This window comes from Dendropsophus ebraccatus, chromosome 14 (assembly GCF_027789765.1).
Source record: "Dendropsophus ebraccatus isolate aDenEbr1 chromosome 14, aDenEbr1.pat, whole genome shotgun sequence".
In the NCBI taxonomy this organism is placed as follows: Eukaryota; Metazoa; Chordata; class Amphibia; order Anura; family Hylidae; genus Dendropsophus; species Dendropsophus ebraccatus.
Genome location: NC_091467.1, coordinates 5,078,615 through 5,207,355, shown reverse-complemented (window position 1 = coordinate 5,207,355; position 128,741 = coordinate 5,078,615). Strand labels below are relative to the sequence as shown.

At 47.6% G+C, this 128,741-nt stretch overlaps 1 protein-coding gene and 1 long non-coding RNA gene across 3 annotated transcripts; both read left to right on the top strand.

Annotated features, from left to right (window-relative positions):
• Nucleotides 1-7,575: 7,575 nt before the first annotated feature.
• UBE2V1 (ubiquitin conjugating enzyme E2 V1) lies at nucleotides 7,576-17,220 on the top strand. Of its 2 annotated transcripts, none has more exons than XM_069951936.1 (4): nucleotides 7,576-7,676; nucleotides 14,156-14,304; nucleotides 14,967-15,092; nucleotides 16,537-17,220. In XM_069951936.1, the coding sequence occupies exons 1-4, from the start codon at nucleotides 7,655-7,657 to the stop codon at nucleotides 16,681-16,683; spliced, it is 444 nt and encodes a 147-aa protein (XP_069808037.1). In that variant the 5' UTR covers nucleotides 7,576-7,654; the 3' UTR covers nucleotides 16,684-17,220. The 2 variants fall into 2 exon arrangements, with proteins under 2 accessions (XP_069808037.1, XP_069808038.1); XM_069951937.1 differs by lacking the exon at nucleotides 7,576-7,676 and adding an exon at nucleotides 7,747-8,016.
• Nucleotides 17,221-29,995: 12,775 nt separating this feature from the next.
• Nucleotides 29,996-92,634, top strand: LOC138772322 (uncharacterized). Its single transcript, XR_011359745.1, has 3 exons — nucleotides 29,996-30,051; nucleotides 63,012-63,070; nucleotides 92,465-92,634. It is a non-coding gene; the product is annotated as an uncharacterized lncRNA (long non-coding RNA).
• The last annotated feature ends 36,107 nt before the right edge of the window (nucleotides 92,635-128,741 follow it).

Sequence of the window (128,741 nt, the reverse complement as noted above, 5' to 3'; positions counted from 1 at the left end):
GGCAGTGGTCATAGTGTATCTAAGCCAAGGCCATCAGCTGACAGCAGGCAGTAGTCATAGTGTATCTAAGCCAAAGCCATCAGCTGACAGCAGGCAGTGGTCCCAGTGTATCTAAGCCAAGGCCATCAGCTTACGGGAGGCAGATGTCACAATGTATCTAAGCCAAGGCCATCAGCTGATGCCAGGCAGATGTCGCAGTGTATCTAAGCCAAGGCCATCAGCTGACAGCAGGCAGATGTCACAGTGTATCTAAGCCGAGGCCATCAGCTGACAGCAGGCAGTGGTCACAGTGTATCTAAGCCAAGGCCATCAGCTGACAGCAAGCAGTGGTCTTGAGAATGTGAATGTAAGTTGCAGAAGGCTTCATGGTACATTGATGTGTTGGACGTGGGAGCGGGGCCCTTTCTCTAGCGTCATTGTAGCTGAAGCATCAGATTAGCTTGGGCTTCCTTGGCCATTGCACTATGCAACCCCCAGAAACCCGGACTACTCCCTCATCCTCCTAACTCTTATTGTAATGACTTCTCCTGACCGCTGGAATTTAGTCTCTTGTTATGTATTAGACCAGTCGTCTCCAACCCATAGCCCTCCAGGTGTTGCATAAACTACAACCCCCATTATGCCCTGACAGCTAAGGGCTGGGAGTAGTAGTTGTGCCTCACCTGGGGAAGCCTTGCACCCACCTCGTCCTCGTCTCTTGTGATAACACAATGAGGCCCCGATGTTCTATATGTGATGGGGCGGCTCTGCTGGTGACATGGCGGAGGTGTGGAGGGTCTCCTGTGCCTAACACTATGTGACCATGTCTCCACCGGCCGCAGCCTCGCCCCACACCACCCGTCAGTGTGCACATAGCGCCTCCTACCGACCCTCCATGGCTTCCCTAAACCTGCTCCATCTGCGGCCGAGCGCGGCGGGATCCTGACCGGCGGCCATCTTCAGGTGCTTACTTCTCTCTCGTTTCTTTCCTTAATATGAAGCCTTAAGATCTCGACTTTTTCTGCAGAATGAGGAAGAATTATAATTTCATGTTCTAAATGTAAATATATTTATAACAAAAAAAGATTAGACATTACTAACGATTGTGGAACCGCCGCTGCCTGCTGTCTTTATTTCTAGGGGCCGGGGGTCTCCAGCGTCAGCTATCACTTGGGGGGGGGGGCGCGGCATTGCCAAGTGTGGGTACAGCCGCACTTGCCTGAAGGTGCCATGTGCCGCCATATATAGAGTACACACATTATAGGACTGACCTATTGTCTCTACATATGCTGCCATATGCAGGTACACAGCTGGGGTCAGGTGATGTCAGGTGTGTGGTGTCTCCTCCCCTGCGGGGGTCTCTCTGGGATGATATATACAGGTCAGGTGTCTCCTTCCCTGCGGGGGTCTCTGGGATGATATATACAGGTCAGGTGTCCCTCCCCTGCGGGGGTCTCTAAGGGATGATGTGCACAGGTCAGGTGTCTCTCCCCTGCGGGGGTCTCTGGGATGATATACACTGGTCAGGTGTCCCCTCCCCTGCGGGGGTCTCTAAGGGATGATATGCACAGGTTAGGTGTCCCTCCCCTGCGGGGGTCTCTAAGGGATGATATGCACAGGTCAGGTGTCGCTCCCCTGCGGGGGTCTCTCTGGGATGATATACACTGGTCAGGTGTCCCCTCCCCTGCGGGGGTCTCTGGGATGATATATACTGGTCAGGTGTCCCTCCCCTGCGGGGGTCTCTGGGATGATATACACTGGTCAGGTGTCCCCTCCCCTGCGGTGGTCTCTGGGATGATATACACTGGTCAGGTGTCCCTCCCCTGCGGGGGTCTCTAAGGGATGATATGCACAGGTCAGGTGTCCCCTCCCCTGCGGGGGTCTCTGGGATGATATACATAGGTCAGGTGTCCCCTCCCCTGCGGGGGTCTCTGGGATGATATGCACAGGTCAGGTGTCTCTCCCCTGCGGGGGTCTCTCTGGGATGATATACATAGGTCAGGTGTCCCCTCCCCTGCGGGGGTCTCTGGGATGATATACACTGGTCAGGTGTCCCTCCCCTGCGGGGGTCTCTCTGGGATGATATACACAGGTCAGGTGTCCCCTCCCCTGCGGGGGTCTCTGGGATGATATACACTGGTCAGGTGTCCCCTCCCCTGCGGGGGTCTCTAAGGGATGATATGCACAGGTCAGGTGTCCCTCCCCTGCGGGGGTCTCTCTGGGATGATATACATAGGTCAGGTGTCCCCTCCCCTGCAGGGGTCTCTGGGATGATATACACTGGTCAGGTGTCCCCTCCCCTGCGGGGGTCTCTAAGGGATGATATGCACAGGTCAGGTGTCCCTCCCCTGCGGGGGTCTCTCTGGGATGATATACACAGGTCAGGTGTCCCCTCCCCTGCGGGGGTCTCTGGGATGATATACACTGGTCAGGTGACTCCATGATTTGTGTTTAGCGGCTGTGATGTGCTGAGGAGTCACCGGAGGGTTCCCATACTTCCAGGCTGATTTGATGGACAGGTGCAGCATTGAGGATCTTATCCGCTGATCTGGAACAACATGACACAGAACGCTGCACACCCCGCGATGGCATCTAGAACCTTCTTATCTGTGTACACAGGGCAGACGCCATACCCCTCCCTGTACTAAGGATGATGGGAGTTGTGTGACTTCACAGATGATGTCACTCTAACAATTGCCTCACGTGATGATGTCATATTATACATTATATACACAGTATACACTCAGCGGCCACTTTATTAGGTACACCCTGCTAGTAACGGGTTGGACCCCCCTTTTGCCTTCAGAACGGCCTCAATTCTTGGTGGCATAGATACAACAAGGTGCTGGAAGCTCCTCAGAGATTTTGGTCCATATTGACATGATGGTATCACACAGTTGCCGCAGATTTGTCGGCTGCACATCCATGATGCCAATCTCCCGTTCCACCACATCCCAAAGATGCTCTATTGGATTGAGATCTGGTGACTGTGGAGGCCATTGGAGTACAGTGACCTCATTGTCATGTTCAAGCAGAAATCGAGACTCATCAGACCAGGCAACGTTTTTCCAATCTTCTACTGTCCAATTTCGATGAGCTTGTGCAAATTGTAGCCTCAGTTTCCTGTTCTTAGCTGAGCGGAGTGGCACCCGGTGTGGTCTTCTGCTGCTGTAGCCCATCTGCCTCAGAGTTGGCCGTACTGTGCGTTCAGAGATGCTCTTCTGCCTACCTTGGTTGTAACGGTTGGCTATTTGAGTCACTGTTGCCTTTCTATCAGCTGGAACCAGTCTGCCCATTCTCCTCTGACCTCTGGCATCAACAAGGCATTTCCGCCCACAGAACTGCCGCTCACTGGATGTTTTTTCTTTTTCGGACCATTCTCTGTAAACCCTACAGATGGTTGTGCGTGAAAATCCCAGTAGATCAGCAGTTTCTGAAATACTCAGACCAGCCCTTCTGGCACCAACAACCATGCCACGTTCAAAGGCCTCAAATCACCTTTCTTCCCCATACTGATGCTCGGTTTGAACTGCAGGAGATTGTCTTCACCATGTCTACATGCACTGAGTTGCCGCCATGTGATTGGCTGATTAGAAATTAAGTGGTAACGTGCAGTTGGACAGGAGTACCTAATAAAGTGGCAGGTGAGTGTATATACACTGTATACAGCTCCCCTGTGAGTCCTAATCTCTGTATTCACTCTCCCCATCTGATCAGAGGCTCAGGGTGCAGCTCCCCCCCCCCTCATGCTTTACACTTCCGCACTGCCTTCCCCATGCTTTACACTTTTACACTGCCCACCATGTTTTAGGCTGCATGTGCATGTTTTGTATGGAACACGGATGTGGAATGCCTGTAACAGACTCTCCCCCGCCCGGGCAGTATCTATGATAAGATGCTGGGTGTGAACTGTACAGATATGCGCTGCGCTGTAATGACAGAGCCGCACGACTGCTTCATTACAGAGTGGTGCATATGCATACAGTTCCCACCCGGCACCCAGCATCTTATCACATATGCTGCCCGGGCGGGGGAGAGTCTGTTACATGCATTGCACATCTGGGTTCCATGCGGAACACAGAACGTGTAAATGCGACCCTAAACTCTCACATTGCAGCTCCTCCATGCTTTGCACTGCAGCACTGCTTCTCCTCCATGCTTTTCACCGCAACGCTCCTCCTCCATGCTTTGCACTGCAGCACTGCTTTTCTTTCATGCTTTGCACCGCAGCGCTACTCCTGCTCCTCCATGCTTTGCACCGCAGCGCTGCTGCTCCTCCTCCTCCATGCTTTGCACTGCAGCGCTGCTCCTCCATGCTTTGCACCACAGCGTTGCACCTCCTCCATGCTTTGCACAGCAGTTAATTGCAAACCACACCTGAACTGGAGACAAGAGTGGTGTTGCCTCTGAAAGAAAGTGGCCATGTTTTTGTAGCGCTGGATAACCCCTTTAATATTCTGGGATCAGTAATGATGGGAGTAATAGCACTGATCATGGAGGAGGAGGGAATATTCTGGGATCAGTAATGATGGGAGCACTGGGATATGTAATGATGGGAGTTGTAGTTCTGCTCAGGCTTGGACTGGCCCACAGGGGAGCAGGGGAATCCCCTGATGAGCCCTACCCCTTAGTGGGCCCCTGAGCAGGAGATGGGCCTCCTTGTTTAGCAGCTCCAGGATGACGTTTATTCCCCAGCACTGCTGCTGCACACGCCTGTCACCCGGTCACTCACTGCCTCTATATAGTAACCTGGGGTTTCAGCTTATACAGAGGCAGGAAACAAACCAGAGTCATGGGCAGCAGCATGTAATGTACAGAATCAGTGCAGCCCCTCTCCTCCCCCACCTCCTCCTCTCAGGTTGCCTCCATCTGCTCTATGTGCTGCTGCTGGTAGTCGGGACACAGGAGGGGGGGGGGGGGGGAGAGTAGTGCGGCTGCAGCAGATCCTGGAGCTGCAGAGCTGACAGCTTGTGAGCTGTACCTGCTGCTTTCCTGTACCAGAGGTAAATCTATGTACAGAAGTATGTATGTGTGTTGTCTATCTATATATGTAATGTGCATTTCTTTATATCTGTGTATGATATGTGTATGTATGTACCGTGTGTACTATGTATGTATATAGGTAATATGTATTTTGTTATATTTGTGTATGATGTGTGTATATACATGTTGTGTGTGTGTGTGTGTGTGTGTGTGTACTATGTTATATCTGTATGTTATATATGTATGAACACATTAAGGGAGAAGGGAGATCAAACCGGCAACCAATCAGATTCCACGTTTCATTTTTCAAAGGGTCTTTGAGGAATGAAAGGTGGAATCTGATTGGTTGCTAGGGGCAACTAAGACAATTTTACTTTACACCATGTCTGATAAATCTCCCCCGTTATGTGTACAGCGATCGTCTGGCTCTTTCCATCGCTCCATTGGAATGAAGAGAGTCACTGGTCACGTGCCATACCTGCGCCTCTATTCATAACAAAGGAGCCGGCAGGACCCAATACGAAGATCGGCGGGGGGTACAGAGGTCGGACCCCCCATGGCCTCCTACCACCAGGCCCAGGCAGAAGCACTGGAGGCGGGCCGACCCACCCTTAGTGGGAGGAAACCCCCGCCCCTCTATGATAGGGTTCCATTGATTCTAATAAAGTCATGTCATGGAGGGGCGGGAGTTTCTTCCCACTAAGGGTGTGTCAGCCGCCTCCAGTGCTTCAGTCTGGGCCTGGTGGTACAATCACTTTAAAGGGGTAGTCCACCAAAAAAAAATTTCTTTCAAATCAACTGCTACCATGAAGTGCCAGAGATTTGTAATTTACTTCTATTAAAAAATCTCAAGCCTTCCAGTACTTATCAGCTGCTGTATGCCCAACAGGAAGTTGTATTATTTCCAGTCTGGAGAGCAGGAGAGGTTTTCTATGGGGATTTGCTCCTGCTTTGGACAGTTCCTGACATGGACACAGGAGGCAACAGAGAGCACTGGGTCAGACAGGAAAGAAAACACCACTTCCTGCTGGACACACAGCAGCTGATAAGTACTGGAAGACTTAAGATTTTTTAATAGAAGTGAATTACAAATCTCTGGCACTTTATGGCACCAGTTGATTTGAAAGAAATTTTTTTTGGGTGGACTACCCCTTTAAGGCAATGTGTAGCCAGTCTACAGTGTGTTTACACAGAGAGATTTATCTGACAGATTTTTGAAGCCAAAGCCAGGAACAGACTATAAACTGGGAACAGGTCATAAAGGAAAGATTGAGATTTCTCCACTTTTCAATTCCATTCCTGACAGCAGTGGTGTCCCGCCCCAGTCACTGACTGCAGTGGTGTCCCGCCCCAGTCACTGACCGCAGTGGTGTCCCGCCCCAGTCACTGACCGCAGTGGTGTCCCGCCCCAGTCACTGACCGCAGTGGTGCCCCGCCCCAGTCACTGACCGCAGTGGTGTCCCGCCCCAGCCACTGACCGCAGTGGTGCCCCGCCCCAGTCACTGACCGCAGTGGTGTCCCGCCCCAGCCACTGACCGCAGTGGTGTCCCGCCCCAGCCACTGACCGCAGTGGTGTCCCGCCCCAGTCACTGACCGCAGTGGTGTCCCGCCCCAGTCACTGACCGCAGTGGTGCCCCGCCCCAGTCACTGACCGCAGTGGTGTCCCGCCCCAGTCACTGACCGCAGTGGTGTCCCGCCCCAGTCACTGACCGCAGTGGTGCCCCGCCCCAGTCACTGACCGCAGTGGTGTCCCGCCCCAGTCACTGACCGCAGTGGTGTCCCGCCCCAGTCACTGACCGCAGTGGTGTCCCGCCCCAGCCACTGACCGCAGTGGTGTCCCGCCCCAGTCACTGACCGCAGTGGTGTCCCGCCCCAGTCACTGACCGCAGTGGTGTCCCGCCCCAGTCACTGACCGCAGTGGTGTCCCGCCCCAGCCACTGACCGCAGTGGTGTCCCGCCCCAGTCACTGACCGCAGTGGTGTCCCGCCCCAGCCACTGACCGCAGTGGTGTCCCGCCCCAGTCACTGAGACCCCAGCAATTGCTAAAATGAAAGGGCAGAAGCGCTCAGCAGCACCCACTCTGCCCCCTGTATTCCAGCAATCAGCGGAGGTCTCAGCACCCCCACCCCCACCCATACACACACATGTGACACGCTGCTATGACATGGAAGAAGTTTTTACAAATGAAGTTACACTTAAAGTGGCAGCTGTGCTGTTTGCATAAAGTGAGTGACAAGTTACTAGCAGTGAGCGAGCCCCGAGCCGGTCACATACACAGCACTGTGCAACGTCACTATAGTAATGTGCAAGGTTTGGCGCTGGTTATATCTGGGGTATGTACAGTGGGCCCCTACACGCCCCTCATCCTCCCAATTCTCCCAATGCTCTTTCTCTCTAAAACTACAACCCCCAACATGCCTTGCCAGTGATTCACAGAAAGTAATGTAGCAAGGCACGCTGGAACCTGTAGTTCTGGAAGAGCAGGAAACGCCTCTGACCATAGATCATGCCCTCACCCAATATGGCTGCCGTACGTGACGACGCTCTGTTCCTCTGCCTCTCTCTACGGTGAACGCTGCGCAGTCAGTCACTGCGTGGCCCCGCCCCCTCTCCCCTGTGACAGCCGGCTATGAGGGGAACGCCTGTCATGACGTCATCGAGGGGGCCGGCTCTGGAGCACAGCTAACGCAAGATGGCGGCCACCACGGGCTCAAGTGAGTGAGGAGACGGGGGGAGCGGGGAGGAAGCGGCCGGTGCGGGGGGAGGGGCTCCGTGGGAAGCTGCGGACGGCGGCGGGGGACGAGGCCCGCGGGGTGGCAGCGGTGACTAGAGGTGAGAGGCGGGCTGTCCGGGCCCCGGGGCCTGCTTCCTCCCCGCGCATGACTCTGCTCTGTCAGGAGGCGCACCCCGCCGGGCCCCGGGCCCCCGCCCGCTCTACCGGGCGCCGCAGCCGGGATGTGGAGACACCAGGGGCCACAACATCCGCCCGGCCAGCTTCCGGGACCGGCTCCTGAGGGCCCTGCGGCCTATGGGCTCTCCTAGGGCCACAGCTGGGTATGTACCGGAAGGGAGGCAGGGTGTCCGGTGTGTGTCTGTATGTAGCAGAGCTGAGGGGGTTATATCCCTGTGTGTGTGATGTAGCAGAGCTGAGGGGGTTATATCCCTGTGTGTGATGTAGCAGAGCTGAGGATGTTATATCCCTGTGTGTGTGTGTCTGTATGTAGCAGAGCTGAGGGTCTTATATCCCTGTGTGTGTGATGTAGCAGAGCTGAGGGTCTTATATCCCTGTGTGTGTGATGTAGCAGAGCTGAGGGTCTTATATCCCTGTGTGTGTGATGTAGCAGAGCTGTGGGGGTTATATCCCTGTGTGTGTGATGTAGCAGAGCTGAGGATGTTATATCCCTGTGTGTGTGATGTAGCAGAGCTGAGGATGTTATATCCCTGTGTGTGATGTAGCAGAGCTGAGGGGGTTATATCCCTGTGTGTGATGTAGCAGAGCTGAGGGGGTTATATCCCTGTGTGTGTGATGTAGCAGAGCTGAGGATGTTATATCCCTGTGTGTGTGATGTAGCAGAGCTGAGGATGTTATATCCCTGTGTGTGATGTAGCAGAGCTGAGGGGGTTATATCCCTGTGTGTGATGTAGCAGAGCTGAGGGGGTTATATCCCTGTGTGTGATGTAGCAGAGCTGAGGGGGTTATATCCCTGTGTGTGTGATGTAGCAGAGCTGTGGGGGTTATATCCCTGTGTGTGATGTAGCAGAGCTGAGGGGGTTATATTCTTGTGTGTGTGTGTGATGTAGCAGAGCTGAGGGGGTTATATCCCTGTGTGTGTGATGTAGCAGAGCTGAGGGTGTGATATCCCTGTGTGTGTGATGTAGCAGAGCTGAGGGTGTGATATCCCTGTGTGTGTGATGTAGCAGAGCTGAGGGTGTGATATCCCTGTGTGTGATGTAGCAGAGCTGAGGGGGTTATATCCCTGTGTGTGTGATGTAGCAGAGCTGAGGGGGTTATATCCCTGTGTGTGTGATGTAGCAGAGCTGAGGGGGTTATATCCCTGTGTGTGTGATGTAGCAGAGCTGAGGGGGTTATATCCCTGTGTGTGTGATGTAGCAGAGCTGAGGGTCTTATATCCCTGTGTGTGATGTAGCAGAGCTGAGGGGGTTATATCCCTGTGTGTGTGATGTAGCAGAGCTGAGGGTGTTATATCCCTGTGTGTGATGTAGCAGAGCTGAGGATGTTATATCCCTGTGTGTGTGATGTAGCAGAGCTGAGGATGTTATATCCCTGTGTGTGATGTAGCAGAGCTGAGGATGTTATATCCCTGTGTGTGTGTGATGTAGCAGAGCTGAGGGTGTGATATCCCTGTGTGTGATGTAGCAGAGCTGAGGGGGTTATATTCTTGTGTGTGTGTGTGATGTAGCAGAGCTGAGGGGGTTATATCCCTGTGTGTGTGATGTAGCAGAGCTGAGGGTGTGATATCCCTGTGTGTGTGATGTAGCAGAGCTGAGGGTGTGATATCCCTGTGTGTGTGATGTAGCAGAGCTGAGGGTGTGATATCCCTGTGTGTGATGTAGCAGAGCTGAGGGGGTTATATCCCTGTGTGTGTGATGTAGCAGAGCTGAGGGGGTTATATCCCTGTGTGTGTGATGTAGCAGAGCTGAGGGGGTTATATCCCTGTGTGTGTGATGTAGCAGAGCTGAGGGGGTTATATCCCTGTGTGTGTGATGTAGCAGAGCTGAGGGTCTTATATCCCTGTGTGTGATGTAGCAGAGCTGAGGGGGTTATATCCCTGTGTGTGTGATGTAGCAGAGCTGAGGGTGTTATATTTTTGTGTGTGTGTGATGTAGCAGAGCTGAGGATGTTATATCCCTGTGTGTGATGTAGCAGAGCTGAGGATGTTATATCCCTGTGTGTCTGTATGTTGCAGAGCTGAGGGGGTTATATCCCTGTGTGTGTGATGTAGCAGAGCTGAGGGGGTTATATCCCTGTGTGTCTGTATGTTGCAGAGCTGAGGGGGTTATATCCCTGTGTGTGTCTGTATGTAGCAGAGCTGAGGGGGTTATACCCCTGTGTGTGTGATGTAGCAGAGCTGAGGGGGGTTATATCCCTGTGTGTGAGCCCCAGAGCTTATATTCTACAGGGTGAGATGAGGATGTTATATTCTTGTGTGTGTGTGTGTGTGTGTGTGTGTGTGTGTGCGTGCGTGATGTAGCAGAGCTGAGGATGTTATATCCCTGTGTGTGTGTGATGTAGCAGAGCCGAGGGTGTTATATCCCTGTGTGTGTGGATGTAGCAGAGCCGAGGGTCTTATATCCCTGTGTGTGTGTGATGTAGCAGAGCCGAGGGTGTGATATCCCTGTGTGTGTGATGTAGCAGAGCCGAGGGTCTTATATCCCTGTGTGTGTGTGATGTAGCAGAGCTGAGGATGTTATATCCCTGTGTGTGTGTGATGTAGCAGAGCCGAGGGTGTTATATTCCTGTGTGTGGTGTAGTAGAGCTGAGGGTGTTAGCAGGTTATGTCCCTGTGAGTTAGCCCCTGGACTTAGCCTCAGCTCTGCTACATTGCATCCTGTAGAGTATGTCCCTATATGTGAGGTCAGGAGCCCCAGTACTTAAAGGGATTGTCCACCTAAGAGCAAAAAAATTACATGCTATCTGCTGTTACTCACCAAGTCCCCCTGAGTATTTTGAGCCGTCTCCTGTCTTTCTAGCTGCTGCTTTTCTCAAATTACAAGGTTTTCTAAAAGCCGATTTATATCAAAGATGGCGCTTGCCAGAAAACGACATTTCCCATCATACCTCTCCCTGATTGTTTCATTTGTGTACTCGCCCCCTTAGCTTTCTTTCCTGCCCACTGCACTGTATTCCGTACTGGTGGAGCTGACGACGGGCACATGGGGTAGCCTAGTGCTGCATACCGGGCATCTGTTTGCTGGGCAATGTAGTGCAGGTTTACATTATGTATATTAGACATAGGGTGGTACTGGGAAGGGGATTGTTTAGAATATTATTTTTGGTACCCGGAGAAGTCCGGCCATCTTTTAAATCCAGCAGGGAGAAATTTGATAAGAAGCAGGAACGTACCTCTCCCTGAGCCCGCGGTAGGATCGGCCTCGTGACCCGCTCCAGGATCTCCAGCACTACACACACGTCATGACCCGGCTGATGGACAGGTGGGACACTGCTCCGGTCTCTGATTGGCTGAGCGGCCAGTCCATCAGCCGGGACGTCGTCATAACTCGGGAAAATGCTTTCCGGTCCCAAGGCCGGTCACTGCGGGCACAGGGACAGGTAAGTGCGCACTCCTTATCAAGTTCCCCCAATGCCGGATTTTCAAAATAACAGAACTTCTCTTTTAAACTCTACTCAAAGGGGTTTAAGAAGGTTATATAGATTTGTAATTTACTTTTATTTAAAAATCTCCAGTCTTCTAGTACTTATCAGCTGCTGTATGTTCTGCAGGAAGTGGTGTATTCTCTCCAGTCTGACAGTGCTCTCTGCTGCCACCTCTGTCCATGTCAGGAACTGTCCAGAGCAGCAGCAAATCCCCATAGAAAACATCTCCTGCTCTGGACAGTTCCTGACATGGACAGAGGTGGCAGCAGAGAGCACTGTGTCAGACTGGAGAGAATGGGGGACAGATGTGTATATGGGGGGGGTCATAGATGTACACAATGGGGGGTCATAGATGTACACTATGGGGGGGCAGATGTGTATATGGGGGGGCATAGATGTACACTATAGGGGGACAGATCTGTAGATGGGGGGGGGTCATAGATGTACACTATGGGGGGGCAGATGTGTATATGGGGGGGCATAGATGTACACTATGGGGGAAGGGTAGATCTGTAGATGGGGGGGGTCATAGATGTACACTATGGGGGAAGGGTAGATCTGTAGATGGGGGGGTCATAGATGTACACTATGGGGGAAGGGTAGATCTGTAGGGGGGGGGGTCATAGATGTACACTATGGGGGAAGGGTAGATCTGTAGATGGGGGGGTCATAGATGTACACTATGGGGGAAGGGTAGATCTGTAGATGGGGGGGGGGGGGGGTCATAGATGTACCCTATGGGGGGACAGATCTGTAGATGGGGGGGGTCATAGATGTACACTATGGGGGAAGGGTAGATCTGTAGATGGGGGGGTCATAGATGTACACTATGGGGGAAGGGTAGATCTGTAGATGGGGGGGGCATAGATGTACACTATGGGGGCAGAGGGGCGGGACAGATCTGTAGATGTTGCCTTATATATGGTCTGGATCCCCTATAGATGTATTGTGGGGCCCCTTACTGTCCTGTAGGCAGGGGAGGTATCAGACCTGCTCACCATGGAGGACAGACCACCTTACCTGACTGCTCAGCTGCCTCCCGGTGTCTCAGATCACTTTCTTCCTCATTTTGTGCTTTGTTGTCAGTGGTGTGCTTGCCCCGACCGGTCCTTTATGGCACTGTGCTGCCACATCCCGCTGTATAGCTCCAGCACACACAGCGACACCATCACTCGATCCTGCAGTCCATGCGGCCTCTTCCAGAAACCGGGGACCTCCACATGCGGCCGGGAGGGGAGCGTGTGTATTCGTCCTGCTATGGGGGTGGGTCAGCTGCGGAGAGTATACTTCTCCATGTGCGACCGGGGTTGAGAGGAAGAGAAGGTGTACGCCCAGGCGGAGGGTATACGGGGTATGTGTCCTCCTGCCCCATTCTCCCACCAGTCTGCCCCATGACTCCTAGCTATGCCCCCCTCATCTGTGCCTGTACTACTACTACACCCCTCATCTGTGCCTGTACTACTACTACTACTACACCCATCATCTGTGCCTGTACTACTACTACACCCCTCATCTGTGCCTGTACTACTACTACACCCATCATCTGTGCCTGTACTACTACTACTACTACACCCATCATCTGTGCCTGTACTACTACTGCTACACCCATCATCTGTGCCTGTACTACTACTGCTACACCCATCCTCTGTGCCTGTACTACTACTGCTACACCCATCATCTGTGCCTGTACTACTACTACACCCCTCATCTGTGCCTGTACTACTACTACTACACCCATCATCTGTACTACTACTACTTCTGCTACACCCATCATCTGTGCCTGTATTACTACTACTTCTGCTACACCCATCATCTGTGCCTGTACTACTACTACTTCTGCTACACCCATCATCTGTGCCTGTACTACTACTACTTCTGCTACACCCATCATCTGTGCCTGTACTACTACTACTTCTGCTACACCCATCATCTGTGCCTGTACTACTACTACTTCTGCTACACCCATCATCTGTGCCTGTACTACTACTACTACTACTTCTGCTACACCCCTCATCTGTGCCTGTGATACTACTACTGCTACACCCCTCATCTGTACCCGTACTACTGCTACAGACCTCATCCACTATACCCCCACTACTGCTACAGACCTCATCCACTATACCCCCACTACTACACCCTACCTAGATGGAGGCACAAAGAAGATCTCCTATACTCTATGGGGGCACAGAGTGGCACATATTTGGCAAAGCTACTTATATGGGGCACAGAGGGGGCTTGTCTACTACATGGTGGCACAGGGGGAACACTGGTACAGTTGTCTCAAACATCATTAAAATAATATATGATGCTGCAAAAAAAAAGAGAATCGTCCCCAAATTTTTTTTAATTTTTTTTATTTTATTTTTTGCCCATATTGCCCAACCCTAACAGGATGTAACTCTGGATCAGTACAGGATCAGTAATGTATGTACACAGTGACCCCACCAGCAGAATAGTGAGTGCAGCTCTGGAGTATAATACAGGATGTAACTCAGGATCAGTAATGTATGTACATAGTGACCCCACCAGCACAATAGTGAGTGCAGCTCTGGGGTATAATACAGGGTGTAACTCAGGATCAGTAATGTATGTACACAGTGACCCCACCAGCAGAATAGAGTGCGCAGCTCTGGAGTATAATACAGGATGTAACTCAGGATCAGTAATGTATGTACACAGTGACCACACCAGCAGAATAGTGAGTGCAGCTCTGGAGTATAATACAGGATGTAACTCAGGATCAGTAATGTATGTACACTGTGACCCCATTATAATTACATCCTGTGTTATACTCCAGAGCTGCACTCACTGTTCTGCCCTTATAACATGGATTTGATTTTTTTTCTCCATTTTAAGGTGTCAAAGTTCCTCGTAATTTTCGGCTTTTGGAAGAACTGGAGGAAGGTCAGAAGGGCGTTGGTGATGGGACGGTCAGTTGGGGTCTGGCAGATGATGAAGACATGACACTCACAAGATGGACCGGTATGATCATTGGACCACCTAGAGTAAGTATGAGCGCCTGTGTACAGTAGATGGCGGCACGTGGAGGTGCAGGAATAGAGCTGCCAGGCTGTGCTCTGTGTCACGCTGTACGCTGCCGGTCTTCCTATCCAGCGATGCCTCTATTGTACAGTACTGGGAGTGTGAGGCGTCTGCGTGTACAGTCAGGTGTGATCTCAGGTGATAACCGGCTTTACAGCTTATAGTGAGGAATTCACTCATCATATCTCATCAGTCTCAGCCAGAGCTGCGCTCACAATTGTCCCTAGTCCATCTGCAGTCATGTGACCCATCAGCTGTGAATAAGAGTGACCCCTGAGCTCCCACAATGCTATAAGCACAGTTTATAAAGTGACAGAATTGTGAATGCAGCTCTGGAGATGCTCGTCACTGAATTGCAACAGTGTCGGTCTGCTGCCCCCTGCTGGCAGTGACGGTCTGCTTTTAACCCTTTCTGTGCTGCAGCATGACAATGATGCGGAGTATCCCTGTTTTAGTGAATTTTGAAGGGGGGGAGCAGTATACTTGTGCAGCAGTTGTGGCTGGGACCCCCTGTGTATCTGAGTGCTCTGGGGTCAGCACACTGTTACATGAAAGAATCCTTTCTCCTTTGTACATTTTATTTCTGGTGTTTTCTTTCACAATTTCACTTACTTTTATTTTCCAGACAATCTATGAAAACAGGATATACAGCCTTAGAGTAGAGTGTGGCCCCAAATACCCAGAAGCCCCTCCGTTTGTCAAATTTGTATCAAAGATTAATATGAATGGCGTGAATAGTTCTAATGGCGTGGTGAGTAGGATGGTTTTCCGATACATCACGAGAGGATGAGGAAGGTATAGGGAGAATTAGGATGGTCAGGACCAGTATAGAGCTGATAAGGAGGAAGGTCTGGTTTAGAGAGGAGGAGATAAAAGGTCAGGACCTCTTAAAGAGGATGAGTAGTAAGGTCAGGCTAGGTATTGAGAGGATGTGGAGTAAGGTCAGGCCAGCTATAGAAAGGAGATGAGAAGGAAGGTTAGGCCAGGTATAGAGAGATCAGGAGGAGGAGGAAGGTCAGGACCGGTATAAAGAGTAGAGGAGGAGGAAGGTCAGGACCCCGGTATAGAGAGGAGATGAGGAGGAAGATCAGGACCAGTACAGAGAGATCAGGAGGAGGAAAGTCAGGACCGGTATAGAGAGGAGATGAGGAGGAGGAAGGTCAGGACCCCGGTATAGAGAGGAGATGAGGAGGAGGAGGAAGGTCAGGACCGGTATAGAGAGTAGATGAGGAGGAAGATCAGGACCAGTACAGAGAGATCAGGAGGAGGAAGGTCAGGACCCCTGTATAGAGAGGAGATGAGGAGGAGGAAGGTCAGGACCCCGGTATAGAGAGGAGATGAGGAGGAGGAAGGTCAGGACCGGTATAAAGAGTAGATGAGGAGGAAGATCAGGACCAGTACAGAGAGATCAGGAGGAGGAAGGTCAGGACCCCGGTATAGAGAGGAGATGAGGAGGAGGAAGGTCAGGACCCCGATATAGAGAGGAGATGAGGAGGAGGAAGGTCAGGACCGGTATAAAGAGTAGATGAGGAGGAAGATCAGGACCAGTACAGAGAGATCAGGAGGAGGAAGGTCAGGACCCCGGTATAGAGAGGAGATGAGGAGGAGGAAGGTCAGGACCGGTATAGAGAGGAGATGAGCAGGAGGAAGGTCAGGACCGGTATAGAGAGGAGATGAGGAGGAGGAAGGTCAGGACCGGTATAGAGAGGAGATGAGGAGGAGGAAGGTCAGGACCGGTATAGAGAGGAGATGAGGAGGAGGAAGGTCAGGACCGGTATAAAGAGTAGATGAGGAGGAAGATCAGGACCAGTACAGAGAGATCAGGAGGAGGAGGAAGGTCAGGACCGGTATAGAGAGGAGATGAGGAGGAGGAAGGTCAGGACCGGTATAGAGAAGAGATGAGGAGGAGGAAGGTCAGGACCGGTATAGAGAGGAGATGAGGAGGAGGAAGGTCAGGACCGGTATAGAGAGGAGATGAGGAGGAGGAAGGTCACAGACCGATATAGAGAGATGAGGAGGAGGAAGGTCAGGACCGGTATAGAGAGGAGATGAGGAGGAGGAAGGTCAGGACCTCGATATAGAGAGGAGATAAAGGTCAGAGATCAGGAGGGCTGCGAATGTTTTGCAGGGGGTGCTGTATTCCCCATGGTTGGCTCCTCTCACCGTTGCCCTCTTGTAACTCCTCTGTACTGCAGGTGGATCCCAGATCCGTATCCGTTCTAGCAAAATGGCAGAATTCCTATAGCATCAAAGTCATCCTGCAAGAGGTGCGGCGTATCATGATGTCCAAAGAAAACATGAAGCTCCCGCAGCCCCCCGAAGGACAATGTTTCAGCAATTAAGAAAAAAACAAAACAAAACACGAACACAAAAAAAAGAAAATTGTTCATTGCCCAATGAGAAGGAATGAAGCCGGTCATCTCCACCGTAGTGATTCTCTAGACACGTTGTAGAGCTCCCACGTTCTGGACATCCCCCCAGATGTCGCCCTTTATCTTCAGACGCCGTCTATTTTACTAATAGTTTTTTTTTTTTTGTTTTGTTTATTTTCTCCCCATTTTCAAGATCCGATAATCATGTCCGCGCCGTGTCCGGAGAAAAGCGAAAACTTCTATTTAATTCTTCCCGTGTGCGAGCAGCGTGGCACATGACCTGACTGTGAAGCCGATCACACAATCACCGTTCTGCTGCAGCTTTTATTTCTCTTCCTCTTCGCTGTAGATGTTTAGTAGCGAGCGGCGTCCCGCTCCCCCGCCTGCCATTGTTTCCTCATCAGATTATTATTTTTTTCTGCTCTTTGTGTGTCCAGTTGTCGGACTGGGATTCATGGACTACTAATGAGAATGCGTGCTAACCTGGGTCATCTCCCCCCCCCCCCCCCCCCCCCCCTTGTGTCGTCTCTAATAAATGCTGGATGTGGCAGATTGTGAGTGGCAGCGTTTTATTGGAAGCTCCGGAGCTCCCCCGGTGGTCATATCCTGTGATTGGTGTTCCCAATTGGTGCCCCCCTACATATGTTCCTAAAGCTGGAGTCACAGTTGGCTGTTGCAACAAAGGCTGCCAGGGCATGCTGGGAGTTGTAGTTAAGCTGCAGCTCAGGTGGATGCACCAAATTTTGTGAGGACAGGATGGAAGTTGTAGTTCTGCAAGAACTGGAGAGCCGCAGGTTGGGGAGATAGGATACAGTGGTGGCTATGAGGCCATGATGGGTAAGGGAATAGGCAGCACCAGGGGCTTTCAGGGCATGCTGGGAGTTGTTGTTCTTAGCAGCTGGAGTTGCCGTGGGTCAGTGAATGCTGTTTGCCGATCCCTGCCTTATGCAGGATGTGTGACTTGTATCTTGGTTGTCATCAGGTAAAGTACAGATGTCTAAGGGTCCATTTACACAGAAAGATCATCTGCCAAAGATTTGAAGCCAAAGCCCGGAACGGACTATAAACAGAGATCAGGTCATAAAGGAAAGCCTGAGATTTCTCCCCTTTTTGCATCCATTCCTGGCTTTGGCTTCAAATCTTTGGCAGATAATCTTTCTGTGTAAATGGACACTTAGGCTGCATTCACATGTCCCGTAAAATTGTCTGTGGTCGCGGATCTGCAACCACGGACAATTTTAGGAATCATTAAAATGAATGCAGCCATTTACACGATCCGTGCCACGATAAAATAGGACATGTCCTAGTGCGGATCGCGGCGATCCCCTCGGCGCCCGGCAGCAGACATGACAAGAGTGTGAAAAACAACTACTTACCTACTCCCCCCAGCCCCCCCCCCCCCGTGCCGGTGAATATGTGAGCTGGCTGCCACGAGGGTAGTAGTGTCACTTCTGCTGCCAGGTGGGCTGTACTTCTATTGGGGGATCCGTGCTGCCATCCTCATCTGGTCATTGTGGCATGGATCGTGTGAATGAGGCCTTATAGTATTGTGCATCCTGTGGTATAGTAGTGGAAAATTAGACCCACTGCACAATACAGCTCCAGTCTCCTGACCCATCTCTAGTCTCCTGACTCCAGGTATTTGGGGTCTTCATCAGTTTCCCGCCAGTGGAGATGAAGCACCCAAGAAACATTGACTGGTTAATTGCTGCTGGATTCAGGATGGGTCAGCCGGGGGTTAGGGGTCCAAGGAATCGGTCAGCTGTAAATTGCAGTCGAGATTGCTGACCCTTCTCCAGTGTCAGAGGTGTTCCCCTGATCTGCTGAGGGCTGTAACATCTCCTCACTTCCCTTCCCTATGCCTGCTTTACTGACAGCCGGAAGCTAAGCCCCAGGGTCAGGGATGGCAGGGAGAGCCAAGGAGGCGGCGCTGCAGACCTCAGCAGCAGATCGGGATCTCTGGAATGGTTCTGACAACTGGAGAATGAAAGCATTTCCTATGTTCTGGAAGCACAGACAGATATGACATATCCCATGTGTCTCCTGACCTCCATATAACAGTGTCAGCAGTCTGGAAGCACAGACAGATATGACATATCCCATGTGTCTCCTGACCTCCATATAACCGTGTCAGCAGTCTGGAAGCACAGACAGATATATACGTCAGGTCCCATGTGTCTCCTGACCTCCATATAACAGTGTCAGCAGTCTGGAAGCACAGACAGATATATACGACAGGTCCCATGTGTCTCCTGACCTCCATATAACAGTGTCAGCAGTCTGGAAGCACAGACAGATATATACGACAGGTCCCATGTGTCTCCTGACCTCCATATAACAGTGTCAGCAGTCTGGAATGTGAATTACAGATGACAGATTGTCATTACATGGGTTTTCGAGGTGGTCGGTTATCCCCTTTAAGGCTGAGCTGAATTATCATAACCCATGGGTATGAGAAATGCGTACTCTGAAAAAAAGCAGCCTTTTCTGTTCCTGGACATCCTATCAGTCTAATTTGATATCTTGTGTGCTTCCAGGGCGGCTCCATGTTTTTGTGGCCCTTGTGGAGCACCTCATGTGATGACAGAGCCTCAGTGCCCCCTTGTGGAGCACATGGTGTAGTGACCGCCTAAGCGCCTCCTTGTGGAGCACATGGTGTAGTGACCGCCTAAGCGCCTCCTTGTGGAGCACATGGTGTAGTGACCGCCTAAGCGCCTCCTTGTGGAGCACATGGTGTAGTGACCGCCTAAGCGCCTCCTTGTGGAGCACATGGTGTAGTGACCGCCTAAGCGCCTCCTTGTGGAGCACATGGTGTAGTGACCGCCTAAGCGCCTCCTTGTGGAGCACATGGTGTAGTGACCGCCTAAGCGCCTCCTTGTGGAGCACATGGTGTAGTGACCGCCTAAGCGCCTCCTTGTTGAGCACATGGTGTAGTGACCGCCTAAGCGCCTCCTTGTGGAGCACATGGTGTAGTGACAACCTCAGCTCCCCCTTGTGGAGCACATGGTGTAGTGACCGCCTAAGCGCCTCCTTGTGGAGCACATGGTGTAGTGACAACCTCAGCTCCCCCTTGTGGAGCACATGGTGTAGTGACAACCTCAGCTCCCCCTTGTGGAGCACATGGTGTAGTGACCACCGATCCTACAGAGACCAAACTATTATTTTAAACATTTGTATTTTGTATTTTATTAAACATTGTAAAAAGAACATGTCACCTGGGGCCATGCTGTCATTACAGCTGTAACATGGGTCACATGACCACCTAATTTAAGTAAATGGGTGTGTGCTGTGTGACCCAAAGAGGATCACAACTCAGCAGTCACTAGCCGCTCTTTCCTGGATGTCGGCTGCGCCGCAGTGACCACATTTACCTACATTAGCTGAAAAAGCACATTTTTGCTTGCACAACCCTTTATGTGGCTAAAAGTGCCATGTAGCCAGAGCCTCCATTACTGCTCGATATGAAGCGCGATGATCTGCAGCCCCTGGTACTGCCCAGTGTAGACTGCTATGGAGGGTGATGATCTGCTGCCCCTGGTACTGCCTGATATGGAACGAGACGATCTGCAGCCCCCAATACTGCCCCCTGTAGAATACTATGAAGTGTGATGATCTGCAGCCCCTGGTACTGCCCGATATGGAGTGTGACGATTTGCAGCCCCTGGTAATGTCCGCTGTAGGATACTATGAAGTGTGATGATCTGCAGCCCCTGGTAATGTGTGCTATAGGATACTATGGAGTGTGATGATCTGCAGCCCCTGGTACTGCCCGATATGGGGTGTGACGATTTGCAGCCCCTGGTAATGTCCGCTGTAGAATATTATGGAGTGTGATGATCTGCAGCCCCTGGTAATGTCCGCTGTAGGATACTATGGAGTGTGATGATCTGCAGCCCCTGGTACTGTCCGCTATAGAATACTATGGAGTGTGATGATCTGCAGCCCCTGGTACTGTCCGCTATAGAATACTATGGAGTGTGATGATCTGCAGCCCCTGGTACTGTCCGCTGTAGGATATTATGGAGTGTGATGATCTGCAGCCCCTAGTACTGTCCGCTGTAGGATATTGTGGACTGTGATGATCTGCAGCCCCTAGTACTGTCCGCTGTAGGAAATCATGGAGTGAAATGATCTGCAGCCCCCAGGCATCTGCCATTTCTAACACTTTTACAATTGCTCGGGTTGCAGGCAGGGGGCACCGGTGCTCAGATTTGCACATTTCATGTGATCTTTACATACTATGAAGTTCTGTAACTTTCTTCTTGTCTTTGAATCCTTCACCTGTAAGACCTCTGCTTGCTGTCAGTGAATGAGAGCCATGTTCTATACCTCCTGGACTAGATGTCTTTGAATTGTATCCAGCTCCTACAATCTGCAGGATAGCACTAATACATTGTAACAAACCATCAGGGCTGAGTCCTGTGTAACAAGCCCCCCGCTGTGAGAGGTGGGGGTGCACATGCCCTGGATAGATGGGGGGGGATGCCTAGACCCCCAGCAGGCAGTGACCTCTAGCACTGTGGGTGTGAGCAGCTGGACATCAGGGGGCGCTCTGTCACCATGTTTTGCTTCAGGAACTTTTATCCAAAGTTTGAAAAACTTTAGAGAAAGTCTCAGTACTCCTGACATGATGGAGATGAGAGGGGCACAGAATGATGGGCAGGGGGCGGGGGAGTCTGGCAGCGGCTTGTCTCCCTGAGAGTACTAGTTACCTTATATGAAGCTTCTTGAGCCCCTGGGCAGTGACTTCCAGCCTGTGGCTCTGCAACTGTTGCAAAACACAACTCCCATCATCCCCCTCACTGCCCCCCTGGATGTGCAGACATGATGGAAGTTGCGGTTTTGCGGCAGTTTTTGTATCTTGGGTTTACACTACATTTATACAGAAAACTTTTGTGTGCAGCCGTTTTATTCAGTTTTTCCATTGATTTCCATAATAAAAAGAAACACAAAACATACTAAAAATGTGGTCGACTGTGGTTTTTGTGTACGTTAAAAAAAGGATGCGATTTTGATCTGTTTTTTTTTTTTTTTTTTTTCTTCCAATAGTGGAAGTAAATGGAAAAACGGAGCTCAGGATCAGGCCCCTTTCACACGTTGCTAGTGTGTTTTCTGTCCAGATCAGATCGGCACAGACCTATTGATTTCTATGGGTCCCTTCAAAGCCCCAGCACGGATCAGCACCAAATATGAATGCGTCCATAGACCTCAATGGCTACAACACTGTTCCCTATTATGGATCCGTATTGTACTGATGTGTGAATGGGGTCTAAGGTGCAGGCCTGGCTCTCTCCAGCAGATGTTGCTGAGCTGCTTCCAGCTGAGTGACTGTAGAGGCCCAGCCCGCAGCAGCCATGAGAAATTTCCCACGATCCTATGAGCAGCGCATGTTTCCTGCCAGAGATTCAGCAGGGCTGCCTGCACTGAGCCTGGATATCCTGCGAGTGTCAGCCTTGGGCTGCCACCTGCCAGCTCCACAAACATAACGAGTGGCGCCAGCGAGCCGCACTGCAGCGCCGGTGATTATTTGTGTTAGCAGATCACTGAGGAGGGCCGAACAAATTATTATAATTGTGATCCCACCGCACAGCAATCACATCTCTGAGAGGGGGAGGATGGGACACATACCCAATATGTGCAGCAATCAGATTACTGAGAGGGGGAGGATGGGACACATACCCAATATGTGCAGCAATCAGATTACTGAGAGGGGGAGGATGGGACACATACCCAATATGTGCAGCAATCAGATTACTGAGAAGGGAAGATGGGACACATATCCAATATATACAGCAATCAGATTACTGAGAGGGGGAGGATGGGACACATACCCAATATGTGCAGCAATCAGATTACTGAGAGGGGAGGATGGGACACATACCCAATATGTGCAGCAATCAGATTACTGAGAGGGGAAGATGGGACACATATCCAATATATACAGCAATCAGATTACTGAGAGGGGGAGGATGGGACACATACCCAATATATACAGCAATCACATCACTGAGAGGGGAGGATGGGACACATACCCAATATATACAGCAATCACATCACTGAGAGGGGAGGATGGGACACATACCCAATATATACAGCAATCACATCACTGAGAGGGGAGGATGGGACACATACCCAATATATAAAGCAATCACATCACTGAGAGGGGAAGATGGGACACATACCCAATATGTGCAGCAATCAGATTACTGAGAGGGGAAGATGGGACACATATCCAATATATACAGCAATCAGATTACTGAGAGGGGGAGGATGGGACACATACCCAATATGTGCAGCAATCAGATTACTGAGAGGGGAGGATGGGACACATACCCAATATGTGCAGCAATCAGATTACTGAGAGGGGAAGATGGGACACATATCCAATATATACAGCAATCAGATTACTGAGAGGGGGAGGATGGGACACATACCCAATATATACAGCAATCACATCACTGAGAGGGGAGGATGGGACACATACCCAATATATACAGCAATCACATCACTGAGAGGGGAGGATGGGACACATACCCAATATATACAGCAATCACATCACTGAGAGGGGAGGATGGGACACATACCCAATATATAAAGCAATCACATCACTGAGAGGGGAAGATGGGACACATACCCAATATATGCAGCAATTAGATTACTGAGATGGGGAGGAGTTCAGGAGCACCTCAGGGACAATTGTGACGTCATGTGCAACACTAACTATTCTGCTGGTGAGGTCACTGTGTACATGCATTACTGATCCTGAGTTACATCCTGTATTACACTCCAGAGCTGCACTCACTATTCTGCTGGTGGGGTCACTGTGTACATGCATTACATTACTGATCCTGAGCCTTCAGGAGACTGGACCTGGATACAGTAAGTATAGCTGTTATATAGCTGCCCTAAGGAGACTGGACCTGGATTTCTTGTAAGTAGAGCTGTTATATAGCTGCCTTTAGGAGACTGGACCTGGATACAGTAAGTAGAGCTGTTTTATAGCTGCCTTCAGGAGACTGGACCTGGATACAGTAAGTATAGCTGGTATATAGCTGCCTTCAGGAGACTGGACCTGGATACTGTAAGTATAGCTGTTATATAGCAACCTTCAGGAGACTGGACATGGATACAGTAAGTTTAGCTGTTATATAGCTGCCTTCAGGAGACTGGACCTGGATACAGTAAGTATAGCTGTTATATAGCTGCCTTCAGGAGACTGGACCTGGATACAGTAAGTATAGCTGTTATATAGCAGCCTTCAGGAGACTGGACCTGGATACAGTAAGTATAGCTGTTATATAGCTGCCTTCAGGAGACTGGACCTGGATACAGTAAGTATAGCTGGTATATAGCTGCCTTCAGGAGACTTGACCTGGATACAGTAAGTTTAGCTGCCTTCAGGAGACTTGACCTGGATACAGTACAGTAAGTATAGCTGTTATATAACTGCCTTCAGGAGACTGGACATGGATACAGTAAGTATAGCTGTTATATAGCTGCCTTCAGGAGACTTGACCTGGATACAGTAAGTATAGCTGTTATATAGCAGCCTTCAGGAGACTGGACCTGGATACAGTAAGTATAGCTGTTATATAGCTGCCTTCAGGAGACTTGACCTGGATACAGTAAGTATAGCTGTTATATAACTGCCTTCAGGAGACTGGACTTGGATACTGTAAGTATAGCTGTTATATGGCTGCCTTCAGGAGACTGGACTTGGATACAGTAAGTAGAGCTGTTATATACAGTAGCTGCCTTTAGGAGACTGAACCTGGATTTCTTGTAAGTAGAGCTGTTATATAGCTGCCTTTAGGAGACTGGACCTGGATACAGTTAGTATAGCTGCCTTCAGGAGACTGGACCTGGATTTCTTGTAAGTATAGCTGTTGGCAAGTAAGTAAGTAAATGCTGCTGGCAGCCTCTCCTACCCCGACCTGGCCTGGATACAGAGGAAGAGAGAAGCCTAGCAAGGGTACGCTGTTTACGTCGCTCCCGCGCAGGACACCAACACTACCACTCCGCCTCTCCACACATCACCGACCGTGATGGGGATCCCACCCGCACACAGGGACTGTGATTTAATAGACAGACCGAAATGCGTTGCATAATTAAACAGAACAATTGAGTGATGTTCAACTGTGATTTCGCTGGTCTACTGGACGTCTACCTGCGCTGACCCTCCTCCGGGTTCTCCTTTGGTTTCTGTGATCTCTTTTGAGATACACCTCCACATGCTTCTACTCACCGTCGGTTGCTGCAACTGGAGGGATAGCTGCGGGATAGCTTGTCTGAATGACATCATATGCCTACAGTACATATTTGCACAACTCACCTGCACAACTCCACAAGGTGAGTGTGTCCATCTATCGTTGGAATAGACACACTAGCCTACCATGTTATTGCACCAGGAGGTGCCCCTCTCTCTTTTTGTTACTTCCTCAAAGTGCTTGAGAAGAGACACTCATTAAGTACCTTAAAGGCCCTATTCCACGGAACGATAATCGGCTGCATTCGGCCGATAATCATCCCGTGCAATAGGAGGCAACGATCAGCTGACATTGTTCATGTCGGTTGATCTTTGAAGTCGTTAAACTCATATAGCAGCGATCTACTGCCGCCGATCCGCAGAATAGGAGCGGCGGCAGCAGACGCTGCTATATCCTATGGGCTGCCCGGATGATTAGCGATCACCCGGGCAGCTTCCCTTGGCTCTACCCCCCTTGCTGCAGCCGCGTGTAATAGCGGTGGCAGCGAGCGGGGAACGAAGAGCAAACGAGCGTTCATAGCACTTGTTTGCTCCTCCTCCTTGTCGGGCCGTGTAACACGGCCTTAAGGCCTAACTACACCAAAAGATGTCTGATATTTTTTCAGCCAAAGCCAGGAATGAATTTGAATAGAGAAGAAATCTCAGTCTTATCTTTACAACCTGTTCTCTGTTTATAGTCCGTTCCTCACTTTGGCTGAAACAATCTGTCAGACATCTTTTGGTGTAATAGGGCCCTTAGTCAAGAGGGGGCCAAAATGTCCTTAAAGCGACTTTGTACCCACAATTATTATTATTTATTTATTTATAAAGCGCCCTTAGTTCCAGAGCGCTATACAATAGATAGGCAACAGGCAGGAACAATACAAGATCAGAAAACATTACATGAAGGCAAAAGACAGACTGGTACATGGGGGAAGAGGACCCTGCCCGCGAGGGCTCACAATCTATGGGGTATAGGGAGAGAAACAGGAGGTAAAGTGCAGCCATTCAAGTGTGATGCAGAGTTATTGTAGGTTGTAGCCTTGTTTGAAGAGATGGGTTTTCAGGTTACTTTTGAAGGACTTGATGGTGGATGAGAGACGGATGTGTCGGGGTAGCGAGTTCCAGAGTATGGGGGAGGCTCGGGCAAAGTCTTGGAGGCGGTTGTGCGAGGTACGAACAAGGGGGGAGCGGAAACAGAGGTCACTGGAGGATCGAAGGTTGCGTGAGGGACGGTAGCGGGATATCAGGCCAGAGATGTACGGAGGGGACAGGTTGTGGATGGCCTTGTATGTCATGGTCAACAATTTAAAGTGAATACGTTGGGCAATGGGGAGCCAGTGGAGGGATTGGCAGAGGGGAGAGGCTGAGGCAAAGCAAAGGGAAAGGTGGATTAGCAGAGTTAATGGATAGCAGAGTTAAGGATAGACTGGAGGGGATCAAGGGAGTTAGCTGGAAGGCCAGAGAGGAGGATGTTACAGTAGTCCAAGCGGGAGATAATGAGAGCATGGACCAGCAGTTTGGTGGAGTCAGGGGTGAGGAAAGAGCAGATTCTGGAAATGTTTTTGAGGTAAAGGCGGCAGGAGGTGGTCAGGGCCTGAATATGTGGTTTAAAGGACAGGGCAGAGTCAAAGGTGACCCCAAGGCAGCGGACTTGGGGGACAGGGGACAGAGTACAGCCATTGATAGTGATTGATTGGGTTGCCCCCAAACCACTTGTACCTTCAGATAGCTGCTTTTACTCAAAGATCTGTCCTGAAGTGAATTTGGCAGGGGATGCAGTTATTGTCCTAGAAAACAACTTTTAATCTTGCAGCCCTGTGCCAAATGGCCGTGGCCTAGAGCAGTGCTTCTCAAACTGTGAGGTGGGCCTCACCAGTGAGGCGCCCCCTAGTTGTTGTTAAGGCCCAGCTGGGGAGCCAGTTTTCACAAAGTAACTATAATCTGCACAGTCCTTTTGCTGTTTGCAAAAATCTCCATTTTGGCCATATTATTCATTTATTTTGTACTTACTTTATTAGTATCTAGAGCTTGGGAGATGGGTGACAGGCGGCCCTAGCATTATTTTCAGCTTTTAAATAGACTTTTACCACAGATAGTGAGGCCCAGGCACCCTCTTGGTCAGTCTGGGGAGGTCCAGGCATTGCCTTGGTCAATTGGGTGAGGCTCCAGTAAAATAAGTTTGAGAAGCACTGGCCTAGAGTATCTGTGCCCTAACTTTGCACTGCCCCTCTGTCTCTCCTCCCCACCCTCTTCATCATTAGGAATGCCACTGGCAGGATATTTTCTATACCTCTGCAGTGAACTGCCTTAACGATCCAGCCCATGGGTGCCGTGCTCACACAGCTGGGGAATAGGAGACAATCTGCCTGGAGCATTCCTAATGATGAAGAGCCAGCCTAATGCACACACACTCGTTTGGCACGGGGCTGCAAGTTTAAAAGTTGTTTTTTAGGACAATAACTGCATCACTTGCCGAACAGACCCCAGGACAGATCTTGGATTAAAAGCAGCTATCTGAAGGTACAAGTGGTTTGGGGGGGGGGGAGGGGGTCAGATTGTAGGTACAGAGTCACTTTAAAGATCTTATAGAACTCAGATGTTTAGCCATCTGGACTGAGTGATGTATTGGAGGCAAGACCATCAATAACCACCCTGACTTCCTCGATTATCTCTGTCAAAACATCGAGAGGGGTCTACCCCTGGATCAGTCCGGTTTTAGTAAAGAAAGCTGAGGCCTTATTTTATATCTTTATATCTTGATGTAGATACTTCCATCCCAAGAGGTGCAAGTAAAAGGATCTGAGGACCTCTAGGATCCCTGATCTGGACCTTTTCAGGGATCCTGTCTTATCAATCAGTCCTGAGACAACTTTACTACTCACTGACATCTTGCAGTTTCTGTAAGGGTCGGGTGAGCGGTACTTCCCATAGTCCTTCTCAAAAACTAAAGATGCACGTCTATCGTACTGGCACTTCATTAGCAAGGCTTTCACTCTGGAGATATCAAGAAGTTTCCTCAGGCCCTGATACAGATAATACCTGTCCAGACTCCTGAGACTCGAGAGCTGGAGGAAGAATCTCACAACCCTTTTTTTTTAACATCTCCCATCACTGTCTTACTGCTACAAAGGCCCGGCAACGGTACCTGGCTCTGTAGAAAATCCTCAAAGGACTGTCTTATCTCTGCTTCTTCCAGGAGAGACGAATTAAGGTTTCAGTAGCTATTCAGGGCGACGCCATCGTAAGTCAGCTTGTCTCTGGAACCTCCCTTATCCTGGGGCTTTGTGACAGCATTGAAGCCTTCTCCAAAGACCACCTGCCGACCTATAAGGGCTTATCCAGTGTGGGGGCACTTTTTGGGGGGGACCGGGGAGAAGGTGGCTGAAATAAAAGTTGTTCCAGCGGCGGGTCACTCATCGCGGCGCTCCGGTCCCTTGCCGCTTCCTGGTGTCTGACGCCGCCCAAGACGCTACGTCTCAGGGCTGCTCAGCCACTCAGTGAAGGAGGCGGGATCCGTTTGAAGTCCGCTCGGATCCCGCCTCCTTCACTGACCGGAGCGCCGCGATGAGTGACCCGCCGCTGGAACCGGGGAGGTGAGTGGACGTCTTTTATTTCAGCCACCTCCTCCAGGTCCCCCCCAGAAAGTGCCCCCATGCTGGAGCACCCCTTTAATCCTCATAAAGACACACTTCTGGTCCCACTTGGACTGTGGACCATATATTCCAGAGCTGCACTCACTATTCTGCTGGTGGGGTCACTGTGTACATACATTACATTACTGATCCTGAGTTACATCCTGTATTATACCCCAGAGCTGCAGTCACTATTCTGCTGGTGGGGTCACTGTGTACATACATTACATTACTGATCCTGAGTTACATCCTGTATTATACCCCAGAGCTGCACTCACTATTCTGCTGGTGGGGTCACTGTGTACATACATTACATTACTGATCCTGAGTTACATCCTGTATTATACTCCAGAGCTGCACTCACTATTCTGCTGGTGGGGTCACTGTGTAGCTGTTGGTGCGGAGGAGATCAGTAGGGTCTGGGCAGGTAACATTATTTAGCAATGATTGGTTGCTCTGGGTGCTGGAAGTCTATTGGTTGCTATGGGTGCTGGAAGTATTGGTTGCTATGGGTGCTGGAAGTATTGGTTGCTATGGGTGCTGGAAGTCTATTGGTTGCTCTGGGTGCTGGAAGTATTGGTTGCTCTGGGTGCTGGAAGTCTATTGGTTGCTCTGGGTGCTGGAAGTCTATTGGTTGCTCTGGGTGCTGGAAGTATTGGTTGCTATGAGTGCTGGAAGTCTATTGGTTGCTATGGGTGCTGGAAGTATTGGTTGCTATGAGTGCTGGAAGTCTATTGGTTGCTATGGGTGCTGGAAGTCTATTGGTTGCTCTTGGTGCTGGAAGTATTGGTTGCTATGAGTGCTGGAAGTCTATTGGTTGCTATGGGTGCTGGAAGTCTATTGGTTGCTATGGGTGCTGGAAGTCTATTGGTTGCTCTTGGTGCTGGAAGTATTGGTTGCTATGAGTGCTGGAAGTCTATTGGTTGCTATGGGTGCTGGAAGTCTATTGGTTGCTATGGGTGCTGGAAGTCTATTGGTTGCTCTTGGTGCTGGAAGTCTATTGGTTGCTATGGGTGCTGGAAGTCTATTGGTTGCTATGGGTGCTGGAAGTCTATTGGTTGCTCTGGGTGCTGGAAGTCTATTGGTTGCTATGGGTGCTGGAAGTCTATTGGTTGCTATGGGTGCTGGAAGTCTATTGGTTGCGGCAGTGACGGCCTGGCCTATGGGATGAGGCAGTCCATGCTGGATACACTGTAGGAAATGGTCAGCTGTGTTAAGCATTATGGCGGGAGCAGCAGAGGTGGGGTGTCCTCCTGAATACGACTCCATAGGGTGACCTCTCCAAGTGCCCCCGGGCAATGATGACAGCTGTGACAGTGATCAGCATGTAGTTGTAGTTTCTAACTTCCGCTGGGTCATGTGACCTATAAGCCCCGCCTCCGCATTGTGACGTCACACGGAAAGAGAGTAGGCGCGCGCTGCAGCCGCCGAGGAGCCGAGAGGCGGGAAAGTTGTGAGGTAAATGTCTCCGCCATGACACCCGGCCCTGGCTATACCCCCGCCGTGACACCCGGCCTGTCCCCCCCCGCCGTGACACCCGGCCTGTCCCCCCCCCCCCCCATGACACCCGGCCTGTCCCCCCCCCCCCATGACACCCGGCCCTGGCTATTCCCCCGCCGTGACACCCGGCCTGTCCCCCCCCCCCGCCATCACACCCGGCTCTGGCTATACCCCCGCCATCACACCCGGCTCTGGCTATACCCCCGCCATCACACCCGGCCTGCCCCCCCCATCACACCCGGCCCTGGCTATACCCCCGCCATCACACCCGGCCCTGGCTATACCCCCGCCATCACACCCGGCCCTGGCTATACCCCCGCCATCACACCCGGCTCTGGCTATACCCCCGCCATCACACCCGCCCCCCCCCCCCCATCACACCCGCCCCCCCCCCCCCATCACACCCGCCCCCCCCCCCATCACACCCGGCCCCCCCCCCCATCACACCCGGCCCCCCCCCCCCCATCACACCCGGCCTGTCCCCCCCCCCCCCCATCACACCCGGCCTGTCCCCCCCCCCCCCCCCCCCCATCACACCCGGCCTGTCCCCCCCCCCCCCCCCCCCCCATCACACCCGGCCTGTCCCCCCCCCCCCCATCACACCCGCCCCCCCCCATCACACCCGGCCCTGGCTATACCCCCGCCATGACACCCGGTGCCGTCAGTACGGCTGTGCCGGGTGTTGGTGTTTCCGGATTTGTACAATGGAAAAAGAACCATGGCGTATAGTCTGCTCTGGCGAGGATGATGGGAGTTATCACTGGAGAGACCTCCATCCTGTACATCTATAGGGGATGATGGGAGTTATCACTGGAGAGATGTCTCTGTACATCTATAGGGGATGATGGGAGTTATCACTGGAGAGACGTCTCTGTACATCTATAGGGGATGATGGGAGTTATCACTGGAGAGACCTCCATCCTGTACATCTATAGGGGATGATGGGAGTTATCACTGGAGAGACCTCCATCCTGTACATCTATAGGGGATGATGGGAGTTATCACTGGAGAGACGTCTCTGTACATCTATAGGGGATGATGGGAGTTATCACTGGAGAGACGTCTCTGTATATCTATAGAGGATGATGGGGGTTATCACTGGAGAGACGTCTCTGTACATCTATAGGGGATGATGGGAGTTATCACTGGAGAGACGTCTCTGTACATCTATAGAGGATGATGGGGGTTATCACTGGAGAGACGTCTCTGTACATCTATAGGGGATGATGGGAGTTATCACTGGAGAGACGTCTCTGTACATCTATAGAGGATGATGGGAGTTATCACTGGAGAGACCTCCATCCTGTACATCTATAGAGGATGATGGGAGTTATCACTGGAGAGACGTCTCTGTACATCTATAGGGGATGATGGGAGTTATCACTGGAGAGACGTCTCTGTACATCTATAGGGGATGATGGGAGTTATCACTGGAGAGACCTCCATCCTGTACATCTATAGGGGATGATGGGAGTTATCACTGGAGAGACCTCCATCCTGTACATCTATAGGGGATGATGGGAGTTATCACTGGAGAGACCTCCATCCTGTACATCTATAGGGGATGATGGGAGTTATCACTGGAGAGACGTCTCTGTACATCTATAGAGGATGATGGGGGTTATCACTGGAGAGACGTCTCTGTACATCTATAGGGGATGATGGGAGTTATCACTGGAGAGACGTCTCTGTACATCTATAGAGGATGATGGGAGTTATCACTGGAGAGACCTCCATCCTGTACATCTATAGAGGATGATGGGAGTTATCACTGGAGAGACGTCTCTGTACATCTATAGGGGATGATGGGAGTTATCACTGGAGAGACGTCTCTGTACATCTATAGGGGATGATGGGAGTTATCACTGGAGAGACGTCTCTGTACATCTATAGAGGATGATGGGCGTAATCTCTGTAGGGTCCCAGTGATGGGAGTGGTAGTCGGCAGGTATGTGATGGTGCTGCCCCTCCTGTCGGCTCCTGAGGGGTCTCTGCTCCGGTATTTATGGCGCTTTCACCTTCTGGTTCTTTCTCTGATGATTTTACAATCACCTTCACATTCCAGCTCCGGCCCCCCAGTGTGTGTGTGAGGGCACATCCATCTCAGGTGACAGCCCCCTTCTCCCCTCACTGACTTTATGGGCATCGTCCCCGCTGTCTTGGGGTCTTCCTGTTATTGTGGACACTTTAAACCCCAGGTGGGAATTCAGAGATAAGGAGATTAGGTGTAAAGTGTCCGTTGCCCTCATCTGCCCTGAGTGATCCCTCTGTGGGGGGCTGGTGCATAACTACAACTCCCAGCATGCCCTGAGTGATCCCTCTGTGGGGGGCTGGTGCATAACTACAACTCCCAGCATGCCCTGAGTGATCCCTCTGTGGGGGGCTGGTGCATAACTACAACTCCCAGCATGCCCTGAGTGATCCCTCTGTGGGGGGCTGGTGCATTACTACAACTCCCAGCATGCCCTGAGTGATCCCTCTGTGGGGGGCTGGTGCATAACTACAACTCCCAGCATGCCCTGAGTGATCCCTCTGTGGGGGGCTGGTGCATTACTACAACTCCCAGCATGCCCCGAGTGATCCCTCTGTGGGGGGCTGGTGCATTACTACAACTCCCAGCATGCCCCGAGTGATCCCTCTGTGGGGGGCTGGTGCATAACTACAACTCCCAGCATGCCCCGAGTGATCCCTCTGTGGGGGGCTGGTGCATTACTACAACTCCCAGCATGCCCTGAGTGATCCCTCTGTGGGGGGCTGGTGCATAACTACGACTCCCATTATTCCCAGAGTGATTGCTCTGTGGGGGGCTGGTGCATAACTACGACTTCCAGCATGCCCTGAGTGAGGCCTCTGTGGGGGGGCTGGTGCATAACTACGACTCCCATTATTCCCAGAGTGCTCTGGAGGGGGCTAGGGCATAACTACAACTCCCAGCATGTCCTGAGTGACCTCTGGGGGGGAGGGGCTGGTGCAGAACTACAGCTCCCATCATTCCCTGAGCACAAGACACACCGCATTAGACCATCACTCAATGATGAGATACAACCACTGGGCACAGTGGGAGTTGTAATTTTGAACCATCAGCAGAGCCAATGGTTGGGAGTAGGGATGAGCAAACCGGCCGAGGTTTGGGTTCCTATGAACCTGAACTCTCGGCTTCTGATTCCCGCTGTCTGCTCGCTTCGTGGAGAGGGTGGATGCAACCTTGAGGACAGCCTGGAAAACTGGGATACAGCCATAACCATAGGCTGTATCCCAGTTTTCTAGGCGGTCCTCAGGCTGTATCCACCCTCTCCACGGAGCGGGCAGACAGCAGGAATCAGAAGCCGAGAGTTCAGGTTCATACAAACCCAAACCTCAGCCTGTTCGCTCATCCCTTGTGGGGAGCACTGCTGTGATGGATGAAACGCTTCTTACAGGGTGACGTGTTGTAAGTTTTCACACTTGTGAGCGTGTAACATGGGGCTGACATAATCTTCCCAGGATTCACATTGTGTCATGTTTGTTATGTGACTTATTCCATAGCACTGTACAGAGATTAGCAATACTGTGCAGTTCCCACAGTGCGGCCATGTTAGCCCATACCAAATACCATTTGTGGCTTTCTCTGCGCCTCTCTGTTGTCGTCATCTGGCTCTCTGTTCCTTTTCATGTTAAGATTGCTGTGCGGTTCAGCTTCGGGTGACAAAGTGGCATTACAGTCTTCTCTGCGGCGGGGCCATAAAGTGGCGTTTGTTCTTGGTGAGAGCAGGGCAGGATAGTGGTATGATCACTCCCATCACAGGGTCTCCCTATAACCCCTGAAAAGATGGCGTACCTGACCGTCACCTGGGGTTAGGTAACAGGATCATTGCTACAAGACTAAGACTTTACACATGGTGAGCCCTGCAGGGAGTGCTTGTTACCAACTATCCTGAATCCCATGCCAGGCCTCCTGCTGCCCATCCACCTCGATTTACCTGGCATGGAAATAAAATGTTTGGAGACGTTTTCTGCTGACAGTGGCCTCTGGGACACTGCCAGGGACTTTGAGAAAAGTTGACAGGACTTAAACAGAACCTGTCAGGTTATTCTGCCTTAAATGAGGGCAGCATAAACTAGTGACAGAAATGCTGAACAGATTGTGTATTATTTACATCATTTTGTTCAGCCAATCTCCTAATATGCAGGAGAATAGGATTCTTGCTTCCCTTTCCCCCGCCCTCCAGCTGCTGATTGATAGTTCACTGCTTATAAACAGCATGGATAGATAACTGCCAATCAGCAGCTGGTGCGAGGAGTTTTCTGCTTCTCATGAATATCCAGGGCTTAATGTATGAAACACGTGCTATATCGTGGAGGCACTGCTGCCTGTGATCAGCCCTCCTCCTGACTCCTCTAGCATTGTGCTCTCTTTCATGTCTCATCTTATGCCCCTATTACCTTGTTTCCCGCTTGCTGCGGGCACTTTTACACGCGTTGGCAGCGAGCAGGTAAAAGCTGGGGGGGGCCCTATTCCACGGAGCGACGGCAGCAGATCGTTGCTATCTTAGTGGTTTGTCTTTCAACATTATCGACAACTATCGTCTGTAATGGCCGAATATGGGCCATAATTGTTTAGTGTAATAGGGCCTTTACATCCTCTGATTCTGCTAATAAGATTTTAGTGAGTTGTTATGTAGAGGTCCATTGGGGTAATGACACCTAAGATGTATAGAAAACGCCTATATTAATATACTACAACAGGTGTATTTACCGCATTGGCAGTAATAAGTGCACCTTTCTCACTGATGGGATTAGCCATGTCAGCCAATAGCCACATTGGTAACAGGTGTGTAAATGATACCGTATTGTCTATAATATGCGCATACTACTCATCCTCTCTCTGATGCACGCTGCTGCCCTCCTCAACCTGACGCACATGGCGGCCCTCCTCTACCTGACGCACATGGCGGCCGCCCTCCTCTACCTGACGCACATGGCAGTTGCCCTCTCTGACGCACGAGGCAGCCAACCTCTCTCCAACGCTTGTGGCGGCTGTCCTTTTTCTGATGCACGTGGTGGCCATCCTTTTTATGACGCATGGGGTAAGCGTCCTCTCTCTGGAAGCGTTGGCCATCCTTTTTATGACGCAAGCGGCCGCCCTCCTCTCTCATTTACCTATATCCTCTTAATCTGTTACCTTACAAGAACTTTGTGTTTTCCTGCTTTTTTCCCCCTTGGTAAAGCAGTGTTCTTTTCCGTGCTGGAATGTAAACCACAGGCGGCAGGATCGTGGGGACTGAGCTGGAGACCCTATTCCTAGTTTGAATGAAGAAATTGCGCAGTCCTTCCGCGTTGCGCAACTCCTGGTCCTATAGATGAATACAGCGTTTTACAGCGTCGTCCTGTAAAATAACCTGAGTCTTCCGGGCTGAGCGGACCCCACTGTGAGCAATTCCTCATCCTGGAGCGGCACCCCCCACAGTGAAGGGGAAAGGTCACAGTCCTGATTCTGAACTAAAGGACAAGAAGGTCTTTTATGAAAGCCCCGAAGAGATGGACGAATTATTTCTACATTCCACCTCGACCCCGTTTCCATTTGCTAATGTTTGGTAGACAAGCGGTCTCTGTGTAAGACGAGCCCCGTGTTGCTTTAGGGATTCCTTAAATATTCCACATGGCGATGTTGTTTTTTTTCTCTCTCTCCATCAAATGCTTTTTTAATGATGCAGCGTTATTGGCGCGGTGTCTACTTATCGCTGGTGCGGCCCCTGCCCCCCACAGCTGTCCAGTATAATCGGGGCCCTGTTCCCTCCGCGCCAGCCCGGCATACACCGCTGGAGGGGAGCCCCATCTACACACATATCTTGGAAAAATATTGTGTCCTTGCGTTTTACTGCAATCCGGCTATGTCATAGACTTGGCCCGTCCTGATTTCCGTGTCCGTCTGCCAAAGTCCTGTATATAAAACGTAAAGCCCCGAGCTCGGCAAAATAATGAGGACACTATGTTATGGGTGAGGGAAAACCAGGACACATTGTTACTCACTGGTGAAGGGTATACATCATCTATTTACATAGCGACCATGTACGTAACCCCAGACCACAATGGCCTCCACCAGACATCACATATTCCTCTCACCTGCTACATATACTGTGCGTTTGTGTGTCTGTCTGTGTGTGTAAAATATATATATATATATATATATATATATATATATATATATATATATATCTGGAGTATAAAACAGGATGTAACTCAGGATCAGTAATGTAATGCATGTAGATGGTGACAACACCAGCAGAATAGTGAGTGCAGCTCTGGAGTATAATACAGGATCAGTAATGTAATGTATTATGTACACAGTGGCCACACTGCTCATGCTATATGTAATCAGTGTAATGTCTCTTACAGATGGGCATACATATGGCGGGTTCTATTATATTAAAGATTATGTGTACGTCTCTATCATTTGATAGCTTAGTACATGTAGTAATAATAATATTAATATTAATGTTTTTATAGCTCCAACTTATTCCTTAGCACTTTACATAGATTTGTAAATGTTGGACTAGCATAACTCCTGTGTATCAGGCTCGGTGTCTTAGGGTTATGCTAGACTCCGATCTCTCTTTTACTCCCTTTATTCAAGCTTTTGCACGCTCCTGTCATCTACATCTCATAAACATCTCCAGAATCCGCCCCTTTCTCACCACTGACACTGCTCAGACTCTGTCGCCCTGACCCATTCTCCTCTTGACTACTGTAACTCCCTACTAATCAGTCTTCCTTTACCCAAACTCTCCGCTTTCCAGTCTATCCTGAAGGCAGAAGCCAGACTAATCTTTCTCTCCAGCCATTACACGGACGCCCCCCCCCCCCCCCCCCCGTGCCGGTCACTGTATCGGTTACCCATTGAGTCCAGAATTCAGTTCAAACTCCTCACCCATAAAGCGCTCCACAATTCTGCCCCTCCATACTGTACATCTGCTCCCTCATCTCCACCTACCATCCTACCTGGCTCTACCTTCTGCAAATGATCTTACGCTAACATCTTCCATAATCAGAACCTCTCACTCCCGCCTCCAGGACTTCTGTGCTGCACCAGTTCTCTGGATGCTTTACCCAAAGACCTCGGACTCATACCCAACACTCACAGTTTCAAGCGTGTCCTAAAGACTCTTCTCTTCAGACACGCTTATAACATTCCCTAAACTTGTCTCCCCTTCTGCTTCTACTCTGTATCTTCAACGCTTCCATGCACTTTTACCTGTACTCAGACATTGGCGTGTGATTGGCTCTTCCAGCTCTTTCTGACTATGTACAATGGCTGGACCATGGGTAAATAAAACACTTGTGACTTTTGTGTCACCCCCAGTTGTAGTGTGGAAGCTCCAGCAAGCAGGACTCATATTCACTTTGTATTCACTTTTTAATTTTTTTTAAATTCTAATTATTTAATTTTGTATTATGTAAATGTAACGTCTGTACTAAGTGTGTGGAAAAAAAAGTGCTGAGGAATCTGTTGGTGCTATATAAATAATAATTATTATTATTGGTCCTTGTCCTCGTTAGGGGTCATAATCTAAATTCGCCTATCTATACATTTTGCTTGTGGGAGGAAACCGTGCTCCCCCATGTGGTTTACATGTAGTGAGTGCGTTACATTATTTGACTCTGCAGCCATGTTGGTCATTACAATATTCTATAATGTGGTGTTTGTGGATCATAGAAACTTATGAATGTGGCTCTGTAGGGTGGAGAAGTAGCAGACCCAAAATACAGATGCCCCTTCCAGCCCTTCCAGCAGATAAGGCTCCTGAGGTCATTCCACATCATCGCTTCTCTCTCTGGACCTGACCCCCTGTGACCAAACTAAATACAGCATTGTTGAGCTGTGATTAGAAGCGGAGAGGAGCCTGCCAGGAGGTTGGCTCACATCTTACCAAAAGGGCTATAAAAACATTAGTCAGACTATAGAAGGTTCCTTTCATTTACTGGGATAATAGTAAAGAGGTTGGGTGGTGAAGAGATCCTGTTATACCTGTCTGATCTGCCTGAGATCATTACCAGGCTCATGCCATCATATTAATAACTGGCCATGTGAGCTGACACTTAAGGCCATTGTGTCTCAACTTGCGGCTCTCTAGCTGTTGCACGACATTAATTCCCATCATACCCACATACCGGGCTGTTACAAACCTAAAATTCCTATGAAGGGTGCAGTAGTTTTGCAACAGCTGGATAGCCCGGTTGGGGGAGCACTACCTTAGGCCATAGTGACTGTGTCAGGTCAACTTATGGTCTCTAATATGAAGATCCTTGTCCTCGCATTAGCCTTTGCATCCAGTTCCTGCTTCTGTCCATTGCACATACAGGTCTCATCTGCTCTCTGACCCATTGACCCCAGCACACTGAGGTGTCTGGGCCGTGGAGCCCACCGGCCAGCAGGACTCAGACGCCAAGAACAAGGCAGCAATTTGTTATTTATAGCCCCATGTAATAAAGATGATGTGAGAGCCCTGGTGGCTGTGTACTGCTTACATAGTACAGGCATGGAGGCAGGTTAGAGGAATCCCAGCTAGTGTATGCCCCCCCATAACCTGATAAGAGAAAGCAGATAAGGGGAGAGGTCTGTGTCCCCTATAAATTACAGCCAGGTTGTTTACAGTGGTGTCCAGCTCGCACCTTTCTCCATAACAAATGCTTGTGATTCTACAGCCCCCTGCAGAGTGCACCCTCAAGATCTGACCTCCTCCTGGTCTTACTGGCAGTAGGTTTGCATTGTATTATTATTATTATTATTTATTTATAAAGCGCCCTTAGTTCCAGAGCGCTATACAATAGATAGGCAACAGGCAGGAACAATACAAGATCAGAAAACATTACATGAAGGCAAAAGACAGACTGGTACATGGGGGAAGAGGACCCTGCCCGCTATGTGTATATAGACTGTGAGAGTATATACTATAGATGATGCTGACACAAGTATTCTGGGGTCTGTGGTTCTCCAGCTCTGTTGTGTATAGGTGATGTAGAAGTACACCTAGATGTCAGGATCTGCTGTGTTACATAAGGAATAGTGCCCTATGCTTATATAACACATGACAAGGGGTGTGTTATGTACAGGGTGGGCCGATGACATGTAGGGCAGCTGACCCTGCGCTGTGGTTTTTGGCCTGAGCCGGTGCAGGTGGGTAGATCCTGGTGTAAGTGAGGAATGGGCCAGAGGAAAAGCTTTTGTTTGTCATTTAGATGTTGGGAGGAAAATGGGGAAACCCACTGACAAAGGGAGGACGTGAGCCAGGAAGCTAGAGATAGTGGGCTGCACGATAATGTGTGTGGTGCGGTGCAGGATGTCCACGCTGCGGGAGGATGGATCCGGGTTGTTACTGCAGTCATATACAGCAGGGACCCCTACACGTGAGGACAGCCGGGGGTGGGGGGCTCCAGTGCTCTCAATATAGAATTGGAGGTGTAAATGTATTTGTATATGTGAGCTTTCTGCATGTATGTGTGTGTACGCCTTTATTAATGTGAGTCTACCGAGAAGCCATGTTAGTGCTCCACCACGCAGACATAGCCATTACAGTGAGGTCCGGACTGGAGTGGATGTGCGCCATTAGGGTGCCTTCACACATACAGGATCCGCAGCAGGTTTGATGGTGCAGATCCGCATCTGATTTGATCAATGCTTGTTTGGGACTGCTTACGGCCAAAGACCCTAAGCGACTTCTTTTGTTGTCCTGTATGTTGCTATACGCTTCACCAGAAGGGGTTAATATACATTATCATATAGCTATGAATGGAAACAGATTAGGCCTTGTATATTGTCCATGTTCTGTTTCCCTGCATCCTCCTCTGCTGAGGATTATAGGAATGCATTATTGTGACTGTACAACCCTATAGTTACTCATACATTCGGCTAGTCCTGTGTGGAGACCCCTGCAGCCCCTGAGCTGCTTCTACCCAAAGATCTGCAGTCTTTTCAGATGACAAGTATTTACTTAACCACAAGATGAAGAAAGTGGCGTGAGACTGTGACCTAGCGACGGCGGAGGATCCCTAAGATACAGCGCAACACAGACCCAGCAATTTTAAGGACTTATCTCCTAATCCAGACTTTAAGACCTCAAACTCATGTTTCCATAATGTAGATAAGCCAGCAGAGTCCTATATGAACATGGAACTTTGTGAGGGGGGCAGGGAGGACGGAGACATCATTGTAAACTGTGCAGTATTTAATGTGGGGAGGATAGAGGATGCCAGCTATAGAGATGGAACCTAAGATGATGTCCATGATGGTATTCCCTATGCGTAAACCTATACAGCAACTCCATATAAGATATATAGTGACTGTAGTCAATCCTGTATGTACAGTGCTCAGCTCCAAATAAGATCTATAGTGACTGTAGGTGATGATCCTTCCTGGTAGGTGATGATCTGTAGTAAAGAAGAAGCTGGTGACTACAGACTAGTTACCTGACATCTGTAGTAGAGAAGAGGCCATGACTACACACCAGTTACCTGACATCTGTAGTAGAGAAGAGGCCGGTGACTACACACCAGTTACCTGACATCTGTAGTAGAGAAGAGGCCGGTGACTACACACCAGTTACCTGACATCTGTAGTAGAGAAGAGGCCGGTGACTACACACCAGTTACCTGACATCTGTAGTAGAGAAGAGACCGGCGACTACACACCAGTTACCTGACATCTGTAGTAGAGAAGAGGCTGGCGACTACACACCACTTACCTGACATCTGTAGTAGAGAAGAGGCCGTGACTACACACCAGCTACCAGACATCTATAGTAGAGAAGAGGCCGATGACTACAGATCAGTTACCTAACATCTATAGTAGAGAAGAGGCCGGTGACTACACACCAGTTACCTGACATCTGTAGTAGAGAAGAGGCCAGTGACTACACACCAGCTACCAGACATCTATAGTAGAGAAGAGGTTGGTGACTACACACCAGTTACCTGACATCTGTAGTAGAGAAGAGGCTGGTGACTACACACCAGTTACCTGACATCTATAATTGTAAAAATTATGGAAACACTTAAAAAATAAGATAATTGATCACCTAAGAACCAGTTTTTTGATGGATGCCAACATGGCTTTACTGTGGGCAGATCGGACTAACCTCAATGATTTCTGTGGTTACATCACAAAATAGCTGGATGAAGGTGGTGCTGTAGATATATCTGGACTTCAGCAAAGCCTTTATACAGGTCCCCATAACGAGCTGAAAGAGAAGTTACTGAGGATTAATGCCTGGATAGTTCAGTGGATTTGTGGTTGTTGAAGGCTATATATCAGAGGGTGGTTGGTAATGATGTACACTACCGTTCAAAAGTTTGGGGTCACCCAAACAATTTAGTGTTTTCCATGAAAAGTCACACAATTCACCACCATACGTTGTGAAATGAATAGAAAATAGAGACAAGACATTGACAAGGTTAGAAATAATGATTTGTATATGAAATAACATTGTTCTTACATCACACTTTGCTTCCGTCCCAGAATCCTCCTTTTGCAGCAATTCCAGCATTGCACACCTTTGGCATTCTAGCTATTAATCTGTTGGGGTAAGCTGGAGAAATTGCCCCCCACGCTTCTAGAAGCAGCTCCCACAAGTTGGATTGGTTGGATGGGCACTTCTGGCGTACCATACGGTCCAGCTGCTCCCACAATGGGGGGGTGATCTGGTGACTGCGCTGGCCACTCCATTACCTATGATAGAATACCAGCTGCCCCTTCTGCTGGAAATAGTTCTTGCACAATTTGGAGGTGTTTAGGGTCATTGTTCTGTTGTAGGATGAAATTGGCTCCAACCAAGCGCTGCCCACTGGGTATGGCATGGCGGTGCAGAGTGATAGCCTTCCTTATTCACAATCCCTTTTACCCTGTACAAATCTCCCACCTTACCAGCACCAAAGCAACCCCAGACCATCACATGACCTCCACCATGTATAACAGATGGCGTCAGGCATTCTTCCAGCATCTTTTCATTTCTTCTGCGTCTCACAAACGTTCTTCTTTGTCATCCAAACACCTTAAACTTGGATTCTTCCATCCACAACACTTTTTTCCAGTCTTCCTCTGTCCAATGTCTGTGTTCTTTTGCCCATCTTAATCTTTTTCTTTTATTGGCCAGTCTCAGATATGGCTTTTTCTTTGCCACTCTGCCCTGAAGCCCAAAATCCCGCAGCCGCCTCTTCACTGTAGATGGTGACACTGGTGTTTTGCGGCTACTATTTAATGAAGATGCCAGTTGGGGACCTGTGAGGCGTCTGTTTCTCACACTAGAGACTCTAATGTGCTTATCTTCTTGCTTAGTTGTGCAACGCGGCGTCCCACTTCTTTTTCTGCTCTGGTTAGAGCCTGTTTGTGCTGTTCTCTGAAGGGAGTAGTACACACCGTTGTAGGAAATCTTCAATTTCTTTGCAATTTCTCGCATGGAATAACCTTCATTTCTAAGGACAAGAATAGACTGTCGAGTTTCAGATGAAAGTTCTCTTTTTCTGGCCATTTTGAGCGTTTAATTGACCCCACAAATGTGATGCTCCAGAAACACAATCTGCTCAAAGGAAGGTCAGTTTTGTAGCTTCTGTAACAAGCTAGACTGTTTTCAGATGTGTGAACATGATTGCACAAGGGTTTTCTAATCATCAATTAGCCTTCTGAGCCAATGAGCAAACACATTGTACTATTAGAACACTGGAGTGATAGTTGCTGGAAATGGGCCTCTATACACCATGTAGATATTGCACCAAAACCAGACATTTGCAGCTAGAATAGTCATTTACCACATTAGCAATGTATAGAGTGGATTTCTTTAAAGTTAGGACTAGTTTAAAGTTATTTTCATTGAAAAGTACAGTGCTTTTCCTTCACAAATAAGGACATTTCAATGTGACCCCAAACTTTTGAACAGTAGTGTATATTCTTAGCAGAGACTGGTTACACATGGTGACTGGGTACTATTCTTTTTAATATGGTTGTAAGAGACATAGGAGATGGTTTGGTGAGTAAGGATAGTGACATAGGAGAGGGTTTGGTGAGTAAGGATAGTGACATAGGAGAAGGGTTGGTAGGTAAGGATAGTGACATAGGAGAAGGGTTGGTGGGTAAGGATAGTGACAGAAGGTTTGGTAGGTAAGAATAGTAATATAGAAGAAGGTTTGGTAGGCAAGGATAGTGACATAGGAGAAGGTTTGGTAGGTATGGATAGTGACATAGGAGAAGGTTTGGTAGGTAAGGATAGTGACATAGGAGAAGGTTTGGTAGGTAAGGATAGTGACATAGGAGAAGGTTTGGTAGGTAAGGATAGTGACATAGGAGAAGGTTTGGTAGGTAAGGATAGTGACATAGGAGAAGGGTTGGTGGGTAAAGATAGTAACATAGTAGAAGGTTTGGTAGGTAAGGATAGTGACATAGTAGAAGGTTTGGTAGGTAAGGATAGTGACATAGGAGAAGGGTTGGTAGGTAAGGATAGTGATATAGGAGAAGGTTTGGTAGGTAAGGATAGTGATATAGGAGAAGGTTTGGTAGGTAAGGATAGTGACATAGGAGAAGGGTTGGTGGGTAAGGATAGTGACATAGGAGAAGGGTTGGTAGGTAAGGATAGTGACATAGGAGAAGGTTTGGTGGGTAAGGATAGTGACATAGGAGAAGGGTTGGTGGGTAAGGATAGTGACATAGGAGAAGGGTTGGTAGGTAAGGATAGTGACATAGGAGAAGGGTTGGTAGGTAAGGATAGTGACATAGGAGAAGGTTTGGTAGGTAAGGATAGTGACATAGGAGAAGGTTTGGTAGGTAAGGATAGTGACATAGGAGAAGGGTTGGTAGGTAAGGATAGTGACATAGGAGAAGGGTTGGTAGGTAAGGATAGTGACATAGGAGAAGGGTTGGTGGGTAAGGATAGTGACATATTAGAAGGGTTGGTGGGTAAGGATAGTGACATAGGAGAAGGGTTGGTAGGTAAGGATAGTGACATAGGAGAAGGTTTGGTAGGTAAGGATAGTGACATAGGAGAAGGTTTGGTAGGTAAGGATAGTAACATAGGAGAAGGTGTGGTAGGTAAGGATAGTGACATAGGAGAAGGTTTGGTAGGTAAGGATAGTGACATAGGAGAAGGTTTGGTAGGTAAGGATAGTGACATAGGAGAAGGTTTGGTAGGTAAGGATAGTAACATAGGAGAAGGTGTGGTAGGTAAGGATAGTGACATAGGAGAAGGTTTGGTAGGTAAGGATAGTGACATAGGAGAAGCTTTGGTAGGTAAGGATAGTGATATAGGAGAAGGTTTGGTAGGTAAGGATAGTGACATAGGAGAAGGTTTGGTAGGTAAGGATAGTGACATAGGAGAAGGTTTGGTAGGTAAGGATAGTGATATAGGAGAAGGTTTGGTAGGTAAGGATAGTGATATGGGAGAAAGTTTGGTAGGTAAGGATAGTGATATAGGAGAAGGTTTAGTAGGTAAGGATAGTGATATAGGAGAAGGTTTAGTAGGTAAGGATAGTGACAGAGAAGGTTCATCCTCTCAAAAGAAAAATAGCATATGCACAAAAAATGGTAGCACATCATGAAAATCTTTATTATAACACTTACATAGATACAAAATACCACATAAATAAGTGAATGTACAGGAGTAGTAAAATGAGGGAGACAACACCCCAAATACTGTTCTACATTAAAAACACTAAAATGTCACCATAAGTCCTGCTGGGGTTCCAGCCGGGACTAATCTACTACTCTGACTCTGGACCGTATGTAAAATAACAAAAATCCAACATCTCCCTAGACAGAGACCCGGTAAAACAAAATATAACTACAAAAAAATGTAGAATAGAAAAAAAATTGGAAAAGATCACCATATACAGTCCAACAGAATGAGAGTCAGATGGGATAAGAAATCACCCCACGCGTTCCGCCGTCTAGCGGCTTCCTCAGGGCTTCCCATTTTAGTGTTTTTAATGTAGAGCAGTATTTGGGGTGTTGTCTCCCTCATTTTACTCCTCCTGTACATTCATTTATTTATGTGGTATTTTGTATCTAGGTCAGTGTTATAATAAAGATTTTCGTGATGTGCTACCATTTTTTGTGCATATGCTGTTTTTCTTTTGAGAGGATGATGTACTACTTATATGCATTGGTTTAGCACTCCATGATTATTAGTGGTACCCACTAGCTTTGAGAAGGTTCGTCTGTTGCCGATGACACAATAGGGTTGAAATTCCTGGAGGTGTTAGTAATATGGAAAATAATTTAGTGGTATTAGATATGTGGTCCAAACAATCGAAACTGCAGTTCGATGTTTCCAAATGTAAAATAATACACTTGAGGAGGAGGAATCCTCTACCCAAGTATCATATTGGCTGTTCTGTATTGGAAAAGACTTCAGTAGAGAAGGATTTAGGGATAATGTTTTCTGACACCTCACAATGAGTCACCAGTGCAACCAGGTAGTAGGAAAGCTTATTGTGTGCTGAGCTGTATATACAGTGATCCTTCAACTTACAATGGCCTCAAGATACAATATTTTCAACATATAATGTTCCTTTTTGGACCATCGTAACTTGAGACCAGACTCAACATATAATTCTACAGTTCAGATCTGTGGAACATGTAAAAAAAAAAAATTGCTGATTGACCAATGAAAGTGGCTATTTTACTGGTAAAATCCCAGTATTAGTGAAGTGCAAGCACTGGTTGTCTGGTATCTCCTTTCTACAGTAGTGTGATACATGTCCTCTTTACCAGTGCCAGGATGAGTTGCCCCTTTGAAGCAGCTTTGTTTTATTTTTCTAGGACCCTGTGTGATCTGTTTAAAACCCTGAAAATGCTCCAGTCGTCTACATAGAAAGTAATTTAGAGTCTCTTTCTGACTGTTGCATGTAAGGACTTGATGTATCCATATTAGTTAGCTACTTATTTTCCTTTAAATTTTTCTTTTAAAAAAAAAAACAATTTGTGGGAGATTTATAACCAGTTACCTTCTTTCCATAGAGTTTTGTTCTCCACATACAATTGTTTAAGCATACAATGGTCGTCCTGGAACCAATTAATATTGTATGTTGAGGGAACACTGTGTAATGGTGTGCTGGGCTGTATATATGATGGTATGCTGGGCTGTATGTATATGTATCATGCTGGCCTGTATATATAATGATATGCTGGGACCCACATACAAGGTGGTACCTTGGTTTAAGAGTAACTTGGATTGAAAGCGCTTTGCAAGAAGAGCTCACAGTTTTTCAAAATTGTAACTTGGTTTAAGAGCTCCCTATACTGGGTGGGAGGGGAAGAAGAGGGAGAGGGCATGGTCTGCATAGTGTAGGCTATAGGACTCTACTCTGACTTAGGAAGTCTCCCTCACCTTTAAAATTATAGCAGATCCACTTCAGGCTGGGGCTTGCATCAGGGGACAGGACTGAAGAGGTAATATCACCATAGCTGTAACCCCTGTCTCCCTGGACAGAGAGTGCTTCTATACTGTGCTCACCCTATACCCTGCTCATTCCTTCCTGCAGTCTCTGTCATCCCTTGTGTTTCCCATCCTCTCTATTCCTGCTATAATGTGCCTGCACTCACGCTCAGCTATACACCCTGCTGCTATAATCTGTCTGCACTCACACTCAGCTATACACCCTGCTGCTATAATGTGCCTGCACTCACACTCAGCTATATACACTGCTGTATAGAAAAGTTTCTGTCACTGTCCTTTGCACTGATTGGTCCAGGCTGAACACACACTCGTTCCCCATTGCTGTCATGTGACCACACAGACCTCTGACAGCAGCCCTGCTTCTCTATTCTAGCCTGTTGTACTACCCCCCCCAATCCAACTTTCTAAATGTTTGTTTTACCTGTTATTCAGAATAAAAAAAATCATTATGCAAATCAGCAATATACACTTACAACAGGAAATGCTTATAAAGTGCTTTTTTTCCCTGCACTTACTACTGCATCAAGGCTTCACTGCATTGATAGCATGGTGATGTCACAACCTGACTCCCAGAGCTGCTGGAGAGGATGATGGCAGGGGGACAATGAGGGACACAGGGCACTGTAGGGACACTGAGCATCCCCCTGCCATCATCCTCTCCAGCAGCCACAGCCCACACAGCTCTGGGAGTCAGGTCGTGACATCACCATGTTATCCAGGAAGTGACATCACCATGTTATCCAGGAAGTGAAGCCTTGATGCAGTAGTAAGTGCAGGGAAAAAACATTTTATGTGCATTTCCCGTAATAAGTTTATATTGGCGATTTGTATAACTTTTGGAGGGCAATACATACTTTAATGAAAATTTTCGCTGGACTTCTCCTTAATTTGCTTTGGTTTTTAAGAGTGATTTGGATTACAAGCACAGTCCCGGAACGAATTATACTTGTAATTCAAGGCACCACTATATGTATATTAGTATATAGGGCTGTATACAGTGGTCCCCCAACATATGATATTAATTGGTTCCAGGACAACCATTGTATGTTGAGACCAAAATTCTATGGAGTACAGGACATGTAGTGTCACACTATACTGTGGAGAATCACTACTAGACAGCCAACCAGTGCATGCATTTCAGTTATACTGGGGTTTTATCAGTAAAATTCCATTTTTCATTGGTTGATCATCTAGTTATTCACGTGTGCCGCAAATCCTGACTGTGCATAGCATTGTATGTTGAGTCTGGTCTCAAGTAACAATGGTCCAGAAAGGACCATTGTTGAAAATATTTGACGTTTCAAGTCCGCTCAGCCAGTCAGTGAGCCCGCCTCCGTCACTGACTGGCTGAGCGGACTTGAAACGTCACGTCTCGAGCCTGCGTCAGAGACCAGGAAGCGTCCGGGCAGCGGGGACCGGAGCGCCGCGATACAGGACCCGCCGCTGGAACCGGGGAGGTGAGTGGACGTTGTTGCTATCAGCCACCTCCCAGGCCAGATCTGAAAAAAGCTCATCCAGGATGGCACATTAAAGCGAGCTGTGGCAAGAAGGTTTGCTGTGTCTGTCAGTGTCCAGAGGCTGGAGGTGCTACCAGGAGACAGGCCAGTACACCAGGAGGCTGTAGGAGGGCAACAACCCAGCAGCAGGACAGCTCTACCTCCGCCTTTGTGCAAGGAGGAACAGGAGGAGCACTGCCAGAGCCCTGCAAAATGACCTCCAGCAGCCACAAATGTGCATGTGTCTGCACAAACGGATAGAAACCTTCTCCATGAGGATGGTATAAGGGCCCAAAGTCCACAGATGGGAAGGACGCAGGGCACTTTTGCCAGAGAACACCAGGATTGTCAAATTCGCCACTGGCGCCCTGTGCTCTACACAGATGAGAGCAGGTGCACACTCTTCTACGAAAAGGTCAGTCATAGACTGGATTTGGGGGAGGCTGTGGATGTTGTGTATCTGGACTTTTCAAAGGCATTTGATACTGTTCCGCATGAAAGGTTGGTCTACAAAATGAGGATGCTGAGAATAAATGGCCCCCTTCCCCGTGTTCCCCCCACCCTGTGTTTGTTGTCGACTCTGAGCGCCATCTTGTGTCGACGACGTCCTCTTCGGGAGGCCGGCCGAACCGCTCCAGCCGTCCCTCATGCCGGCCCCCCTCTGCCGCGTCATCAGCTGCTCAGCCGCGATTGGCTGAGCATAACTGACGCGGCAGAGGGGGGCCGGCATGAGGAACGGCTGGAGCAGTTCGGCCGGCCTCCCAAAGATGACGTCGTCGACACAAGATGGGGGCCGGGGTCGACAGCGAACACGTAAATATAATGCACCAACACTTCCGGGGTTGGGGGAACACGGGGAAGGGGCCATTCACTTAACTAACACACATTACACTTTGTAATGTGTGTTATTTAGTGAATAAAAGTTAAACGCCGCACTACCCCTTTAATGATCTTGTTGAGGGGCTACAGAGCAGAATCTCCATTTTTGCAGATGATACTAAACTGGGTAAAGTTATCAGCACAGAGGATGATAATATATTACAGAGGGATTTGGAGAAGCTGGAGGCTTGGGCGGTGAAATGGCAAATGAAGTTTAATGTGGATAAATGTAAGGTTATGCATTTGGGCCGTAGAAATAATAAGTACAGTTATGTGCTAAATAATAAAACACTGGGTAAAATTGCTTCCAAAAAGGACCTGGGGGTATTGGTGGACAGTAAACTCAACTTTAGTGATCAGTGCCAGGCAGCAGCTGCCAAGGCTAATAAAATAATGGGATGCATCCAAAGAGGTATAGATGCTAAAGATGAGAGCATAGTTTTGCCTCTTTATAAATCACTGGTCAGACCACACATGGATCATACTGGATACAGCACCGGGCACTGATATATAAGAAGGACACAGCTGAACTGGAGCGAGCAGAGGAGGGCAACAAAGGTCATTAAGGGAATGGGTGGGTTACAGGACCAGGACAGGTTATCAAGCTTGGGGTTATTTACGCTAGAAAAAAGACGTCTTAGGGGCGATCTGATCACAACGTACAAATATATGAATGGACAGCACAGAGATCTTTGTAGTGGTCTCCTTACTCCTAGGTCTGTAACCATGACAAGGGGGTGTCCTCTACGTCTAGAGAAAAGAAGATTTCACCATCAGCATCGACGCGGGTTCTTTACTGTACGAGCGGTAAGACTGTGGAACTCTCTGCCACATGATGTTGTCATGGCCGATTCATTAAATAAGTTCAAGGGAAGCTTGGATGCTTTTCTTAAACAATATAATGTTACAAGTAATGGGCATTAGATTTTTGGTGATACGTTCATCCGGGTATTATTCTGGTTCTCATTGGTGTTGGGTTCTCATTGGTGAGGAGAGTGTCGTCTGCCTCGTGGGGGTTTTTGCCTTCCCCCTAGATTGACATAGTGGGGCGGGGGTGTCGAGCTCGGGCCCTCTGGCTGTTTCGGAGCTGAGGTTCCCGTCGTGCTTGGACGGCCAGGGCTTAGCGTTGGCTGTCCGGGCGTGGTGGGAGTTGTGGTTTTGGGGCGGCTGGGGGGCCTGGGTTTCACACGTCTGAAGTAGGGTTTCCCTAGGTTGGACCTAATAGACTCTTGTCTTCTTTCAACCTTGTTAACTATGTTACTGTTACTGAACACATGTGACAGACATGACAGAGTCTGGAAACGCTGTAGAGAGTGATCTGCTGCTTCCAACATCCTTGAGCATGACCGCTTTGGCAGTAGGTCAGCAATGGTGTGGGGTGACATTTCTTTAGAGGGCCGCACAGAGCTCGCCAGAGGTAGCTGGACTGTCATAAGGTACCGAGATGAGATTCTCAGACCCCTTATGAGACCATATTCCGCGATCAGTTCTGGGTTCCTCCAAATGCAGGACAATGCTAGACCTCATGTGGCTGGAGTGTGTCAGCAGTTCCTGGAAGGTATTGATAGAGGGGCCAAAAGACTTCTACAAAAATGGTGTAGGGTGTGAAATATAAAACATATCAGGAAAGACTTAAAGGGGTATACCAGGCAAAGGGTGTGTTTTACTGTATGGCTGGAAATGGGCTGTTTTAACATATTAATGTAAACTTAACTTCCTGGCTCCAGTGCTGGTGCCACAGTTCTTCCACTCCATCCTTTTTTCGGCTGCTTCTTGGTGTAGGGGCCATGACGTTGCAGGCCTGCTTGGCCAATCAGCAGCTGCAGTTGAGATCCGCCTCCAGAACTTGGAAGCAACCGAACAGAGGACGGAGTAACGCGATTGCAGTGGCATTGGAGTCAGGGAGTTAAATTTATGTTACAACAGCCCACCTCCAGCCATATAGTAAACAACACCCCACACCCGGAATACACCTTTTAGGATCTAAATCTATATAGTTTGGAGGAAAGAAGAGAAAAGGGGGACATGATGGAAACCTTTATATATGTTACAGGAGGAAGAAGGGAAAGAGGGACATGATGGAAACCTTTATATATGTTACAGGAGGGAGGAAGGGAAAGGGAGGACATGGTGGAAATCTTTATATATGTTACAGGAGGAAGAAGGGAAAGGGGGACATGATGGAAACCTTTATATATGCTACAGGAGGAAGAAGGAAAAGGGGGGACATGATGGAAACCTTTATATATGTTACAGGAGGAAGAAGGGAAAAGGAAGACATGATGGAAACCTATATACATGTTACAGGAGGCAAGAAGGGAAAGGGGGGACATGATGGAAACCTTCATGTTACAGGAGGGAATATGGGAAAGGGAGGATATTATGGAAACCTTTTATATATGTTACAGGAGGAAGAAGGGAAAGGGAGGACATGATGGAAACCTTTATATATGTTACAGGAGAAATGAAATAATATAAGGGCAGACTAGATGGGCTTTTCCTGCTGACAGTCTTCTACACTCTACACTACACTTTATTAGGTACACCTGTTCAACTGCACGTTACCACTTAATTTCTAATCAGCCAATCACATGGCAGCAACTCAGTGCATTTAGGCATGTAGACATGGTCAAGACAATCTCCTGCAGTTCAAACCGAGCATCAGTATGGGGAAGAAAGGTGATTTGAGTGACTTTGAACGTGGCATGGTTGTTGGTGCCAGAAGGGCTGGTCTGAGTATTTCAGAAACTGCTGATCTACTGGGATTTTCACGCACAACCATCTCTAGGGTTTACAGAGAATGGTCCGAAAAAGAAAAAACATCCAGTGAGCGGCAGTTCTGTGGGTGGAAATGCCTTGTTGATGCCAGAGGTCAGAGGAGAATGGGCAGACTGGTTCCAGCTGATAGAAAGGCAACAGTGACTCAAATAGCCAACCGTTACAACCAAGGTAGGCAGAAGAGCATCTCTGAACGCACAGTACGGCCAACTCTGAGGCAGATGGGCTACAGCAGCAGAAGACCACCCGTTACTAGCATGGTGTACCTAATAAAGTGGCCGGTGAGTGTATGTTTCTATATTAAAACATTCCTTACTCAGGTGATTGCCAGCAGTGAGCGGTCCCAGGTGTAGTGGTAAGGCAGTGACTGGTCTTGGTGGCGTTCATGGGTGAATTGTCATCCCTAGCATCCTATATGTCACTGCCATTAACACTGGGTTACCACCTGTGGGGTCCTGCAATGCTGAAGGAGCCTCCAACCTCCGTCATCCTGATCCTGAGACCCTCTAGCCCCCATCATCCTTATACAGAAACACTCCAGTCTCCATCATCTTCATCCTGAGACCCTCCAGCCCCAACCATTCTCATCCTGAGACCCTCTAGCCCCCATCATCCTTACTCTGAGACCATCCAGCCTCCATCATCCTCACTCTAAGACCATCCAACCACCATCATCTTCACCCTGAGACCCTCCAGCCCCCATCATCCTTATCCTGAGACCCCCCCAGCCTCCATCATCCTCACCTTGAGACCATCCAGGCCCCATCATCCTCACCCTGAGACCCTCCAGCTTCCACCATCCTCATCTCCTCTGATAACGGTATAAGATGTGAGGTATGATGAGTTCCTGTGTAAATGAGGACAGATGAGTCGCCCCTCACACCTCCTCTGTGTCTGGTATATTGGGGTTCACCTTATAACAAAGATGTTTGGGGAATCAGGTATTGTCTTGTGCACTGTGCTTTAGGGACTGTGGATCCTGTTGATCAACCAAAAACACCACAGAGACACCATCACATGTCTCGACGCTAGTGTATTCTAGGACATTGCCCCCTGGGAAATCAAATATGCAAAAGAACACTCCAGAGAGACCATGAGAGTCTCAACGTAATGAGCTAGCCAGACTCTCCAGTAAGGAACAACCATGCCAAGGAATGTCTCCAGTCAAGGAAACCACCCAAGCAAGGTATCCATCCACAGACAGCTGTTTCGGGGTATTTGCCCCTCATCAGTGTGGAGTAGTATTCTGGCTAGTTTGATTTCCCGGGGGGCAATGTCTCTGTGGTGTTTTTGGTTGATCTCCCAGAGGTCAACCAGCATCAACCCTTTGCATGCACTAACTAGCATTGCTCCCACTAGCCAGAATCCTACTCCACACTGATGAGGGGCAAATACCCCGAAACAGCTGTCTGTGGATGGATACCTTGCTTGGGTGGTTTCCTTGACTGGAGACATTCCCTGGCTTGGTTGTTCCTTCCCGGAGGAAGGTCTGGCTAGCTCACTACATTGAGACTATGATGGTGTCTCTGGAGTGTTCTTTTGCATATGCGATCTTGTATGAAGCCTACATTACTCTTCATACTGTATATAACTCTCCATGCTGTATATTACTCTCCATGCTGAATATATTACATTCCATCCCGTATATAACTCTCCATGCTGTATATTACATCCCATCCTGTATATTACTCTCCATCCCGTATATAACTCTCCATGCTGTATATTACATCCCATCCTGTATGTTACTCTCCATCCTGTATATAACTCTCCATGCTGTATATTACATCCCATCCTGTATGTTACTCTCCATCCTGTATATAACTCTCCATGCTGTATATTACATCCCATCCTGTATATTACTCTCCATCCCGTATATAACTCTCCATGCTGTATATTACATCCCATCCTGTATGTTACTCTCCATCCTGTATATAACTCTCCATGCTGTATATTACATCCCATCCTGTATATTACTCTCCATCCTGTATATAACTCTCCATGCTGTATATTACATCCCATCCTGTATGTTACTCTCCATCCTGTATATAACTCTCCATGCTGTATATTACATCCCATCCTGTATATTACTCTCCATCCTGTATATAACTCTCCATGCTGTATATTACATCCCATCCTGTATGTTACTCTCCATGCTGTATATTACATCCCATCCTGTATATTACTCTCCATCCCTTATATAACTCTCCATGCTATATATTACATCCTATCCTGTATATTACGCTCCATCCCATATATAACTCTCCATGCTGTATATTACATCCCATCCTGTATATTACTCTCCATCCCGTATATAACTCTCCATGCTGTATATTACATCCCATCCTGTATGTTACTCTCCATCCTGTATATAACTCTCCATGCTGTATATTACATCCCATCCTGTATGTTACTCTCCATGCTGTATATTACATCCCATCCTGTATATTACTCTCCATCCCTTATATAACTCTCCATGCTGTATATTACATCCCATCCTGTATGTTACTCTCCATGCTGTATATTACATCCCATCCTGTATATTACTCTCCATCCCTTATATAACTCTCCATGCTGTATATTACATCCCATCCTGTATGTTACTCTCCATGCTGTATATTACATCCCATCCTGTATATTACTCTCCATCCCTTATATAACTCTCCATGCTATATATTACATCCTATCCTGTATATTACACTCCATCCTGTACATTATGCTCCATGCTGTATATTATGCTCCATGCTATATATTACATCTTATCCTGTATATTACGTTCCATGCTACATATTACGCTCCATCCTGTATATTACGTTCCATGCTGCATATTATGCTCCATGCTGTATATTACATCCCATATTTTATAATATAATGAGTGATGGGAGGACACCTTTATTGTATTAGGGGGTATACCTGTCCCACGTCCCCTCAGGCACAGCGCCGTGTACACTCAGGGCGCCCGCACCGCCATGTACCTGTTCTCCCCACTTGCCTCCTTGGAGCTGAGCTCATACAATGAAGAATGGGAAGGGTTTGGGGGGGGGGGGGGGGGAGGCGTAATGAAGTCCCTGGATAGCATGAGCTTTCGATAAAACTCTGTCAAACAAGAGGCAGAATAAATCATGATCTGTTAGTGAGAAGCATTACGCGCACCATGCCATGTTACCCCACGGATTGATGTTCGAGGAGATGCCAGTTCCTGGAGTCTCGCAGCCACTCTGGAGCCGGAGCACATCTGGATTGCAGTAAAATTACCCAGAAGCAAGAAAGCAGTTGTATGCGGGGTCAGGAGTACAGAGGGGACTGCTGACAGGAGGCGCCACCCTCAGCCCACATGCATTTCCTTCTGTAAACACATGTGGCCAAAAGGCATCCGTGGTCACCTCACCCTCCAGAGCAGGCTTCCATAAAACAGCCAGGAGACGCTCCAGACAATGTCCCCATTATTGAGGCATTTCACAGGCCCACGCTCCACGCTTAGGGGAATGCTGCTGCCCCATTAAACCTCATGCACTTCTATTGCACTAGCCTTAACCCTTGTGATGCTGGGTTACCTGGTCACTGACCCCTGTAGTGGATAAGAAGCATAGGAAACTTACGTAGGAACCAATTTACATAGGAAACTTACGTAGGAACCTACAACAGAGGCTCTGATTCCAGCTCTGCAGGATATAATGCAGTCGTGTTATCCTGCTTAGGCCTGTACTAACACCATACAGTATATGGCTGGGTTCACACACTGTATACTTCAGGCAGTATTTGGTCCTCAAGTCAGGTCCTCATAGCAACCAAAACCAGGAGTGGATTGAAAACACAGAAAGGCTCTGTTCACACAATGTTGAAATTGAGTGGATGGCCGTCATATAACGGTAAATAACGGCCATTATTTCAAAATAACAGCAAAAATTTGCCATTAAATGATGGCCATCCACTCAATTACAACATTATGTGAACAGAGCCTTTCTGTGTTTTCAATCCACTCCTGGTTTTGGTTGCTATACAGCCTCACAAATACAGCCTCAAATATACATAGTGTGAGCCCAGCCTAAAGAGTATAATGCTGCCTGTACTAATCCTATACAGTATATAGAGTATAATGCTGCCTGTACTAATCCTATACAGTATATATAGAGTATAATGCTGCCTGTACTAATCCTATACAGTATATAGAGTATAATGCTGCCTGTACTAGCACCATACAGTATATAGAGAGTATAATACAGTTTATACTAATCCCATACAGTATATAGAGTATAATGCAGCTTGTACTAATCCCATACAGTATATAGAGTATAATGCAGCTTGTACTAATCCCATACAGTATATAGAGTATAATGCTGCCTGTACTAATCCTATACACTATATAGAGTATAATGCTGCCTGTACTAATCCTATACAGTATATATAGAGTATAATGCTGCCTGTACTAATCCTATACAGTATATAGAGTATAATGCTGCCTGTACTAGCACCATACAGTATATAGAGAGTATAATACAGCTTATACTAATCCCATACAGTATATAGAGTATAATACAGCTTATACTAATCCCATACAGTATATAGAGAGTATAATACAGTTTATACTAATCCCATACAGTATATAGAGTATAATGCTGCCTGTACTAATCCTATACAGTATATAGAGTATAATGCTGCCTGTACTAATCCTATACAGTATATATAGAGTATAATGCAGCTTGTACTAATCCCATACAGTATATAGAGTATAATGCAGCTTGTACTAATCCCATACAGTATATAGAGTATAATGCAGCTTGTACTAATCCCATACAGTATATAGAGTATAATGCTGCCTGTACTAATCCTATACAGTATATATAGAGTATAATGCTGCCTGTACTAATCCTATACAGTATATAGAGAGTATAATACAGTTTATACTAATCCCATACAGTATATAGAGTATAATGCAGCTTGTACTAATCCCATACAGTATATAGAGTATAATGCAGCTTGTACTTATCTCATACAGTATATAGAGTATAATGCTGCCTGTACTAATCCTATACAGTATATAGAGAGTATAATGCTGCCTGTACTAACACCATACAGTATATAGCGTATAATGTAGCTTGTACTAGTCTGAGTATATGTATGTACCCAGTGACCCCGCCAGCTGAATAGTGAGTGCAGCTCTGGATGACAATACTCTGTGGTCACACCTTCTCCTATATGTGCATTGTTTTGATATATTCCTCTCTGTAGATGGCAGCACTGGGGGGTTCTGGGTAATTCTCTCCATGTTATATTTAGTATGGTCTTTGGTCACATCAGTTGGTGATTACATCTCGTGCAGATAATCAGCGCCAGGACTGAACGCTACGGGAGAATAGAGAAGGGTCAATGAAATTAGTTTTAGGCGGCCTCTGATCCTTCTCTTAATTGTGACCAGGTGTAACCTGTATGTGAATCCTAAGCGACCGCCCCGAAGCCGCAGTCACTTCCTGCAGGAGCTGCACTCTCTTCTGCAGATTTCATGGATTGGCCTTAGTTCTGTCCTCAGGATGCGCTCAGTGTCTTCTGCGATATCAGGTCATCGGCCAGAGTGTCATAGAGCCGCTGCTTCACATGGCCCTGCAGTGACATGCCGCCTTCCTGTGGTCTGAATGCTCCTATAATCCTGCAATGCCAGTGGTTTGAGTATGGTGATCCAGGTGATGGCCGCCCTGTGTCTCTATGCTCCTACAGTCCTGTAATGCCGTTGCTGTGAGTACAGTGATCCCAGCGATGGCCGCCCTGTGTCTCTATGCTCCTATAGTCCTGTAATGCCGGCGGTATAAGTACGTTGATCCCAGCGATGGCCGCCCTGTGTCTCTATGTTCCTATAGTCCTGTAATGCCGGTGCTGTGAGTATGGTGATCCCGGTTATGTCCGCCCTGTGTCTCTATGCTCCTATACTCCTGTAATGTTGGCGGTATGAGTACGGTGATGGCTGCCCTGTGGTCTGGATGCTCCTATAGTCCTGTAATGCTGGTGGTTTGAGCATGGTGATCCCGGTGATGGCTGTCCTGTGTCTCTATGCTCCTACAGTCCTGTAATGCCGGTGCTGTGAGTATGGTGATCCAAGTGATGGCTGCCCTGTTTCTATGCTCCTATGGTCCTGTAATACTGGTGCTGTGAGTATGGCGATCCAGGTGATGGCCTCCCTGTGTCTATAATTATAATAATAATGCTTTTATTTGTATAGCGCACACAGATTCCACAGCACTTTACATAGTTTTTTGCCGGTGCTGTGTGTATGGTGATCCTGGTGATGGCCGCCCTGTGTCTCTGCTCCTATAGTCCTGTAATGTTGGCGGTATGAGTACGGTGATGGCCGCCCTGTGTCTCTGCTCCTATAGTCCTGTAATGTTGGCGGTATGAGTACGGTAATGGCTGCCCTGTGTCTCTATGCTCCTACGGTCCTGTAATGCCAGTGCTGTGAGTATGGTGATCCCAGTGATGGCCGCCCTGTGTCTCTATGCTCCTATAGTCCTGTAATGTTGGCGGTATGAGTACGGTGAGGGCCGCCCTGTGTCTCTATGCTCCTATAGTCCTGTAATGTTGGCGGTATGAGTACGGTGATGGCCGCCCTGTGTCTGTATGCTCCTATACCCCTGTAATGTTGGCGGTATGAGTACGGCGAAGTACGTCGATGGCTGCCCTGTGTCTCTATGCTCCTATAGTCCTGTAATGTTGGCGGTATGAGTACGGCGATGGCTGCCCTTTGTCTCTATGCTCCTACGGTCCTGTAATGCCAGTGCTGTGAGTATGGTGATCCAGGTGATGGCCGCCCTGTGTCTATACTCCTATGGTCCTGTGACTAGTGCTGTGAGTATGGTGATCCCGGTGATGGCCGCCCTGTGTCTCTATGCTCCTACAGTCCTGTAATGCTGGTGGTATGAGTACGGTGATCCCGATGATGGGCGCCCTGTGGTCTGGACTGCGTCCTGGTGGATTATTGGGGAATGGCTGAGCACTGCTGATTCCTTTCTCCTGCGTCACTGATGGCACTCGGGTATTTTTAGTAGCTGTCTATTATTCCAGGTTAGGACACAAACCCCAGCAATTCCTAATTACAGTGTGTGCTGATCCCGTGCAGACAGCGCTGTAGCATTACGTCCTTTAGAGCTGGCAGCATAGAGCCATGACTGATGTCTCTGGAGCCGCTCCATCACACGTCCATACTCCAGTCACATCTAGAGCTGCAGCAGGACACAGATATAACACGTACACATCACCTTCTGCCTGGCGCTGCTAGGAGTTGTAGATGTATAATCAGTCATCTTGCAGCGCCCTCTTCCCATACACAAATGTTCATATCAGTTGGCTCTCCCCAAGAACAGAATAGATCTTCTGCTGTGACCTGTAAGGGGTATAGAACGCTGAGGCCCAGGACTGTCCTGAGCTCTCCAGTCTAAAATGATAAGTGTTCTTAGAGAGGATCTGTGCAGGTATGTGTGATGTATTGTTCTCCATCCTGAGGGGTTGGGGAGCACTGGTGTATTGTCTCCATTCACCCCAAATATCACTACTAGAGATGAGCGAGTAGTGAAATATTTGAAAGCTCAAAATTCGATTCAAACAGACCACAATGTTAGACTATTTTGAACTCCATTAAAGTTGATGGGAGAAAAATGCTTGTTTCTATGTAACCTCCAAGTGGTCCACAATGACACCTCAGAAATTGATGCACACACCTGGGATGCAACTGGGACAGCAGGGGAAGCATGCCTTGGTGTATCTAAGAAAGGATATGCAAAGTAGCTCTCACACCTCTTAAGCACTGACGAGGGGCAAAAACCCTGAAATAGCTATCTGCAGATGGGAAATCTTTCCTTTTGGAAAGATAGTTTGGCTTGGCATAAAATCCCCAGTCAATGTTCTAAGGCTCCTTGACTGAGTGAGACTTGACTTGCAGGGACATCTCTTTGCTTAAGAGGTGTGAGAGCTACTTTGCATATCCTTTCTTCCCAGAATTCTCAGTGGAGCAGCAATGGTCTGTAAGGGTACTATTACACCAACAGATCTGACGAAAGATTATCTGCCAAAGATTTGAAGCCAAAACAAGGAACAGACTATAAACAGAGATCAGGTCATAAAGGAAAGACTGGATTTCTCCTCTTTTCAAATCCACTCCTGGGTTTGGCTTCAAATCTTTGGCAGATAATCTTTCGTCAGATCTGTTGGTGTAATAGTACCCTTAGTCTCCACACGTCCTTGTGACGAGCTCTCCTTAAGGAGAGTAACTACCCCTTTGACCCTTGGTGTATCTAATGCACCAAAGTCGCAGTATTACGCAACTATCACAGCCTCTCAACTATACACTCCAAACACAATATATGGCGACAGGTGCCAGGTGTTCTACTGCTTTCAATAAGGTGCAGAGAGCAGACAAACCTGCGACAATTACTAACTAGGGCAAAATAGTGAGACATAAGTCTATGCAAGATAATTATAAGCTGCGCGTTTGCCTGTCTGTGTCACTATCTGATATGCTATGCACTCCTGCCTACAGTCTTCTAAAATCCTCACTGTCCCTACTCCAAAATCTTTCCACTCAACTATCTGCAACACATACACTGAAGGAGGAAGGGTAGACTGCAGCCTAGTCTTCACAGTGAGCAGCAACTGCTTTTGCCTGTCTGTAAGAATAAGCTGATGTGCTGGTAGCCAGTTGATTCGCTGATTATCTGCAGATATATGCTGTGCTGTATATAGTTGTAGCCCTAAGAAGGGCTTTTGGGTCCCTTCTGCCTACAATCAGCTAAATCCTCATTGTCCCTGCTCCAATCTCTCTCCCTGACTACCGTCAAGATGGTCTCTGATGACGAGTAGGAAAAGCCAAGTTCTTATACTCTGGGGGTTACATGAGTAAGCCAGCCAATGTATGTAGATGCCATTCCTGCGATGCCAGCGTTCTCCTAGTGCCTGTCACCCCCACATGGTTATTGGTTAAAAAAGGGCGCCAGGCAAGGTGGGAGGAGAAACAAATTTTTACTGTGTTTTCGGGTTGGGTGCTCATTCCAAAACGAGTATTTAGAATAGTATTCGATCAAATAGCTACTCAATCATCTCTAATCACTACATGAAGAGGTTTCATAACTCTGGCCCTTCTATGGATTATGTAATGACTACTAGGCTATATATCAGATACGGGAGAACGTGCCACACGGTATCAGACGTGTCAAGCTGGATTAGTATAGATTTCCATTCTTCTGTATATTCCAATGGGCAAAGTTCCTGTTCTTGTCATAAAGGGGGGAGAATTATTTTCCAGTCACTTTGATACTGGTGAAATTTCCACTTGAGTCCTGGAATAGAATGAGAAGCTCTGGAGAGAATAGTGTTAACACATTGTGCACGTTACTGCGGGATTGTGAGCACCATGAACTCAGTTCATTGCACTTGACTTGCTGTATTGTACAGTGGGGAAAATAAGTATGTGATCCGCTGCCGATCACCTACACAGAATGGAGAGATATATACACACTCATACAGGGGGATAATAAGTATATAATACACTGCTGTATACCTACACAGAATGGAGATATATATACACACTCATACAGGAGGATAATAAGTATATAATACACTGCTGTATACCTACACAGAATGGAGAGATATATACACACTCATACAGGAGGGGGATAATAAGTATATAATACACTGCTGTATACCTACACAGAATGGAGATATATATACACACACTCATACAGGAGGATAATACGTATATAATACACTACTGTATACCTACACAGAATGGGGATATATATATAAACACACTCATACAGGGGGATAATAAGTATATAATACACTGCTGAATACCTACACAGAATGGAAATATATACACACTCATACAGGGGGATAATAAGTATATAACACACTGCTGTATACCTACACAGAATGGAGATATATACACACTCATACAGGGGGGATAATAAGTATATAATACACTGCTGTATACCTACACAGAATGGAGATATATATACACACACTCATACAGGAGGATAATACGTATATAATACACTACTGTATACCTACACAGAATGGGGATATATATATATACACACACACACACTCATACAGGGGGATAATAAGTATATAATACACTGCTGTATACCTACACAGAATGGAGATATATACACACTCATACAGGGGGATAATAAGTATATAACACACTGCTGTATACCTACACAGAATGGAGAGATATATACACACTGATACAGGGGGATAATAAGTATATAATACACTGCTGTATACCTACACAGAATGGGGATATATACACACTCATACAGGAGGGGATAATAAGTATATAATACACTGCTGTATAACTACACAGAATGGAGATATATACACACTCATACAGGAGGATAATAAGTATATACCTGTAGGATCATCATATATAAGATGGCAATCTCTACAGGTATATACTATATTATATATGATGGGGTTACCCCTTTATCCTGAGCCCTACAGGTATATAGGTATATATATATTATATATATAATTATACAGTGGTACCTCTGTTTAAGAGTAACTTGGATTTTGGTGTAACAGCTCACAGTTTTTCGAAATTGTGACTTGGTGTAAGAGCATTGCTTTGGTGTAAGAGCTCCCTGTACTGGGTGGGAGGGGGAGTGGGGGAGGGGCATGGTCTGTATAGCGGGGCCTACAGCCCTGTACTCTGACCCAGGAAGTCTCCCTCACCTTCCAAATCATAGCAGATTCAGTTCAGGCTGGGGCTTACATCAGGGGACAGGACTGTGGAGGTAATATCTGCATAGCTGTAACCCCTCTCTCCCCAGATAGAGAGCGCTGCATGTATGTGCCCACATCTGCCCTGCTCATTCCTTCCTGCTCCCTGCAGTCTCTGTCCGCCCTTGTGTTTCCCATCCTCTCCATTACTGTACAGTAACTTATAATATCACAGATTCTGCTGCTTCTCATTGTTTCATCTGTTTTATGTGTTATTCAGAATAATAATCAGTATATTTGGGGTGCGGAACCAATTGTCTGCATTTTAATAATTTCTTATGGGAAAATTTGCTTTGGTTTAAGAGTGGATTTGGATTACAAGCGCCGTCCCAGAACGGATTATACTCGTAATCCAAGGCACCACTGTATATTATATATGATGGGAATCCTTCTTATCCTGATCCCTACAGGTATATACTATATTATATATGATGGATATCCCCCTTTATCCTGATCCCTACAGGTATATATACTATGTTATATATGATGGGAATCCCCCTGTAATGTTTCTTGGTTGGTGCTGAATGTTTTGCACTGTACACATTCTGTAAACTGTTGGTGACTGATCCTAATGATTAGTATTGTATTGCAGGTATTTTACGCCTTAGTATTTGTGACGTTATGGAAGAAAACAGCAGCAGTATATACCAGGTAGGATTTTTGACTTCATGATTTACTGCTATTATCCTCTGTCCCACCTGTGTGGTTCTCAGCAGTCATACCAGATGTGTCCTTCAGGGGGCAGGGTGGAGACACCACAGTGCTCAGGAATGAACAGGGAGTAATGGAAGCTGAGACATGTGCTGCTGGTGCACAGTGCGTCCCCTGCACCTGCTGTGTATCCCCAGACGCTTTATCCAGAGCAGCACTGCTCAGGGTTATATGGAAGGGTACATAGTACATCAGTGTTCTATCTGCCTGTAGATCCTGGCAGCGGTCCCCGTAGGGTCCAGCCTCGCATGTACGCCTGCCCCTGGTATAATACAGCCATTACATGTATAGTTATGTAGTACATCAGTGTTTTATCTGCCTAAAGATCCTGGCAGCGGTCCCTGTAGGGTCCGGCCTCACCTGCCTACCTGCCCCTGGTATAATGCAGCCATTACATGTATAGTTATGTAGTGCATCAGTGTTCTGTTTGCCTGTAGATCCTGGCAGCGGTCCCCGTAGGGTCCAGCCTCGCATGTACGCCTGCCCCTGGTATAATGCAGCCATTACATGTATGGTTACATACACGGTCTCATCGGTCACACGGTGTGGTCTCATCCGTGGTTCATCCTGGGGCTCTGCTTTCCTCATGTCCCAACAGGCATGTATGTCTCTGTGCTACTCTCCTATTGCTCTGCCTGCGTTGCTGCCCTTTAGAGAATGTTTTGTTCTGTCTTGTATTTTATTGCATTCGGGAGTCCATTTGTTCATATATAAAGAAACAAAACTTCATCTGTAGTTATAATATGTTATTTGTGAACCAGAAGGCTCAGGATGAACAGCCAAGGTCATTGGAGTCCATGTGACTATACATAAATCTGTATAAGTGCTGTATTAGTCTGTACTGTAGTTGTAATATGCTTGTTATGAACCTGAAGCCTCAGGATGAACAAAACCAAGGTAAGTGGAGTCATACATAAGGGTTATGTTCGCACACATTAGAGTTTCAGTGCAGTAACGCAACTGAGGACGGCTGGACAGCATATACACGATGCAGTAACACAATGGAGGACGGCTGGACAGCATATACATGATGCAGTAACACACTGGAGGACTGCAGGATAGCATATACATGATGCAGTAACACACTGGAGGACTGCAGGACAGCATATACACGATGCAGTAACACAATGGACGACGGCAGGACAACATATACATGATGCAGTAACACACTGGAGGACTGCAGGACAGCATATACACGATGCAGTAACACACTGGAGGACGGCAGGACAGCATATACACGATGCAGTAACACAATGGATGACGGCTGGACAGCATATACATGATGCAGTAACACAATGGATGACGGCTGGACAGCATATACACGATGCAGTAACGCAATGAAAATGCATGTGTGAACACAGCCTAAGGACCCTATCACGCGGTACAATTATTGTGCGAAAAATTGTTATATCATTCGAATTTATGTGATAATCGTCCTGTGTAATTGCAGGCAACTATCGGAAAATCGTTTGTGTGGTTGATTTAGATCTGACCCTAAAATCGTTAATAGTTCGCTGTAATTCTGCATTTGTTCACCATTCAGTGCAATTCCACATAGTTCTTTTATTTGCTGGGATCAGATGGAGTAAGCAATCGTAGTAATGATCGTAACTAACGACTATCGTTCTGTGTAATATGGTAAATAATTACAGGTTAACGATAAACAATCTCGTTTGCGATGGCTTATCGTTAAAAATCGATTAGTCGAATAGGACTAAGGGTACTATTACATGGAACGATAATCGGACGAATTGGCCCGATTCGGCTGATTATCGCTCCGTGTAATAAATGCAACGATAAATGCAGACGCTTTATCCAGAGCAGCACTGCTCAGGGTTATATGGAAGGGTACATAGTACATCAGTGTTCTATCTGCCTGTAGATCCTGGCAGCGGTCCCCGTAGGGTCCAGCCTCGCATGTACGCCTGCCCCTGGTATAATACAGCCATTACATGTATAGTTATGTAGTACATCAGTGTTTTATCTGCCTAAAGATCCTGGCAGCGGTCCCTGTAGGGTCCGGCCTCACCTGCCTACCTGCCCCTGGTATAATGCAGCCATTACATGTATAGTTATGTAGTGCATCAGTGTTCTGTTTGCCTGTAGATCCTGGCAGCGGTCCCTGTAGGGTCAGGCCTCACCTGCACGCCTGCCCCTGGTATAATGCAGCCATTACATGTATGGTTACATACACGGTCTCATCGGTCACACGGTGTGGTCTCATCCGTGGTTCATCCTGGGGCTCTGCTTTCCTCATGTCCCAACAGGCATGTATGTCTCTGTGCTACTCTCCTATTGCTCTGCCTGCGTTGCTGCCCTTTAGAGAATGTTTTGTTCTGTCTTGTATTTTATTGCATTCGGGAGTCCATTTGTTCATATATAAAGAAACAAAACTTCATCTGTAGTTATAATATGTTATTTGTGAACCAGAAGGCTCAGGATGAACAGCCAAGGTCATTGGAGTCCATGTGACTATACATAAATCTGTATAAGTGCTGTATTAGTCTGTACTGTAGTTGTAATATGCTTGTTATGAACCTGAAGCCTCAGGATGAACAAAACCAAGGTAAGTGGAGTCATACATAAGGGTTATGTTCGCACACATTAGAGTTTCAGTGCAGTAACGCAACTGAGGACGGCTGGACAGCATATACACGATGCAGTAACACAATGGAGGACGGCAGGACAGCATATACATGATGCAGTAACACTGGAGGACTGCAGGACAGCATATACATGATGCAGTAACACACTGGAGGACTGCAGGACAGCATATACACGATGCAGTAACACAATGGACGACGGCAGGACAACATATACATGATGCAGTAACACACTGGAGGACGGCAGAACAACATATACACGATGCAGTAACACACTGGAGGACGGCAGGACAGCATATACACGATGCAGTAACACAATGGATGACGGCTGGACAGCATATACACGATGCAGTAACGCAATGAAAATGCATGTGTGAACACAGCCTAAGGACCCTATCACGCGGTACAATTATTGTGCGAAAAATTGTTATATCATTCGAATTTATGTGATAATCGTCCTGTGTAATTGCAGGCAACTATCGGAAAATCGTTTGTGTGGTTGATTTAGATCTGACCCTAAAATCGTTAATAGTTCGCTGTAATTCTGCATTTGTTCACCATTCAGTGCAATTCCACATAGTTCTTTTATTTGCTGGGATCAGATGGAGTAAGCAATCGTAGTAATGATCGTAACTAACGACTATCGTTCTGTGTAATATGGTAAATAATTACAGGTTAACGATAAACAATCTCGTTTGCGATGGCTTATCGTTAAAAATCGATTAGTCGAATAGGACTAAGGGTACTATTACATGGAACGATAATCGGACGAATTGGCCCGATTCGGCTGATTATCGCTCCGTGTAATAAATGCAACGATCAGCCGATGACAACGATCATCGGCTGATCGTTGATATATGTTAGAACCTATTTTTGTCGGGCACCGACTGCGCACCGCTGCGTTGCGCGGCCGGCGACTGACGATATACATTACCCATCCACGTTCCAGGTTCCTGCTCCTGCCGTCCGCTTCTCCCGGGGTCCCGCACGCCCTCTAGCTTTACAGCGGCCTGTCAGCTGATAGGCCCCTCAGCCAATCACAGGCTGCGGCAGTCCCAGCTGACAGGCCGCTGTGAAGCTAGAGCGCGCGCGGGACCCCGGGAGAAGCGGACGGCAGGAGCAGGAACCTGGATGGGTAATGTATGCCAGTTTAGCAAGGGCTGCAAGGACATCGGTAACGATGTCCTTGCAGCTCTTGTTAAACGATTATCGGGCAGTGTAATAGGCCCAGTAAACGAGAGACGATCTAGCAGATCGGCGCTCGTTTACAGGTATTATCGGGCCCTGCTCGGCCAGTGTAATACCACCCTAAGTCTTCATTGTATATACAGTAGCAATGCTGCATTCAGCGGTGTGTATCACTTTGTACTGTAATTGTGTCACAAGTTGTGAACCTGGAGGCTCAGGATGAACAGAGCTTCATAGGTGATGAAGTGCATCAGAGCTGGGATATGACACATTAAATAGAAAGAAGATGAATCCATTAAACAGTAATAGTAATCACAATCAAAATGTACCTGTCTACATGTTTGGTGTGTGGGAGGAAACCGGAGGAACCACACCAAACATGGGGTAACATACAGACAGGGATGTGAACGGGACCGGGACCCCAGCGCTGCAAGACAAGAGTGTTTATTGCTATATTTTCAATATATGTGACTGGCGAGCATTGCTCTGGATCGCTAGCACCGCCATCTTCACTTGCTGCTGCTTTGAAGATCTATAGTCTTCAGAAGCACTCACAGTGTATCTCTGCCTCCTCAGACATGGTCACATGGTGTATCTCTGCCCCCTCAGACACCGTCAGTGTATCTCTGCCCCCTCAGACACCGTCAGTGTATCTCTGCCCCCTCAGACACCGTCAGTGTATCTCTGCCCCCTCAGACACCGTCAGTGTATCTCTGCCCCCTCAGACACCGTCAGTGTATCTCTGCCCCCTCAGACACCGTCAGTGTATCTCTGTCCCCTCAGACACCGTCAGTGTATCTCTGTCCCCTCAGATACCGTCAGTGTATCTCTGCCCCCCTCAGATACCGTCAGTGTATCTCTGCCCCCCTCAGATACCGTCAGTGTATCTCTGCCCCCCTCAGATACCGTCAGTGTATCTCTGCCCCCCTCAGATACGTCAGTGTATCTCTGCCCCCCTCAGATACCGTCAGTGTATCTCTGCCCCCCTCAGATACCGTCAGTGTATCTCTGCCCCCCTCAGATACCGTCAGTGTATCTCTGCCCCCCTCAGATACCGTCAGTGTATCTCTGCCCCCCCTCAGATACCGTCAGTGTATCTCTGCCCCCTCAGATACCGTCAGTGTATCTCTGCCCCCTCAGATACCGTCAGTGTATCTCTGCCCCCTCAGATACCGTCAGTGTATCTCTGCCCCCTCAGATACCGTCAGTGTATCTCTGCCCCCCTCAGACACCGTCAGTGTATCGTGTATCTCTGCCCCCTCAGATACCGTCAGTGTATCTCTGCCCCCCTCAGACACCGTCAGTGTATCTCTGTCCCCTCAGACACCGTCAGTGTATCTGCCCCCCTTAGACACCGTCAGTGTATCTGCCCCCCCTTAGGCACCGTCAGTGTATCTCTGTCCCCTCAGACACCGTCAGTGTATCTGCCCCCCTTAGACACCGTCAGTGTATCTGCCCTCCCTCAGACACCGTCAGTGTATCTGCCCCCCTCAGACACCGTCAGTGTATCTCTGTCCCCTCAGACACCGTCAGTGTATCTCTGTCCCCTCAGACATGTTAGTGTATCTCTGTCCCCTCAGACACGTCAGTGTATCTCTGCCCCCTCAGACACGTCAGTGTATCTCTGCCCCCTCAGATACCGTCAGTGTATCTCTGCCCCTACCCCCCCCCCCCCCAGATACGGGTTTTTGTTTTCCCCCAATCTTCAGGGTGTAGATGGAGGGGGCAGATAGCGTCAGCCTGTCCGTAGCCTGTTCTCCACCTGTTGTTATTTCGGTCTGGCCCAATCAACCTGCTAGCCAGGCTGGAGCCACAGACCATCTGGAAAAACTGTAGTGTTTATAGAACTGACATGGAGAGTCACCCCAGGGCCCTGACCTCCCACACAAATCTGGAAATCATTATAGCGCCTGGCTGTTCTCACTGCTCTGAGCTGCTCCGGAGCTGCGCACATTTGGAGATCTCGTTAGCTGTACGCAGCTCCTTCTCCTAATTGTCTGTTTGTGTTAGTTGTGAAGCAGACAGGAGCTTACAGATCTGCGTCCTTCTCTGCGCTCGCCCCCTTTTGCCGCGTCTTGCGCCCTGCAGTTGGAAGCTTTCCTGTAAGTTTAGAACTAATCCTGTAGGAAGTAAATCTCCGTTTACGAGCTCTTGTCGCCGGATTGTTGCCGCTTTCTGGTGAAGTCTGAGAAGTTGGAAGCTCAATTGGATAGAATGAGAAATAATTGAGTTAATGAAACACTTAGTAACAATGTGCATGGCGTCATAGTGACCGCAGACTGGTCACATGTCCCTCGCGGGGCACTCAACATAGACACCAGGCGTATTACTGTTTATTAGGATACTTTTTCTATGCAGTCCTAACAGGTTGTTTACAGTGGTGCTGACATGTTCTGTAGTGCAGTACAGAGTTCAGAGAACACACAAAGGTGTTCTCCCCCACTGCTGCCCCTCACCCTTCACATTCAGTAATTTATATAGTACACCTCCTGAATGCAGACTAGAGAGCGAACATCCATTGCTCCAGACTAGAGAGCGACCATGCATGTCTTTGGACTAGATAGTGACCATGCATGGCACCGCACTAGAGAGTGACTATGCATGGCTCCAGACTAGACAGCAGCTACATCAGAGTGTTTAGCTTTGTCGCATTCTCTGGACTTCTCCCAGTGACTTCATGGCTACATCCTGTACATGGATATTGCTGTTACTTGTTGCTGTGAAGTCCTTCCTGGGAACAGGTGATGTATGGAGGATTCCTGGGCTGTCTGCTCCCCTCTACCCTATATATGGAGGATTTCAAGACCACTCGCTCACCTGTGCCCTGTATATAGAGGATTCCAGGAGCACTCGCTTACCTGTGCCCTATATATGGAGGATTTTGAGACAACTCGCTCCCCTGTGCCCTGTATATGGAGGATTCCGGGACTGTCTGCTCATCTCTGTCCTGTATATGGAGGATTCCGGGACTGTCTGCTCATCTCTGTCCGGTATATGGAGGATTCCGGGACTGTCTGCTCATCTCTGTCCTGTATATGGAGTATTCCGGGACTGTCTGCTCATCTCTGTCCTGTATATGGAGTATTCCGGGACTGTCTGCTCATCTCTGTCCTGTATATGGAGGATTCCGGGACTGTCTGCTCATCTCTGTCCTGTATATGAAGGATTCCGGGACTGTCTGCTCATCTCTGTCCTGTATATGGAGGATTCCGGGACTGTCTGCTCATCTCTGTCCGGTATATGGAGGATTCCGGGACTGTCTGCTCATCTCTGTCCTGTATATGGAGGATTCCGGGACTGTCTGCTCATCTCTGTCCGGTATATGGAGGATTTCAGGACTGTCTGCTCACCTGTGCCCTGTATATGGAGAAATCTGGGACCACTCGCTCACCTGTTTCCTTTATATGGAGGATTCCTGGACTGTCTGCTAATCTCTGTCCTGTATGTGGAGGATTCCAGAACCACTTGCTCACCTGTGCCCTGTATATGGAGGATTCTGGGACCACTTGCTTACATCTACCCTGTATATAGAGGATTCAGGGAACACTCTTTCATCTCATCCCTGTATGTGGAGGATTCCTGGACTGTCTGCTCATCTCTGTCCTGTATATGGAGGATTCAGGGACCACTCGCTCACCTCTACCCTGTATAAAGAGGATTCAGGGAACACTCTCTCATCTCTACCCTGTATAGGGAGGATTTGCGGGCCGTCCTCTGTCCTTTCCTAGAGCATCTGGCATTGTGGGATGGGTTGCTGCAGTTTTGGCCATAGTTTTATGAGGTGTGTGTCTAATGGATTCTCTGCGGCTCCAGACTCTTGAGGATTATTGAAATCTCCTGCGTTCTGCACCCTGTTCGGGGCCACAGGAGCAGAGCTTCATGTTCAGCGCGGTCCCGGACTATACGTCCCCCCCCCCCAATCATTAACAATGAATCTGGCTTTATCTCCTGAGATAGAAATTTGAGGGGTGGAGGAGGGCAGTGTTTTATTAGTTGTCTGGTAATTCACCAGTCTCGTGCCTATTAAACTAGATTGCATAACTTCATCTGAAACAGACAAGACTGCTCCGGCTCCTCCTCTGCCCGCACTGCCATAAATAAAGGAACCCCAATAAAACTGATCCAGTGATTTCTAACCTGTAGCTCTTCATCTGTTGCTGAACTACAACTCCCAGCATGCTCCAGGCCACCGGATGCCTAAATAGAAGCCATTACTGTACCCACTGAGGAAGTCACCAGCTTTACACAGGCCCAGAATTATCCTACTGTACTACAAGGCGATATATATAGTATAATATACATATTACACTAACTCATCACATGCAGGGCCTGTAGGAAGCTGTGACAACCCTAGCGGAAGAGCGCCGTTTAGGGGTGGCGGAGAGGATTCCTGGTGTATTGTGATGGGATGACACCTATAACACTTAGTGATAGGCGGGGGAGCGCTGTGCAGGGGCAGACATCCATTCTGATACCTGAGAGGATTCCTGGTGTCTCGTGATTGAGTAACCTCTATAGCACATAGTGATAGGCGGGGGAGCGCTGTGCAGGGGCGGACATCTATTCTTTATCTGAGAGGATTCCAGGTGATGGGATGACACCTATAGCACATAGTGACAGGTCACAGAGCATGGATGGCCTCCCCTGTATAGTGCCCACTTACCTGACAGGATTCCACTTAATGAGACGAACCCTATAAAACAGTGATTAGCGGAGGAGCGCTGAGGGTGTGGATCCCTTGCTGGATGATACAAGTTGTAGGGTTCAGAATGGTGGACATGACTAACAGATGTCAGGATCAGATCACTTGCTGCAGTCTGTAAACCATTAAAGGCTCCGTGAGTACAGGATGAACACATCCCGCAGACACATGCTGTTTCCAGCCTGGCACCACTACAGAGATCCCGCTCGTCCTTCTGTTGCAACATTGTCAGCTCCATTTTGACATTTCACATAGACTTCACATGTGTGCTCCAGATCTGCGGCTCCGTCAGCTGCGCTGGTGAGAAAGAGAACTCCTACCCCACACTGTGGTGCCACAGCCTTAACCCTTTCCTCACTGGGCCTTAGGAGAGTAGACGGAGGTCTCAGGCTGCTTTATATAACTAATCTTGTAGAGGCGGTTGGACATTGCAATGACTGCCGCCCATTACTAGTGAGTTTATACTGAGCACTATGAAAATGCTGGATGTGGTTTACACCATACTCAGCCTTTCTCGAGGACTCTCACAGCTTCTCACTCTTCTCTTTTGTGTGAAATGTTCTTGTGTCTCCTCCAGCAGCCATGTTTAGGCTGTAAAGTTTGTGCAGGTTTTCTCTTTCTTTCTCATATGGTTCAGGCATTTACCTGTTTGTGATCTGTACCCTGAGCTTGGCCTCCTCTCCCAGCAATGATGGTGGTGATGGAGAGGTGTTCTCTATGTACAGCAGGTCGTATACACTGCTTGGTGGAATTATCATATACATGCCATTGCTGTATGGTTTGAGGTTAGCGGTGATGTCTCTTGTTCTTGCCCCTAGATTCAGCTTCTTTGCTTGTTTTTGCCATTGTATTGTATAAGCAGATTAGACGACTCTAACCTGCTGATATGTCCCTACTGCACTGGAGACCCTGAGGAGGAAGGTATGCCACTTACAGTATGTGTCTTACCTTCCTCCTGGGGCACCCGATAGGAGCACTGCCCACCTCCCATGGTTCTTATGTGACCCACCCCCGGCTGGCCTGTTCCGTTCATTATCATGAGGAAGGGGTGGGCCAGCCAGGGGCAGAATGGCGCTAAGGGGGGCAGGCAGTGCTCCAAGCGGTCTCACCGGACAGTGGAGCAGCACTGAAACGGCATTGAGCAGGCTGGATAGTTGAGGACCAGATCACAGAAAACAATAGGCCCTGGTGGTGTGAGTCTTCATCTACCAACAGTGGGCACCCGCTGTGTGATCAAACCAGGATGGCATCAATGCCAGGAGCAGAAGCTTCTATTATACTTGGTATAGGATAGACATACAATGCAACTGGTTTTCTATGTGCATTTCCCAACATATCCGTGAAACTCTTGAGACGGCTTGATCACCTCCAGTATGTGCAATTCTTTTTACTGTATGCAAGTTAGATATTACAGGTCCTGAGGGTCTGTGAACAGAGACAGAAATGGTCCATTCACCTCTGACAGAGCGTTTTATGCCCAGCATCAGCAGAACTTCCAGCAAGATGTGGGGGGGATATAAAAGATCCATGCAGGGGGTCCCCGTGCCCCACTGATGGAAAGCAGCGAGAGGCTCCAACCGGCAGGGCTTGTATTTCATGCCATTATCTGCAAAACGTCCAGAGCTGGAGAGAGGAGTGCGTGACGGCCGTGTGTTCTCTCCAGGATTTATTGATTCCATCATGGGACATTCCTGCCCTGCTGCATGCTGGGATTGTAAAGAATCCTTCGGATTCTGGTTTGGATGCGCCTATAAATGAGGTCTTCTCAGCCAGGAGCATGAATGACTCTCCATTGTCCAGAGGGGACCTTACTTATCAATACCCTTAGATGTCAAAAATTTATAGCTCATGTAAATAATGTGGGAAAAGACCTGAGTGCCCCAAAGTGCAGAGGACGGCTCTCAGGCCACAGATGCGGCAGCATTTATTCCCTTCCACTGGATCAGCATTAAAGACACCAGTAGGGGCCTTAATTTATTCCGTTATACAGCTGGTAATGGCGGCTCAAGTGTGAGCACCATTATTACAGGGCATAAATTTGTTCTTTTAAAACCCTATTGCATGGCACGGTATTAAAGCGAATGTACCGCCAGGTACATAGATATAACATTTTTACATCAATAGACCGGTGCTGGCACAGGAATGCTGGTGTCGTCCTTTATTTTTGAACCTCAGCCCGGTTCCCATGCATGGCTCCAGTCTATTCCCAGTCACCGGCCCGGCCTGAAGCATTGGAGGCGAGCCTGCCCACCCCCAGTGTGATGTTCTGCCCTCCCCTTTGTGATGCGGTTCCATTGATTCTAATGGAGCCGCATCACAGAGGGGAGGGCCCACCTTTAGTGCTTCAGGTGGGGAACAGACTGCGAACTGGACTGCAGTTCTAAATAAGGGCCAAGGCACCTGCGTCCCTGCTCTGGTCTATTGATGTAAAAATCTTAAAGCCATGTACCTGATGATACATTCGCTTTAAGGTGCAAGCGAGCGCTTACCTGTCAGGTCAGTGTTTGCATCCTCAATGTCTGTGTGATTTCTCCTCTTATTCTTCATGTACATGGGTCCGGCACTCTTCCCTCTTAACCTCCATGTACGTGGAACAGCACTCTTCTCTCTTATCCTCCATGTATGTGGGACAGCACTCTTCCCTCTTATCCTCCATGTACATCAGGCATGTCCAAACTTTTTTCGAAGAGTGCCAAATTTCATGAAGTGAACATGTGCGAGGGCCGACCATTTTACATGCTACATGCTATATGCTTTATAACACAGGCAGATAATAGCAAGCTGGATACCTGGGGGGCCGTAAAAGTTCGGAATGCGGGCCGCAAATGGCCCTCCGGACGGACTTTGGACATGCCTGATGTACATGAACCAACACTTTTTTCTCTTATCCTTTATGTACATGTACCAGCACTTTTCTCTTATCCTTCATGTACATGGAACAGCACTCTTCCCTCTTATCCTTTATGTACGTGGAACAGCACTCCTCTCTCTTATCCTCCATGTACATGGGTTCAGCACTATTCCAGTGCTCTCCACATAGCTAACCTAAAATCCCAGTATTTCCACCCCCCAACCCCTGTGCTCTCCACACCCAAAGACACGACACAAGTGACTGCTGTCATGGAGAAGATGGAGCAAAACTAGTGCCTATAGGCCAAGCATCATTGGATCCACATGAATATAGATAGTTATCACTGCTTCTGTGCATCGAAGAATGTAAAATGATGAATTTTTCTGAAGACTGGAGCATGCCCTCTATTCTCACTTTTTCAGAGTTGCAGAGCAAGGGCATAAGTTGGGTACATGTGGCACTTGTAGTGCGTTCCTGTCAGGGGCGGTGCGGTTGGCTTATCAGTTTGGCAGTGATGAGCATTAGCAGAGCCTCGTATAACACATGGTGCCCACTGACAGGGTGGGCGGTGAACTCACCACACAGCTCCGCGCTGCCTGCATTGACTTCAGCCTCACTCTCTGGCATCTGTGCAGTAATCCTGGAGATGCAGAGGAGCCCTGTCTGGCTGCTGCTAATGGTGTCATTGTGTTGTCAGATAGTCCTGTTGGCACAGTCCTATCTGTCAATGAACAGTCAGCTTTTCCAGCTCCCACCGTCTGATGACGTCATCCTTTCCTGTTAGAGATCATTATAGCCATTGTTTTGTCAGCCACACCATGCCCTGGATGAAGTATTCTCTGCCTGAACCATCGACTGGAGAGTCAGGATACCCTCCTGAGCTGTGTGCGCTTAGGCTGGTTATACACACAGTTTTATTAAACTATAAAATGAGCTATTAAGATGTTCTTTCTAGGGTTTTTTCCCCATTTCTTTATGGAACTTAGATCACCAGCACAGTCTACAGTGCTCCCCCTAGTGGTGGTGGCAGGTAGCAAAGTAATGCTCTGTAGATATTATGAAGCCAGTAATGTGTTATGGGCAAGGTGTTCAGTGCGATTATAAGAATTCATCCTCCTCCTGATCACCTACCGGAACCAGCAATAACCCAGATGTAATCCATGTACACTCACCGGCCACTTTATTAGGTACACCTGTCCAACTGCACGTTACCACTTAATTTCTAATCAGCCAATCACATGGCGGCAACTCAGTGCATTTAGTCATGTAGACATGGTCAAGACAATCTCCTGCAGTTCAAACCGAGCATCAGTATGGGGAAGAAAGGTGATTTGAGTGCCTTTGAACGTGGCATGGTTGTTGGTGCCAGAAGGGCTGGTCTGAGTATTTCAGAAACTGCTGATCTACTGGGATTTTCACGCACAACCATCTCCCGGGTTTACAGAGATTGGCCGAAAAAGAAAAAACATCCAGTGAGCGGCAGTTCTGTGGGCGGAAATGCCTTGTTGATGCCAGAGGTCAGAGTAGAATGGGCAGACTGGTTCCAGCTGATAGAAAGGCAACAGTGACTCAAATAGCCAACCGTTACAACCAAGGTAGGCAGAAGAGCATCTCTGAACGCACAGTACATTTGAGGCAGATGGGCTACAGCAGCAGAAGACCACACCGGGTGCCACTCCTTTCAGCTAAGAACAGGAAACTGAGGCTACAATTTGCACAAGCTCATCGAAATTGGACAGTAGAAGATTGGAAAAACGTTTCCTGGTCTGATGAGTCTCGATTTCTGCTGCGACATTCAGATGGTAGGGTCAGAATTTGGCGTCAACAACATGAAAGCATGGATCCATTCTGCCTTGTATCAACGGTTCAGGCTGGTGGTGGTGGTGTCATGGTGTGGGGAATATTTTCTTGGCACTCTTTGGGCCCCTTGGTACCAATTGAGCATCGTTGCAACGCCACAGCCTACCTGAGTATTGTTGCTGACCATGTCCATCCCTTTATGACCACAATGGACCCAACATCTGATGGCTACTTTCAGCAGGATAATGCGCCATGTCACAAAGCTAGAATCATCTCAGACTGGTTTCTTGAACATGACAATGAGGTCACTGTACTCCAATGGCCTCCACAGTCACCAGATCTCAATCCAATAGAGCATCTTTGGGATGTGGTGGAACGGGAGATTGGCATCATGGATGTGCAGCCGACAAATCTGCGGCAACTGTGTGATGTCATCATGTCAATATGGACCAAAATCTCTGAGGAAGCTTCCAGCACCTTGTTGTATCTATGCCACCAAGAATTGAGGCAGTTCTGAAGGCAAAAGGGGGTCCAACCCGTTACTAGCATGGTGTACCTAATAAAGTGGCCGGTGAGTGTATATAGTCTGCTGTAATACAGAGTGGAGAATCTTAGTTCTCGATCATTCACTCTATAGAAACCAATGGATACAGCCCATGAAGATCCCAGTAATCTGGAAGTGAAGGTGTGAAGAGCATCCTCATGTGTCTGCCAACGTCTTCCCCATGTCTGACTTGCAGGGTTCAGCTTGCAGACATCTGTTCCTCTGTAACCCTCACTGTCGGCTTTTGTTATCGATAAACATTCATCAGCCATCATTGAATTGTTGTATTTTGTAGCATCTGTAGAAGAGAGTCCTGTTACATACAGAGAAGATAGACAGATGGGGTCGGGTCACAATGCACCTACTATCCCTCCATGAAAGGCGACACACTGGTAGCGGAGCGCGTCTTGTCTGAGGACCCGCTGCTCCTGGCCAACCTGTTCATAGACATGAAAGTAGCAGTCACCTCCAGTCACTCCTACTGAGCAATTAACCTCTGGAAGATGAGGGGCAATAACTGGGGTACTTAAGAGGAGTGGGGCACAGACTGAAGAGTAGCCTACTAAATACTGGGTGGCTTCAGGGTTCACCTCAATACAGGCTGCTAATAGTATCGTTCCTGGGAGTCCAGGGTCCTGAATGGGTTAAAAGTTTCTGGTGATTCGTTGTGGTGAGAGACCGTCGGTGCCTGCTGGGAGTGGTAGTTTTGCAGCACCTTCAGCATCAGCCCTAGAGGTTATGAAGATCCATTGACCAAGAATGAACCAAACTCTCATTTAAATTTTTCCAACCGCTTAAATTGCATTTAATAGATGAATTATGAGTCAGGCACAAAGTGTCTGACAAGGATTAGTGACATGGTGTACCTGAACCACAGCCAAGGCAAAGTCTGAGCGAGTGCTCCAGTCCAGGGTGCTTCTTTAGTGAGTCTTCTGTGGGGGAGGGGGTTTAGGTATGGGTCACCCCTGGGTACAGGAGTGGAGATGAGATGTGCCTCCTGTTCCTAATCCCCCACACCTGCACTGCAAACCCCCTCCCTGGGCACAAGTGTGGAGATGTAATGTCCCCAGTTACTGCCTAGTGCACTGCAGACCATGCTAGGGTACAAGACTGGAAATGTGATGTGCTCCCTGTTACTGCCCAGTGCAGACCCCCTCCATGGGTACAGGACTGGAGATCTGATGTGCCCCCAGTTACTGCCCAGTGCACTACAGACCATGCCGGGGTACAGGACTGGAGATGTGATGTGCCCCCAGTTACTGCCCAGTGCACTACAGACCATGCCGGGGTACAGGACTGGAGATGTGATGTGCCCCCAGTTACTGCCCAGTGCACTACAGACCATGCCGGGGTACAGGACTGGAGATGTGATGTGCCCCCCAGTTACTGCCCAGAGCACTGCAGACCTTGATGCTGCTTGTGTATAGGGACACAGCCAGTCAGTGCTAGGACGCAGGGTGCAGTAAGGCCCCCCACAGGCCCCTAATATAACCCCTTTGATGTGGGCGCTCACTGTGTGTCCCAGACTGCTGTGATATAAGCGGTGCTCGGCTTATGGCGGAGGAGGCTGATGTTACAGCTGATGTTTTGGTTTCATCTCCTCGGCGCGCAGTTTCCTTTTCTTTATTTAACTCTCACTGAGATCCTCCGCCTCTGTAAGGAAATGTGCTGGTAACCTAATCTCGTGTTTGATCCGCGGTATAGTAAGTGATTGGCCCTGTGATGGATAAGTGACTGCAGGAAGAGGCGGCCAGTGAGCGCTGCTGGGGGGAACAGAGAGCAGCTATTGTCTCACACGCTTTGTATTGCAGATCACAGTAACCAGGGATCTCCAGCATATCCTCAATGTCTCAGAAACAACCTGCTGCAGCCTATACAGAGCGCTGAGGACAGAAGCTGTGCGGCTCTGTATACAGGGTGTGCTGCAGTATAGAGAGATTCTCCCCCAGGAGCAGTACTTCCTTATATATCTGTATAAGGTCACAATATACTACTGTGTTTCCACAAAAATAAGACTGTGTCTTGTATTAATTTTTGCTCCCAAAGGTGGGATGTCTTATTTTTCCATGAAGAAGAATTCACATGTCACATGCACAGCAGGATGTAAAGAAAATCCCGGCACTCACCAATAATTTTCTTCCATTTATTCAGTGCAGATGCATAATAGTTACAATCAGTACGTGATTTGGCTAGGCATGGCCTTCATCAGCTTAGGCCCAGACGAATCGCATACTGATTGTAACTATGGATGCATGTGCACTGAATAAATGAAAGAAAATTATTGGTGTCTGGGATTTTCTGTATATATTGCTGATTTCCCTACCATGAGCACCTCCGACCCACAAAGTGCCGAACTTCTTAATCTAGCATGCACCGCAGGGACATTGTACGGTATGGCGGCTTCCGGCCACCAGGGGGAGTTCACCACAGCTCGTACAGCACAGCAGGTATAACGTATGGTATGGCAGTAGGTGACAGGATAACGGCAGATTGTGTGCATCACTACATCTGGCAGTAGGGGATCACGTCGATGGTGACAGGCAACGAGCCTCTTCATGCTGTGCCTACAAATGGCGGCTGCAGATGGGAACATCAGATTTTGGAGGCAGGTAACAGTTTTCGTGTTCTGCATGCAGCTGCTCTGCAACGGAAGGTGAAGGTAGTGGACGATGGCGCACTTAAAAGAATTACAACCGCATGCCCCGGTGTTCTTTTTGGCAGGCATGCTTCTAAACAAAAACTTGACTTGGTCTTACTTTCGGGGGAGGCCTTATATTTAGCAATTCAGCAAAACCTCTACTAGGTCTTATTTTCAGGGAAACAGGGTAGTCTTCCATAAGGGCCGAGGCTTGTGGACTGTTATGGCTGCACAGTTTAATCATCTGTTCCTGTTTTGGCCTCAATAATTGCAATTATAAACCTCTGTGAACATACCCTTAAAGAGCCTATATAACCATGTGCAGCGCTCCCATCACCTGCTGTTCCCTGTCAGTGATCTCACAGGTGTCTGAGGTCCCGGAGTATGATGGGAAGTGTACTAGTTTATTCCTGGAGCAGTGCAGGATGTGGGCCTGCTGCCAGGCACATCCTGATCCTTACCTGGATGGATGAGCGGATTATCTCACACCAGGTCCAGCACCCATCACTTCACTAACATCAATGCCGTGAATTATTTTTAAAAGGAAACCACAAAGCCAGTGCACATCCTGCCCCGCGCCCGCCGTGCCCTTCTCTCTAAATAGTTACATACTCTGCTTCCTGTAGCCATTCCTATCAGTGTCCCGCTCCGGGCAGGAATTCCTTCTGACAGGATATAAACAGGAAGCGGCATCAGCGCTGACACTACACGCAAAGGCCACAGCCGCACACCCGGCTCTGCTGCTACATCTGCACAGTCAGCAGGAAATTTCCGCCGCATTTAGGGCTGTAAATCTGCGCGTTTCAGGCATTTTAGTGAACATCTGTTTGTGAAGCATCTTCAGGAGGAAATCTCTGCAGCGCTAAGTCACTGCCAGAACAGGCAGAATGTGTGATGACTGGGAAGATGAGCGAGCCGCACTAATCCCAAGCCCAGCACTTTTACTGACTGCAAGTGGAGGTGAAGTCATTTCCCTCTGTAGAAGCAAGCCAAGCAATCCCAACACGTGCGCAGCTTCGGCAGCCAATCACTGCTCAGCTTACATTGTTCTTACTGCACTCTGACTGCTTGCCGTGGGCGCCCGGGCACGTCACCTCAGACTTGCTGTAATTCCTATAACCAATACTCGATGATGGCAAGAATCTAAGAGTTATCTGTGGGATCCGTTCACATGGTGCGTAACTAATATTTTAAAGCCTGGTTGTGACACTGTACCCCCGGTAACCAGACGCTGGTTTTTACACCGTACCCCCAGTGACCAGAAGCTGGTTATCACACCGTACCCCCGGTAACCAGACGCTGTTTTTTACACCGTACCCCCAGTGACCAGAAGCTGGTTATCACACCGTACCCCCGGTGACAAGAAGCTGGTTATCACACCGTACCCCTGGTGACCAGACGGTGGTTATCACACCGTACCCCCAGTGACCAGAAGCTGGTTATCACACCGTACCCCCGGTGACAAGAAGCTGGTTATCACACCGTACCCCTGGTGACCAGACGGTGGTTATCACACCGTACCCCCAGTGACCAGAAGCTGGTTATCACACCGTACCCCCGGTGACAAGAAGCTGGTTATCACACCGTACCCCCGGTAACCAGACGCTGGTTTTTACACCATACCCCAGTGACCAGAAGCTGGTTATCACACCGTACCCCTGGTGACCAGACGGTGGTTATCACACCGTACCCCCGGTAACCAGACGCTGGTTGCTACACCGTACCCCCGGTAACTAGACACTGGTTGTCATACCATACCCCTGGTGACCGGATGCTGGTTGTTACACCATACCCGCAGTGACCAGAGAGGACTCTGGTTGTCTCAGTGTTGTGGTCCCTGAAGGAGACGATTTCCTGGCCGGTCCCAGCGTCAACCAGATGTTCTCATCACTACTTTAAGGGGACAATGTCCTCTTTGCCTTCTGTTTAGGGAGCTGCAGGCTTGATATGATTATCTCTGCAGACCATTGCATCTGTTTTTCTGGCTGCTCTGTAACTAGAGACATGCTGCTCCATATGTTGTAATGTAAAATCTCTCATTTCCGATCCCGTTGACGGGTGACATCACTGCAGTTCATGTTCAGCGCTGGACCTGCTGCTCTGGGGAGATCTCCAGTGAGGGGATCAGATGCAATCACAGCCGAGCAGGAAGTTCTCTGTTCTTCCTCTCCAGATTTCCTCTGGCATTAAAGCTTTCTCCCCTGAGTAGTGATCCCTCACTCCCAAACAACCTGCTGCTTAACCCCCTCGCTGCTGCTACTGCTGAAGAGACGCCACCTGAGAGACCCCCTATACAGGACAGAGCCCCTCAGGGACCCCTGTACAGGAGAGTACAGGGATGAGAGAACCTCCTGCGGTTATATGGCGGGGTCAGCGTTTCATCCTAGTGAACATTCCCAATTACAGCAAGCAGAGATCTTACACCATGTTCATTACACAATGACTTTATTTCTCAGTGTATTGACCCTTTATTGTACATTTATTAACCCCAGATATTCCCAGCAGTGGGCAAACATTACGGACTGCAACGAGTGATGGAGATGTCCATGAGGTATTTGGGGCAGGCAGCGGGGGTCCGGTGCTGGAGTACATCCTGTACATTCACAGCTGGGTCAGCGCTGAGCACACATCACGTCTGTACATTAGCTGCACATGTGATATTCAATGCCGAATGCTGGATTGTGGTCTCTATGGTAATCTTATATGTGTATATAGCACCAACATGTTCTGCAGCAATCAGACCTTCAAACTAATCAACAGTCCACACTGGGTAAAAGTTTTGATTCTGCACAATATTACACCAACCCCTGTGTATGTACATAGATAGCTGTACACTAGATATATAGTTGTCGACACCAGACGTTGTAAATAATTCTGAGCCTGCGCTGTCCTCACTGGGTGTCAGGTGTGTGTGTGTATATATGTATGTATATGTACACTTGTATTCTGCGCTGTCCTCATCAAGTGTCAGCTGTTTGTGTGTGTGTGTGTATATTTGTACACTGCTGTATTCTGCACTGTCCTCACCGTATGTCAGCTGTGTGTGTGTGTGTGTACACACTTATATTCTGTGCTGTCCTCACTTATCCATACCCATACCTACATGTACAGCATCATACATCACTCCTGTGGTGCCAGCAGTGGGGACTTGTGTCTGGGATGGGGTGACGTGGGTCTCTTGGGTTGCGATCCTGTGTTCCAGCAGTTGTTGGCTTTGGCTGCTCTGGAGCTTGCGGTGTAATCCAGTGCTGGACTGCACAGCGTCCTTCCTGGCAACAAACACCTGTACTAAATATTAAGTCACAAAACAGAAAAGATTATTGTAGAAGTAGTGCCCAACCCTCTCCCGCCTTTTCCTGGAAGCCTAGGCCGGCACTGTGCCAGTCTACGTGCCCTACGATCATCTGTAGTGGCCATAGGGAAATGATGCCCACTGGCTGCAGTGCCACGCTGACTCTTACCCTTGGGCAGCGTGTTACACTTATCACATTGCATTCCCTGTCCACAAATCTGGCAAAAGGTAAACCTGGGGTGGAAACCGGCCTCCATCCGTCTCCAGTACCCAGCAGTGAGGGGGTTAATGCCTGTACAGTCACAGGGCAGGAAGTAATTGCACCTGTACTTCCTGCCTCACTCCACAAAAGTATCACAACAAAAGCAGCGATCTGCGGGGCACATATTTGACCCACTTGTTCCCGGCTTATTACACAGCAGGGTGACGCCGGCTCATAAGTAGCTCCAGGCAGGAAACAGATGCTGCAAATACTTAGGAAAACACATTGCGGCCTCTCTATAGAGAAACATGCCGAATAATTCCGCTATAGCTGGACATGAGCAATAAATCTGGGCTCCAGCAGGTGTTTCATTCAGACCTTCAGCACGTTGTAGTTTCAGGAGGCGGAATGATAGAAGTCAGACGTTCCCTGAGCTGCTCTCAGGCCATGACGCCGCGGCCGATCACATGAACTCATTAATGCTGATTCCAAAAAGAGAGAAACCCACAAACGCTGAGGTTAGAAAAACACCGCAAGATAGAAGCGGCTATAAATGTTCTGTGAAACGCTCGACAGGAAATTATATATTAAATTCTTCCAGCTGCAAAGCTCCAGAGGAACCGATGGCTCCAGCCCTTATTGAGGGAATAAGCCCCTGATCAGGGATGAATTACCTGATTATATTCTAATTGTCCCTGGAAGCTCCAGCGGAAGTGTAATAACCCCCCAACCCCCCCGGGTGAGGATCCACCACAGCCTCTATTGCCCATTACAACTGAGAGAGAGGGAAACATGGCGGCCAGCAAGGAGCCACCACAGCCTCTACTGCTCACTACAGCTGAGAGAGGGGAAACATGGCGGCAAGCAAGGAGCCTCCAGTGCTCACTACAGCTGAGAGAGGGGAAACATGGAGGCCAGCAAGGAGCCACCACCGCCTCTACTGCTCACTATAGCTGAGAGAGAGGGGAAACATGGAGGCCAGCAAGGAGCCACCACCGCCTCTACTGCTCACTATAGCTGAGAGAGAGGGGAAACATGGAGGCCAGCAAGGAGCCACCACCGCCTCTACTGCTCACTATAGCTGAGAGAGAGGGGAAACATGGAGGCCAGCAAGGAGCCACCACCGCCTCTACTGCTCACTATAGCTGAGAGAGAGGGGAAACATGGAGGCCAGCAAGGAGCCACCACCGCCTCTACTGCTCACTATAGCTGAGAGAGAGGGGAAACATGGAGGCCAGCAAGGAGCCACCACCGCCTCTACTGCTCACTATAGCTAAGAGAGAGGGGAAACATGGAGGCCAGCAAGGAGCCACCACCGCCTCTACTGCTCACTATAGCTAAGAGAGAGGGGAAACATGGCGGCCAGCAAGGAGCCGCCACCGCCTCTACTGCTCACTATAGCTAAGAGAGAGGGGAAACATGGAGGCCAGCAAGGAGCCACCACCGCCTCTACTGCTCACTATAGCTGAGAGAGAAGAGAAACATGGCAGCCTGGTGGCATCTGCCTGTATATAGCATGTCCTATAGCATTACATGACCTAGCATCCACGTGAATACTAGCACAGGATGAAATAGAAGACAATGTATAAACCTAGATTTCAGTGATGGGTGGACTGTAAGGCCCTATTCACACATCCTGTTCCTGTCCGCAATTGCGGATCCGCAGAAAAATAGGACCAATGTATTTCAATGGACCCATACACACATCCGTGTTGTGTACTGGGCTGCAATCCGTTCCGCAAAAAAAAAAAGGACAGACCCTAGTACGGACAGTAACTGACACATCCAATACAACTCTATGGGGTCCGTATTTTACGGATGCAATACGGATGCAATACGGATGAAAATTTGCGGATTGCTTACGGATTCAAAATTGCGGATTGGAAAATATACTGACGTGTGAATAGACCCTAAGAGTGTTGTAGATGTCAGTGATAGGTGGACTGTAAGAGTGTTGTAGATGTCAGTGATGGGTGGACTGTAAGAGTGTTGTAGATGTCAGTGATGGGTGGACTGTAAGCGTGTTGTAGAGGTAAGTGATGGGTGGACTGTAAGCGTGTTGTAGATGTCAGTGATAGGTGGACTGTAAGCGTGTTGTAGATGTCAGTGATAGGTGGACTGTAAGTGTGTTGTAGAGGTCAGTGATGGGTGGACTGTAAGCGTGTTGTAGAGGTAAGTGACGGGTGGACTGTAAGCGTGTTGTAGATGTCAGTGATAGGTGGACTGTAAGCGTGTTGTAGATGTCAGTGATAGGTGGACTGTAAGCGTGTTGTAGAGGTAAGTGATGGGTGGACTGTAAGCGTGTTGTAGAGGTAAGTGACGGGTGGACTGTAAGCGTGTTGTAGATGTCAGTGATAGGTGGACTGTAAGCGTGTTGTAGATGTCAGTGATAGGTGGACTGTAAGTGTGTTGTAGAGGTCAGTGATGGGTGGACTGTAAGCGTGTTGTAGAGGTCAGTGATGGGTGGACTGTAAGCGTGTTGTAGAGGTCAGTGATAGGTGGACTGTAAGCGTGTTGTAGATCTTTAGTGACGGGTGGACTGTAAGCGTGTTGTAGAGGTAAGTGATGGGTGGACTGTAAGCGTGTTGTAAATGTCAGTGACAGGTGGACTGTAAGAGTGTTGTAGATCTTTAGTGACGGATGGACTGTAAGCGTGTTGTAGATGTCAGTGATGGGTGGACTGTAAGCGTGTTGTAGATCTTTAGTGACGGGTGGACTAAGCGTGTTGTAGATGTCAGTGATAGGTGGACTGTAAGCGTGTTGTAGATGTCAGTGATAGGTGGACTGTAAGCGTGTTGTAGATGTCAGTGATGGGTGGACTGTAAGCGTGTTGTAGATCTTTAGTGATGGGTGGACTGTAAGCGTGTTGTAGATGTCAGTGACGGGTGGACTGTAAGCGTGTTGTAGATGTCAGTGATGGGTGGACTGTAAGCGTGTTGTAGATGTCAGTGATAGGTGGACTGTAAGCGTGTTGTAGATCTTTAGTGACTGGTGGACTGTAAGCGTGTTGTAGATGTCAGTGACGGGTGGACTGTAAGCGTGTTGTAGATGTCAGTGACGGGTGGACTGTAAGCGTGTTGTAGATGTCAGTGATGGGTGGACTGTAAGCGTGTTGTAGATGTCAGTGATGGGTGGACTGTAAGCGTGTTGTAGATGTCAGTGATGGGTGGACTGTAAGCGTGTTGTAGATGTTAGTAGTGTGTGAATTGCCTAGACATGTCAGAAGTTTAGATGACTGCTGATAGAGTAGCTATAGCCGGGTACAGCACGCTCCTCTCCCCCGGACTCCATTTTAATCAGAGACATCAGAGCGTTGGGGTTACATTGGGTGCAGTTTTATGATATGTTACATCTAGTTGGACCCCATTTGCTATTTGTACACCATATAGTTCTCCATATTTCCTCGTCACATTGTAATCTTTAGGGCATAGGAAAGAATGCACTTTTTGTCTCAGTTTTTACAGTTAATACCAAATCCCTATTATGGATCTGCATTAAAATACACTAAAGTGTCCACAACCGCTCTCCCATCTCTGCAGCCGCTGCTCATCCTGCCTGCTGCAGTAACACGAACTTCTGCTTTATTACTTTAAGAGACATTCACTTCAGGACAATGCCTGTTGACCCCCATACTTATCGATTAAAACCAGTGCTGATGAAAGACCCCCGAAACTGCAACCCAGCAAGCCCCATACAATCGGAGCATTGTCGGCCTGCTGAGCAATCATTACCCTCAGGGCCTTGGCCCCCCTGAGATCGATACCGCCCCCCTGAGGGCTCTCTCATACTCCTACTCTAATAATTATATATGTCTCTTCACAGCAGGGGCCGAGGGCCAATAACACAAGGAAGTCACATTGCCCTCCAGGCTCTGCGAGCACCAGAGGGATCCACTCCACACTGTCTGCAGTTCTCTAATGGCACCAGGAGCTTACTATCCATCTAGGCTTTATTACACGGAGAGATTATCGGTTAAAGATTTGCTATAACGATCGACAACTAGTGATTCTATAGCGAATGATTCTGACATTACATTCACTGATTGTCAGGGTGGATAAAAATCAGTTGTTAAAAAAAAAAAAAACGATTTTTTTTTTTTAATTTAAATCGGATTTTTTTTTATTTAAATCGGATATTTTACAATAAACTGCTTTTTGAGGAAAATATTTTACCATCCAAAGGTTCTTCCATCATGAGATAAAGCTGAGTTGTTTAACTCAGAAGAATAAAGGCTGTATATGTGTAACCTTCACAATGCCCTGCTCTTCCAGAGGTTTCTGTAGGATTGGTGGGCAGTTTCTCTCCTATATTATCACAGACGTTCGCTTTACTTACGCAGTTCTCAAAACTGAATTTGACTCCGCAGAGATCCCAGCCTCTTCTTCACAGAAAAAAATGTTACAACATGAACAGAGTTGAGAAAAAGACCTTAATCCTATTGTTCTACAAACCTATGAATACAGAATCAACCCCTTCAGTGTCAAGTCCAAGAAGTTAGACAATATGTTTCTGATTGTTTGGAGTGGAATAGATCTGCACAACACAAGAAGAATGTGAATCTAAGTGTGAGGAGGAGATGATGATGAAGATGACAACAAGTGAGCTACAGAGGACAGCAGGGACAGTAGTATTTAAGTTTTTCATGTGTTCTTAAAAAAAAAAAATATATATATATATATATAATTTTGTTTAGCCAAATTAGTTAACAAACATGGATGTTTGTTTAAGCAAATAACTTATGCTGTTATTGTTTCAGTTGAATAAATCTATTTAAATTGTTATTAAGTTCAGGATTGTTTTTCTCCTTCCTAAGTACAACAGAATAGTGGTGTCCAAATATGAATGATTAACCCATTAAACTGGGGAGAAAAAAGTAATATAAAAAGTGATTCTAAAAATCTTCATCTACTTGCATGTTAAAATAGCAAGAACTAGTTTAGGTAGAAACTTTGATTTAAATCAAGCCTTACTGACTAGTGATTTAAATCAGTTAGATTTAAATCAAATCCACCCTGCTGATGTTATAAACAATCATTGTTCCTTAGGACGACCTCATGTTTTATCTGCAAATTACTTATTACCAAGATTTGCGAATAATCGGCAAACTACCAACGATAATTGTTCAACATGTTGAAAGACAACAATTAACGATTTTCCGTTTGATTGGTGGGTGTTATTATGTGGGCAGATAATGGGGCTTTAAAGTGACACTGTCACCCCCTTTGTGCATTCTGACATCTCTACACAGATGTAAAGGGTAAATTTTGCGGTTTTCATACCTTATTTCATATCATACGTCATGGTGCTTGTCCTTTTATCAACTGCAGATTGTATTCAGTGGGCGTGGCCTCCCGGTATTAGCACCACTTAGCCCCGCCCTCAACTGCACAGTCGGCCCCTCCCCCTTGACGCCCATTGGTGATGTTCCAATGGCCGACGAGGGAGCAGGGCCAAATGTGGTGTTGTGGGCGGGGCTAAGTGGCACTAATGCTGTGAAGCCCCACTCAACACAATCGGCAGTTGATAAAAGATCACTTTTTACTTGAACAAGCACCATGACGTATGATAAAAAATAAGGTATGAAAACCGCTAAATTTACCCAATACACCTGTGTAGAGATGTCAGAATGCAAAAAGGAGGTGACTGTGTCACTTTAAGGAACAAGGAGGAATAGGGGTAAGAGTCCTGACCACAGGAGCTTACACTCTATAAGGAGGGTGAGATAGTGATAGTGACTGCAAGGAGATGCTGCTGGGAATGAATTGTTCAGTGGGTTGTTGGTCTAGAACAGGGATGTAACTTAGGCCCCCCCAGCTGTTGCAAAACTACAAGTCCCATCATGCCTGGACAGCCAAAGCTTTAGCTTTGGCTGTGCAGGCATGATGGGAATTGTAGTTTTAAAACAGCTGGGGGGCCTGAGTTTGACACGTCTCGTCTAGAAGGTCCCTGGTTCTGGACTGTCAGATTAGAGGACTGTCTCTGTACTGATTCAGGCTGGCAGCTTTGTGGGTCTGTATGCAGGTGGTGGAGCTTTATAGTTTTTGCCAATATTCCCGTCATTCTTGTGTTCCCCTCTGGATTGGGATTTATATAACGGGTGATAATAATGTCACCCATCCTGGGGACCCGGTGAGGATCTGCAGTAAGCACAGGAGGACCGTGCCCCAACTTCTCTACAGGTGTGAGATACAGTACAGGATGAACTCCTGAGCAAGCACTGGGGGCCGCTACAAACCACAGCTATCTAGCACATGAGCAGAAACATGTTAGATCCTGTTCATTCTTGGCAGTAGAGATTGTAGCAGAGGTGTTTGTAGGATGTGGGCAGTATCAATGTGGGCAATGGTTGTAGTAGTGATCGGTGTGGGCAGTGGGTGTAATGTGGGCAGTGGGTGTAATAGTGATCGATGTGCGCAGTGGTTGTAATAGTGATTGACGTGGCCAGTGGTTGTAATAGTGACTTACGTGGCCAGTTGTTGTAATAGTGATTGACATGGCCAGTTGTTGAAGTACTTATCAACGTGGCCAGTGGCTGTAGTATTGATCAATCTGGGCAGTGGTTGTAATAGTGATAGATGTGGATAGGCGTTGAAGACGTGACTGATGTGGCCAGTGGTTGTAATATTGATCGATGTGGGCAGTGGTTGTAGAAGTGATCGACGTGGGCAGTGGTTGTAGTAGAGATAGACATGGGCAGTGGTTGTAGTAGATATCGACGTGGGCAGTTGTTGTAGTAGTGATCGACGTGGGCAGTGGTTGTAGTAGTGATTGACGAGCACAGTGGTTGTAGAAGTGATCGACGTGCGCAGTGGTTGTAAAGGTGATTGATGTGCGCAGTGGTTGTAGAAATGATCGACGTGCGCAGTGGTTGTAGAAGTGATCCGTGTGCGCAGTGGTTGTAGTAGTAATCGACGTGCGCAGTGGTTGTAGAAATGATCGACGTGCGCAGTGGTTGTAGTAGTGATTGACGTGCGCAGTGGTTGTAGTAGTAATTGACGTGCGCAGTGGTTGTAGAAGTGATCCGCGTGCGCAGTGGTTGTAGAAGTGATCGGTGTGCGCAGTGGTTGTAGAAGTGATCGGTGTGCGCAGTGGTTATAGTAGTTATCGATGTGCGCAGTGGTTGTAGAAATGATCCGTGTGCGTAGTGGTTGTAGAAATGATCCGTGTGCGCAGTGGTTGTAGAAGTAATTGATGTGCACAGTGGTTGTAGAAGTGATTGGTGTGCGCAGTGGTTATAGTAGTGATCGAGGTGCGCAGTGGTTGTAGAAGTAATCGATGTGCACAGTGGTCTTAGAAGTGATCTGGGCAGTTTTCCCCACATAAAAAAAGGCACATGTTACCTATACTGTGCAGCAGAAAACGTGTTTGGGCGGCCAGGACTGGTACCACTGAATGGGGCAGAACCACAGCAAATAGCGAGTGAATTACAGTGCAGAAAACAAAGGGTGCTCATCGGATCTGTCATACATCCCACACTGCGCTCGTACTGTACAGCATACTGCCTGGTGGTAACGGTTATTGGAAACTCTTGATGTTTGCCATGCAGGGCTTGTTGCAGTGTATATACAGTGTACAGAGTCCTCGCTCACTGACACTGTGATGTGCGTTACGGTAGCTTCCCCCCCCCCCCCCCAGCAGGATACTCGACTGGGTTTGGGGAAGTGCCTGAAGTCTCACGCGTTGGCAGCTACATCTGAAAAAGTAATTTCGGAATTATTCTCCGAAATAAAAAAAGTGATGTTTGGGATGCCAGACCACGTAAGGCGCTCCACAGATGGATTTCACAGCCATCCCGGCTTCCTCCAAGGACGATGGCAGTGGTCGGGTTTATACATGGAGGCGCCACAGCTTATTTTATCCCTCCTAAACTAATTTGCAGTAAATGGTTCCTTTCCAGCTCTGCCCGGGGGAATGTTTGATCCTTCATCCTGCTGCTCTCTCTATGCAGAGGATAACGGCATACGGCTGTGTGCTCAGTGTGCAGTGTGCTCAGTGCACAGCCCAACGCAAAAGGCCAGGAACCAAACACTTGTTCTGTAATGTGGCAGATATACTTCAACCACTAGGGGTGCTGTTCTGTTCTCTCCCGTTACATGGCCAAAGTAACTACTATATAGATAACAGGAAGCGTGCACACTATATAGGAAGGGCCAGTCTCCAGGACGTTCTATACAGTAAGAAGTATGCCTGTGCACTCAGAGCACTGAATTGGGGAAAAATTGATCCACTTTATACCTGCTGTTGACTTAAAGGACAACTCCAGCGAACATTTTTTTTGGCTTATTTAACACACATTACAAAGTTATATAACTTTGTAATGTGGTTAAATACCCGGTCTGGCCCCCTTCCCCCACTTTCCGACCCCCCACCCCGGAAGTTAAAGAATGTATACATTACCTATTACGGTCGTCACGGTCCTCTTCTCTGGTGTCGGGTGACGTCAGAGCTGGGGGGCGGTCCGGGTCTTCTTCCTCTTCGGCGTCTTCATTGAGAGTGAATGGGAGAGAAAAGGCTGCTGGTGCACATGCGCACCAGCAGCCTTTTCATTGGCTGGAGCGCATCACATGGCTTCCAGCTTGCTCAGCCCTGATTGGCTGAGCTTGCTGGAAGCCATGTGATGCGCTCCAGCCAATGAAAAGGCTGCCGGTGCGCAAGCGCACTGGCAGCCTTTTCTCTCTCATGGACCCGGAAGCAAGAGACTTTGCTGGACGGCTGACGCAGGTGATGGTGAGGCGGACGGCGGGCGAATGGAGTGGCGATCGTCAGCGGTGGGATGGTGAGTATGGTGTCTGTGTGTGTCTGTGTTTTTTGGGTTTTTTTGGGGGGTCCCGCCGGAGTTGTCCTTTAAAGGGGTTATGTAAGATTAGAAAGTACAACTACTTTCTTGCAAAAACAGCACCACCCCTGTCCCCAGGTTGTGTGTGGTTGTATGCAATGCACTTTACGATAAAACTGACATGTTATCCTCTTTGTATAGGTCAGTGTGAATACAGTGATACCCATGTTTACAGCTTTTCTAATGTTGTTTGGCAATTAGTTATAAATTTGCCCTATGGAGACTTTTATAGCACTTTTATTTTATCACCAACGGGGCACCATTTTCTGTGCCATGATCTCATTTGAGTAGATCGGACATATTGATAACTTTTAATAATTTGTTTTATACATAAAATGTAATTAAAATCAACGATCCTAGTTTTTGTTACCACTTTTTCTTCACGCCATTCACCATGCGGGAATAATGTTTTATTTTAATAGATCGGACAATTACACACACTACGACATATAATATGTTAATTTTAGTATTTTTGTGTTTTATTTATAAAATGGGAAGGGAGGCGATTTAGACTATTATTGGGGAAGGGGCTTTGGCATATTTTCAAAAATGTTTGTCTTTTTTTTATTACACTTTTTAAGTCCCCCTAGGGGACTTTTACATACATGCATTAGATTGCATGCACTGATCACTGCGATGCCATAGCATTGATCAGTGTTATCTGTGATCTTCTCATAGAACCCGCCTGTGGCAGACTCTTATCAGAAGAGTGAAGACCTGTCTGCACCTAGGAAGGTAAGATACCTCCGGCAGTCGGACAATGTGATCGGAACCAGAGCTGTGGAGTTGGAGTCGTGGAGTCGCAGTTTTGGCTTGAGTCGGAAAAAATGTACCGACTCTGACTCCTGACTCTAAAAATATCTTTCAAAATTTTATAATTTAGTTCTGATATGAATCTTATAAATGTTCCTCATCAATATATTTCATGTTCTATCAATCTAAGGACCATATGTGTGGGGGAGATCTGTGCTGTTCCTGGATGCTGGATGACTGTATATGAGCAGCAGTGTAATATGAAGATATCCTGTGTAATATAGAGGAAAAGCTGTAACTTCTCTCCTCAATGTGGTATTTTCTCTCTGGGAGAAGGTTGTGTGTTTTTCTTCAGTGTGTGTGTGTGTGTGTGCGCGCTATGGCTGCTGCAGGCTGTCTGTGTGTGTGCGCTATGGATGCAGCAGGCTGTGTGTGTGCGCGCTATGGATGTAGCAGGCTGTGTGTGTGTGTGCGCGCGCTATGGATGGAGCAGGCTGTCTGTGTGTGTGCGCTATGGATGCAGCAGGCTGTGTGTGTGTGCGCTATGGATGCAGCAGGCTGTGTGTGTGCGCGCTATGGATGTAGCAGGCTGTGTGTGTGTGCGCCATGGATGCAGCAGGCTGTGTGTGTGCGCGCGCTATGGATGGAGCAGGCTGTGTGTGTGTGTGTGCTATGGATGTAGCAGGCTGTGTGTGTGTGCGCCATGGATGCAGCAGGCTGTGTGTGTGCGCGCGCTATGGATGGAGCAGGCTGTGTGTGTGTGTGTGCTATGGATGTAGCAGGCTGTGTGTGTGTGCGCCATGGATGCAGCAGGCTGTGTGTGCGTGTGTGCGCGCGCTATGGATGCAGCAGGCTGTGTGTGTGTGCGCGCTATGGATGTAGCAGGCTGTGTGTGTGCGCTATGGATGTAGCAGGCTGTGTGTGTGTGCTATGGATGCAGCAGGCTGTGTGTGCGCTATGGATGCAGCAGGCTGTGTGTGTGTGCGCGCTATGGATGGAGCAGGCTGTGTGTGTGCTATGGATGCAGCAGGCTGTGTGTGTGTGCGCGCCATGGATGCAGCAGGCTATGTGTGTGCGCGCTATGGATGTAGCAGGCTGTGTGTGTGTGTGTGTGCACGCTATGGTTGGAGCAGGCTGTGTGTGTGTGTGTGCGCGCTATGGATGGAGCAGGCTGTGTGTGTGCTATGGATGTAGCAGGCTGTGTGTGTGTGCGCTATGGATGCAGCAGGCTGTGTGAGTGTGTGTGTGTGTGTGTGTGCGCTATGGATGCAGCAGGCTGTGTGTGTGTGTGTGTGTTATGGCTGCAGCAGGCTGTGTGTGTGTGTTATGGCTGCAGCAGGCTGTGTGTGTGTGTGTGTGTTATGGCTGCAGCAGGCTGTGTGTGCTATGGATGCAGCAGGCTGTGTGTGTGCACGCTATGGATGCAGCAGGCTGTATGTGTGTGTGTGCTATGGATGTAGCAGGCTGTGTGTGTTATGGCTGCAGCAGGCTGTGTGTGTGCTGTGACTGTAGCAGGGTGTGTGTGTGTGTATGTGTGCTGTGGCTGCAATAGGCTGTGTTGTGTGTGTTATGGCTGCAGCAGGCTGTGTGTGTTATGGCTGCAGCAGGCTGTGTGTGTGTGCGCGCTATGGATGGAGCAGGCTGTGTGTGTGTGTGCGCGCTATGGATGGAGCAGGCTGTGTGTGTGTGTGCGCGCTATGGATGGAGCAGGCTGTGTGTGTGTGTGTGCGCGCTATGGATGGAGCAGGCTGTGTGTGTGCTATGGATGTAGCAGGCTGTGTGTGTGCGCGCTATGGATGCAGCAGGCTGTGTGAGTGTGTGTGTGTGTGTGCGCTATGGATGCAGCAGGCTGTGTGTGTGTGTGTGTGTTATGGCTGCAGCAGGCTGTGTGTGTGTGTTATGGCTGCAGCAGGCTGTGTGTGCTATGGATGCAGCAGGCTGTGTGTGGGCACTCTATGGATGCAGCAGGCTGTATGTGTGTGTGTGCTATGGATGTAGCAGGCTGTGTATGTTATGGCGTGTGCAGCAGGGTGTGTGTGTGCTGTGACTGTAGCAGGGTGTGTGTGTGTGTGTATGAGTGCTGTGGCTGCAATAGGCTGTGTTGTGTGTGTTATGGCTGCAGCAGGCTGTGTGTGTTATGGCTGCAGCAGGCTGTGTGTGTGTGCTATGAATGCAGCAGGCTGTGTGTGTGTGTTATGGCGTGTGTTATGGCTGCAGCAGGCTGTGTGTGTGCTGTGACTGTAGCAGGGTGTGTGTGTGTGTGTATGTGTGTATGTGTGCTGTGGCTGCAATAGGCTGTGTCGTGTGTGCTATGGCTGAAGCAGGCTGTGTGCGTTTATTGTGAGCCCTCTCTGTACCCTCTTAGTGGCAGCATGACGTGTATATCCATAATCGGTTGTTAAGGGGTTAATGACGAGCGGCTGTGTAATCAGTGCTGAGCACCCGGCTGATGATGGCACACGGTTCTCACTTGCCATTAAGCAAACTTAGCTCGCTAAATTGTCTCATAGGAAAAGCATGGCGTATATTAATGCCATAATGCGTGAAAGCCCAGGTGAACTTGGTATAAATGTGCGCCATATGTCATTGAAGAAGGTTAACAAATGCCAATATCAACACAAAAAGTCAATTCACCTAACACCTTAAGGCTATGTTCACACTTTGTAAGACACCGGCCGTTCTGGTGTCTAGGAAGATCATCCCGGCCAGTACTACAGTAGTGGCCGGATGATCTTTACTGCCGTTGAATTTAGATGCGGGCGCATCCGTGCGCATGCTCCATTGTGTGCACTGACATGTCAGTTTCTTGCAGCACCACTAGGGATCCTGGCCGGAATGTATACTTTGTGTTTCTATATATATATGTGATGAGCGAATAGTGAAATATTCGAATATTCGTACGAATATTCGATCGAATAATCGTTCCCATTAAAGTCTATGGGAACAAGTATTCGATTATTGAAAAACATCTATTCGACCACTTGGAGGTAAAAACCGGAAGCTGGGGGATTTGAACGCTTATCGAATATTTTTCGAATATTCAGCGAACTATTCGATAGATCGAATACCTTACTTACAGTAATCGCTTATCACTAGTATATATGTACTATGTGTATACAATCCATCCGGAATCACTTAGAAGGCAGCACTACGTAAGTTCCGTAGTAATCACGGCCGTTCTTACAACGACTGTGATTACTACGGAACTTACGTAGTGGGAACATGGCCCAAGGAGGTATTCCCATTTCATTTTCTTATTCCACTATCAGTAGGATAAGGGGATAACAAGCTTATCGGTGGGGGTCCCTAATGGAGTACTTGTTGCGGCGGCACAGCCTGCGATCTATTCACTCTCTATGGGACCACCACACTTTTCTGTGTTTAGATCTCAGAAGTGTTCAGTAGCCCTGTAGAGAATGAATAGAGCGCTGGTGGCAGAATAAATAGAGCGCTGGTGGCAGAATAAATAGAGCGCTGGTGGCAGTGGTCGTGCAGGCGATTTAGCCACTCCAGTAATTCCAGGAACGGTTGTGTTCTCAGAATCCCTTTATGGAGCCAGCAAGCCAGTGAAAGTTCGGACAGTTACTTGTGTCTAGTTCCTGACACGTAAGGACACAGAGTTGGACGCCACAGTCATTCACACCAGCAATACTATGACTCCATCAGCACTCCATTCATAGATATGCAGTGATATATTGTACTCACACTGACATTCATACATGTTGTGTTGAATGGCTGCCAGGATCTTCTCTCCGCACATTGCGGGCCCCCAGGCTACATGAAAGCTTCTTCCTTAAGGAGCCTTTACACAGATCCCTCAACCTGTTTTTCCTCTTTCTGGATCCTTCTGGTTTGTACCTTCGAGGGGTCTCCTCCCAGATGCTATTGTTCATGGGCCGTGGATAAATCACTTTACGAGAACTATTTGGCCCTCAGCTATATCTTTTACACCTGTTCAACCCAACTGTGATCCCTGCACTCCAGCCATCCTCCTCCTCCCCAGATACAGGGGGCAGCAGGACCCCTGGCTTCAGTGTTCCTTCGACAGTTTTCCATCATTGTTTATGCTCCACTAGTAATATCTATAGGTAATGTCCAGTCTGTGCTCAGAATCCCTCTCCCCATGATGATGGTATAAGGGGCCATTCAGGCTCCGTAAAATACTGTCTATAATTCTGTCAAGCAAACCTTTATTATAATCTCAGGAGCTCTGAAATGGTTTAAATATTCACGCTACTCTACTGACACTCATTGCTTTACAACTTTCACTTATCCCCTATCTGGATGGTGGCGGGTCTTTATATGTGTGAGCGATATCACCTCCAGCATGGCTGGGCTATGGACTTCATCCCCCGATCAGTCTTCCCACTGATCAGCAGCCCTTATCCTGCTACAGATCCCGACTTGTTCCCATCTATCCTATAATTACAGGAACCCATCAGCTTTATGTGCTAAGCTTCCCTGCAGCTCATACATTCCTCTGCCCTGTCATGTGACCTCATCATTACACGGATCAGTATGACATGTCACACATGGTGCCGATAGAGCTCCAACCTCCTGCACCAGTATATGAGGGAGCGCTCATGGACACCACTAGGTGTACAAAACCTACAAAAGCTAACTGCATCCTTGGTCTCACAAGTGTTAACCAACTTATTACTCTGATATTTTGACGTTTATTATGCTTATATAAAAGTAGCTGAAATACAGTAACAGTGGGGAATCCAGTAGTAATGGATGTGCAGCAATTTTGGTGATGTGTAGTCGGTGTCTGAAGAGGTGAGGGTGACAGAGGAGATCCTGAGTAGAGGGGTGATCCTCAAGGATGATAGGTGACAGAGATCCTCAAGGATCATGGGTGACGAAGGTAATGCCTAAGGATGAGATGACGGGGGAGATCCTGAATAAAGGGGTGATCCTCAAGGATGACAGGTGATGGGACAGACCTTCAAGGATCATGGGTGATGGGGGAAATGCCTGAGGATGAGGTGACGGGGAAGATTGTGAGAACGGGTGTTCCTCAAGGATGATGGATGACGGGGGAGATCCCTAAGAATGAGGTGACGGGCAAGATTCTGTGTACAGGTGTAATCCCCAAGGATGATGGGTGACAGGAGAGATCCTGAAAACGGGTGATCTTTAAAGATGATGGGTGACGGAGGAGATCCTGAGGACAGGGGTGATCCTCAAAGATGATGGGTGACTGGCAAGATTCTGTGTGCAGGGGTGATCCCCAAGGATGATGGGTGACGGGAAATCCTGAAAACAGGGGTGATTTTAAAAGATGATGGGTGACGGGGGAAATCCCGAGAACAGGTGATTCTCAAAGATAATGGGGGAGATCCTAAGAACAAAGGTGATCCTCAAAGATGATGGTTGATGGGGGAGATCCTGAGGACAGGGGTGATCCTCAAGGATGATGGGTGACGGGCGAGATCCTTAGAACAGTGGTGATCCTCAAGGATGATGGGTGACGGGGGAGATCCCTAAGATAGAGGTGATGGGGGAGATCCTGAGAACAGGGGGGATCCTCAAAGATGACGGGTGACGGGGGAGATCCTGAGAATAGGGGTGATCCTCAAAGATGATGGGTGACGTGGGAGATCACTAAGAATGAGGTGACGGGCGAGATGCTGAATACAGGGGTGATCTTCAAAGATAATGGGTGACGGGGGAGATCCTGAGGACAGGGGTGATCCTCAAAGATAATGGGTGACGGGAAATCCTGAGGACAGGGGTGATCCTCAAGGATCATGGGTGATGAGGGAGATCCCTGAGGATGAGGTGACGAGGAGATCCTGAGGACAGGGGTGATCCTCAAAGATAATGGATGACGGGGGAGATCCTGAGGACAGGGGTGATCCTCAAGGATGATAGGTATTGGGGGAGATCCCTGAGGATGAGGTGACAGGGGAGATCCCTGAGGATGGGGTGACGGGGGAGGTCCCTGAGGACGAGAGTGATAACAGTTACTTATGGTGATAGGACACGCAATGTTCAGTCTGCAGAGCTACAGAGCGGAGCTTCTCCTCTAGAGGGCAGCTGTCCTGGCTTAATTGGAAAACATTAAATCCCCGGACACCTGTCAACTCCGACCATCAATATATGAATGGTGTCTTCTTCGCAATGCACTTTACAGTAAAACTGACATGTTATCTTTATTCTATATGTTAGTCAGACGTATAATTATAAACCCCAAATAATTATTGACCCTTTTATGACCAAAGGTCATTGATGCAATGTTCCTCCCCGTCTTCTAAGGCCATAGTGTTTTAATTTTTCCATCTACAGGGCCGGTTGGGGGTGTGGGGGGGGTCATCATATTGGTGTAAGAGAAAAAATTTTATATATAATTTTAAAAATCAGCAATCCTGGTGGGTTTTTTTTCTCCGCTTTTCATTTCCGCTGTTGGATTACTAATATAATTTGTTCCGGGGCCGCGCTTGTAATCCAAGTCCACTCTTAAACCAAAGCAAATTTTTCCCATAAGAAATCACTGATCTGCAGACAATTGGTACCACATCCCAAATATACTGATTATTATTCTGAATAACATGGAAAACAGATGAAAGAAACATTCAGAAACAGCAGAATCTGTGATATTATAAGTTACTGTCCAGTAATGGAGAGGATGGGAAACACAAGGGCGGACAGAGACTGCAGGGAGCAGGAAGGAATGAGCAGGACAGATGGGGGAACATACATGCAGCGCTCTCTGTCCGGGGAGAGAGGGGTTACGGCTATGGAGAGATTACCCCCACAGTCCTGTCCTCTGATGTAAGCCCCAGCCTGAAGTGGATCTGCTATGTCTTGGAAGGTGAGGGAGACTTCCTGGGTCAGAGTACAGGGCTGTAGACCACGCTATGCAGACCCTGCCCCTCCCCCTCTCACCCAGTACAGGGAGCTCTTACACCAAAGCAATGCTCTTACACCAAGTCACAAGTTTGAAAAACTGTGAGCTCTTAAACCAAGTTACTCTTAACCCCTTAACGACATCGGGCGTAAATTTACGCCCTGATGCCGGTAAGGAAGTTCAGAGCGGGGCCGCGCGGCGACCCCGCTCTGAACCGCGCCGGTCCCGGGTGCCGCGAGTAGCCCGGGACCGTAGGTATTAGCGGGCACGGTCCGATCGCCGTGCCCGCTAATACAGTAATCAGATGCAGCTGTCAAACATGACAGCTGCATCCGATTACCGGATTCAGCCGTTCCCTGGGGTCTAGTGGAGGAGATCGCTCCTCCGGGATGTTGTCCCGGAGGAGCGATCTCCGTAACTGAAGCCGGCCGGGGACGCGTCCAAGATGGCGCCGTCCTCGGCACTCGTTTGTTTCCGGCTGCAGCAGGCGAAAGCAAACGAGTGCCGATCTCATGGATCTCTGCAGCATATCTATGCTGCAGAGATCTCAATGAGAGATCAAAGCACTTATACTAGAAGTCCTCCAGGGGGGCTTATAGTATAAGTGTAAAAGTAAAAAAAAAGTGTTGTTAATAGTAAAAAGCCCCCTCCCCTAATAAAAGTCTGAATCACCCCCCTTTCCCAGGTTATAAATAAAAGTAAATAAATAAATACATAAACAAACATGTTTGCTATCGCCGCGTGCGTAATCGCCCGAACTATTAATTAATCACATTCCTGATCTCACACGGTAAACGGCGTCAGCGAAAAAAAATCCCAAAGTGCAAAATTGCGCATTTTTGGTCGCATCAAATCCAGAAAAATTGTAATAAAAAGCGATCAAAAAGTCGTATATGCGCAATCAAGGTACCGATAGAAAGTAAACATCATGGCGCAAAAAATGACACCTCACACAGACCCATAGACCAAAGGATAAAAGCGCTATAAGCCTGGGAATGGAGCGATTTTAAGTGACGTATATTTGTTGACAATGGTTTAAATTTTTTACAGGCCATCAGATGCAATATAAGTTATACATGTTATATATCGTTTTAATCGTAACGACTTGAGGAACATATATAACAAGTCAGTTTTACCCCAGGGCGAATGGCGTAAAAACACATTTCCCCCAAATAAACAAAATGCGTTTTTTTTTTTTCAATTTCCCCACACTTTGAATTTTTTTCTGGTTTCGCAGTGTACTTTATGCAAAAATTCAGCCTGTCATTGCAAAGTACAATTAGTGATGCAAAAAATAAGGGCTCATGTGGGTCGCTAGGTGGAAAAATGCAAGTGCTATGGCCTTTTAAGCACAAGGAGGAAAAACCGAAAACGCAAAAATCGAAATTGGCTCTGTCCTTAAAGGGTTAAACCAAGGTACCACTATATTTTAATAGATTGGATAATTTGCATGCTACAATATTTAATGTTTATTTTTTACTTAAAAAATATAAATTTTCATTTATATAATAGGAAAGGGTGTACTATAAATGTTTATTAGGGGTATTTTTATTAGGGTTCTTTTTAATATGTTTTACAAACTTTTATTATTTTAATTTTTACACACTTTATATTGCATATAGAAGTCCCTTAGGGAGTCTGAAAGCCCCTCCAGTCCAGGAACGTATATATACAGGTTGTGGACGTGAAGGGGTTAAAATTGCCCTATTGTGACTCTTAAAATGGTCTTATTATTTTCATCTATAGGGTTGTATGAATTTTTACTAACATATATATATATATATATAGATAGATATAGATAGATAGATATAGATAGAGAGATAGTTAGATAGATAATGGTAACGTGAGGTTACCGAAATGTTGTGTCTTTTTCTGGAGTGCTGTGCCATGAAGTTTCAATAAATCACCAACTTTGTTTCACCTTTAACCCTGTGAGTGCCGTGGACTGTTTGCTAGATAGATAGATACATAGATCGATATACACTACCGTTCAAAAGTTTGGGGTCACCCAAACAGTTTTGTGTTTTCCATGAAAAGTCACATTTCTAAACCACCAGTTGTTGTGAAATGAATAGAAAATAGAGACAAGACATTGACAAGGTTAGAAATAATGATTTGTATGTGAAATAACATTGTTCTTACAATCACATTTTGCTTCCGTCCCAGAATCCTCCTTTTGCAGCAATTCCAGCATTGCACACCTTTGGCATTCTAGCTATTAATCTGTTGGGGTAAGCTGGAGAAATTGCCCCCCACGCTTCTAGAAGCAGCTCCCACAAGTTGGATTGGTTGGATGGGCACTTCTGGCGTACCATACGGTCCAGCTGCTCCCACAACAGCTCAATGGGGTGGTGATCTGGTGACTGCGCTGGCCACTCCATTACCTATGATAGAATACCAGCTGCTGCTTCTGCTGGAAATAGTTCTTGCACAATTTGGAGGTGTTTAGGGTCATTGTCCTGTTGTAGGATGAAATTGGCTCCAACCAAGCGCTGCCCACTGGGTATGGCATGGCGGTGCAGAGTGATAACCTTCCTTATTCAGAATCCCTTTTACCCTGTACAAATCTCCCACCTTACCAGCACCAACCCCAGACCATCACATGACCTCCACCATGTATAACAGATGGCGTCAGGCATTCTTCCAGCATCTTCTCATTTCTTCTGCGTCTCACAAACCTTCTTTGTGACCCAAACACCTCAAACTTGGATTCATCCATCGTCCACAACACTATTTTCCAGTCTTCCTCTGTCCAATGTCTGTGTTCTTTTGCCCATCTTAATCTTTTTCTTTTATTGGCCAGTCTCAGATATGGCTTTTTCTTTGCCACTCTGCCCTGAAGCCCAAAATCCGGCAGCCGCCTCTTCACTGTAGATGGTGACGCTGGTGTTTTGCGGCTACTATTTAATGAAGATGCCAGTTGGGGACCTGTGAGGCGTCTGTTTCTCAAACTAGAGACTCTAATGTGCTTATCTCCTTGCTTAGTTGTGCAACGCAGCCCCCCACTTCTTTTTCAACTCTGGTTAGAGCCTGTTTGTGCTGTCCTCTGAAGGGAGTAGTACACACCTTTGTAGGAAATCTTCAATTTATTAGCACTTTCTCGCATGGGAATACCCTTCATTTCTAAGAACAAGAATCGACTGTCGAGTTTCAGATGAAAGTTCTCTTTTTCTGGCCATTTTGAGCGTTTAATTGACCCCACAAATGTGATGCTCCAGAAACATAATCTGCTCAAAGGAAGGTCAGTTTTGTAGCTTCTGTAACGAGCTAGACTGTTTTCAGATGTGTGAACATGATTGCACAAGGGTTTTCTAATCACCAATGAGCAAACACATTGTACCATTAGAAGACTGGAGTGATAGTTGCTGGAAATGGGCCTCTATACACCTATGTAGATATTGCACCAAAACCAGACATTTGCAGCTAGAACAGTCATTTACCACATTAGCAATGTATAGAGTGTATTTGTTTAAAGTTAGGACTAGTTTAAAGTTATCTTGATTGAAAAGTACAGTGCTTTTCCTTCAAAACTAAGGACATTTCAATGTGACCCCAAACTTTTGAACACTAGTGTGTGTATATTATATATATCAGGAAATTAGCAGTCCTGGCATTTTTCCCTTCTTTTAGTTTATGCCGTTCACTGTACAGGACACTATTGTTCCACTGTTACAGAATTGAGACCCCACGTTCCATGTAGATGAGGAAGCGCTAACGTTATTGCAGTGGAGCATGTTGTATGTTACACACTTTCTTCCTTTACTTTACAATAATATCTTGCACCGATATGTTGGTTATATTACACTTTCTGTAAGCCATGGCTCCTTTTTCATAATGACGACGCTTGTAAGATCTGATAAAAGTAGTGCAGCCTCCTCCCGGTCACATACAGCGGACACTCCAGTCTGAATATGCTGCAGATTCCACCTGTATACTGTACAGCAGGGACCTGTCACTGCGCCTGCCCCTTCCCCAACATGGTGGACTGACAGGTGAACAGGCTGAACCACCAGTGACTGAAGCTTTAAGAGCACGGCCGACTCTGTGGACAGATGTTACCTATTTCCTGCCCCAGGACATTTCTGTGGCCTCTGTAACTCTGACTCCTCTGAGCAGCTGGGAGGACAAGAAATGCGGAAGCTGCATGAGATCATACAGCATTACTGAAGCGCTGTGGGATACGGCCAGGCATCACAGCCCGACACCCAGAATGTTAATCCCCAAACTCCCTATGATCCTGAGAAAGCTGGGTGGCAACCATCATGACTTCCACAAAGTCAGACCCCATCGCTTGGCTTCAGTGACCCTATGGATAGTCCATCAGTATAACAGAACAACTGTTTGATGAAGAGATACAGTAGATGGGGGTGTAGCTGAGAAGGGATCACTGGTTCACCATGGCATACCCCGATCTCTGCTCACAGTGATGTAATTTAGTCCTACGAGGCAGAATCTGAGCAGCGGCCTCTGGTGTGAACAAATCCTGTGACATCTGTCTCCAAAATGTTACCAGGTTACAAGCTCTTAATGGCAGTAATTATGAAGGGTTCAGTTACTTTTCGGTGTGGAGGCTCAGGCACAGGATGGAGGCCGCTCAATGAAGCTTTATGCTGAGGGCTATAGGTGGAGTCACATAATACAGGCTACACTAACCATCCCCTCACCTTATTAGCTCCATCCCAGGGGACACACAACCTGGCCAAAATAACCCTGTGAAAAGAGAAAGCATATGGAGAAACAGATTGATACCTCCTCCAGCCATCAGGTTGATACCTATCTGCCCCCTCCTCAATACTAGCCCTTGTCTTACACTGAGGAAGGGGCGATGGCTGCCGGTCATCTGTCCTCCCATCTCACAGGGCTCGAATCCAAGCCGGAACACCATTTTCTAATCCCTGCACCTGCACCAAACACAAGGTCCATTTTCCCTACTGCTGCTGCAAATTCACGCACAGCGACTTCACCAGCAGTATAGAGAGTGCAGCTCTGGAGTAGTGATGCACGATACACCCAAAAATCAATACTAATATCGATATTCCGGGCAAAAAAATGATTGGGAACCAGGATTTCCTGGTGTTTGATACATTATGTTAAGTTGCATAAAAATGCAGCTTAACTTAAAGTATAATGCAGAGAACACAGCGGCCGGCTAGCTGAGTGCCGGACATGTTGTTAGTGGCGCCAACTTCAAAAAGCCAGATCTTAGCGATTGCTATTGCCATTTTACTGTGTACATGCCGCTATCACAACTGAAAGCGTCATTTAACCCAACTTGAGATGCTCCATTTGCAGCAGGGGTCTGCTACTATATATGTCACTGCTAATGACTGTGACCCGCAATCCCATGAGCAGCAGTAATTTAACCATTGCAGGGAACGGCTGTACCCACCGCCCCATCAACCCACTCCCCCACCCCCATCTCAGCGACAGCAGTATCCGCCAGACTCCCTTTTTGTGCACTACAACTTGTGCACAGGGAGGTATGCTGGGAGTTGTTGTGACAGGAGGCTGCTGCTGCACAACTGCAACTCCCAGCGGTACGCTTATGCACAACCACTCCTATCATACCTCCTTGTGCACAACAGCTCCCAGCATACCTCCTTGTGCACAACTCCCAGCATACCTTCTTGTGCACAACTCCCAGCATACCTTCTTATGCACAACTCCCAGCATACCTCCTTGTGCACAACAACTCCCAGAATACCTCCTTGTGCACAACCACTCCCAGCATACCTCATTGTGCACAACTCCAAGAATACATCCATGTGCCCAACCACTCCCAGCATACCTCCTTGTGCAAACAACTCCCAGCATAACTCCTTGTGCACAACTCCCAGCATACCTCCTTGTGCACAACTCCCAGCATACCTCCTTGTGGACAAGAGGGGCATCATATCTGCTGTCTGGACGGGGGGCGTTATATTTGTATTTTTATTTATTTATTTGGATTTTTTCACGGTTCTCCCTGAGTTTAGTGATTTTTGTGTTTTGTTGGTCTATTTTTCATTGCCCCTGATAGCCAGAATCCTGCTCCACACTGACGAAGGGCAAATACCCTGAAACAGCTGTGTGTGGATGGATACCTAGCCTTGGTAACCCTTGTCTTATGTCGTTACATTCGCAACAGAGTTAGACTTTGACTTATAGGGGCCACCCTGGTGTTTTCCTATTTAGGTCCCAATGCTCGCAACAGAGCGAGGACCTGAGGGACTACTTATCAGGGTGGTTTGGTGCTCTCCCTACTGGGAGGCACCCCTTGGCAACGGGCTTCCTTCTCTGGAGAGAGGGATATCTGGCTATTGATTTGAGAGTCAAAACTAAGGCTCCACGGACCTCTTCTTTGCATATTTGTATTTTCAAGCTTTTCCCCCCCAAATTTTATTAAGTATCGAGTATTAAAATAAAAAGGCTGGTATTGAACTCACAGTTCTGGTATTGTGATATCACTACTGGATGTAACTCAGGATCAATAATGTAATGTATGTACACAGTGACCCTTCCAGCAGAATAGTGAGTGCAGCTCTGGAGTATAATACAGGATGCAACAATATTTTTACTGTAATAGGAGCAGTGGCAGCGCACTGCCACTTTCCCTTATGGGCTCCCCGGCCAAGCCCCTTCTGCAGATCCCTGCGCCCCCCCTCCTTCTTGATGTCAGCGCATGTAATAGCATCAGCAGTGAGTAGGGAACGAGGAGCTCACTTGCTCTTCCAGATTGGCCCATGTAATAGAGCCTAAATGTGTGAACACAGAACATGCCTTTAGGCGCTATCAGTAATTTATGTATTCACCGGAAGGACGGCAGACACCTCACATTGTGCAGGACTCACAATATGCTGACTTTTCTCGGCATCGTCCTCCGGCTCTCATCACCAGAGTCATAAACAAGTTCTGTTATTTCACACTGAGGGAAATGAGTGGCTGAAATTATCAACAATCGTCCCCGCGTCTTGTCTTCACTGTGGGGGGAATTTTAGTCCTCAGAGAGTCGACAAGTCTCCGGGACGCCAGAGCAGCGGCAACGTAAATAAATTATATGAGATGAACAGAGATTTACGCAGCGGATCTTCCATTTTCCACTGTAAATAAAGCTTGGTAGGAACTAATTGTAGTTATACTTGCGTTTATTTTTATTATGGCCTATAACAGATGCATCTTGGGATGAAAAGCAGCTGGGGTGTCTGTACCAGGGGCCAGAATGGTTTATTCCCATCATCCTCAGGATAAGTGGCTGGCTCATGTCCCGCCCCTATCTGGGGTCCAGTGACACATTTTCTTATATGCTCCATTCACAGTAGGGTGGCAACATGTGCACGTGACTTTCCACAACGTCCATAGATCTCAGTGAAACCTTCATCAGATGGGAGTCCCACATAAATGAGGGATTGTATGAAACTGATCCAAATGAATAGCAGAAGTGATGTCCATGCTTACACCATCCCAACAGCTATCACTAGTCTCATCCAAAAGCAGGGTGTAGGCGTGAGGGTGGTTCCGCCGTTATGTCAGGTGACCATCATGTTCTGAGGTTTCCTAGTTCCTTCCAATCCTGTACAATTGTTGTGGTGCTGACAATGTGGCCTCCCCGGCCAGAAGTCGGCTGCTGGCTCCGTTACACTTCCTACAGATCACAGTCGTCTACATGTTGTGCCAGGATTCTGCACACACATCTAGTAACATCCTTCCTCCTTAGTGCTCATCGAGCAGCCGGGCTGACACGCTGACAGTCACATTAGAACACCTGTTCTCTTTTGGGGCTTGGCCAGGACTGGCTTGGTGCTTGAGCAGAGAGTGGAGCAGGGCCAGTCCCCAGGGGCCGAGCTCATCCTGGCTCAGTCTGAGCTTGGCACAATGGCTGAAGTTAATGAGTTTATACTGGCACGGTCCCCTGCTGGCTGACAAGTACACAGAAATACTAATCCACTGGCAGGTAACAGAGGCACTGGTCAGTCTCCTGACCATACTGAATCCATAATGAGTTTCTCCACGCCCTGCACTGGAGCTAAGGCTGCATTCACACATCCTGTTGAAGCACAGACAGGGAATCCCTGTACTTGAGTGTTTCCTCGTACTGCATGATTTATTAATATCATGCTGGGAGCAGGGAAGCTGCCGCTGTAATGACACAGCCACGCCAATGCTCCTTTTCCTTGACCTATGTGCAGCCTTTGGCCAATCCCACGGCTTCAAGTACCACCTGTATAGTCTCCTGCTTCTGAGGGTGTGCTATAGAGATATGGGGGGCAGGATTCCATCTTCTGTGTATATACAGTGTATGGAGACATAACAGCTAGTCTCCTGCTTCTGAGGGTGTACTATAGAGATATAGGGGAGCAGGACCCCCTCTTCTGTATATACAGTGTATGGAGACATAACAGCTAGTCTCCTGCTTCTGAGGGTGTACTATAGAGATATAGGGGAGCAGGACCCCCTCTTCTGTGTATACAGTGTATGGAGACATAGCAGCTAGTCTCCTGCTTCTGAGGGTGTACTATAGAGATATAGGGGAGCAGGACCCTCTCTTCTGTGTATACAGTGTATGGAGACATAGCAGCTAGTCTCCTGCTTCTGAGGGTGTACTATAGAGATATGGGGGGCAGGACCCCCTCTTCTGTGTATATACAATGTATGGAGACACCATAGCAGCTAGTCTCCTGCTTCTGAGGGTGTACTATAGAGATATAGGGGAGCAGGACCCCCTCTTCTGTATATACAGTGTATGGAGACATAGCAGCTAGTCCTCTGCTTCTGAGGGTGTACTATAGAGATATAGGGGAGCAGGACCCCCTCTTCTGTGTATATACAGTGTATGGAGACACCATAGCAGCTAGTCTCCTGCTTCTGAGGGTGTACTATAGAGATATAGGGGAGCAGGACCCTCTCTTCTGTACATACAGTGTATGGAGACATAGCAGCTAGTCTCCTGCTTCTGAGGGTGTACTATAGAGATATAGGGGAGCAGGACCCCCTCTTCTGTGTATATACAGTGTATGGAGACATCATAGCAGCTAGTCTCCTGCTTCTGAGGGTGTACTATAGAGATATAGGGGAGCAGGACCCCCTCTTCTGTATATACAGTGTATGGAGACAGCAGCTAGTCTCCTGCTTCTGAGGGTGTACTATAGAGATATAGGGGAGCAGGACCCTCTCTTCTGTGTATATACAGTGTATGGAGACACCATAGCAGCTAGTCTCCTGCTTCTGAGGGTGTACTATAGAGATATAGGGGAGCAGGACCCCCTCTTCTGTATATATACAGTGTATGGAGACATAGCAGCTAGTCTCCTGCTTCTGAGGGTGTACTATAGAGATATAGGGGAGCAGGACCCCCTCTTCTGTGTATATACAGTGTATGGAGACACCATAGCAGCTAGTCTCCTGCTTCTGAGGGTGTACTATAGAGATATAGGGGAGCAGGACCCCCTCTTCTGTGTATATACAGTGTATGGAGACACCATAGCAGCTAGTCTCCTGCTTCTGAGGGTGTACTATAGAGATATAGGGGAGCAGGACCCTCTCTTCTGTACATACAGTGTATGGAGACATAGCAGCTAGTCTCCTGCTTCTGAGGGTGTACTATAGAGATATAGGGGAGCAGGACCCCCTCTTCTGTGTATATACAGTGTATGGAGACATCATAGCAGCTAGTCTCCTGCTTCTGAGGGTGTACTATAGAGATATAGGGGAGCAGGACCCCCTCTTCTATATATACTGTGTATGGAGACATAGCAGCTAGTCTCCTGCTTCTGAGGGTGTACTATAGAGATATAGGGGAGCAGGACCCCCTCTTCTATATATACAGTGTATGGAGACATAGCAGCTAGTCTCCTGCTTCTGAGGGTGTACTATAGAGATATAGGGGAGCAGGACCCCCTCTTCTGTGTATATACAGTGTATGGAGACATAACAGCTACTCCTCTGCTTCTGAGGGTGTACTATAGAGATATAGGGGAGCAGGACCCCCTCTTCTGTATATATATACAGTGTATGGAGACATAGCAGCTAGTCTCCTGCTTTTGAGGGTGTACTATAGAGATATAGGGGAGCAGGACCCCCTCTTCTGTATATACAGTGTATGGAGACACCATAGCAGCTAGTCTCCTGCTTCTTAGGGTGTACTATAGAGATATAGGGGAGCATATGGGCTATCATCCAGGACACATGCATGCTCAGCTGTGCTCCTATGAACAGGCTTGCTGTCAGGTCTGTGTTGTCTATGATCCTGCATATAGACTGATGGTTGTATGCAGGATAATATGGCCGAGGGGCTGCAGATTTCAGCTTCTGTAGGGCTCATACATGACAAGCTGGTAGGGGCGTTGTCTGTAGTGACAGGAAGGTGAGATAGAGAAGTGCATCGGCCTGAGGACATAGAGTCTTGTGCTGCCTGGGATTCCTTCAGGCCACAGTCTGATGTCAGATAAGGGTGCTGGCCCTGTAATGAACAGGGCCCAAGGTAATGACAATAGAGCAGAACATTGCTGTACACCGAGCTTGTCCATATATTTATTTAGACAACATGGGATTGGAGAAGGACGCAAGGGTCCGGTGTTAGGCCGGACTCTCTTCCTGTATTTCTCTTGTTGATGCGTAAACACAGAGCGCGTCACCTATCTGTCACTTTCCAGAGGTCGGTACTTAATGCAGCATTTTCTACCTCCCCCAGGAACAATGTCACTCTCATAGAGACCTCCAAAAGACTATGTCAGCCATCTTTGATTGCTTTGTACGTCAACACCTTCACATCTTTCTCACTACTATAATATAAATTTCTGGGACCATTGGGTCCGGCACTCCAGGCCATACATGGGGTACATCACACTACTGGAATCATCCAATGGAATCCTCCCACATCATGTCCTATAAGTCTCTATACACCTGGTCACAGCCAGGACTGGCCCATAAGATTTATTCTACAGTCAGACATGTGGCGATGAACCCTGTTGTGTAACCTCTCAGCAAATCTCCCTGGCACATGTGGCCCACTCCCAGGGCTCTGTCTTATCCGGCTAATCTTCCAATTCTTTCCCTCTATTGTCAGCGATCACGTACACAGCCCCGATGCTCATCTGACCTCAGGAGATCACTGAGTAAAGGATCTGCCCTACCAGGTCTCTTCACAGGTGACTGACTCGCTCTACCCCAGGCTGCGGCCCCACCTTATGTCTCATTTCTGCCTGTAACTGTTGACTTTTTCTGGCAATGACACAGTAAATCAGTCTGGAGGAATCTTCAAGTATTTCCAGAGTGCGGATGGGGGAGCTGCTGGCTTAGTATATATTATCTGATGTGCAATTCACCCTGTAAGGTTCATTATTCTTAGTATAAAGCACCTGATATGCAATTCACCCTGTAAGGTACATTACATGATGCAGGTATCAGGCATCTCTAGATAGATGAAGTGCCCAACTTGTATACAGTGAAGGAGATTTACTAAGCAAACTGGAGTGAGAACTCAATGTATTGCATGTATAAGCTGTGAAACGTGTTAGGGTATGTTCACATGGAGCAGATTTGTTGCAGACTTTTCATCAGCTTATAACTAGCAGAACCCTGACTGGTGGGTTATGCCAAAGCATTCTTATTGGTGGGGCTCCAGTTTTCAGGAAGCCATACAATGTAAGCTTTTACTGGTCCAACATGGTCAATCAAAGTCCCAGTGAATTCTTCTGCCTGGACAAAATGAGGCCCGATCAATATTGTACTGGGCCTATTACACCGCCCGATAATAGTTTAGCATAGGCTGTGTATGTATACACTGTATATATAGAAGTGGTGCATACACAATTTACAGAATCACACTTTGCCTCCACTCATTCTATATCTGTATGTATATATTATATATATATGTGTGTGTATGTGAGTGTTTCCTGCACCTCTCCCATTGGTTGGTGTCAGCAGATGATGACATGCAGGGAATGTGAGGAATGTCTCATGGTCAGGCCAGTCGATCTATGTTATGTATCGCACAGGTGAGCGCTGGCTCTCATCCTGCCTTGGCCTGTATATCCACAGACGTGTGGGCTGCAGGTTTATTATTTCTCTGGATATGTGATTTATGTCCCTAAACAGGTGTCGGTGGAGGCTCTCTGTCGTGAACCACACAGCGAGATGGTGGAGGAGCTTTTCGGATGGATTCACATGTCAGCACTGTGCACCCGGGGAGGCAGGTCGAGATGGCTAGGCCCTGGGCTGCATCTTTTCAGTAACAAGTGACTCATCCTTCAGGGTCTGCAGAGACTAAAAACAGCAAAGAACCGGCTGAGCCACTCATCAACAGCACAATATATCACTGAGAATAATCAAATTAGGGAGTTTTTCCGAAATAAGAACCTTAAAATCCCAATCCCTCTGTGACCCCCCATAAATCATGTGTATGGGTCTAATCTGAACAGACAGAATCTAAGGGTACTATTACCTGGAACGATAATCAGATGAATCTGCCCTATCTAGCCGATTATCGGCTGATCGTTGATATAGGTTTGGACCTATAATTGTTGGACTCCGACATCGCTACATGTAATAGTGGTGCGCGGCTGACGATATGCAAAGTGCATACATTACCTATCCATGCTGCAGGGCTCCACTTGCGCTCTGTTTCTCCCGGGGTCTCGCGCGCTTTAGCTTCAGAGCGGCCTGTCTGAGCTGACAGGCCACTCAGCCAATCCCAGGCCAGGACTGGCGCGGGACCCGGGGAGAAGCAGAGCGTAAGAGGAGCCCTGGATCATGCATAGGTAATGTATGCAATTTAAGTAAGGGGTTGCAAGGACATCAGTAACAATGTCAATGCAGCCGTTGTTAAACGATTATGGGCCATGTAATAGGCCTATCAGCGCTCCTTTACAGTTATTATCGGGCCCCTATCAGCCGGTGTAATAGTACCCTAACAAACATAGAAGATGAATTTATATCCAATGGGTGCTGAAGTCAGGGGTAAGAAAATGGTTTACTGCCCAAAGATGGCTTCTCCAGGTGTGCACACCTGAGATCGATCAGTGGAGATCAGATCACGTCAGATACTGACCATGAATGATAGATCTGTGTCCCATCAATGCACCCCCAGACCAGATCACAGCAGAGACAGACCATGAGTGATAGATGTATGTCCCATCAATGGACCCCGAGACCAGATCACAGATCATGGCAGGGTTTGATCAGTAATTTTGTCATTAAAATTTATGGCAATATTGGTCAAGATGAAAAGACATGATACACAGAAAATGGTTGTGTGAAACCCTGGCAGGTGAAATGCTCACATGACACCTACAGCCGCCTCACGAGAAATCACTCAGATCTTTTTAAGCCTTGATGTATAGAATGCATGAGATGTCTCCACAGCTTGATAAGACTGAGATAAGAAGCCTTTCTGTCTGTCCTTTACTCTTTCCCTACTATAAAGTCATTTCTTCCAGATCAGAAGACACAAGATAAGTGATATGTAGATTGAAGGAACTATCTAAAAACAAACTTACGTATCAAGGTAAGGTCACAGATCATTTCACACCTGATGACCAACAATGTTCAAGAAGGCCGACCAGCAGAATAAGAAATCATCCTGTGACCATGCACAGCCTCTGTGATGACCACTGGAAGAAGCTTGGCGATGGTCAATAACTGATGGCTGAACAATCATTTGTCCATCAGTTATCTCTCCTGCCCTTCCTCCCCTTACAGAGGAATGTTCAGCAAAGCATTGCTGTATTCTATGGGGATTGGTATAATCTCTCAAACAAAGGAGTCGGCCATTATTTTCCATAATGCCTGACCGCCTATAACCTCCAATATCAACGGTCTGTGATTCTTCAGGAGAGTGCCATATACCTTAGATTGATGGCCAAATCTACCACCTAAAGTTTGTGCATTGGGACCTTAGGGTTCCATTTACACATCCTGATCATCAATGTATTGTTCTTGTGGCCATTAAAATGCACCATTATTATCCACACCTATTTTGTTTAGATCAAATCAGCCAAAGAGTGGGCATTTGTTTGCTGGCTACACAGGACGATTATCCGTTGCATGAGCGTTCCTTGGAACATTGACAATGATTGACCCATGTAAAAGAGCCTTGAAGCGAATGTACCATAAGCTTTGCACATGGACAGAACGGCGTGGGTCCTTTTTATGAACGCCGACCCGGTTCCCACCTATGGGGCTGCTCTATTCCCGGGCTGAAGCACTAGAGGCGGGCCGTTCTATACATTTGCAGTACTTAAAGCAAGTGAATCATGGCAATATTAAGAACATGTAATGGTACCGAGTTTGGGAGATGAAGTATTGATTCTAAGCAGGTATCTGACCCTTTTATTGATCTGTGTATTGTGAAGTGTCTTGGGGAGCACTATACTCTTTGTCCAGCCCCCAACTATCTAAAGCCTTGCCCCCAGTTACTAGTTCGGATTTACTAAGATGCGTATGCCTTATAGGCCTGTCGCATGGTTTACTCCATGATAAATTAGGCATGGGAGGAGGCCCATCAGGTAAGCAGGTATTATGTCCGGAATACGCCACAGAAAGGTAAGAATCTGCCTTTTCCATGGCTTACGATAGGGGGCGCAAGTTTGATAATTGGGCTCCAGTGTCTCTAGGTGGGTGGCTATTTAAAGGCCATAGAAAACCATGGGGGATGGACGCCCATCTTAGGCCTCACCCTCAGTATGACAGGTACAACAACTTCATGTCAGACACCCCAACTGACGCTCCATTTGTAGTCGCTGCTTTCTAAGCGTCATATTATTTGTTCCTGTCACTAAATATAGAATTAAATGTCCATGAGAAAGGCCAAAGAAACCTAGAGAAAAAGCCTTGTGTCAAGTCTGCAGACGAGACCATTTTCCAAATAAACATTTTTATGTGACATAAATCAAATGCGACATTCTCTGCTCTCCTCTCCCTCCATTCCCATAATTTTTTTTGGCAATTTTTTTTAATACCAGAAAGTATGTTACCCTACAAGTGAAAGCTTAAAAGCCAGACGGGGTAGATGTTCAGTCATTGGGTCTTTAGAGGGTTTTTGTTGTTCTAGTTTATTCTTCTCTGCGACAAACATGCTGGTTCATGTTCCTGAGACCACCAAAATGGGGTTTTCTTGGCATATTTGTAGAAATGCCTATTCGTCAGAAGATCTGAGCTTGGTATTCACCTGTTCACCAGTGGTGGCGCTCTGTATAAAGACTCTGTAACAATTATTGCTGAAGTAAACTTATCTGATAACTCTGGCGGGCACTGACTTCACTAATGCTATCCATATTGAAGAAGATTGTGGAGGCTGGACAGCAAGACTTAAAACGTAGAGGATCAAAGTGAAACCTGAAAAAGTTGTGGCTTCCAAAATACCAGAAAAAGCCTGGTATTTTAAGTAAAGACATGGAATGTGAAGTTAGCTGGAGCCGAGGAAACAAATACTATAGGGCTGTCATAAATATAATGGAATATTAATTGGACAGGAGGATACACCAGCCAGCAGGTGTGTGCACAGGTTATATTTAGCAGCCGATTCTTGGTGCGAGGAAAGATGGAGCATAGACGATAAGCAGAACAGGAGATATCGGGACCCCACAGACACTCCTGATCGGTCACTTCTTTCAGCACACATTTCCTGAACGGTATTAAACCTTCACGCCCAGCATTCCCTGACAGTCATCATGTAAATGATGAGAAGAACAGGAGATGTTGGGACAGCACTGAAGTCCTGTCATTTCATTTGACGTATTGCTGTTGTCCTGCACCAACCTGTGTCCTGTCTGTAGCAAAGTAATCTCCAACCTGTAGCTCTCCAAGCATGTGATTGCAGAACTTCAGCTTCATGGGAGCCGTAGTTTTCCAAAAGCTTGACAGCGAAAGGTCAACAGTATGAGTACACATGGCCACACTAATAATGGTAGCAGCCATAATTTCTATGAAGGGGTTAATCTGTATAATGGTGATGCAATGGTTAATCACAATCTTGCCTCAACAATGGGGAATTCTTCAGAAAGATGATTATCAATGTCCTTCATTGTCTCAAGTGAGAGAAGTCTAACAGTGGCTCAGCGTTGCACAATAGACAGGTAGAAACAAGGATCACAACTCAACAAGCAGGTGCAGAACTGGGCGCCTCAGGGCACACACCTTCCAACACAGTGCAAGCGGCCGCTCTGAGCACACGACTGGCCTGCTGCCTGCTATTAACACAACCGCATTCTTCATAGAATATGCTCTGACATAGCCCCAGGGAGCACAATTCACAACCATACAGCTCGGCACATGCCTCTGCGATGCTGGATAGGCACATGTCCCAACATGCTAGACTGGCCCGCTTATACCGTGTAGGTGCACAACCGTCCCAGGAAGACAGGTGAACATTCCAGCAAATGGCCGTGTGAGGTGGGCGAAAGGTGGCCCCCGCATGCAGGCAGTGCAAATTCTTCCCTTCCTGGGTCTCATCCTGAACAGGTGCAGCAACATGAGTCAGTGAGTAGTCACCCTCCGCAGACAGCAGATATGTGTCACATCCACAGCATTGTCTCACAGAGGGTGCAGGCGTTACATAGGGCACAGCATCCTCTTCACAGAGAGTTTATGGGAAGTTATATTTTATAGGACACTCAAGGAACGCACGGATCAGTGCTTCACTCAATAAAACTAGTCATTGATGGCGGTAAATGAACTATATGTGTAAAGCTGGTGAGCTCCTACAGAGGGTGTAAACCAGGGATGGGGAGCCTTTAGCCCTCCAGCTGTTACAAAACTAAAATTCCCTGTCTAGGCATGCTGGGAATTGTAGTTTTGCAACAGCTTGGAGAGCTGAAGGTTCCTCTATTGTGGTGAGGACCTACAAAATGTCACAAACTGTAATTGTCACAAGCTGTAATTCCGCAAGTGTTTCAAGTGTTTTTTCGCTAATCGTTAAGTCTAATTGCACAGAGTTCATTGTTTTGCTGGAATAAGAACGAATAAACGATCACAGTAACAATCGCAGTAATAATCGTATCTAATAACCATCGCTCTGTGTAATATGGTGAACAATTTCAGGTTAACGATAAACAATCTTGTTAGTGATCGTTTATCGTTAAGGCCCAATTACACGGGCCCACAGTGAGGAGCAAACTAGCGCTATTAGCCACGTGGCAGCAGCGAGCGGATGAGTGCGAGAGGGGCCGCCCGAGTGATCGCTAGATTTTCCGGGCAGCCCATAGAGGATAGTGGCGGTCTGCTGCTGCTGCTCCTATTTCACGGAGTGACAGCAGCAGATCGCTGCTATCCCAGTCGTTTGTCTTTCAACATGTTTGAAAGACAAACGACGCAACAATCAGCCGTCATGAACGATGTCGGCTGATCGTTGCCTTTTATTCCACTGGGCGTTTATCAGCCGTAACGGCGGATATCTGCTAAATACAGCCGATAATCGTTTCGTGAAATAGGGCCTTTAGTCGTTAATCGTTAAAAAACGCTCCGTGTAATAGGACCCTTACTCTGTCACCTCCAACTCTCTAACTACAATAATCTGTTTACAGAGCAAATTGGTTGGCCCCGCAGGGCAGGCAATAAATGTATAAGCGGGTAGGTCTGACTACTGCGACCCCAACAATCTAAGGGTCCTATTAGACAAAGTGATTTTTAACAATAAACGATTACAAAAAAGATTGTTTATCATTAACCTGAAATGTTCACCATATTGCACATACTCCATCTGACCCCAGCAAAAGAAGGAAAGATTTGGAATTAAATTGAACGATTAGTGAACAAATGCGGAATTACAGTGAATGATTAGTGAACGATTAACAATGATTTTCGGGTCAGATCTAAATCAGGGCACAAACAATTTTTTGATCGTTGCCTGCAATTACACAATGATTATCGTTTAAATTGAAACTATATAGCGATTTTCCGCACAATAATTGTCCCGTGTAATAGGGCTCTGAGACTCTTACCATGGATGCAGGCCATGGGCCGATTATCAGGCAGTTGAGCATTGCCTGGAACACTAACGGCCAGCTGATGATTAAGCTAATAGAACAACCCCTGTAAGGGTCCATTTACACAGATTAAATATTAAAGATTATCTGATAGATTATCTGCCAAAGATTTGAAGCCAAAGCCAGGAATGGATTTGAAAATAGGAGAAATCTCAGGCTTTCCTTTATAACCTGATCTGTTTATAGTCTTTTTCGGGCTTTGGCTTCAAATCTTTGGCAGATAATGTTAGATAATCTTTCTGTGTAAATGGACCCTAAGGATGTTAATTGGTGATGTTAATTAAGTGAGCCAACAAATAAGCGTTTGGCCAATAATCGTCCTATAGGACAGGGCCCTTAGTAGTCTCTCTGTTATACCGCCAAGCTTTTCAAACCTCTATGCAGGCTCACAGCAAGGGAATACAAGTGGTGGAGAAATAGAAATGACTGAATTATCTAGAATATCACGATTTTGAGGAATTTTCCAGGCTTTTCTACCGAATGCTAATCAGGTCTATTTGTATGTGTGTTCTCTTTGCAGTCAGCTATCCTATATATACATATTCTACACCGTCATAATCAAACTAATCATAGCATACACACTGAGGTTGCAGTGATTCTGGATTATAGGAACCTGTGAGACGTGATGTTATTGTGTATCCTATGTGTATGTAAACCATAGATCGATATGAAGATTTCACCTTTTACGGGTTAAAGTTAAAACCCCTGTGACCCTGAACCGTTCCAAAAACAAGTGTTTACAAATTCTGTCCAGGGGCAGAAGCCTTGTACCCAGCCGAGAGATTGGTCCGCCCCACCCGGAGAGGTCTGAACACCTGCCTGGAATGTTTTCAGAGGGCAGACCTCCCTAATCTAGAGAGGCAGGCCTCTACAGGCACCATCCTCTCCACAAGGGCTGCTATTGAAATACTTCTCGGCTTCATGGCAGCTGACGTCAGCCACTAATGAATGCTTTTACTCTGCAGAAATATGCAGTAACAGGTTGCATGTTGGAATCTGCCAATGAAGAAAGATAGGCATTGTTGAAGGGCAGAGCTGTAGGGATTAATGGGACTTTATGACTGTAAGCAGCGAGTCTTACATCGGCCGTGGTGTATGATTTATGGTGGACATGAAAGGAGGGAAAAGTGGAACGCATGGTCAGGTGTCCTTATCCCACCACCAGCAATTATGGCTTCATGAAAGCATACATGCTGTAAGCATATCACCTGGTGGCATAATGGTCCCATCTGTACGTGCCAAGAACATGTATACGAGGCGTCTTACCTTGGCAAAGGTTGTGAAGCTCCAACTGTTTCCAACTATCATGAATAAAATAAAGACTCATTCACTAAATCTTTCCATCTCCATTGTGTTATAATTGATGACTATGCACGTGAGCTCCGACCTGCATTACAAGTAATGGAGATATCCGTACTTTACCATTTTTAGCTTTGTCATACAAGTAAATGACTCCAAAGCACTCAATTTACCATTATATTTAGGTCATCTGCATCATGTATGCCTCCTCATCGTAGACTTACAATGGCTCCTTGTTTTCCTCAGCACCATTCTGATTTCTATGTTATGCGTTACGTATCATTTAGGGCATCAAAAATATCTATAATTCCTGCTTTATAAAAACAAACACGTATGACATGTCAGAGACAGGCATGCTACAGGCGGCCCGCAGAGAGAGCACAAGACTCAACGCTGTGCTCCTTGCTGGAGAATAAACCTCCTTAAATAAACGCTTAATTTTCAACACCTACTTAATTCTCAACGGGCTGCGTCCATGTCAGACATGAGCTCATGGAGCCTGTAACACCGGCAAACACTAGTATTTACAACTGCTAATACGTACAGGCCAAGGGCTGCACCAACATCGGGGCCACACAATACATACAAGGCAAGGGCTGCACCAACATCGGTGCCACGCAATACATACAGGGCGAGAGCTGCACCAACATTAGGGACACAATACATACAAGGCGAGGGCTGCACCAACATCGTGGACACACAATACATACAGGGCGAGAGCTGCACCAACATTAGGGACACAATACATACAGGGCGAGGGCTGCACCAACATCGGGGACACACAATACATACAGGGCGAGAGCTGCACCAACATTAGGGACACAATACATACAGGGCGAGGGCTGCACCAACATCGGGGACACACAATACATACAGGGCAAGGGCTGCACAAATGTCGGGGACACAATACACACAGGGCGAGGGCTGCACCAATGTCGGGGACACACAATACATACAGGGCAAGGGCTGCACAAACGTCGGGGACACAATACACACAGGGCGAGGGCTGCACCAATGTCGGGGACACACAATACATACAGGGCGAGGGCTGCTCCAACGTCGCGGACACATAATACACACAGGGCGAGGGCTGCACCAATGTCGGGGACACACAATACATACAGACCAGGGGCTGCACCAATGTCGGGGCCACGCAGGGTTGTGAACAGGAATGGCAGTCTGAACAGCCACAATGTGTCAGGACCCTCACAGTGGATTTGAGGGGAGATTTCCTTCTCACAATTTTACCCCCTGATGATGTTTGCACAGACGCTGATCACAGGGATGTAGGGATATTGCTGCATTGGAGCTTGTACACACTTCAGCAGCTGTACAGTAAGCTTACTATTTTATATGGATAAATGTTATTACCCTCTTAGACTTTGGCGTAGATGTGTTAGTACTTTTTTAGGGGATCCATGTTTTGTGTTGTGAGAGCATCTGGTGCAGTAGTATAAAGGCGCCTTACGTGCTGCCATGTGATAGCTCCTCTGTCTCACTGCTGGAACCGGCCGCGTTCTTCCCAGTGCTTTACACAGATGGCAACCAATCAAAAATAATTTCCGCTCTGAAACTTGAAGCTATTCTATAACACATCAGCTGCCAGCAATTCAGTACAGCTACAGTACAGTCCGCTCTTATGTGATTGCAGACTCAATGTACAATGTGGCTGCCACACTGTTAAAGGCTACAATCCAGGTTTCCTTTTCTCTAGATTCCCTTCGATTTAATCATAGATGCAAACAAAAGGGGTGGAGCCCTGCAATAGATCACCAACGGCTTTGACCAATCACAATCAGCTAGAAATCTGTATTCATGTTCTGTTTCCTGGGAGGACGTAATGCATAGAACATAGGAGGATGGCTTTCCATGACAGATCATCATAGAACATAATGGCAATTGGTGAAGGCAGAGATGGGTACGGCAGTCTCCTCGCTGTACTACAAGATCTAACAACACTTGTTACCCCCAAGCTATAGGCCGGCCTTATATCACCCACTCCCTGTACACACTGGTGATTATTGCTGAGGATAATGGGTCACTAATGCCCATGAATAAGAAGAAATGTGATCCACCTAAATGATGTGTCTGATGTCTGCTCAGAGCTGCTGTGACAATGAGATTATTGGTCCATGATAACCTTGTCAGTGCAAGACGCAAACTACAGGATTGGCGCACAAAGTGGAGATGAAAAACAAAGCAGTGGAAGGGGCACTTGCTAATCTATAGGGCAGACAGGTCCTTAGTACAACCTATAGGACCAATGGGTGCCCACTGGGGCATATATGGCAGACAGGTGCTCACTGCAGTCTATAGGACGGAAGGGTGCTCAATACAGCTTTGGTGTGCTCAATTCAGCCTACAGGATGGATGGTTCTGACTACAGCACATAGGATGGACCGGTGCCCATTGGGGCTGATAGTGCCGACATGTACACACTTCAGCCTACAGGATAGATGGTACTGGCACATAGGACAGAGGGTCACTAAACCTATGGGGGTGAACATGGGCTTGCTAAAGCCTATGAGCTGATGATAGCTTACTACAGTTACAGGGAGAATGGGCGCCTTACTTTAGCCCATAAAGTAGACGGGGGTTCCCTGCGGCCAGTAAGGCAGAGGCGTGCTCACTACAGCCCATAAAGTGGACGGGTACAGCCAATAGGGCAGTGGATTGCTAACTACAGTCTACAGAGCTCTGCGGTCACTATTTATGAGGACAATCAGTCCAGCAAATATGAAAAGTTCAAAAATGCAGGAGACATGCAGTGGCTGATGGGGAGATTTAACAGGTGCACCCCCCCCCCCCCCCCCCCATCTCACTATTGCTGTGGGCCAGGACAGTAATCCTCACAGCCCGGGGTTAGCTCTTTTGAATGCCATTACATCATTTAGATTTTATCTTCATTGTTTTGTGGTGTGAACATGTCTCTGTTCATGCAGTCCACAATGGCGGGGGAATAGCGACTTTACTTTAACCTGATGGGACCACGGTAACTGGCGGCAGTACAAGAGTCTAAAGCCTGTAAAGCTTGTTTACCCAATAAATGGCCATGTAGAAGGGCCAGCGGTTAGCCGACGAGCGTGTAAACGCCTGCACATCGGCTGATTGGATCTTTTGTGTGGCCAGTAAAATCATCGTTATCTGCCACAAGTGGCAATAATTGTTTGTGCGGGCCGTACCATGTAATTGCCCTGCGAGGGAGCGCCAAACTCACTGATCCGTGTTATTTTGCAGCTGCATATCAGGCCATGTGAAAGAGCTTTTAGAGTGTTATACCTTTAGAAGTGTTCCCTAGCTTATCGATCTCCTGCTGCTGCAAAGCTACAACTCCCAGCATTCCCTAATAATCTTTGGTGCATCTTATCCCTCAACCAGTGGCTTTTCCCATATTACAAAACAACAACACCCAGCCACAGGTTCACTGACTAATTAGGTACCTTGGGGAGGTAGCAGGATCTCACCTTGTGGTCCGGTCTGATCCCCTGTAGGACGCCTCATACAGAGACAGGTATATACACCAGCCATATCTGTTTTCCATCCAACAGTAACAGAGAAGTGGGGCGGCGTCCATGGTGGATGTTTCCACAGCCCTGACTAACAGCATTACCAGCTCTGAGTATCCTGAAAGTAAAGACCTGCTCACATTTCCAAAAAATCATTTGGCAGCTCCAAGGAGCTGTGAGGAAACTCCCTCCTGAGGTGACATGATGGATATGGAGAAATACCTGCGGGACCTCGCCACTGACGCCAACATTTAGCTTTGAAAGACTTGGAAAGTCAATAAGCGAATAGACGGAATAAGGAAAGTGTCATTATGCCAACAACAAAAGCGCTTATTCCTTTTCTCCTTCTGCCTCTCCTGCCAACATGGATCCGCTGTGAAATGTTCTCCTGCAGCTGCGGCTCCAAGTACAACACAAGCGCCGATCTCCATGGCTCCCTGTCCGCCGTTTCATCTTGCTGGCCAGCCTCCTTCATATTTCATGCACAATCGACGGTGTCTCTGTTAATTTATTGTAGCTTATTAATTTATTTCCTGTTTATACACTTTATCTGCTCGACGCCAAGGAGCCATATTTTATTTCGAAATCTCCCAGTGCAGAGCCAGCCCTTTAATCTGATTACTGGAGGTTTCTTGGAGCGAAGAGACAGCAGAGTTTTACAACATCTTCTAACAATACAAACAGCAGGGACTTAAGGGGGCGAAGGTTTCATCTCTCATCGGAGTCTGTGGGTGGATAACCAGAGCAGTGTGCGGCCTCCTGCCCCTGGGTAGGGTACTGCTGTGTACAGGGGCTATCCCAGGATCCACACTGAGCACAGCTAGGCCAGGGCATGGTTGGTCCTGAGGTTCTACAGCTGTTGGGTAATACTGGGAATGAGTGATGGAAGACATATGGGCTATGGTTACATCTTCTAAGGCCAGGACAGTTTTATCTTCACCCACAGCAGCCATTGTATTACTGCACATGCACATACAGCATATGGTTATTGGTGCCTATAAACTGTATTACATGATAGCAGTGATCAGCTGACAGCAGGTGCCACTGAAAATACTTCTACTGTAAGCTCCTCCCCTATATGCCACGCCGCTAATCCAACCCTAGCTACAACCCCAAGGCAATTCTGTGATATCTTGCAACCTTACTATAAAGACATTGCTGACCTTTTCCATAAAGACTAGCTCATATTTACTAGTGGAGACCAGAAGGGGCAGTATTGGAGGGGTCACAGTTACAGCCCTCCGTGGTCTCCACGAGTAACTGTGATCCCTCCAATACTGCCCCCAGTAGCCTCCACTAGTATTGGAGTTGTCACAGTTATTAATGGAGACCTCGGGGACAGTATTGGAGGGGTCATGGTTACTAGCGGAGACCACAGGGGGCAGTATTGGAGAAGTCACAGTTACTAGTGGAGACCACAGGGGCCAGTATTGGAGAGGTCACAGTTATTAGTGGAGACCTGGGGGGGGGGGCAGTATTGGAGGGGTCACAGTTATAAGTGGAGACCTGGGGGGGCAGTATTGGAGAAGTCACAGTTATTAGTGGAGACCTGGGGGGGGCAGTATTGGAGGGGTCACAGTTACTAGTGGAGACCTCGGGGGGGGGGGCAGTATTGGAGGGGTCACAGTTATTAGTGGAGACCTGGGGGGGGCAGTATTGGAGAGGTCACAGTTATTAGTGGAGACCTCGGGGGGGGGGGGGGGGCAGTATTGGAGAGGTCACAGTTATTAGTGGAGACCTGGGGGGGGCAGTATTGGAGAGGTCACAGTTATTAGTGGAGACCTCGGGGGGGGGGGGCAGTATTGGAGAGGTCACAGTTATTAGTGGAGACCTCGGGGGGGGGGGGGGGGGCAGTATTGGAGAGGTCACAGTTATTAGTGGAGACCGGGGGGGGCAGTATTGGAGGGGTCACAGTTATTAGTGGAGACTACAGGGCACAGTATTTGGGGGTCACAGTTATTAGTAGAGACCTTGAAGGGCAGTATTGGAGGGGTCAGTTACTAGTGGAGACCATTGAGGGCAGTATCGGAGGGATGACAGCTACTAGTAGAGACCAGGGGGGCAGAACCTTTTTCAGTTTTCAGATGGAATACCCAGCAGTGTCATCAAATACTTGATATGGTGAGTAGAGACTCCATGTTCCCCCAATGGTCCCATCCTCTCACAGATTCTAATTTTGTGACTGACCAATGAGTTAATCTGGGATCACTTAATACTCCATAAAAGATCTCCTGCTGCATCACACAGGCGGTCACCAGTGGTACGAGGAGCCAGAACTCCGCCCCCTAGGATCGGCCTCCTGAGCTATTATTACATCGGGTTGGTATCTACATTGCGACCTCTGCTAAGATTTTATCTCATATTAATAACTGTGCACAAGACTCTCGATTTCTGCCAAGTGTGAGATACTGAAGATATTAATAGCAGAGGAAAATTGTTCTGGAAGATTCCATCCACTTACACTTTGCTTCCTGCGAGAAATTTCAAACAATGAAAACTTAAGATTTCAACCGGTGTTAATCCTGTGATGGCTCCTCCTGATAGTTGGGGCTTAAGAGCCTTTTACACGGGCCGATTATCGTACAATAAATCGTTCCAATTTAAGCTATTAATCTTTTGGTGTAAATGCAATGGCAAATGAATATTTGTATGTCGTTGTTTGCATCCTTTGAACTCACCTTTATGGTGCGTTCACACCTACAGGATCTGCAGCTGATTTTCTGCAGCAGATTTCATTTAAATAACTGAACACAGCATCAAATCTGCTGCAGATCTGCTGCAGATCCTGTAGGTGTGAACTCACCTTTAATCTTTAATTGTTTGCAAGTCTTCCAGTGTAAACATTCTTCAGAGGGATCAGTATTATATCACAATCGTATTAATTACTTTTCATAGTAACACCTACCGTTTAAAAAAACAACAAATAATCGCTTGTTGTTCACTAAACGAGCTCTTAAAGCAATTTATCCGTATATGTAAAAAGACCCTTAAGGCCCTATTCCACAGAACGATTATCGGCCTTATTCGGCCGTTACTCGTCCTGTGGAATAGAAGGCTGATCATTGTGTCATTTGAAAGACAAACGGCTGATATAGCAGCGATCTGCAGTCGCTCTGTGGAATAGGAGCGGCGGCAGCAGCAGACTGCCGCTATCCTCTATGGGCTGCACGGACGTTCTAGCGATCACCCGGGCAGCTCCCCCGCGGCTCCTCCCGCACTCGACCGCTCGCTGCTGCCGCTGACGGCACTTGTTTGCTCCTCTCGTCGGCCCGTGGAATTGGGCCTTTGGTCCATGGTTGTCCAGTCATGAGCCAAATGACCACAGACATCTGCAACCCCTGATGTCACTGCCACATCAGACATGCTGCTAGAAAAGCCCCTAATGTCACCCCTATCATAAATGATTCTAAAGAGTCCCCCAATGTCACATCTCACATGCTGCTAGTCCCCCAATGCCCCCATCATACATGATAATAAAGAACCCCGATGTCATAACCCTATCATACATGATTATAAAGAGTCCTCGATTTACAGACAGATCACCATCTTGTCGTTACTTTACAAACAGTGACCGAGAAGCCAATCCAGAGGCTGTAACTTTGTCATTGATAGAAGAGGCTGAGAAAGTGACCAGTGTTCACCAAGTAACAGGACATGGGGATAAAGTCCTCATCAGATTTCTTAAAGGACAACTCCGGCGAAATTTTTTTTTAGCTTATTTAAAACACATTACAAAGTTATATAAACTTTGTAATGTGGTTAAATACCCGGTCTGGCCCCCTTCCCCCACTTTCGGACCCCCGACCCCCCCGCCCGGAAGTTAAAGAATGTATACATTACCTATTACGGTCGTCACGGTCCTCTTCTCCCGGGCGGCATCTGGTGACGAAGACGTCAGAGCCGGGGGGCGGTCCGGGTCTTCTTCCTCCTCGGCGTCTTCATGGAGAGTGAATGGGACGGAAAAGACTGCTGGGGCACATTCGCACCAGTAGCCTTTTCATTGGCTGGAGCGCATCACATGGCTTCCTGCTTGCTTAGCCCTGATTGGCTGAGGTTGCTGGAAGTCATGTGATGCGCTCCAGCCAATGAAAAGGCTGCCGGTGCGCAAGTGCACTGGCAGCCTTTTCCATCCCCAGGACCCGGAAGTCAGAGACATCGCTGGACGGCGGTGACGGTGAGGCGAATGGAGTGGCGATCGTCACCGGAGTGATGGTGAGTATGGTGTCTGTGTGTGTCTGTGTTTTTTTTTTTTTGTTTTTTTTTGGGAGGGGGGGGTGTCCCGCCGGAGTTGTCCTTTAACCCTTAGAGGACCGGGCCAATTTGTGCTTAAAAGGCCATAGCACTTGCATTTTTTCACCTAGAAACCCACATGATTCCTTATTTTTTTGTGCCACTAATTGTACTTTGCAATGACAGGCTGAATTTGTTCATAAAGTACACTGCAAAAGCAGGAAAAAAATTAAAGTGTGGTGAAATTTTTTTTTTAAAAAAGGCGCTTTTATTTTATTTGGAGGGTTTTTGTTATTACGCCGTTTGCCCTGGGGTAAAACTGACTTGTTATATATGTTCCCCAAGTCATTACGATTACAACGATATATAACTTGTATAACTTTTATATTATTTGATAAAAGTAAAAAATTCAAACCATTGTTAACAAATATACGTTCCTTAAAATCGCTCTATTCCCAGGCTTATAGCGCTTTTATCCTTTGGTCTATAGGCCTGTGTCAGGTGTCATTTTTTGCACCATGATCTGTACTTTCTGTCGGTACCTTGATTGCGCATATGCAACTTTTTGATTGCTTTTTATTACAATTTTTGGGGATTTGATGAGACCAAAAATGCGCAATTTTGCACTTTGGGATTTTTTGTCTCTTACGCCGTTTACTGTGCGAGATCAGGAATGTGATTAATATTCTGGGCGATTCCCCCTGGGGGACTATTGAGATCTATGCAGTATAGTTATACTGCATAGATCAATGAGATCGGCACTCGATTGCTTTCGGCTGCTGACCATTACGGCGCAGACCCCGACAGGTAGCGGACATGGGGATAGCCTTTTCGTGATTGTGTCGCGGGTGGGCGATCCCCCCACTAGACACCAGGGAAGGGCTGCAATGAAGTCTTCAAATGCAGCTGTCAATTTGACAACTACATCTAAAGACCTAATTAGTGGCCACGGCGATCGGACCGTGCCCGCTAATAGCCACTTTCCCGGGCTACAAGCGGCACCCGGGACTGCGGCGGTTCAGAGCGGGACCAGCGCGGCCCCGCTCTGAATACCCCTAGGCGGCCCAGGGTCATCTAGGGGTTAATATTTGGTCAATGTCATGTCGTTCTCAGAGCTATACAGAGCTATACAAATAATACAACACCTCCTTCCCCCTAGGTTATTTAGTATCCTGTATACATCAGGTGCATACATACAGGTATACATGCACCTGCCTAGCGTTGGTCAGTGCAGTCATATACACAACCGTCTCGACAGTCATATCCCCTATCTGGATTGTTTTTTAAGCTGCATTTCTTACCTACACTCCTCACATATGAAATTACTGACATATTAAAGCCATGACCACCACACATCGGCACAGCAACAAGCAGCTCCACATTGGCAGACAAAGAGGAAATATAATAATTAAATGTAAGGATAATCTCGCCCAGAAGATGTGACCCAGGAGGGGCCCTGAGACCCCGTAATCTGGTGCAGCCATCTTGTCAGGGCCGGAATGAAAACATCCAGGGATAAGCAGGCGGCCGTGTCATGCAGGAATAATAAATGCGATGCGGTGATAGAAATGATCTCTGCAGACATCATTCTGCTTGTATGATTTAGAGAAGTCATCTTTTTGCTGAGTTGCAGAAAGCGTATGTGGGAGTAGAGGCGCGCAGCGATCCCCCTCCCGGGATTTTTCCTGAGTTATGCATTCTCTGTCCATCTCTTTGTTGTGGATTTTCTCTCTGGCTCGCTGGTGGCATGTAGCACACATACAATCCCTGCCAAGCATCATGCTTCAGCAGACATTCTGTCTGCACAGGGACTTCCTGTCCCAGTTGGGACTTAGTGTAAAAAGACTTGCAGAAACTAGAGAAGAAGGTTGTTGCGCTGCTTAACTAGCGCCTGACGGCTTCTCACTGTCTCCGCTATGAATAATAGACCACAAGTTTAAGAACGTGAACATCTCACTTCAAGTATCTAAGTGCTGATTGTGACAGCTGAAATTAATGGTTGGACTCTGGATTGTGGCGCAGAGCGGAGCAGGATCGGCTCATCTTTCTTTCTGTTCTTTACAATAATAAAATAAACATTTCTGGTTCCAGGACTGCGCTGCTCACGTTAACCATTTGGGTGCAGACGGGACTGGAAGGAGAGATTGGGGGACGTCCTGCACTCTCCTAAAATGAAGAATTCTAATCTAATAAAAACATCTTAAACCCAAAGGCTGATGGGTGAAACGTTTTCCGATTTTGTGGAGTCATAAAAGAATTAATTGTCTTGGATCCGCCAAGCTGCACTGTAACACATCCCTATAAAGATTTTAATAAGGATTCGAGATATTCGGTCTTACGCGGCTTGGCGGAGGACC

Coding starts and splice junctions, on each gene's coding strand:
- UBE2V1 (XM_069951936.1), top strand. CDS start 7,655: ATGGCGGCCACCACGGGCTCAA. Junction 7,677..14,155: donor GGCGGCCACCACGGGCTCAA/GTGAGTGAGGAG, acceptor CTCCATTTTAAG/GTGTCAAAGTTCCTCGTAAT. Junction 15,093..16,536: donor TGAATAGTTCTAATGGCGTG/GTGAGTAGGATG, acceptor TCTGTACTGCAG/GTGGATCCCAGATCCGTATC.